Source organism: Dipodomys merriami, unplaced genomic scaffold (genome assembly GCF_024711535.1).
Source record: "Dipodomys merriami isolate MVZ:Mamm:240054 unplaced genomic scaffold, mDipMer1.0.p SCAF_384, whole genome shotgun sequence".
Lineage (NCBI taxonomy): Eukaryota > Metazoa > Chordata > Mammalia > Rodentia > Heteromyidae > Dipodomys > Dipodomys merriami.
The window spans coordinates 90615-212510 of record NW_027205426.1 but is presented as its reverse complement, the minus strand read 5'-3'; the positions used below and the strand labels follow the sequence as shown (position 1 = coordinate 212510).

Here is a 121896-nt window from a genome sequence, read left to right as displayed (position 1 = left end):
GAAACATGGAGATCCAGAGTCACGGGTGCACAATCCCCAGAGAGCACACACACGGACTTTCCTGCCTGGGCTGGCTTTGAACTGTGATCCTCAGATCTCAGCCTCCTGAGTAGCTGGGATGACAGGCGTGAGCCACCGGCGCCCAGCTGGTGTTCGTTATTTTTGAGTCAAAGTCTTGCTTCTTAGATCTTCCCAATCCTTGGGGTGACAGGCGTGAACTACTACATCTGGCTTACCCTTCATTCAGACAGGTGTGCACACACATGCACACATGCATGCACACATGCACATGTGTGTGTGCACACCAGCACTGGGGCTCAAACTCAGCCTGAACACACTGTCCCTTAGCTTTCCCCCCCTGAAGGCTGGTGTTCTCCCATTTGAGCCACAGCTCCACTCCCAACTTCTTTGGTAGTTAATTGGAAATAAATGTCTGGTGGACTTTCCTGCCCTGGCTGGCTTTGAAGTAGGATCCTCAGATCTCAGCCTCCTGAGTAGTTAGAATTACAGGCGTGAGCCACCTGCACCCAACTAGATTTCCTTTGCGCCTGAAATTGTCACTATTGCATTTCTTAAATCAAAATTTAAATTCCCTGTGAACTTTGGAAAAGTTTTCCAAGGATACAGAAAAATGTTACTAAGTAGAGGATAAAAGCTGTAGGGAGCATTTTAATAGTACCCTAAAACTAGTTAGGCAGGGTCGATCATGGCACTAGTGAGGCCATGAGTTCAAGGAGGTTCATGAGACAGGCCTTGAACTCACCTGAAAACTAAGTACAGTGGCAATCGCAGTGGAGGGGTAAATAGAGGAGACTTGTGATTATTTCAGTGATGGCTTTGTTCCAGTTTAGGTGAGCTGTTAAAACTCGTTCACTCATTCATTCATTCAAGTCACAAGTACACCCAGGCTGTGAGTGCCAGCTGCAAACTCCCAGGCTAATGTTCCTCCTCCTGAGAGATGCTCAGGAAAGAGAGGAAATCAGCCAGAAATGGAAGCCCGGAGAATTCCCGCTCATGTTGTCTCATTCTGCCACCTGCTGGACATTTGCTGCCAGGGCAGGACAGAGGAGCCTGAACTTTTTTGTTGTTGTTGTTGGTTGTGGGGCCTGAACTCTGGGCCTGGGCGGTGTCCCTCAGCTCTTCAGCTCAAGGCTAACGTTCTACCACTTGAGCCACAGTGTCACTTCAGGCCTTTTCTGCTATGTGGTGCTGAGGAATTGAACCCAGGCCTCATGCATGCAAGGCAAGCACTCTACCGTTGAGCCACCTTCCCAGCCAAGAGCCTGAACTTCTTAGGAAAGAGTTACGTGGAGAAAAGATAAGTTTTCCCATGCTGGGCTATGCATTTTTCTTTCATTAAAAGAGAAAAAGGGAAAGCATGAAGTTTTGCCTCTGACAAAGACAGTCATTTGTCCATTTCTCTTAGAAAAATTGATACTCTGTGTCAGCCTCTATTCTCTCTTCCTTCTCTCCCTTTCACCCTTTTATTCCTTCCCTTCTTCCCTCCCTTCTTCTCTCCCTCCCTTCCTTCTTCCTTCCTTCCTTCCTTCCTTTCTTCCTTCCTTCCTTCCTTCCTTCCTTCCTTCCTTCCTTCCTTCCTTCCTTCCTTCCTTCCTTCCCTCCCTCCCTCCTTCCTTTCTTTTTTTCTCCTCCCTTTTTTCCCTCCTTCCGTGCAGTCCTGGGCCTTAAACTCAGGGCCCAGGCACTGTTCCTGAGCTTTTTTTGCTTAAGGCTAGTGCTCTAACACTTGGGCCACTTCTGGCTTTTTGTGTAGCTAACAGGAGATAAGAGTCTCACGCACTTTCCTTCCCAGACTGGCTCTGAACCATGATCGTCGGAGCTGAGGCTCCTGAGTAACTGGGATGACAGGCGTCAGCCACCAGTGCCTCACTCAGCGATTCTTCTCAGTCACCGCGTGTCAGGTGTCCCACGCTTGGGTTTTAGGAACTGTCCAGTGTGTGTGGATGCTGACTGCCACTGATGTGAGGTGACTTTGCTTTGACCTCAGTTCTAATCCTGCCTCCCCCCCAGCCTGCAGGATGGATGACACCATCCACACACGAAACAAGCATTTATGTGCTAACTGCACACGCCCCGTGAGCCAGCTCGAGCCTTAGGCTTTGGTTTGTGAAGCCTGTCTCCACACCTCAACTCATTTTCCTTGCCCCTGTGCATCACTCCATTAGACAGACTTTAAATGACTGGCAGGCTTGCTGGAAGGTAATGAATGAGTTCCAAATACTTGTAAGGGTTCTTCTCAAAGTACTTAACAATCCTTAAGCGTCCTTATGTGCGATCACATGTCCCAAGCCACTTTGCTCGATGAAGTCCTCTGTGGGTTCTGTTCCCCAGGGTGAAAACGCCAGCTCCTCCCAGGTGGGGGAGGGGGAGCTCTGTGCCACGAGGGCACACCCCAGCCACGACGTCTTCCACCTCTGGAAGTTTCCAGAGCCTCCCGGAGGATCACTGCCGGCTGGGGACCCAGCGTTCCGTGCAGTGCCAGAGAGCACCGTTTCTTCAGGTGTAACACACGAGAGTCCTCGATGATCTTCCAGGTTTCTCAAGCTCTGATGGTCTCCAGTTCCCTAGGAGATGCTGCTGGCCACGGCACTTCCCTGCTAGGAGCTCTGTGCGCATTCATTATTCACCGTGACTCTGGGAAGGGCCACAGGCCCCGCCTTGTAGCCAGCCCTGTTTCGCCTGTGTAGTCCCACTGCTAGCTGAGACCCACCAAAATCAATCCGTCACCGGATCAATCAATCGATCAATGACTCCAGGATGGGAAAGCAAGGGATTGGGATGCAATCCAACTTATTGATTGATTGATTGATTGTCTGTCATGGGGCTTGAACTCTGGGCCTGGGCACTGTCCCTCAGGCTAGTGCCCTACCACTTGAGCCACAGCGCCACTTCTGGTTTTCTGGTGGTTCATGGAAATAAGAGTCTTACAGACTTTCCTGCCCAGGCTGGCTTTGAACAGAGATCCTCCGATTTCAGCCTCCTGAGTAGCTGGGATGACAGGGATAAGCCACTGGTACTCAGCTCCAACCAACTCTTGTAGGACAAAAACAGTGAAGCTGGGTGCCAGTGGCTCACCCCTGTCATCCAAGCTACACAGGAGGCTGAAATGTGAGGATCACAGTTTGAAGCAAGCTTGGGCAGGAAAGTCCCAGTGAGACTCTTATCTGCAATAAACTACTCAAAAAAGCTGGAAATAGTGCTGTGTCTCAAGAAGTAGAGTACTAGCCTTAAGCACAAAGAGGCTCAGGACTTGAGTTCAAGCCCCAGGACCAGCCAAAAAAATGTCTCCCAATCTACCACTACCACTACCACCACCACCAAAAAACTCCAGTGAAATGCCAAGAAAGGAAGCCTCAGTGTTTCTTGTTTTTTTTTTTTTTTTTAAATGGAAATCTCATTCTTGGAGGCACTATCCTCATTGAAATAAAAAGATGTCACACGAAGAATGAATGTGGATAAATCACATTGGCAAAACATATTAATGGCTATGAGTAAGCATCTTTGCCCCGACAACAAACAAACAAGAGACAGCTGCACACGATGAGAACAGAACCCAGCCTTCTGCGGGCAAATTAACAGAGACATGATTGTAATTGAATTTTTTTCAAGCCTGCTTTTTTATATCCTACCCCAGTGGAGTTCTAAATTAAATAGGTCTGAGTTCTGTCTCACTTATGAGGCCATTTGTGACTCGGAGCAATATTACCAACCACAAAACCCTCATGCGTCTAGATAATTGAAGCATGGGCGCTGATTTAGAATACCAGGCACTGGGCAACGTTGTAATTTATGTTAATGAATTTTTAAAAGTTTGGGCATGGAAATGGAGGGTGTGGTACTTCTGATATCTTTCCGTGAATGCCCAGGACGATCCCAAGCAAAGACGCCAAACTTTGGCCTCTCTTTTCTGTAGCCTGGGCTCCGTCCTGCGGCCTCGCGGCCTTTGTATGTGGGGACCAAGTTCTGCATTTCCCTGCCAAGAACCCACCCACCTCTGGCTCCATTTTGGGTAGCCAGCGTGCCACCCGTGGAGCCCTTCATTTCTCTGGCGTCCAGCTGCCTTGAAGCATTGGGAGGCTGGCTTCCACCCGGCCTCCCTCTGCCCACCCCCTTCCAGGAGGACATGCCAGGTCTTCTTCGGGAGACACCTGGGGCTCCTGCTCCAGTCTTCTAGCAGGGCTGTTTGGGCTGCACCCTGAGCCCCGTTGGCAAGGCTGCTCCCTGTGGCAGATCAGAATGGTCCATGCTCACCTCCTCTGGTGCATTTCTGTTTCCAGCCTCGCTCAAGCAGGTTGGTGATTCGTACCTGCGCACACACCAATGGCCTGCTGTAAAACCCGCGAGCAGACAAACAGGAGACCAGAAGGCAGCAGCAGAGCTCTTGGAGATGGCTGAAGCTATTAAAAAATTTTCTTTTCCCTCCCTCCCTCCCTCCTTTCCTCTCTCCTTTCTTCCCTCCCTCTCTCTCCCTCTCTCCTTCCTTCCTTCCTGCCTGCCTGCCTCCCGGCCTGTCAGCCCACCCACTCGCCTGCATGTCTTCCTTCCTCCCTCCCTCCCTTCCCTCTTCTCTTTCTCCCTCCCTCCCTCCTTCCCTCCTTTCCTCTCTCTTCTTTTTTCTATCTGTCCCTTTATGTGATGTAACTTTCCAACCCTAGTAGCACTAGCTACTAATATGTTACTGTAGCATCTGAAATTCTTCTTCTTCTTCTTCTTCTTCTTCTTCTTCTTCTTCTTCTTCTTCTTCTTCTTCTTCTTCTTCTTCTTCTTCTTCTTCTTCTTCTTCTTCTTCTTCTTCTTTTTTAACAATGCTCCTTTCTCCCATAATCTATTCCTGATCCAGGAATTGTCCTTTATTTCCTACACCTTTCACTATCAAGAAATGGCCTAATTAGGAAGGAATTAACTGTTATACAGCAATTCTTCTCTGAGTACTTTGCTTCATGGCCCTGGAATGATTGCTGTGGCTCAAGTGGTAGAGTGCTAGCTTTGAGGGAAAGAACTCAGCGCCCAGGCCGTGTTCAAGCCCTATGACCAACAAAAGAAAAGAAAAACAAAACAAAACCCCAAAGCCCCCCAAGCCCCCAAACAAACACGGATTCACACAGATTAACCCCCCCCCCCAACCACCACACATGCTCTTTTTTTGTCCTGGTCCTGGGGCTTGAACTCAGGCTTGGGTGCTGTTCTTGTACTTTTTTTGCTTAGGACTAGCACTCCACCATCTGAGTCACAGCACCACTTCTGGCCTTTTTTTTCTTCTTCTTCTTTTTGGTTCATTGAGGATAAGAGTCTCATGGACTTCCCTGCCCGGGCTGGCTTTGAACCATGATCCTCAGATCTCCGCCTCCCGAGTAGCTGGGATGACAGGCGTGAGCACCGGCGCCCGGCAGTTATTATCTTTTATGGATGGGATGCTGATTTTGTGGGTACAGCAGCAAATGCCCTGCAGGGCTTAGGGCACATGTGGGGAACGCAGTGGGAGAAGAACGGGAGAATGGCCGAGGCCCATGAGCAGGGCTCCGCATCCCACGCCCCTCATGGGCTCCCTGCAGCTCCGGAAACCCAGCCAAGAGTTTGTTGGGGATGGTGGAGATGCCGGCTAAAAGGAAGTGAGATGTAGAGTCACCTGGGTTTTGTAGAGAGAGGAGGCCCAGCTGCATTTACTACTCTACTACTCACCAGCAGCGATCCCCCAAATGTAAGAGGGCCTTAATTTCTGCCGCTTTCTCACCTTTTATGTTTTCTTTGCTCCCCTCAGATGATTAAGATATCATGAAGAGATCTGAAAGTGATGAAAAACATTGCATGTGTATAAGGGTTCTAGTGTGTGTGTGTGTGTGTGTGTGTGTGTGCGCGCGCGCATGCAGGTGTGTGATTAGAACTGTTCTCGGAAAGCAGCACCGTGGGGGCCTGGATTATCTGGTGTCCGCCGACCTCTTGTCCATCTGTCTGGCTCCCTGCCCTCCTCCCCAACCCCACAATAAGAGAGGCAGGCAGAGTTCGCATGCTGATTCTTTTATTGAGGAGCTGAAGACATGGTAATGACCACACTGTGGCTTCTGGGGATTTCTGGAAGACTTCCTCTTTTCATTTCTCTTCTGGAAGAAACAAACAAGGAAGTTACATGGGAAGGAACACTATGTGCGTGCCTGAGCTTCTGTTGGTTAGGTTGGGGGGGGGTGCTCGCCTCCTCTCCCTCTCCTTCCTCCCCTTCTTCCCTCTTCCTTCCTAGATTACTTTCTTGCTCTCCCTTGTGACCTAGGCCCAGCGACTGGCCTGCAGGGCCACAGGGAAGGCATCCACTAGAGAAACCACAGACGAGTCACGCCACGGAACCATGCAAGGTTATGAAAAGTGAGAATCCAAATTATCCAGATGACGACGACGATGGTAAAAACAAGACAAGAACTGGTAAAACTAGGGAGATCATCAACGCATTCCCACCGAGAGACGTGTGAGTTTCTTAAGAAACATGTTTGTGGGAAGAGTCGTGGGAGGACGTTACCCTCCATCATGTAATGGGTGATGTGTGTAAGGATAAATATTTCGGAGACAAGGTCCCCAAATGCTGGAAGAAATGCTCTGGGGGGCGGGCTTCCTGCCTCCTGCCAAGGGATGTTCTGCTGTGGCTGGAGCATATGCTAAGTCCAGGGTGAAAATCATACAGTGAGCAGGTAGCTCAACCCTGCCCTGTCCTGTCAACCTAGCCCATGGAAGGCAGGGTGAGGGGTGACAGCCCAAGGTCCGACTGGCCAAACAATGTCACAAGACTCTGCCACTTGAGCATGGGTGGCGAGCTCCTGTAGGCATGGGGGAGGCAGGAAGCTTCCACAAACAGGAGAATCGGCATGCAGATTGGTCTGGGCATGAAGTAAAATCCTATCTAAAAGGTCACCAGTGCATAAAAGACACTCAAGCGCCAGAACCCCTGCCTAGCAAACATGAGGCCCAGAGTTCACACCCCAGTGCTGACATAGATCACCCTCCCCCCAAAAAAAAATTGTGGAAAAGCCCGTCGAGGGTTTATCAGCATCGCATTATGGTATCTCTAGGTCTGAGGGCTGAGGTGAGGTGGGAATGGCCGGGAAGGGCTGGGCTGGCCTTGGGATGGCGGGACACAGGCAGCAGAGACCACACTGAGGTCTCTGCGGTACCCACAGACCCAGCAAGTCAACTAGGGGGTGGTGCCCCTCAGACCCTGAGATCCCTGGGACCGCATGTGGACAGATGGGATCCTCTGTCCACCCAGGAAAACCTGATGGGTGGTCCTGAACCACTGAGTCTGAGGATGGTCAGGTGTGGGTGCTGCGTGTGGAGTGGGTTCGAGCCGTACCTGTCCCGGGATGTGGTTACTGGGCAGACTGCAGGCTGTCCTCCTGTAGGGCAGGCTGGGCGTCAGGAGCCGGGGCAGGCTGGGCGTCAGGAGCCGGGGCAGGCTGGGCGTCAGGAGCCGGGGCAGGCTGGGCGTCAGGGGCAGGCTGGGCGTCAGGAGCCGGCTGTGGGCGGTCCCTTTGTCCAGACAACAGTTGCAGCAGCTGATGGAGTATATTATGCTCAACACTTGCCTGCAGTTTTCCGGAGATGGCCGTCTTGTATTGATTTCCAAATAAACTGTGTCTTGTCCATTTTTTGAGGAGTTTATGAGGATCCCAGGGAGGCTGGTTCTGTGGAGGACTCTCCGGCTTGGGCGAGTCTTCTTTCTGTTGTTGGCTGTCTGAGTTTGCACTCACATCGGAGGATGCAGGGTCCTCCTGGGGGGGGCTCTGCCCCTCGGCATCTGTGTGGGGCACACAGGAGAGCTGCACTCCATCGGAGAGGGGGGTCTCTCTGTGGTGGGGAGCCTGAGGCCTCTCTCCCAGCCCGGGTCTCTGGCGTGTCCCCTTAACCCCGCCACCGCTCCTAATCCTGGGCAACTGCATTCCTGGTAGTCTACGTGCTTGTGAATGGCCACGACAGAGGGTGTCTCCAACTTCAGATGGGAGGGGAGCACAGATAAGTGTCCAGCGATGGCCGTGCCATCGGCCATTATGCACTGTACTAACTGGACATCTATGAGTTCAAGCCCGGGCGCCAGAGCCCCAGAGCAACCGAAAGCTCCACGTCAGGGCTGGAGAAGCGAAAGGGACAGGGGAAGGGAGGAGGGCGGGAGGGGGGGAGGGGGGTAGAGCACACGCGGGCCTATGGATGTTTCCACTGAATGGAATTCTCACAGGTGAGTAAAATCGAGCACCAGGCACACAAGCGAGTGGAGACACAGGAGGGCGGCACCTTTGTGTGTTTCCCATGAATTGTGGTGGAGAGGATCCGGGAAGGAGAAGCCATGGGGTCTCCCCACCCCCATAGGCACAGGATGGAGAACTCCACACCCCCAGTTTAATGGTGCAGTAGCTGTCCCCCAACAAGCAGAGAGGCCTTAACTGCCCTCACCTGTCCACCCCCCCTCCCCCTCCTGTCCTGCAGTGTCTCCTAAGGTCCATGCAGCGTCCACCCCACGCAGTGTGGCCCTGTACCTTGGTTTACGCTCTGAGCGGAGCTCAGGGCCAGCAGGGCTGCGGTGAGCAGGACCAGCAGCATCGTGGAGGAGGCTCTGCAAGGCTCTGGAGTCTGTGCTGGGAAGCGGGGCGGCTCGCTTTATGAGGAGGACAAAACAATGGAGCTCTGAGCTCACCGGGTGTCCCCCCCTCCCCCCCGCCAGAAAGAGTGGGGCTCACGTCCATCATTTCGTTCTGGGATTTAGCCCATCAGGATGCAATGTCCATGTGTCATTCAAAGTGGCGTGTCACGAAAGAGCACTGTCCTCGCTGTTATCAGAGGATTCAGAAGTGACATTTCCTCCTCATCAGAAGTCTAGTCAGATGGACAAGGCCATGTGACACCTGTGTGGTGCTGTTGTGTGGCATCTGCACCGTGCCAGGTATTGGGTTGGAGGGGGTATGATGGAACCCTGTGTGTGTGTGTGTGTGTGTGTGTGTGTGTGTGTGTGTGTGTGTGTGTGTGTGTGTGTGTGTGTGTGTGTGTGTGTGTGTGTGTTTGAGAGAGAGTTGATGCTGTCGGGTAAAACAATGATGCTGAACAGCGGAGAACAGCACAGCTCAGTCTCCATTAACCATGATGCATCTGTGACAATGTACATTACTCCGTGAGCCTTTTTATTTTACCTCATGATTCCCATGTATCTTTCTACGTGTCCGGTTAGCACACAGCCAGTGCCTCACATCTGACCCTCAGCCTCCAGGCCCAGGAACAGGAGCCGGGCCGTGTTGTGCCTCTGTGCTCACATCCACATGCGTCCTGATGAATCCCGCTTTGTTCTTGCTCAGTTGTTCCCAGCACAGAGCCGATCATTCTCCCAAATATCACTCACCTTGCGCCCTTCCGTCCTGTCAGAAATGAGTGAAGATGTTAATGTATCATGAAAGGAAAATACCAGGCTTGGAATGGGCAGACACGGAAGCCAAGGAGGAGCAGGTGGAAGGAGGTCAGTCAGGGAGGACTGGGCAGAGCTGCACGGGCCGGGCCTGGGCGGCGAGGTGGACATCCTGCCACCTCCGCTTGCCTTCCGTCATGGGTTCAAACCCAGAGTGCTTCCCAGAAGGTTCTAGAGTATTGTGTCTCCAGATCTGCTCTCCTCCACATCAGCCTCACAGAGCCCAGGAATGGAAACGACATGGCCCCACAGATGGAGGGGAGAGATGGGTGCTTTAGGTTAAGTTTCTTTCCATCTTTCCTGAGGCTGGAGGAACAAGCCGTAAAGAGCTCTGTTATCTCGTCTGTCCGTCCGGCTGCTTCCGGCTGATGTAGGGCAATGGGGGTTGAGGGTCTCATGCTTAAACTTTCGAGCAGAGAAGATGGCTTGGCCGTGGCCAGGGAGAGAGAGAGCTGTTGTGCGATCGGTCAGGAGCTCCTCTGTGGGTCTGAACCGAGTAAATCTCCTTGGATCAGGAAAGATGGAAAGTGACTTAACCTAAAGCACCCATCACCCCCAACGGCCAAATCCCAGAGCTATCTTCGCGGTGGCTCACTCCACTGAGTCCACCCCTCTCTCTCCCCCCTTCCCTCCTCTGGAGAAATGCGCCCCAGGTCTGGGAAGAGAACCTGAGACCAAGGCAGCATTTTCCTGCTGAGGCCTTGAAACTCCTCCGTGCTCCCCGACCCCCGCTCCACCACACCCCATTTCCTTCTGCTGCCCCCCCCCACTTTACTCGTCCTTCCCTGGTGGTAAGGATGGGCCCGCACGAAGGAGACTCGGTCTCTCTTCTCAGCCTTCACTCTCCAATCAAACCTGTTGGTCTGTTGAGTTGGCGTTCTGCCCTTTATTCTGATACGCTTGTGACTCGGTTTCCTCACAAATGGCGGGACGCAGAGGGTGTTGTGCGGAGGGAATGTCCAGGAGAACCCGGCCACCAAGTCCAGCCCACAGCAACCTTCCATGGCTCTCTCCCTTATCTGTGGGGCCACATCGTTTCCGTTCCTGGGCTCCGTGAGGCTGATGTGGAGGAGAGCAGATCTGGGGACACAGCACTCTAGAACCTTCTGGGAAGCACGCTGGGTTTGAACCCATGACAGAAGGCAAGCAGAGGTGGCAGGATGTCCACATCGCCGCCCAGGCCCGGCCCGTGCAGCTCCGCCCCGTCCTTCCTGACTGACCTCCTCCCGCCCGCTTCTCCTTGGCTTCCATTGGCCGTGTCTGCCCATTCCAAGCCTGGTATTTTCCTTTCATGATACATTGACATCTTCACTCATTTCTGACAGGATGGAAGGGCGTGGGGTGAGTGATATTTGGGAGAATGATCGGCTCTGCACTGGGACTGACTAAAGAAGAACAAAGTGGGATTCATCAGGATGCAGCTTGGCCTCCGCCCGCAGCGTGAATGTGAGCACAGCAGTCTGGCACTGCCCTCTGCCCTCTGCCCTCTGCCCTCTGCCCTCTGCCCTCCTGTGCTGGCCTTGCCCATGTGAAGGCCCTCGGTAAGCCCCTCTCCTGTGTGATGTCTGCAGGAATCAGAGAGTCCAGGGACAACAGAGGAACTGGCCAGCACTAAGCAGCCACTCTGTCCTATGAGGCCTGGAAGTTCCACTCAGCTCATACATCCAGGATCCTCACCTTTGCTCAGATATCCCCCCTTCCTAAGGCATCTGTGATTATCCCAGGGGTGAGGAGGCCTTTGGCCACTGCCAGCCCCCAGGCCTCCTCTCTCCCCCCATGCTCAGTTCCCACAATAGTCTCTGAGGCTCTCCAGAGAGCTCAGAGGAGACAAACTGCAGAGCCTTGTCCTCAGTACACAGTGGAGTTGCTGAGGATCCACAACCACGGCCCCTAGTGTGCCGGCCCTCGGCGCTAAGGGAACCACAGGCGCCCAGGGGTCGGGAGAAGACACGAGGAGTTCAGCTCCACCCAGGCAAGTGTGAGCAGCTTCCTGCCCCACACAAGAGAGTGGCCAGCCTGGTCCACACACACAAAACCACGTGTCACCAAGTTTTAAGAAACGGAGGGAAAGAGGGTAACAAATGCAGCCATGGTCCTTACTGGACACCATGTGGAGAATGAACTCTACAGCTTGTGGGTGGGGAAGGGAGGACATGGTCCACACATAAATGTACTGGTAACCTGACTTAGGTAATGGTGACTCTGCATACATCACCTTCATAATAACAAATGCACAGAGAAAAGAAAGGTAGTGCGTGGTCATTCAGATTCTGGTATTACAAATTAAATTCTGCAGGAAAGTGAAATGTTATAGGTGATACCTGGAGAAAATCAGTTTGCATCATGAGACATCAGCCCCTCTGCTTTAGCAGGAGACTGAACACTGAAGGCCGCAGAGTGTGGCGGGCACGTCCTGTGTGGAGGGAGGGTCTGAGAAGCCAGCTCGGAATGGGCTGCTCTGCAGATGGAAATGCAAGGCTGGTGACGAGGCTGGCCAGACTCCCAGGATCCATGTGTAGCTGTGGGCGAACTGTTAGAGCAACAGTGATCAATCATCACCTTCCACACGAGGCCTAGACCAGCCGGAGAGAAGATTCTGGGAAGGTGAAGGCAGGCAGGAGCTGAGAGGCTCAGACCTGCGCTTGCTGCCTTGCGAGCCCCAGGGTGAGTCCAGGGACTGCTTCGCTGTCCCCACCCTGAGGGTGTTTGGTAAGAGCACAGTATTTAAGGCCAGTTGAGCTCCATCTGCAAGGCTCTGTGATCCACCTGGCCATGAGCGTCCCAGGCCCTGTTCCTGGGCCTGGGAGGCTGAGGGTCGGATGTGAGGCACTATAGCGGTTCATGTGCTAAGTGGACCTGTCGAAAGATAAGTGGAAATCACAACGTAAAATGAAAAGGCTCGCTGAGTATCCTATTATGTACATCATCATGGATGCATCATGGTTAATGGAGACTGGGCTGTGCTGTTCTCCGCTGTTCATCGCCGTTGTTTTACCCTACAGCAATCAACTCTCAACCACACACACACACACACACACACACACACACACAGAGGGATCCATCGTACCCCCACCAACACAACAACCAGTATAGATGTCACACAATAACAACCCAGCCCAGATGTCACACAATGACACCCAGTGCAGGTGTTGCACCTTCTAATTTACCCACTGGGCTTGTGATGATGAGGACATGTCACCTCTGATTGCTCTGATAACTGCCAGGACAGTGCTCTTTCCACAGCGGTTCACAGTCAGGTGACACGCCGCTTTGACTGACACACGGGCATTGCATCCTGCCGGGCTCAGGTCCAGAAGAAGCATCCGCTCTGTCTGGCGTGAGGTCACTGGGTGAGCTCAGAGCTCCGTTGTTCTGTCCTTCTCCTCATAAAGCGAGTGGCCCTGCTTCCCAGTACAGACTCCAGAGCCTCTCCAGAGCCTCCTCCATGATGCTGCTGGTCCTGCTCACCGCGGCCCTGCTGGCCCTCAGCTCTGCTCAGAGCGTAAACCAAGGTACAGGGCCACACTGCGTGGGGTGAACATTGCGTGGGCCTGAGGAGGCACTGCAGGACAGGAGGGGGGAGGGGGGGAGGACAGGTGAGGGCAGTTAAGGCCTCTCTGCTCAGCCCAGCCTTATTGTTGGGGGACAGCTACTGCTCCACCAGGCGAATGATAAGGAGAGTCACACCACTGCACAAAGGTATCTCTCAATACCGGGAAGGAATAAACAAGTGTAGAGTCAGGCCCTGATGGCTCATACCTGTAATCCTAGCTAGTTAGGAGGCTGGGATCTGAGGATGGTAGTTCAAAGCCAGCCCAGGTAGGAAAACCCTTGAAATGCTTATCTCTACCTAACTACCAAAAATCCAGAAATAGAGCTGTGTCTCAAGTGGTGGAATGGGAGCCTTGATGGAAAAAAGCTCAGACAGTAGGCAAGCCCTGAGTTCAAGTCCAAGGACAACACACACACACACACACACACACACACACACACACAGAGACAGACATACACACAGACACACAAATTTTTAAAAAGTATATATACATATTTAATAGTAAAAGGATTATATTGAAATATATATGTTAAATATTTTCTAATATATTATTATTGGGAATAATTACATATCAATATATCCAAATACTAATACAATTGTTAACAATACATAATAGAAACATTTATATATTATATATGTTTCTATAATGTATATGAATATTATTAGCAATCTATTAATGTTAATATATTACTATATCAATATTCTGTATATATAAATATACGTATATTTTCTGAAGGACCAGTTTGAATGACAAAAGTTTGTTTCCAGGAAGAAATAACTACTGAAAAATGAGGCAGGTGTTGCAAGGGGAAAATTCTGCATCTTCTGTTGCACAGAGAAGGCATCAGTGGCTTTTGCCCTGTACAGGGCTTCTCTCCACAGTGGTAGTAATTCACAAAAAAAGGCACAAGAAAAGACCTGTGACCCTCTCTTATCTCCCCTCCCCGCCCCCCCCCCGCCCACCTCTTTTATCCCAAGACATCTGCTTAGTTTTATTAGTGGTGATGAAGAAAAAGAAGGCATTGATACCTACAATTAACATGCATAGAAAAAGGCAAAATCTCAAGAGGTCCTAGGGAATTAAATACAAATAACTATGATGCTTCCTCCAGATACAAAGATGTAAGATCAAGAGAACTAAAGGGCATAATTTTAAAACTAAAGGACAACTGTAGGGCCTGGAGATCAGAGAAATAATCTGCTATCCCAACAACAGTGGTAGGGTGAGGAGGCTCCGGAGAGGGAGGGAGACAACGCCCGTGACTGTGGCTGATTCTCTGCTCAGCTGTGTTTCTGGCATTGACTGCAGGGACACAGTCGAGCCGGGAGCCCCGCACCTGCTCCTCCTCACCCACGCCACTGGCTCCCAGTCCTCACTGGCCGGCAGTTCATTGCTCCGGCACCGGAGCCAGGCTTGAACACAGAAGCTTCCAGTACTTGGAGCATGCTCACAAAAACAAAACCCAGAACACTGCCAACCACATGGATCAACCTTTTGCTTTGTTCCTCTTCTGTCTTTAGAGAATTCTTCTCTGAAATCAGACACCCCGGATCTTAACTTGGGGACAGTTTCAGGGAATGTACTTCTAGGAACGTAGCCATGAGATACGACCATTGGATATGACCAATGTCTGGATGAAGAGGGGAACTGATGGAGAACTGTGGTGGGGGGCAGGAAGTATCAGCAGAGGGAGATTCAGGGAGGAAGCACTGGGTGACAAGGTCAGAGAGATCCAAAGCCAGGGGTGTCCCCCCCCCCCGCCATAGTGTGTCTTCTCTTTTGTGCCAAAACCACACAGGGGCTGAGGAAGCAACAGAGCCTGACCAGCAACCCGAGTTAACTGCGCATGAAAACTCTGATGCAGACAGAGAAAAAGGAAATGGAGAAGGAGATAGAAATGGTGATCAGGAAGAGCATCCACAAGACGAGGAACATCCCAGACAAGAGCAGCCTCCTCCCCCGCCTAGACAAGAGCAGCCTCCTCCCCCGCCTAGACAAGAGCAGCCTCCTCCCCCGCCTAGACAAGAGCAACCTCCTCCCCCGCCTGCTCCAGCACACAGACCCCTGTCCTGGCTACATTTAAAACACCCATTCCCAGGACATAGACAGGGTGGATACCCATACAAACCCTCATTCTTCAGGCTCCCACCCCATCCAAACCCACAGGAACTTCCACCTCCACCTCAAGAGCTACCTTCTGAAGGTCAGTCAACAAAAATCACATTCCGGGAGAGTCCCCCAATAATCACATTCCAGGACCAGTACGGCTCAAACTCACTTTTCATGCAACACCCACACCTGACCGTCCTCAGACAGTAGCAGGGAATGTAGTCTCGGGGAATCTGTTGAGATCGTGTGGTTTGGGACCACACATCAGGTCTTCCAGGGTGGACAGAGGACCCCAGCTGTCCACATGTGGTCCTAGGAATCTCAGGGTTTGAGGGGCGCCTGCACAGGTTCCGACCCACAGGGATCCCTGGCTGACTGACTTGTTGGGCCTGTGGGTACTGCAGAGACCTCGGTGTGGTCTCTGCTGCCCGTGTCCCTCCCGCCTCTGGGAGCAGCCACCGCAATGCCTGCCCGGCCCTTCCCGCCTCACCTCACCTGCTCTCACCCACTGTCCCTACAAGTGATAGCTACGTGCAGTGTGGCTAAGTGTTACCCAGGTTTTTAGCCTGTACATCTAAGTTGTGTTCAAACTGAAAAGCCATCTGCAGGAGCTCCAAGGCAGGAGCAATCAGATCTCATCTGACCTTCCATTCCCTTCTCCAAAAGTTTATCCCGTTCAGCCCTGGTCCTGGTCTTCACTGGGAGGGACCCGAGGCAGACCATCTCTTAGATGTGTCTTTGAACAACTTCAGTCACAACCAAAAGAGACACAACTTGCAATTAAGTTTTTCCCCAACTTCCACATAGCCATGATCTCCTAGATGCTGATCATAAAAGTAACAAAAAAACTAGGAAGGAGAGGACATTAAATGAAAATAAAAGAGGAAAACCCCACCTTGATGGGCTTGGGGATTTAGCTTGGTGGAAGAGAGCTTGTGTAGCAAGGGCAAGGGCCAGAGTTTGGTCCTCAACTCCCCTACCCCCAAAACAGCAGCTCCTTCTTTATTGGTTCCCATAACTGTTTGTTTCTTTCAGGAGAGGAATAAGAAGAGGAAGCCCTTCAGATCCTTCTGCCACTGGGACAGCATGGCCATATCTACGATGTCCCTAGTACCCCAATAAAAGAATTAGCATTGATCTCTGTCTGCCCTCTCTCATTGAGGGGTGGAGAGTGGGGTGAGAGGGTGGGCAGCAGATAACCCAGGTCCCCGTGGCTTGCTTCCACCATCTGCCTATCCTGTGGTCCACTGCCCAGGGGAAAGTTTCCCACAGACCCCAACCCCAACTACACCCACTGGGATGCATTGCACAAACACTAGTCTTCAGACCTTCTCAGGTCCCTTGAGCCCCCCCTTTTCCTAGTTACCTCTTGCCTGATGCACTTTATTGCAATGGTGTAATGGTGTTGGCTTTCTGGGCCTAGGAAGGGTGGGAGACTATCAGGAAAGCCTTTGTGAGCTGCAGGAGTCTTGTGCACAGAGGCTGTGCCACTGGAGATGCCAAGAGCCTCAGTCCTTCAGCCTCCTCTGTCCATTTCTAGCCAGGGTGGGTCTCGCTGTCGGGTCCGTGCGGCCGACAGAACAGGAGCGTGGCAGTGAAGGCCCTGACCCCTCACCTCACAAGCTACCACTCCTTTCCCTTACCACACGCCCTCAGCCACGAGGACCACCGCACACATGGCCCAGCTACACTCAGAAGGAGGCAGGATCTGGCAGGAAGGAGCCAGGAAGAAACGAGATAGATGAGCAGGAATACCGCCACTTTCCCAAGACGGTTTGAGTAGAAGAGACTCTCATTGGCCATGCTGCTGATGCACGAGCCATGAACATTAGAACTTCCCCAAGAATTCAGGATGTTCTGAAAGTGCGCATGAAGTAGGCTGTGCAATGGGGAAGTCAATTTGTCCAACTGGAAAGCAAAATACGCAAAGCATAAAGTTAGGAAGGGAAGTTTACAATGGAAGGCATTAACTAGAGAACAAAAGTTTCATTTCTGTGGCCCATTTGGCTTTAGGTTTTAGTGCACATAGCACATCTCAGAGAAACTGTGAAATGACCCATCAGTCTCCTCTCTGGCCCTGGTAGGTAACTTGAGATGGAGGCACCCAGGGCTTCCTCTGCACGGAAAATAAAAAACACAAATGAGACACCAGATGGAGTCAGCAATCTGAGGGTCTCTCACCCAGAAGTCACCAGTTTCCATGAGGACAGAGTCCTTGGTCCTCAGGAATATGTGGGCTGCCTGGGAGCCACAAACCCTCACCGGGCTCCAGGGGGGCCCTGGAATGGACACACATTTATATCAGATGCAGCTTTTAACTGGATGTGGTAAACGAATTCAAGGGGGTCAACATGAACCCAGTCTGAGACCTGACATTCCCTTGTACCAGTCCTGTGGCTTTCCTCTAGGTTCAGAATTCTTCCACATGATAAAAGTTCTTTGTTGTTTTTATTGTAAACTCCAACTGGCCAAGACAGATCACACTTGAATTAAATCATAATGTCTGAGGGTGTGATGTAGACACAAACACTTTGGGACATGTCCAAGGTGATTCTGATGTCTAGCCCAATCTGAACAGTGCACCCTTCCCCTCGGCCCCGCCTTCATCCCACAGCCCTGCCACGGCCCCCACTGAGCCATCCACCTCCAAGGCCACGCCCATCCACCCCATGCACCATGTCTCTGCAGTGTGCGGCGAGTGAGGCCCTCCGTCTTCTGAGAAGACACCATCCATTCCACTCCTCTCCTCCATCCCATCTTTGAACACAGAATAAAGAGTTGCGAACTTCAGCCACCCAGCCACTGGCGCTTCCTTCTCTTTCTAACTCTATGTCAACACTTGTTACCCAGCTTCCTTCCATCCTTGTCCCCTCTGCACCTCCTCACCTCCGGGAACCACTCTTCTCCTCTCTACCACCACAAAATGAGCTTAATTAGCTTCCCCTGAGGAGAGGAGCTGATTGGTAGTTCTGAGCCAGGTTACATGTACTGAGTGTAATATCCGCCAGCCCATTCCTTGAATGGAACTGCCCAAATGACAGATATCATTTCTTCCCATACTGAATCTTCCTCCATTGTATGTGGGTGTGCAGTGTGTATATTGGACCTAGTTATCACTAAGCATTACTGTTTAGATTTTCCAATATAGTCTGGTGATAATCACCAAATATCACATACGGGTAACTTTACCCTGACTCTCCAAGAATATGAACACCTTCCGTATGATTTAATGACCTTCCCTTGTCTAGACCAAAGGATACAGAAAACAGGTATAAATTGCTGCATGCACCTAGCCTTCAGATGTCTCTTCTGAGGTAGTTTAAATGGTGATTTTCAGTTCACTTTCACTGAGGATGACTGAGACAGGCTAAGACTCCCCTAGGGTGGTCAGAGACTGAGATATAGGCCAAAGCTCCCCTGAGCTAGTGAGGGGGCCTGGGAGCAGTCTGGTACAGGGCCTCCTTTTTCTGGATGCCCTCTCAAAGATCATTCTCTGGTGGGCAGGGTGGGCACATTGGGGTCCAGATGTCCCTCACAGTTGCTCCCTTGGGATGGTCAGGGCTACCTTTTCCCACACGTGTGAGGTGTTGAAGGTGAGCACAGGACAGGAGAGGTGACAACTCTTCAAAAACAAAGGGATGGGGTGATATTGAGAGGACTGGGGTCTGACTCTGACATCTCTCTGCAGGAACTATGGGCAAAGCTTTGGAGGACTTTGTGCATCAGCGCTGATGGTGGAACTCAGGCTCGGGCACTGTCCCAGAGCTCTTCTGCTCAAAGCTAGTGCTCTACCACTTGAGCCATCACTCCACTTCTGGGTTTTGGGTGTTGATTGGAGACAGTACTCTCAGAGACTTTCCTGCCCAGGCTGGCTTTGAACTATAGTGCTTTAGATTAAGTCACTTTCCATCACTCTTGTTTCAAGTTTCCAACTTACCTACTCTTACCTTTTTCAGACCCACAGAGAAGTTCTTGACCAATTCCCTAACAGCTCTCTCTCAGGCTGAAACCCAGGAGCCTGGCAAAGCCATCTTTTCTTTTTTTATTGTGAAAATACTGTACAGAGGGGTTACAATTACATGGGCAAGATAATGAGTACATTTCTTATCAAGCATTGTAGCCTGCTCCTTTGTTTCCCCTTCCCATCCCTTCCCAGCCTCCCCCCCCACCTAATCCTCCCCCCTCATCAAATTTGTAAAGTTCGTTTTCGACATGACAACTTGTACTTCTCATTGTTGCAACGGGTCCACCTGTATCCTTATTTAAATGACTTGTTTTTCCCGTTCCCCTCCACAAATTATACCGACATCAAATACAGTGAAAGCAGGGGTTATACTGTGGGGGAGGGACATACAAAGCAACAAAGAAATAATCTTATGTTAGAAGCAATTTCATGAAAGAAAAAAAAACATTTGAATACATACCTTAGGGTTCATTTCCCTAACATCACCTTATCTGACCTTTTCTGCTTGACTCAGACATATACTAGTTATTGCAAATAAGGGAAACCATGGGACCTATGTTTCTCTGGGTCTGGCTTACTTTACTTAATATAATTTTTACCAAGTCTTTCCATTTCCTAACAAATGGGGCAATGTCATTCTTTCTGATGGAGGCATAGAATTCCATTGTGTATATATACCACATTTTCTTGATCCATCAATATCTACTGAGGGGCATCTGGATTGGTTCCATATCTTAGCTATGGTAAATAATGCTGCAATAAACATAGTCGTGTTGGTAGCTTTTATGGTCTTGTTTGTGAACATTTGGGTAAATGCCCAAAAGTGGGATTGCTGGGTCATGGGGGAGCTCTATGTGGAGTCTTTTGAGGAACCTCCATACTGCCTTCCAAAGTGGTTGAACAAGTTTACACTCCCACCAACAATGCAGTACGGTTCCCTTCTGTCCACATCCCCTCCAGCATCTGTTGTTATTAGAGTTCTTGATTATAGCCATTCTAACTGGGGTGAGGTGGTATCTCAATGTTGTTTTGATTTGCATTTCTTTTATGCAAAGCCATCTTTTCTGCTCAAAAGTTTACAACCTGATTCTGAAAGCCCAAGACCCCTGCTCCTCTCATCATCCCACATCAGTGGGAAGCAGCCAGACAAAACAAGAGTGCCCCCTTCCCCTTGTTTCCTGTGCTTCTCCAGCATCATGAATGATGGGAGATGAGTTCACCTAAAGCACTTACCTCCCCTGTGACAGCCATTTCCCTGAGCTGTCCTTGTTTCCCACCCCGCTGAGCTCCCCGCTTCCCCTCCCTCCTGGAGAAATGCACCTGCGGTCTGGGAAGAGAGCCTGAGACCAAGGCCTTGTCTCCTGCTGATTACCTGATCAGAACAGAGCCTGCTGAGACCCTGAAACTCCTCTGTGCTCCCCAACCCCCCACCACCTCATCCCGCGCCTTTCTGCCCACTCCCCCGAGTTCACGCTAATATTTAAAGAGCCCAACGTTTAAGTATTGTTTAAATATTAAGACTGCGTTAAATGGTGAAAATCACCATTTAAACTACCTCAGAAGAGACATCTGAAGACTAGGTGCATGCAGCAATTTACCAGTCTTCTATATTCTTCCGTCTAGATGAGAGGAGGTTATAATGTGGATTATGTTCAGATTCTTGGAGAGTCAAGATGAAGTTACCAGTATGTGATATTTAGTGATTCTCTATCACCAGGCTATATTGGAAATGCTAAGCAGTAATTCTTAGTGACTAGGTCTCTCTCTCTCTCTCTGTCTCTCTCTCTCTGTATGTCTCTCTCTCACACACAAAGCACCCATACACAAACACACATAATGGAGGAAGATTCAACATGGGAAGAAATGAAATCTGTCATTTGGGCAGTTCCATTCAAAGAATGGGCTGGAGGATATTACACTCAGTACATGTAACCTGGTTCAGAAACGGAACTACCAATCAGCTCCTCTCCTCAGGGGAAGCTAATTAAGCTCATTTTGTGGAGGTAGAGAGGAGAAGAGTGGTTCCCAGAGGTGAGGAGGTGCAGAGGGGACAAGGATGGAAGGAAGCTGGGTAACAAGTGTTGACATAGTTAGAAAGAGAAGGAAGCGCCAGTGGCTGGGTGGCTGAAGTTCGCAACTCTTTATTCTGTGTTCAAAGATGGGACGGAGGAGAGGAGTGGAATGGATGGTGTCTTCTCAGAAGATGGAGCTCCTCACTCACCGCACACTGCAGAGACAAGGTGCATGGGGTGGATGGGCGTGGCCTTGGAGGTGGATGGCTCAGTGGGGGCCGTGGCAGGGCTTTGGGATGAAGGCGGGGCCGAGGGGAGGGGTGCACTGTTCAGATTGGGCTAGACATCAGAATCACCTTGGACATGTGCCAAAGTGTTTGTGCCTATATCACACCCTCAGACATTATGATTTAATTCAAGTGCGATCTATCTTGGCCAGTCGGAGTTTACAATTAAAGAAAAAAAATCTTCTATCATGTGGAAGAATTCTGAACCTAGAGGAAAGCCACAAGACTGGTACAAGGGAATGTCAGGTCTCAGACTGGGTTCGTGTTGACCCCTTTGAATTCGTTTACCACATCCGGTTAAAAGCTGCGTCTGATATAAATGTGTGTCCATTCCAGGGCCCCCCTGGAGCCCGGTGAGGGTCTGTGGCTCCCAGGCAGCCCACATATTCCTGAGGACCAAGGACTCTGTCCTCATGGAAACTGGTGACTTCTGGGTGAGAGACCCTCAGATTGCTGACTCCATCTGGTGTCTCATTTGTGTTTTTTATTTTCCGTGCAGAGGAAGCCCTGGGTGCCTCCATCTCAAGTTACCTACCAGGGCCAGAGAGGAGACTGATGGGTCATTTCACAGTTTCTCTGAGATGTGCTATGTGCACTAAAACCTAAAGCCAAATGGGCCACAGAAATGAAACTTTTGTTCTCTAGTTAATGCCTTCCATTGTAAACTACCCTTCCTAACTTTATGCTTTGCGTACATTTTGCTTTCCAGTCGGACAAATTGGCTTTGCCATCGCACAGCCTACTTCATGCACACTTTCAGAACATCCTGAATTCTTTTTTTTGTTGTTGTTTGGTCTGGTTGTAGGGCCTGAACTCTGGGCCTGGGCGCTGTCCCTCAGCTCTTCAGCTCAAGGCTAGCGCTCTACCACTTGAGCCACAGCACCACTTCCGGCTTTTTTCTTATGTGGTGCTGAGGAATCGAACCCAGGGCCTCAGGTATGCAAGGCAAGCGCTCTACCACTGAGCCAACTTCCCAGCCACATCCTGAATTCTTGGGGGAGTTTTAATGTTCACGGCTCCTGCATCAGTAGCACTGACAATGAGAGTCTCTTCTACTCAAACCGTCTTGGGAAAGTGGCGGTATTCCTGCTCATCTATCTCGTTTCTTCCTGGCTCCTTCCTGCCAGATCCTGCCTCCTTCTGAGTGTAGCTGGGCCATGTGTGCGGTGGTCCTCGTGGCTGAGGGCGTGTGGTAAGGGAAAGGAGTGGTAGCTTGTGAGGTGAGGGGTCAGGGCCTTCACTGCCACGCTCCTGTTCTGTCGGCCACACTGACCCGACAGCGAGACCCAGCCTGGCTAGAAATGGACAGAGGAGGCTGAAGGACTGAGGCTCTTGGCATCTCCAGTGGCACAGCCTCTGTGCACAAGACTCCTGCAGCTCACAAAGGCTTTCCTGATAGTCTCCCACCCTTCCTAGGCCCAGAAAGCCAACACCATTACACCATTGCAATAAAGTGCATCAGGTAAGAGGTAACTAGGAAAAGGGGGGCTCAAGGGACCTGAGAAGGTCTGAAGACTACTTGTGTTTGTGCAATGCATCCCAGTGGGTGTGGTTGGGGTTGGGGTCTGTGGGAAGCTTTCCCCTGGGCAGTGGAGCACAGCATAGGCAGAGGGTGGAAGCAAGCCACGGGGATCTGGGTTATCTGCTGCCCACCCACCTCACTTGTCTCACCCCGTTCATCCGCCCCTCAATGAGAGAGGGCAGACAGAGATCATATGCTAACTTTTTTAATTGGGGTACTGGGGCCATGGTAGATATGGCCATGCTGTCCCAGTGGCAGAGGGATCTGAAGGGCTTCTTCTTCTTTATTTTCCTGAAAGAAACAAACAAAGTTATGGGAACTAGTAAAGAAGGAGCTGCTGTTTTGGGGGTAGAGGAGTTGAGGACCAAACTCTGGCCCTTGCCCTTGCTACACAAGCTCTCTTCCACCAAGCTAAATCTCCAAGCCCATTAAGGTGGGGTTTTCCTCTTTTATTTTCATTTAATGTCCTCTCCTTCCTAATTTTTTTTGTTACTTTTATGATCAGCATCTAGGAGATCATGGCTATGTGGAAGTTGGGGAAAAACTTAATTGCAAGTTGTGTCTCTTTTGGTTGTGACTGAAGTTGTTCAAAGACACATCTAAGAGATGGTCTGCCTCGGGTCCCTCCCAGTGAAGACCAGGACCAGGGCTGAACGGGATAAACTTTTGGAGAAGGGAATGGGAGGTCAGAGGAGATCTGATTGCTCCTGCCTCGGAGCTCCTGCAGATGGCTTTTCAGTTTGAACACAACTTAGATGTACAGGCTATAAACCTGGGTAACACTTAGCCACACTGCACCTAGCTATCACTTGTAGGGACAGTGGGTGAGAGCAGGTGAGGTGAGGCGGGAAGGGCCGGGCAGGCATTGCGGTGGCTGCTCCCCGAGTCGGGTGGGACACGGGCAGCAGAGACCACACCGAGGTCTCTGCAGTACCCACAGGCCCAACAAGTCATTCAGCCAGGGATCCCTGTGGATCCCTGTGGATCCCTGTGGGTAGGAACCTGTGCTGGTGCCCCTCAAACCCTGAGATTTCTGGGACCACCTGTGGACAGCTGGGGTCCTCTGTCTACCCTGGAAAACCTGATGTGTGGTCCTGAACCACACAATCTCAACAGATTCTTCGAGAGTACATTCCCTGCTACCGTCTGAGGACAGTCGGGTGTGGGTGTTGCATGTGGAATGAGTTTGCGCCATACCTGTCCTGGAATGTGATTATCGGGGGTGACTGACCTTCAGAAGGTGGTTCTTCAGTGGGGGATATTGTGGGTTTCTGGGGATTGTAGGGTTTGTTTTCATGAGGAGATTTCTGTCCATGAGTAGGTCTGTGTCCGTGAGGAGCCCGGGAGGAAGTGCGCTCTTCTCCGGAACCTTCCTCTTCCGAGGGCACATCTCCTTCTCCTTCTCCTTCTTCATCTCCTTCTCCTTCTCCTTCTCCGGCTTCATCAGAGGTTGCAGGCGGGGGTGCCTTGGGTTGTTGGCCAGGCTCTGGGTTTGCTTCCGCAGCCCCTGTGTGGTTTTGGCACAAAAGACATAGAGAGAGAGAGAGAGAGAGAGAGAGAGAGAGAGAGAGAGAGAGAGAGAGAGAGAGAGAGAGAGAGAGAGAGAGAGAGAGAGAGTGTGTGTGTGTGTGTTTGTGTGTGTGGTGGAGAGAGTACACCTCTGGCTTTTGACCTCTGACCTTGTCACCCATTGCTTCCTCCCCAATCTCCCTCTACTGACACACTTCCTGCCTCCTCCCCCTCCCCCCCCATTCCCCATCAGTTCCTCTCTTTATCCAGACATTGGTCATATCCAATGTCTCATAGCTATGTTCCTAGAAGTACATTCCCTGAAACTGCCCCCAAATTAAGATCCCGGGTATCTGATTTCAGAAAGTAAGTCTCTAATGACAGAAGTAGAACAAAGCAGAAGGTTGATGATCTGTGTGGTTGGCAGTGTTCTAGGTTTTGTTTTTATGAGCATGCTCCAAGTACTGGAAGCCTATGTGTTCAAGCCTGGCTCAGGTGCCGGAGCAGAGGAAGGCTAGACAGCGAGGGCCGGGAGCCTGTGGCGTGCGTGAGGAGGAGAAGCAGGCATGGGGCTCCCGGCCCTGACTATGCAGTTAGTGCCAGAGACACAGCTGAGTGGAGATTCGCCATGGTCACAGATGCTGTCTGTCTCCCTCTCCTTGGCCTCCTCACCCTACCACTGTTGCTAGGATAGCAGATTATTTCTCTGATCTCCAGACCCCCACAGTTGTCCTTTAGTTTTAAAATTATGTTCTTTAGTTCTCTTGATCTTACATCTCATCTTTCTATCTAGAGGAGACATTGTAGTCATTTGTATTTAATCCCCTGGGACCTCTTCCCATTCAGAATCTGGCGTTACGTTTAAGATGTGTATGGACACTTTTCTATGCAGGTTGATTGTAAGTATCAATGCCTTTTTTTTCTTCATCACCACTATTAAAACTAAGCAGAAGTCTTGGGATAAAACAGAGAGGGTAGGGGGGAGGAAGAGAGAGGGAGAGATATAGAGAGAGTGGGTCACAGGTCTTTTCTTGTGCATTTTTTGGTGAATTTTTGCCATTGTGGAGAGAAACCCTGTGCAGGATAAAAGCCACTGACACCCTCTCTGTGCAGAAGATGCAGAAATTTCCCCGTGCAATGCCTGCCTTGTTTTTCAGTAGTCACTTCTGCCTGGGAACAAATTTCTGTTAAATTAGTCCTTCAGCTCATATATATAAACAGAATATATTAATAACATATTAACATATTACTAATCATAAACATCAATAGTATATATTAAATGTATTCAACATATTCAAATTTATTTAACATATATTTCAATCTAGTCCTGTTATATACACACACACGTTTATTTAGTTGGTCCTGCGCCTTGAAATCTGGGCCTGGGCGCTGTCCCTCAGCTCTTCAGCTCAAGGCCAGCGCTCTACCACTTGAGCCTCAGCACCACTTTCAGTTTTCTGGTGATTTATTGGAGATAAGTCTCATGGACTCTTCTGCCTGGGCTGGCTTTGAACTGTGATCCTCAGATCTCAGCCTTCTGAGGAGCTGGGATGACAGTCATGAGCCACCGGTGCCGGCTTATGTTTTTAAATTTGTGTGTGTGTGTGTGAGCGCTGTCCTTGGACTTAAACTCAGGGCCTGTCCACTGTCTGAGCTTTCTTCCTCAAGGCTAGCATTCGGTAACTTGAGCCATAGCTCTACTTCTGAATTTTTGGTGGTTAGGTAGAGATAAGCACCTCAAGGATTTTCCTCTTGGGCTGACTGTGAACTGCCATCCTCAGATCCCAGCCTCCTAACTAGCTAGGATTACAGGTGTGAGCCATCAGAGCCTGGCTCCACACTTAGTTTATTCCTTCCCGGCATCGAAGATGCCTTTGTTGCAGTGGCGTCTCTCTTCGCCATCTGCTGGTCAGTTTAATGGAGCAGTAGCTGTCCCCCAACAATAAGGCTGGGCTGAGCAGAGAGGCCTTAACTGCCCTCACCTGTCCTCACTACCTCAAGTTCCCACTGGCTCCTGTTCTCCCCTCCCCTGAGGCCCATGTAGCATCCACCCCACCGAGTATGGCCCCGTACCTTTGATTATGCTCTGAGTGGAGCTTAGGGCCAGCAGGGCCACAGTGAGCAGGACCAGCAGCATCGTGGAGGCGGCTCTGAAGTGGCTGTGAAGTCTGGGTGGGGAAGCAGGTGGTTCCCTTTATGAGGACAGAATAATGGAGCTCCGAGCTCGCCATGGCGATCTCGCACCTAACAGTGTGTGTGTGTGTGGGGGGGGGGGGGAGCTCCTGTCCCTTACTTTTCTGTCTGGGATTGGCCTAGCAGGATGAGGGTGTGGAGTCGGTCCTCAAACTGGGATTCATAAATGGTGTCACATGTGACTTGTGTAGTGTTGCTGAAAAAATATCTCTTCTGTGTATTTGTCAGTGTTCCATGCTTAGAATTTCCATATGGTTGCCAACACTGAGTTTTATGGCTGGGTGGGGGGAGGGAGGATAAGTCCCCATGGTATAAATTGAACTCCTCTGATATCTGGCTTATTTGACATGTGTCTTGGGAAAACTGTGCTCTACCTTGGTTTCATTCTTATTTTTAAAGTTTGATAAGGTGTTTTCTTTTTTTTGTTGGTCATGGGGCCTGAACTCTGGGCCTGGGTGCTGTCCTTCAGCTCTTCAGCTCAAAGCTAGTGCTCTACCACTTGAGCCACAGCACTACTTCTGGCCTTTTCTGCTTATGGGGTGCTGAGGAATCGAACCGAGGGTCTCATGCATGCAAGGCAAGCGCTCTACTACTGAGTCACCTTCCCAGCTCCCGGTATTTTCATTTTTTAAAATGTGAACAACTCCAGCGACTTTTATTGGTTCTCACTTGCTGCCCAGTGCATGCGGGGACCATGACCCTGTTTTTCCATTTCTGTTGTAGGTGGGATGGTGGGTGCATGCCACCACACACAGCTTCTTCCCACTGGAGTTACGTGAACCTTCCTGCCTGGGCTGGCCTAGAACTGTGGTCTGCCCTTGAATCAGATGGGATGGCTGGTACACACCAGTGCACCCAGAAGGCAGTTAAGAAGCGGTATTGCCACATTAGCTGGAACTCTCCCAACCACAGCTTCCCAAATGTCAGCAAAGGTTACAGGCAGGAGCCACCATGCCTGGCTCACATGTTTTTTCAATACTGGTTTTGCAATGTGCCTTATTCAACCCAGAACCTTTTCCCAATTCTTTCAATAATGGGAATGAGAAGAAGTTATCAATGCACCATAATAAAATAAATAGAGTTTAAGACCTGCTTAAACAAAAGGAGTACCAGAAGATCTCTGTATCCTGGCAAGGATGAAGGTCAAGTTTAGAAGGTCAAGTTTAGGAGAAGGTAAAGGGCACCTGGCAGCCTGCCACAGCAAAGCCCAGGCTAGGCCCACCGACCTGTGACACTCCAACCTCCCCACTTCCATCTGAGAGAGTCCACGTTTGTTAGCCAAAACTTAAAATAATTGCTTTTGAGGAGCTTCTATCGGGACTAGGCCCAGAATTTTAGACTCAAACCTTTCCTGTTACCATTGCTGTCAAAGACAAATGCCCATTAATTGAGAATATCAACACATGAAACATATCTGAAGATTTGCAACTACATGACTATGTCTTTGAACCAAATGTAATCAAATGTCCTTAAAATGCTCTGTATTACATAAACATTTCCATTCTTGGGTAAAAGATTTGATTCCCTACCTGGGCAATAGTCTGTTTTTCCTTAGAAGTTTGCTGTTGTTAGGGCTGGGAACATGGCTCAGTGGTAGAGTGGTCACTTCACATGCATGAGACCCTGGGTTCAATTCCTCAGCACCACATAGCAGAAAAGGCCGGAAGTGGCGCTGTGGCTCAAGTGGAAGAGCTCTAGCCTTGAGCTGAAGAGCTCAGGGACAGTGCCCAGGCCCAGAGTTCAGGCCCAGTGACCCCTCCCACCCCCCAAAAAAAGTTTGCTTAAGACTCATTTATTAACCATTTATTTCATTATGGTATTACACAGTATTTTAACTTTTTTTTCCTCAAAAAATTGTGAACAGCTTGTTAGACCTAATATTATTATTATTATTATTATTATTTTTTGTCAGTAGTGGTCTTGAACTCTGGGCCTGGGTGCTGTCCCTGTGCTCTTCAGCTCAAGGCAAGAGCTCTACCGTTTGAGCCACAGCACCACTTCTGGTTTTCTAGTGGTTTATTGGAGATAAGAGTCTCACGGACTTTCCTGCCTGGGCTGGCTTTGAACCATGATCCTCAGATCTCAGCCTCCTGAGTAGCTAGGATTACAGGCGTGAGCTATTAGCACCCAACTCTCTATGCCTTTTGATAACACTCTTACCCCCAAAATATCAGTTCGCTAATTCTATGAAACACTGGCTGTTTTTTCCTCAAGTTGTTTGCTTACTGTATTTCAAAGAGTATTAAATATAATAACAAACCCTGTTTTGTATGTTCCCCCTAACCTCCCAGTTCCTACTATTCATAAGGTATTATAGCATTAGTTAATACAATTGAGTCACAAGATGTGCTTTGCATGATAAACCATGGCAATAGTAGATTCAGTTTAAGAAGTTGCTAAAATTTACCTGTGCTAAAAAGATGTTTTAAGTGTTCACTCTTTTAAATCCACGAGGAGTAGCAAATGAATTTGCTAGTTTTCCCACAGCAGAGAAAGCAGAAAAGTTCCATTCCTGTTTTTATTCTGGCAGTATGAGCAGAAGTATTAGTCACAGACAGCGTAGGGATCACATGTATTTCTTTCATTATATCCCCCCCATCCCATCTCCCTGTAATTTCTTTGAATAGTGAAAAAATGAAAATGGCTTTCCATTTCCCTGCAGATGACATAACAGTGACTGATAAAATACATTGCCTTTTGTGGGTGTCAGAACTGAGGCTTGAACTCACAGCCTGGGGTACGGTCTTAGCCTTTTTGCTCAGGTCTGGTGTTCTACCACATGAACTACAGCTTTACTTCTGGCTCGTAGACTTTCCAGGCTGGGCTGGCTTTGAACCTCAGTCCTCAGAGCTCAGCTCCAAGTAGTTAGGAGTACAGGTGTGGTGCCTGTCAAATTCTCTGGACTTTTAGCTCCCTCCTTCCTGATGCTGAGGACCAGTACTCTTTCACTGAGCAAAATCCTTATCTCTGGAGAACACTTTTAAAAGAACGGATTCACTGTTATTTAGTGGAAAATAAAGAGTATTTAATGGAGGATTAGGAATTGGTGAAGGATTCCTAGAGGAAGGTACAGGATAGACTGGCAGGGGAACAGGATGAAAGGGAACAAAGCTGGCCACATGCAGTGGGAAGGCTGTTGAAGGAGGCATGTTCCAACCATGGGGCTCAGGTCAGGTGTGGCCAAGGTGCAGGTGGTCCTGTGGTAAAAGCAGGATTAGCTGAAATAAACTGCATGATTGAAAAGCAGTGTGTCCGACACCTGCTTGCTTTCCTTGATGCTGGACATGTGGCCCTTGCGCCTTTGTCACCAGGTGAAGTTTCCATTCTGATTTCTCTGAGGCAGTCTGCTTCCTGATCACCTGACATTACTGGTCCAGAGATGAGCAGCGTTGCAGGACAAAGTGGACACAGCCCACTGCTGCTTGAGTGACACAGTGCTAACACCCCGAGGGAGAGCATGAGGGCTGCCCCCAGAATTGGGGAGGGAACAGAGAGCCCACAGGGTTTCCTGAAAAGATTTTTAATGACTTACAGGAAAACATCAAAAAAAGAGGACACAGACAATAGTTTTGAGGCATCTGTCTGATTCTAAATGTATCTGTTGGGAACGTTTTACAAAATCATGTGCCCAATAGCCAACAATGCTACAGAAGTAGTCTTTATTCTTCAAATGTGGAAATGCCAGCTGAAGTTAGGTTTAATTGCTGAAGCAGACCACAGCAAAGTCTCGCTGCCAATAATGGCGATAACCAGCTACAAGAAACAATGATCTTTGTCCAGTACAGGGTTTCCTGGTTGGGAAAGATGTCAGATCCAGGGCTCAGACCCTCTGCAGAGGGATTGCAGAAATCACTAAAACTAAAAAGTAACCACCTCTCATTTGAAATGAATGACAAAGTGCAAGTTTCAGGGCATGAAAAGAGGTCATTGGAGGTGATTCAATGGCTTTTCCTATCACTCTTCTTAGTCTGCTCAAACACATACAACATCAGACATTATCCCATTACTGTGATTGCCTTACATGGGAGAGATTTTATTAATGTCTGAGGAAAGAGACTTGAGAACAGAAAATTAAAAGTACATGATAGAGGAGGAACACTGTTAATTCTACCACCAACTATATAATCTGAAGCAATTACAAGTTCTCTTTGTCACACAGCCTCTCCAGGCGCCCTTGTTTTAAGATGTTTTCTCAAATCTGCCTTACCAAGTGACCAAGCCATCACAGGCTGCACTTCCTCTCTTTTAGCCATTGCTTCACCTTAGGTCAGTAGTTAACTGTACGTTTAATAATTTACCAATGCAAACATACTTGGGGACTGTGGATTCGTTTCTAGATCCCTGTGGTGGAGCAATATTGCAGTGGAGGGAGTTGGAGGAAGTGGTTTTCCCAAGCACATGAAAGGGTAATGTATTGAATGGGACAGCACTGTATTAAAACTGACATGTTTAATTGAAGTATTTACTGCTAAAAGCACAGCCATCCTCTAAGACTCCCATCGTTCATCATTTCTTTGCTTTGCTGGTGATGGTGCTGAAGGTTACGAAGCCGAGGCAGTTTCCTAAAGATGCAATGAGGTGTGCAGTACGATGACTGACTTTCCTGGGAGACCTGCTGGGAGCAGGCCACACGGACAGTCCTGATCCACAGGAAAAAACTTCTGTCAAAGGTAACTTACTTTTGTAAACAAAGAGGTGTTTTGTAAAGAAACAATACTTAGAACGTGTCCTTTTTTTTGTTTTTCATCTCTCCTTTTTTCTCTTGGTGGTACTGAGGTGAACTCAGGGACTTACACTTGCTGGGTGGGCACTGCCACACACTTGGAATCGAGTTTGGCTTTACCAGAGGGCCCTTGGACCACTATCCTCCTCTACATACTCCTTTGACACACTGGACTGCAAACTACACAAGAGGTACACTGTTAACACTTGCTCTTATTTGCTCAGATGGGGTCTCACTTCTTCCCTGGGCTGGCCTCAAATTGTGATCCACTAGATCTCTGCATTACGAGATTTCTGGCTAGGAGGGCCACCAAGGAGAGAGTGAAGGAGCTGCAGATTTCTATCACATACTTCCAGTTCTATGTTATTTTCTTGTTTAATATAAGAATTCTTTTCATATTTTAGATAATGGCCTTTAGTCAGACATGTGTTCTGCAAATATTTTCCCTCAGTTGTGGCTTGTGTTCTGATTCTTTTACATAGCAGAGGTTAATTTTAAAAAAGAACATTTTTGGTACTGTGTTAAAAATGCTATCACTAAGCTTTCCTAGATTTTTTTTGTATTTTCTTTTAGATGTTTTGAAAATCTTAATTATGTTTCATCTTGAGTTCATTTGTCAGAAACAGGTTTTGTTTAGGTTCTTACTATTGGTTATACCTTTAGAATCAGTCTGTCTAGTTATTCTGCTTTGTTTCATTCATAGACTTAAAAAATGCTAACTTTTTTCTTAAGGGATTAATTTTATGCTTTGATCAAGGAAATGTCACAAGAGTAGGGCCTGATCTGACCTGTAAATATTTGACAGTAAATATTAGATCAATAAGTGCCTGAGTAAATAACCTGTTTTACTACTTTTCAGTTTAATAAGGTAAAATGTAAGTAAACAGCACACTATATATAAACTAATGAATTATTCTCATAATTCATGAAACTTACTCGTAAATTTTGTTTCTACATTTATTTTTGATTGATGTTAAGTATGCTGTTCTTGCAACCTTACAAATAACTCTGCTGAAGACTTGGAAAACTTAGAAAGTTCCTTCTGTTATATTAAATAGAAATATAATTACAATTTAAACCATAGGCAGCTTAACATCAATTACTTTTATAGATCCAATTAATTTCCTAAAACCTATCCCTGAACTTCAAAAATCTTGCCAATAGGTGGAGCTCCTGATCCACAACCTTTTACTCCAGGTCAAAACATGGCATTTCCACCATTCACTTCAGTACCTCTGAAAACAAAGACACAAGTTTACGATGACAACTTTCTGGTTTTGTACTTTTTGTTTGTTCCCAATTCCAGCTCCTCAACTCCTGGATTTGGAGACTGACAACAGGCTCTGATGAAATCACATTTCTGATTTACTTTCGTTTACACTGAGCAATAGCAAGTGCTTATTCAGCAGTGGGACAGTGCAAAAGGAAAACATTTTAATGGTGTTGAAATAAAGATTTAGTGAAAGACAACATTTTGTCAACTATTGTGAAATAGCTCAGGTTCCTGGCTCTCTTCTAACCCCAATTGAAGGGAGGATTTAGAGCTCCCCTTCCAGCTGTTTGCTGGATAACTAGAGATATCTCGTAGACTTGAACCAGGATTCTCAGCCTTTTGAGGAGGAAGGATTATAGGTGTGAGACACTGGCATTCATGAGCACAAACATACTTTATCCTGACACAGGGAGTAGAATTTGGACAAATTAAATGTTTTGGAGGTTCAGATTTTAGATTTACAGATAAGATATTGTAGCTCTTTTATATCTTGATGCCAGTGCCCCTACTGCCTGCCTGAGGTATGTTTTCCTGGTGCTTGCAGGGAGAGCCAGGAGTAATGCAGTTAGGCATATTTATACACAGCCTGCTCAGTGACAGGGTGCACAGCATTCCCCTTTGTGTGCTGGACGATGTTCATGCCAACATTTTATCACTTATTTGGATGAAGAAACATGTGGGGGGCTGGGAAGGTGGCTCAGTGGTAGAGCACTTGCCTTGCATGCCTGAGGCCCTGGGTTCGATTCCTCAGCACCACATAGGCAAAAAGAAAAATAGCCAGAAGTGGCGCTGTGGCTCAAGTGGTAGAGCGCTAGCCTTGAGCTGAAGAGCTGAGGGACAGCGCCCAGGCCCTGAGTTCAGGCCCCACGACCTGACCAAGAAAAAAAAAAAAAAAAAGAAACATGTGGGTTCACATTTAAAATTAACAATCTGTACTTTTTTTTTTTCAGTCATGGGACTTGAACTCAGGGTCTGGGTGCTGTCCCTGAGTTTTTTTTTTTTTTTGCTAGCACTCTTCCACTTAAACCACAACTCCATTTCCACTTTTCTGGTGCTTTTTTGGAGAAAAGAATCTCACAACTTTACTGCCTGGGATGGCTTCGGACGTAGATCCTCAGATCTCGGCCTCTTGAGCAGCTAGAATTACAGATGTGAGCCACCAGTGCCTGGCATATTTCTACTCTTATGTCTTTTATAGCTAAAGACAGAAATGAGCATTTGTAGACAAAGAAAATGCAAAGAGTGATCTGTATTTTAACAAATAAACAGTACCTCACATGGAAAACTGTGGCCTATAACTATAGTAGAACAAAAAAAATCAGTTGACTGCTATGTACAAAACACCCCAAAAGCAGACACTCACTTCTGTATTCAACAGCACCCACTGTCTAGTTTGCCTCAGCCAATGCTCTTGGCTTTAGGTCAGGGCAGGGACAAGCAAATTCCTGGCCTCCAGATTACTTGGAATACAGTCTTTGTAAATTAGTGTAATAAGTGGTTTAGTTTGGGCACAATGCTTTTCTCCCTAGGAAACTTAATCAAACTGCATTATGTGGAAAGAAAAATCTGTATCAAGCTTTGAGAGCAATTGTGAAGAATTGAGGGTAACTTGTCAAGCTTACAATCTTACTACCAACACTTGAGGTCTCTCTTGGCATTTTTACTGCTTCATTAACTATGTTCCTGATATTTTAGACTAAAATGTTTTGGCTCCTGAACTCTGAGTGACTAGGAAATCTTATTTTTTTTTTTTTTTAAAGCCAGTAATGCACAATAAAACCTGCTGTGAATTGTTACCATTGTTGGCAGATTGATCTAAAGAAGTGAGTTCCAATCTGGTTAGATGAATCTGGGAAAAATAAATGGAAAAAAAAAGCCACTGTACTTAGCTTTATAGGTAAGAGTATCTATGAGAAGTAAAAAGGCAGAGAGCAGATGGGAGAGGAAGATTTGCACAAGTGTTTAGCTGGAGACAAGGCATGAAGAGGGCCACAAGTCCAGAGCTGGATTAGGTGCTGGAGGAGGACAGGACAAGTGACTTCCTGTTGTCTTGGAAGTACTGGGGATTGAACTCAGGCCCTTGTGCTTATTGGGCATGAGTTCTGTTACTTGAGCCATGCCTCCATTCCACAGGACAATCATTTTAAATCATAGAGAATAGTCTAGAACATTACGCGAAATTTAAAATTTTATCCTGGGTAACAAAAACTCGTTTAGGCCCCAGTGGCTCACCCCTCTGATCCTGGTTACTCAGGAGGCTGAAATCTGGATGATCTCAGGAAGAAAAGCCCATGAGACTTCATATACCCTTAACAGGCAAAAAGCCAGACTGGAGGTATTGCTTGAGTGGTAAAGTACCAGTTTTGAGCATGCAAGGCACGTGAGAGCCCGAGGCCCTGAGTTCATGCCCTGCCAAGTTAACACCTTCGCCATCCAATTCTTTTGTTAGAATGACGTGAGGTTCCTTTCCACACCCTTACGTCAGCACTTTCCTCTTTGAGACTAAAAATTGCTCCCCAGACATGCTTTCTATAACGTTGTATTTTATTCACATGGCAATGTTCTACTTGCGGGTACAGCTCCTTCGCTGTGCACATGCCCAGAAGGGAAGGCAGTCTTATCTTGAATCCTCGAGCCTTTCTAGGTGGACGGTGTTTGGCCTTCACAGTTAAGGAAACCGAGGGCTTACGAGTTCTGATGGGCACCCTCAGGGCCGGAGTGCGCGTTCTCACGGAGGTCTGCAGAACCCCACGCGGGCCGCACCGACTCTGAACCAGCCGAGGACCGTTCCAAAGTAAGATCTGAATTCTGAATCAGAGCGGAGAGACCAAGGGAACACTGCAGGGACGGAGGCCGTCTGGACCAGGCGCCGTCCTGCGTGCGGCTCTCCTTCCCAGGGTCCCCCTCTGCGTCCCGCAGCGCTCCTCGGGATCCACGCACGCGTGTGCACGCTGGCTCACACGGGACTGCGGCGTAGTTTCCCACCTTTTCAGGTCTGCAATGACCTCGGTGCGTACACGAATCCGCTGCGCGTGCGTATCACACGCGTCCCCCCCCCCCCCCCACACCGGGCACATACCCTGACAGCGGGCCTCTCCTGCCGACGCCTCGCTGCCCTCGTCTGAGTGGTGTTGGTCCTGGTCGCGGCCACGCCTGGCACTGGCTTCCGGTCCCCGCCCCCCCCCCCCCCCCCCCGCCGCGGCTCCGCTTCCGGCGCCGCGAGGTTTTGGCGGGAATTCCACGTGGCCCCCCCCCCCACCGGAGGTGTGACCCCGGCCCCGCCCCCTCCATCCGGGTCCCTCCCTCGAGCGCGAGGCCCGCAGGCGCCTTAACTTGAGTCCGTCAGCCCCGGGGTATGTGGTCCATCCAACTTCCTTCGGGAATGCTGTCCCTGCTGTTCTCACGCGGGGGGTCCGGGCCTCACTCGGTGCGCCACGTCCGTCTGTTTGTCCATCCACCCGCGTGTGTGAAGGGCGCGGTATCACGTCCTCCGTCTCCGCTGGCCATCAGGAGGAACCGCCAGGGGCCGAGTGCGCAGGCGCGGCCGGCCCCGCGGAGCCTCGCGAGACTTCGGGACACCCGCCGCCCGCCGCCGCGGCGGCCATGACGCCGGCTCCGGCGGGGTCTAGATGTGTACCTGCAGGCGGACGTTGAGCACCACCGAGCCCGCCACGTAGACGTACGGGAAGCTGGCGCGCAGCTGCCAGGCCAGCTCGAAGAAGGCGAGCAGGGTGCGGGACAGACCCTTGCAGAAGACGCCGTACGACGTAGGGGCGGCCGGCGGGGGCGCGGGCCTGAGGGCCGCGGGGGCCGGCGGGGACGCCATGGCCGGGGGCGGCGGGGGGCGGCGGCCGGGCTCGGGTCTCGGCGGAGTCGGGCCTGCGTTCGCGCCCGACGCCTGCGCCCTGCCGGCGCCGCAGCTCCCGCGGACCCGGGGCGAAAGCTGGGCCGGGCGGAGCGGACGCCGGGCCTTTGCGTCCCTGGGGCTCCTCCCCGGAGCTCCGCCCCGCCTCCCCGCCGCTCCCCGCCCCGCCTCCCGGCCGCTCCGCCCCCTGGCCTCCCCCCCCCCCCCTTAACCCCCCCACCCCGGGCGGGGCTGATGCCCCGGCCTCCGAGGCCCGCCACTGCGGAGCGCACCGGGTCTCCAGCCCCACGGCCTGTGCTCGGTGATCCGAACCTCCATCCCCCCCCCCCCCCTCCCCACGGGACTTTACACGGTCAGCCGGGGAACCGCTGCCAGAATGATGTAAGAAAATCAACACCGTACACAACGCGCTTTCCCAACACTGCTGTAAACTTAAAGGTGAACGGTGCAGACCCCCCCCCTCCTCGGCTCTCCGAGGACACACACTAAGGGAGCCCGAGGCTGCTGTGCACGCCTCCCCTCAGTGACCTCATCACCTGGTCACCCAGCCACCCCCCCCCCCCCGCCCCCGCCCCCCAGCCCCCTGCTCCCCGGTACCTTCGCATTTATTCCATCACACATTACTGTGACACTGTAATCTGTATTTCACACATCTGTCTCATCCTGCACAGCACATCTGCAGTGCAAAGCATTGTCACCGTAGCGGGTTTTTTAAAGGTGTGTTGCTTAAGCAAAAGGTTCATATGACAGTGTAAATGCAACTCCTTTAAAAAGAAAGGGATTGTGCAAATAAGCTCGTGTTTCTAAAGTGCAGGCTTTAGAATCAGTGGGCCAAACAGAAGGAGGTCTGTACATTGGCATCACTCTTGAAAATAATGGCAGTTGTTTTTTAAACAACTGGATTGTTTTCCAGAAGGAAAAAGATTGAAAACAAAACGAGAAACCCAAGAAGTGTAAGTTAATGGAAAAGGAATATATGTAAAATTGAAACGAATGCTCACAGTGTAAAACAATTTGTGGGGTTAAAAAATGCAATGAATAAAACAAATGAAAATAAGAGGCCTGAGGTGAAGTATTTTTTACTTTTTCATCACCGGTTCAGAATACCTGAGTCGGCCGAGAGGAGGTATTCTGGCTTGTGGTTTTAGAGGGTTCAGATCGGGGTCAGCTGGTTCCAATGGCTGGCCAATGAGCATCTTGGTGAGAGTGTATTGGAAGCTGCAAGCAAAGAGTGAGAATGACCAAGCCAGTCACCTCCTCAACACCATTGAGAGCCAAGCTTCTAACAAGAATCAGCCAGGGATATTTTCATCTAAATCCCAAGGTGAAGGGGTAAGTTGGGTTGAATTTTATTTTGAACTTTTCATTGTGAGGAGAGCCTGGAAATTCTACTCGTGTATACCAAGGAAATGCATCAAGTGATGTGAAAATGAACGGCTTCATAGCTTGACAGAACTAGTCTTTACTGTAAATAGTAGTAATGGTTTGTTTTTCACCTTCATTAACTTCTGTATAATAGATTATCCACACACATTATCTATACAGTTAAATTCACAAATGGCACCATACCTTCACCGCAGTTAATTTAACATACATTTTACTTGCTAATAATTTGTATATGTATTTTACATGTCCAAGAATATTATTTCTATACTATTAATTGGCAGTCTGACTGATACACTGACGTCTTACTGTGTGAAAGTTAATCTGAAAACATTTCACAGCAATACTTGGTCTATGATCAAACTACTGTGCACTGTTAATTCAGCAACTGTTAATTCAGGATGATATGGTTCGGGCTGAGTAATCAGCTATGAGGATTCTAAGAGCATGAATGGGAGAAGTGTGATTCAGTTCCAAATACATGAACAGTGACTTTTCTGAAAACAAAAAGAATAATGACTGTTGTCTTTCAGGGTTGCTGAAATAATAAACCGAGGCATTTACAACTTCAAATAATCTAAAACTTGGAGATCCATTTTCCAGGGTGTTTCACTTTTGCCAACCCACAAAAATCTTTGCTTAAAGTACATTAATCCAAATTGTGTGAATTACTTGAAACTTGCAGATCATGTTGAAAGCTATTGGACTTTGCCAGAAAACCACGCAGACATCCAGGTAACCAAGAAAGGTTTATTGCTAGGGAAAGGGGGCCAGCAAGATTCCTCACAAGGGAGAAGTGAGAAGAAGCATTATCTATTGTCTGAGGTGACCTATATAATAACCTAGGGGGTTTAGGAGGGGCTAGAAGAGGCTAAGAGGCGGAGACCCGGTGTGGACCTGTGGGCCAGGGGCTTCATCATGGTGGACTGATTTATGGCTGCTGTCCAAATAGTAGATAAGGGGTCTTGCAGCTGCCCAGACCTAAGGTCACTCTAAGGGGCTCTGCTTTCTATAGTGGTAGCTGCCCCATAGAAGTGCCATCCCAAGCTAGAGGGGGTTGGAAATTTACTGCCTTTACTATGTGGGCCTAGTGTTGCCTAGGAAGGGATCATGCTAAGCTGTGGAGAAGGGAAGAAGTGGACTAAGCTATGGGAAGGGAGCTCAATTTGCTAACACATGTGGTCAAGTTAAGTACTTGATACACAGAAGAAAAGGGCAAAGAGAAACCAGCATGAACATTTGGTCTCACCTTAAGGCCATAACAGAAGTCATCAGGAATATTAACTGTGAACCAGAGAACAGGAATATAGACTGGGAGAAGAAAAAGGAATTTTAGATGGCCATGGTTTATGTTTTCTGCATGAATCTACCTTTAAACATCATAGCTTTTCTTTAGCAAGCATTCGGAACAAGAAATCAGCAACAGCAAATACCAATTATGCTGCACTTCTCTGTTTCCTCTTAAACTGCTTCTTTCCACTCAGAATTTCCTTTGTTTCACGTAAAACCCCAGCTTAGATAATCTTTTTAAGGACTCAACTGAGTTATGACTATAAAGAAGACATGATCAATTTCTCTAAATTTCTTCTCTTTTTCTGTTTTTTTTTTTTTTTTTCTCCCTCAAATGAGAAAATCTGCAGTCAAGTCCCTTATATCACATACTGGCCAAGTTTTCAACTCTGTTTTTGAGAGTGGAGATTTAGGAAAGTGGGCTTAAAAACCCAAATGATCCAAGCCTTAGGAAAAAGGAAAATTGCAAATTCATGCAAATTGCTCTTTCTCATATTTGCATGCAAACAAAATGGGTTTTAATCTTTCAGAGGGCCTCATAGTCACAGAAAGTTGCTATGATTAGCAGAACTATCTGCGAGGAAGAATTCAAGAATTCCTGGTCACAACTTATCAGATACTTCTGAATTAAAACTCTACAATGAAATATCAGATATTTGCCAAAATGCAAGCAACATGTGGCAATGAAACTAAAATTGAATACTAGAGAGGTTAGGAGTTTTGTCTTTTCAGGCATTTCAGTTGAAGGGAAATGTATGCAGCTGTTGTTGATGTAGAAACCTTTTTGTGGAGGTGGGGTGGGAAAATTTGCTACCAGCCCAGGCTGGCTTCAAATTTATGATTTTTTTTTTCTTTTTTAGTTGTGGGGCTTGGGTGCTGGGCACTATTCCTGAGCTCTTTAGCTCAAGGTTAGCGCTCTACCACCTGAGCCACAGCGCCACTTCTGGGTTTCTAGTGGTTAATTGGAAATAAGAGTGTCATGGACTTTCCTGAGCAGGCTGGCTTTGAACCGTGATCCTCAGATCTCAGCCTCCTGAGTAGTTGGGATTACAGGGGTAAGCCACCAGCACCTGGCTATATAGTTCATTTTCAACATAGTATCTAGTGAGTATCACTTGCTACATTTATTCACCCTTTATCCTACCATTTCTGTGTCTCCCCTTGTCTTCCCACAGACAAGAACAAACAAGACAAAAGGAAAGGAAAACAAAAACAGCAACAAAAAAGATAAAAATCCTCTTTTTTTCATTTCTTGGAGTTCATTTTAATAAATATTAGTTTATATGGTCAAATACACACAGCTATTGCTCCTATGTGATCCTCTTCTAGGGGGACTCGATATTAGTGTTTTGGAATTGTGTCCATAAAGTTCAATTGTTGGTGCAAGTGTCAGAATATTTTCTTGGTGATAGTACCCTAAAACTTATCTCCAGAATGGAGTGTGTTAAATACTGCATAGTGTTTCTTTCCCCTGGTCCTAGGGCTTGAACTGTGGGCATGAGGGCTGTCCCTGAGCTGCTTTGGCTCAAGGCAAGTGCTCTACCACTTACTATTTTTATGCCACTCTTATATTCCACACTTAACTAGGGGGAAAACATCTATATTTCTTAGAACAGAGTCCAGTCATTCATCTATCTCATTTGCAGTATTGGGGTGGAGGGAATATCTGTTAAGGAGCCCATATTATTATTATTTTTTTTGTATGTGTACATTCTTTTTTATTTTTATTTTTTGTGAACATACTGTACAGAGGGGTTACAATTACATGGGCAAGATAATGAGTACATTTCTTATCAAGCATTGTAGCCTCCTCCTTTGTTTACCCTTCACATCCCTTCCCAGGCTCCCCCCACCCCCCCACCTAATCCTCCCCCCCACACCAAAGTTGTAAAGTTCGTTTTCAACATGACAACTTGTACTTCTCATTGTTGTATCAGGTTCACCTGTATCCTTTTTTTTTTTTTTTTTGGTCGGTCGTGGGACTTGAACTCTGGGCCTGAGCGCTGTCCCTCAGCTCTTCAGCTCAAGGCAAGCGCTCTACCACTTGAGCTACAGCGCCACTTCCGGTTTTCTGGTGGTTTATTGGAGATAGGAGTCTCACGGTCTCTCCTGCCTGGGCTGGCTTTGAACCACGATCCTCAGATCTCAGCCTCCTGAGTAGCTAGGATTACAGGCGTGAGCCACCAGCGCCCGGCTTCCACCTGTATCCTTAAACGACTTGTTTTTCCCCCATCTCCTCCACAAATTATACCGACATCAAATATAGTGAAAGCAGGGGTTATACTGTGGGGGAGGGACATACACAGCTACAAAGAAATAATCTTATAAATGAGTTAGAAACAAATGCATGAAAGAAAAAAACATTTAAATACATATCTAAGGGTTCATTTTCCTAACATCACATTATCTGACCTTTCCTGCTTGACTCATACATATACTAGATATTGCAAATAAGGGAAACCATGGGACCTATGTTTCTTTGGGCTTGGCTTACTTCACTTAATATAATTTTTTCCAAGCCTTTCCATTTCCTAACAAATGGGGAAATGTCATTCTTTCTGATGGAGGCATAGAATTCCATTGTGTATATATACCACATTTTCTTGATCCATTCATCTACTGAGGGGCATCTGGGTTGGTTCCATATCTTAGCTATAGTAAATAATGCTGCAATAAACATAGTCGTGCTGGTAGCATTAGTGTGGTCTTGTTTGTGAACATTTGGGTAAATGCCCAAAAGTGGGATTGCTGGGTCATAGGGGAGCTCTATGTGGAGTCTTTTGAGGAACCTCCATACTGCTTTCCAAAGTGGTTGAACAAGTTTACATTCCCACCAACAATGCAGTAAGGTTCCCTTCTGTCCACATCCCCTCCAGCATCTGTTGTTGTTAGAGTTCTTGATTATAGCCATTCTAACTGGGGTGAGGTGGTATCTCAATGTTGTTTTGATTTGCATTTCTTTTATGGCTAGGGAGATTGAGCATTTCTTCATGTGTTTATTGGCCATACTTCTTTCTTCTTCAGAGAAGTTTCTCTTCAAGTCTTTAGCCCACTTATTTATTGGTCAGTTGTTTCTTTGAGGATTTGTTGTTGGGGGATTTAATTTTTTGAGTTCCAAGTATATTTTAGATATGAGACCCTTGTCAATTGTATGGCTAGTAAAGATCTTCTCCCAATCTGTGGGCTTTCTATTGATCTTGCTATCTATGTCCTTTGCCATGCAGAAGCTCTGCAACTTCATGAAATCCCATTTGTCCAACCTTTCTTTGATTTGTTGGGTTTCCGGGTCTCTATTCAGAAAATTTCGGCCTGAGCCAAGGAGGCCTAGGGTTTCTCCTATTCCATCCTGTAATGTTTTCAGAGTGTCTGCTTTGACTTCGAGGTCTTTGATCCATTTAGAGTTGATTCTGGTGCAGGGTGATATATAAGGATCTAGTTTTAGTTTTCTACAAGTAGTTAATCAATTTTGCCAGCACCATTTACTGAAGAGGCTGTCTTTCTTCCATTCTATTATTTTAGCTCCCTTATCGAAGATTAGTTGGCTATAGGTCTGTAGGTTCATTTTTGGGTTTTCAATTCTATTCCATTGGTCCTGAGGTCTGTTCTTATGCCAGTACCAAGCTGTTTTGATTACTATGAAGGAGCCCATATTATATTTATTGAAATATATATTATGTAGTAATTCTCTCTTGGGAGAGCATGGACTGAACCTAGGACCTGTACGTCTGGGCAGTTTCCACAGCTTGACTTTTGACTAGTGCTTCAATGAGCACAAGTGTGCAAGAGCCTCTATTACGTCCTGACATGTTCCTTTGGCTGTATGCCCAAGAAAGGTATTGCTGGGTCATAAGGGAGTTCTCTGTGTGGTTTCTTTGAGGACCTTCCATGCTTCATGGTGATTGCACAATTTACATTCCTACCAGCAGTGTGTAAGGGGTCCTTTTTCCTGGCTTCTTTATCAGCATTATTTGTTGTGCAGGTTCTCGATGATGGATACTCAGACTAGAGATAAAAATCTGTTTCATTTTGGTTTGCATTTCTCAGGTACTTATTGGACAATTGTCCAATATTTGCCATTTATGAAGTGGATGGTTGACTCTGGAATTTTATTTTTTTTGACCTCCTTGTATGTTCTAGATACTAACCTTTGTCATATGTACAACCTGATAAGATTTCTCCCATCTTGTGAGCTGGTTTTTCAGTTGAGTGAGCATTTCCTTTGCTTTGCAGAAGCTTTGTAGTTTGGTGCAATCCCATTTTCCAATCCTTGCTGTTCTATGAGAGTAATATTGGGAAGTTTTTGTTTATGACAGTATGTTTCAGTGTTTCACCTATTCTTTCCTGTAGTAGTTTCAGATTTTCAGATCTTATGTCAAGACTCTTGATCCACTTTGAACTGAATTTAGTACAACACAAGAGAAAGATGTCTATTTTTCAGTCTTTTATTTGTAGATAGCCAGTTCTCCAAACATTCTCCAATCATTGTTCTCCAATGAATCTTTTGGGATCTTTTGTCCAAATTGAGATAACAGTATCTATATGGATTTGTTTCTGAATCTTCTATTCCATTGGTCTTCATGTTTGTTTTTATGCCAGTACCCTGCCATTTTTGTTGCTGTGGTTCTGTAGTATATAAGTGGCTGTGAAATTGCTTTTTATTATTTTCATTGTTTTACTATTTTAATGAAATAATTGTATAAAATTAAATAGGTAAAAGAAACCTTTTAGCAAAATGGTAAACAGTAATACTAGTTTTTCTTTTCTTTTCTTTATTTCTTTTTTTTTGTGCCAGTCCTGAGTCTTGAGCTCAGGTCCTGGCACTATTCCTGAGTATTTTTTTAACTCAAGAACTGCTCTACCACTTGAGCCACAGTTCCACTTCTGGATTTTGGTGGTCACTTGGAGAGAAGAGTCTCACAACTTTCCTGTCCAGGCTGGCTTCAAACCACAATTCTCAGATCTCAGTCTCTTGAGCAGCTAGGATTATAGGTGTGAATCACCGGGGCCAGGCTGAGAGATTGTTTTGAAAAATAATAATGGGTTAAAATAAGCTTGAAGGGGATAAACAAATGACTTTTACAACCATCATGATATCCCTGAAACACATTTCCAATCTTGGAGATTACAGAACATTATTCTACCTATGAACTGTGTGTGCATGCGCACATGTACTTCCATGGACAAGCTTGTGAACGTGGAAACAACACCATTACACAGGGTATTCGTTACCGGTCTGCCTAGGGTTCTCAAGGAAAATGTGGGTTTTTGATAGAAGAATATGGGACTCATTCTACATAAATCTTAGCACAAATGAACTCATAGTGGTGGTGATTCTAAATTACTCCATGCTGTATGTATTGATTTCTAAAATTTTACTAGCAAACAACCAAAGTCGATGAACACAAATCAGGGAAAGTTTGAACAAGGACAAAATTGCAAACAAAGAAATAGAATATGGCTGTATTTGCATGCTAGCAAATGAGAACGCAATTTCCACTCCAGCGTCAACTGTGAGCTGTCCCAGCCTCCTGCAGGGACACAGGTATGTAACCTGAACAGACACGGGAAGTTCATTTGAGCATGTTTTTCCATAAGTATAGGATTTAATTCACCCACTAAAACACTGTGGTATTTTGCTGCCTAATATTGATCATTGAATTAAGAAAAACAAGATCCTCAGCACACATCTGTAAGTCAAAGACACAGAGTTTAAGGCCAGTGATTTAGAAGAATCAAGAGGAGTGATCTAGTCATAATGGGCCTGCCTTATGTTTTCTTTTCAGATATGAATTTACTAGCATGCATTACTTCCTTCTTTGTAATAGCGGGATTTGTCATTGGAAACTTAGCCAATGCCTTCATAGTTCTGGTGAACAGCATGGACTGTGTTAAGAGAAAAAAGATCTCTGCTGCGGATGGAATTCTCACTGGCTTGGCTATCTCCAGGATTGGCTTGCTTTGGGTAATAGTAATGGAGTATTGTTTAACTGTGTTAAATACAGGAACATGTAGGAAACAAGGAACAATTATTTACCATGTTTCCTGGGTGGTAACCAACCATCTTAGTGTTTGGCTTGCAACAATACTAAGCATATTTTATTTGCTTAAGATAGCTAATTTCTCCAGTCTTCTATTTCTTCATCTGAAGAGGAGAGTTAAAAGCATTATGGTTATGATATTGTTGGGGATGTTGATGTTTTTATCAGTTAGTTTTACAATGGAATATGTAGAAAATGTGTTGGATAGCTATGAAGGAAATGTGACATGGAAGAGCCAGCTGAAGGACACAATACACCTTTCGAATATGACTGTATTCACTCTTGGAAGCAGCATACCCTTCCTTATATCACTGATCTGTGTCTTGCTGTTAATCTATTCCCTGTGCAAACATTTCAGGAAGATGAGGCTCTATAGCAAAGGAGCCCAAGATCCCAGCACCAAAGTCCATGTGAAGGCTTTGCAAACCACCACCTCCTTCCTCTTGCTATTTGCTCTGTATACCTTCTCTGTAATCATATCAGGCTGGTATTATAATAAGCCACTACATGAATCAGTCAATTTGCTTTATCAGGCTGCTGGTAGCATCTATCTTTCAAGCCATTCATGCATCCTGATTTGGGCAAACAAGAAGCTGAAGCAGGCCTTTCTGTCCGTTGTGTCCCAGGTGAGGTGCTGGCTGAAAGAATGGAAAATTTCAAGTCCCTAGGTGAATAATGGAGACAAATAGGAATTTTGGGAAAAATTAAATGGATGGAGTCTATAACATTTTTTGTTTCTACAACTGTTTCCAGACCATATGTATTTAAGATAAGAAATTTCTAAGGATACACATAGTAGATCTTCTACCTATGTGTGTTAAATAAAAGAACATGTGAAGATGTGTGCACATGTATGAAACAATATAAGATTATTGATAACAATCATTTTTAATCTCAAAAATAATTCTACAAGATCTGGTAGGACATTTTCAGAATTGTGAGTCACTCTTCTACTCTGTTTTCCTTTACTTGAAGCATTTACAATCGATATTTATGTGCTGCTAAAATGATTGTAGGAAGTCCCAAGTACTTTCCCCTGTACTTCATATCACATATTTCTGTGAACATACGTTTGGATTTCACTGTTTGAACTGTTCTTGCATGGCAAGAGCATTCAAATCTAAGCCTTTTATCAAAGATAAATGTTTGAGATAGACTTTATTAAAAAGTATTTCCTTTTAAATACAGAGTAAACAGAATTATACAATATGCAAGGAATAAAGTTCAAGAGTAACATGAGTATTTATGGTGAGTTTAATGTGTTACATAAGTAGTACGGAGGAGTATTAGATTTAACACAAGTGGAGAGATGTCTGTAAACAGGATGAAGGACGGAGGGCCATGGCTGAAGCCTGGCTCTAGGGCAGTGGTGTTTCCGTGCATACACAGGAAACTGTACAGTTCGGTGCATATCTTAACTTAGGGTTGGTAAGACCAGACCCAGTGTCTGGGATTAAAATGGTAACATTTCTCTGCAAAGACAAACCTGTACAGAAATGGGGGGGGGGATGCAGACATGGAGACAAGCATAATGGTGGTGATGAAGCATCTGTCGACACCACACTCAGCTGAGAGGCAGCAAGCTGGTCAGCGCATTGACTTGTGACTCCCAAGAACTTCCCAGAAGTTCCAAGAAGAAACCAAGACCCAGCCTGGGTCCTTGGAAGAGATATGGCGTCATGATTTGAGAGTTTATTTCTCCTTGATCTTCTATTTTCCACTGGCCAAGGTTTACTGGGAGCAGCACCGACATGTCTGCTTTTCTGCCTTGCGTCATCTGATTCGCTCGTGGTCTTTCACGAGGTGCTCTTGCTCACAGTGTGAGCGCCATGCCGTGGAGGGCAGCGCGTAGGTTGCACGGGCTGCTGATAGAACAGGAATGAGTGTGGGTATCCGAGACACACAGGAACTCAGGTGCAAGGTAAGCCGTCCCGCATCCTTCTCCTGGGAAATGGATTATTCTGCATTGTGGATGAACCACGAGGCTCAGAGACGCTCCCCAGGGGGAAGTGCCACGCTGATTTGGACCCAAGCAGGCCCTGTCTCTACCAGAAGCCTATGAGTTCCAGTGATAGCATCTACTCTACATAGCTTCACCTCTGCTTCCTTTCCTGCTCGGTTTCTTGGGCGGAGCAAAGCCGTGATGGCCATATACTTGTGCTTCTAAGTAGTTTTTGTGAACAAAAAATTGGATTTATGTCTTCTTCATATATCTTTCCCCCAATGTTGGGCATTCACGAGACATCTTCATGGTATTTGGGCTCTGCTTTCTTTACCCAGCCTTGTTTCATGGGACTGAGATTGTGGTTTACCCTTGTCCCTGGAATATTCCATGTCTCTCTGCAATACCTGAGGTGGTTTTGTTTTGAGACCAGGCTTCCCAGGCTGGCCTGCCTGTGCAGTCCAAGTGCGGGAGTTGCCGGTGAGCGTCACCATGCCCAGCTGTCCAGGTGGGCCCTGCTCATGCCCTGTGCTGCCCAGGCAGCATCCTTCCTCTGTCCTGACGTCTGTAGAGTTGGTCACAAGGCAGAGGTTGGAGAGAGCTGAAAGGAGGTGGATGAAATCTGAAGGTTTGCTTTCCACCGAGAAGTCAGGCAGGGGAGAAGCAGTGATTGAGAAGGCTGAGCCCCAGTGATGGTCCCGTAGCACAAGAAGATGCAAAAATCCTCACACACATGAGATTGTCATAAATGTACAGAATGAATTAATACTGCATTCATTATACTTGAAAGCAATTTTACACGATATCTTTATTAACTACCACAGTGGTAAACATGAACCTAATGCATAATGAACAAATGGAAAGCCTGAATGACTGAAATGGAAAATGAATAAAATTTGGATAGATATACGTGTATATTTATATAATGGCATGTAGATATGAATACTCATGACCTTCTCAAAAGCGAAGGAAGTAAAAACCAAAAATAACTATTCTTAGTGCCACATTTTTTTTTTTTTTTGGTCAGTCTTGGGTCTTGAACTCTGGGCTTGGGCGCTGTCCCTGTGCTCTTCAGCTCAATGCAAGTACTCTACTGCTTGAGCCATAGCACCACTTCCAGTTTTCTAGTGGTTTATTGGAGATAAGAGTCTCATGGACTTTCCTGCCAGGGATGGCTTTGAACTGTGATCTCCAGATCTCAGCCTGCTGAGTAGCTAGGATGATAAGTGTGAGACACTGGTGTCTGGCTACATATTTGAGGGTTTAAGATCTGTGTGATTTTATTTGAAACTCTGGTGTAGAAGTCACTTTGGAATATATGTGCATAGTTTCCTGCAGAGACCTAATTTAGAAGGGCTTAAAAATTCAGTGCTTATGAAGTTCCATATATCAGTTGAGATTCTGTTGCCTATTAAGAGTTACCATTTTGTGGTTTCTGACCCAGAAATCAACTAGTCTAACTATAATATGTAAAACAGTAAGACAATACTAATGAATATATCTTTATATTTCATGTTGGCGCATGAGAACTCAGCTTTTCCTTCTTGTCAGCTACAAAGACTCCAGGCTGTTGTGTGTGAGGTACATATCTCAGTGATGCTTGTTTGGGTTTTCTGAGAAACTGAGGCATTTTCATGAAGAAAGCTATGAATCAACCGAGTGTGTGTGTGTGTGTGTGTGTGTGTGTGTGTGTGTGTGTGTGTGTGTGTGTGTGTGTCTTGGGGCTTGATCTCAGGGCCTGGGCGATGTCCCTGAGCTATTTTGCTCAAAGCTAGTGCTCTACCATGGCTCTGCTTTCAGCTTTTTGGTGGTTAATTGGAGATAAAAGTCTCACAGACTTTGCTGCCCAGGCTGGTTTGGAACCATGATCCTCAGATCCTCCTAAGTAGCTAGGATTAAAGGCGTGAGCCACCAGGGCCTGGCTTGGAATGGACCGGTGATTAAATCTTGTTTTCTTGACTGATACTGCAGGTGGGAGTTTCTAACCGTGAGTGAGTTACGCCATGAATTTTCAGGAATCAGATCCGCACTGCGCTTCAGAAGAGGCCAGGAGAGAGTCCTCAGCAGAGTAGAGGCTGTGGAGGCCCCCTCCCAGTGGCAATGGGTGGTGTCCTGCAGGTCATGCTCATGCTCGCTTTAAGTGTGGAGCTCATTGTAGGATTTTTAGGCAATACATTCATGGCGCTGGTGGCTTGCATGGACTGGAGGAAGAGCAGGAAGATCTCTCCGGTGGATCGAATCCTGCTGGCTTTGGCAGTCTCCAGACTTGCTATGCTGTTGTCTTTCCTCATGAGCCTCCTGGTGTACCCAGCTTTGATGGCCACTAGAAAAAATCTAAGAGCGATGAGCACCACTTGGACCATTACCAACCATTTTAGCATCTGGCTCGCCACCATCCTCAGCATCTATTATTTTCTCAAGATAGCCAACTTTTCCAACTCCATTTTCCTTTATCTAAAATGGAGAGTTAGAAAGGTAGTGTTGGGGGCATTGCTGGTGTCTCTGGCCCTCTTGCTTTTGAACATTGTAGTTCTAAATGTACATGACGGTGTCTGGACCGAAGAGTATCTGAGCAACGTGTCCTACAGCTTTAGTTCAAGTAAGTCTGCTCAGTTTCCCACACTGGTGTTTTGCACCATCACAGTGTTCACATTTGTACCCTTTACCGTGTCCCTGGCAGTGTTTCTCCTGCTCATCTTCTCTCTGTGGAAACACCACAAGAAGATGTGGCACCATGTCCCAGGACCCAAGGATGCCAGCACTGTGGCCCATGTCCGAGCCCTGCAAATGACAGTCGCCTTCCTCCTCCTGTACGCCATTTTCTTCCTGTCTCTTCTTTTGCAGTTCTGGAACTCCAAGTTTCTGCAGGAAGATAGGATCATTTTGCCTCTGGAAGTCATTGGAACCACCTTTCCCTCAGGACACACAGTTGTTCTCATTCTGGCAACCAGAAGGCTGCGAGGGGCCTCTCTCTCCATGCTCCGGTGGCTGAGGGGCATGGACCGAGGCCTGGAGCCCTCAGACTCCTAGGCCATTCCAGGGATATTGTTCTTCTAGAGGAAAGTCAGTTCATAAGAAAAAAAAAAAAAGATTGTGTTTGGGCCAGACCTGGGCTTGAACTCAGGGCCTGGGTGCTGTCCCTGAGCTTTTTTTAGCTCAAGACTAGCACTCTACTACTTGAACCACAGCTCTACTTCTGGCTTTTTTATGGTTAATGGGAGAGAAGAGCTTCTTGAACTTTCCTACCGGGGCTGGCTTCAAATTGATTCTCAGACCTCAGCCTCCTGAGAAGCTAGGATTGCAGGTGTGAACAAATGATGCCGGCCATGAGAAACTCAAAAAATAGAAATTTATGGTTTTCAGTTATTCTTCGATTGCATGCCACTGTGAATTTTATAAAAGTCTGTTTGGATTAAGCACTATACATACTATAAGTTTGGTAAAAAAATGCAAGTATGACTATAAACTCAAGTTATAACAAATATTTAAATATAAGAATTCACAGTATTAACATAATTTTGTGTCTACCATTAAACTTTTAAAGATTTTAATATATAAGACATACATGTACATAGAATGCATATGAGATATTGCAAATTGAAACCGTATAATTGTATGTACCTAATATGATGGAGATCCAGATACAATTGTCCATAAAAGAGTTTTATAATCTAGCTTGTGTCCTATAGTTTCAGACAAGAAATGAAGAATAACATATAGACTTGGAAATCAGATGCAGCAAACCCATTGTTCTGAATAGAAGAGCAATTTAGAATACTTTTGCCAGGCGTGATGGTGGGTCTATAATTGCAGCTACTTAAGAGATGTAAGTAGGAGGACCACAGTTCAGGCCATCCCAGACTCCCTGGCCCCCCAAAATAGAGATTCTTTACTACAGAATGTTAACGTGGCTTAAGTGGTCAACTTCCCACCTAGCAAGCATGAAACTCTGAGTCATCAGAAAAAAAAGGAAAGAGAACATTCTCAGAGACAAGTGGTACTTGAGATAGTAATTGTTTGAGAGCCAGGAATTCCTGGAGCTGGTCCATCTTAATTCGGAATATTTGATTTACTCTTGGAAAGGATTTGAATTTTCTAGGTAGTGTTCAAGAAGGAAGAGCTCTGGTTAGCACACTTAACTTTTAATTCTAGATAAATCATCAATAGATAGGAAATTTCATGTACTAGTTCTTATTCCTGTTACTGGCTCTAATGTCTGTTACAATTCCACTTTTTCCCCTGGAATTCATGTTGCTAGACTAAATCCTTAGACAAAACAAAACAAAACAAAACAGAACACCCCCAAAACAAAACCTATACAATGCAAACAAATGTCATTGTTTGCATGTTAGCAAACCAAAGGTTTCAGGTTGCTCTGTGTAAGACAGATGGCATTGTGATCGAGCTCAGCTGGGCCACGTGGGAAAATGCAGTATTTCCATGATGGTAACGATGAACCTCGTCATTAGAAAGTCTTCATGCTTCCTGGCTTGGCATTGTACAGGAGATGTTAATGTGAGATTTTTGTTTGTCAATGAGCAAATATAAATAGCAGAAAAATGAATGCAGTCATAAGTCTTCAGCAGTGATAAGCTGAGGCTTTCTTTTCCAGACAATGGATGACATCTTGGTGAGCACCTTCTTTTTGTTGTGAGACCCATGATAGGAAGCTCAGGAAAAGTGCTCGTAGCCCTGGTGAGGTGCAGGGATTGGGCCAGGAGAAGAAAGAGAGCTTCTGTAGACCAGATCCTCACTGCACGGGCCATCTCCAGGCTGGGTCTTCTCTGGGTAGCCATTTTAAGTGTGGCAACGCTTTTCCTGTGCCCAGCTTTGAAAAGTTCTTGGTGTACATTAAGAACCATTAATGTCATCTGGGTAGTGGCCAATCACTTCAGACTCTACTCTTACCTCAAGATGGCCAATTTTTCCTCCATCTAAAGTGGAAGGTTGAAAGAGTGGTTTCAATGGCACAGCTGGTGTCTCTGATCTTCTTGGTTTTAAATACTGTATTTGCTGACAAAGGCATCAATATCTGCATCATTGGGTCTATGACTTACAATTCCAGTCTAGAGACCTCCACACAGATTCCCACTGTCGTCTCGCTCAGTAACTCTGGGTTCCTGCTCCTTCCTTTTACCGTGTCCCTGAAACGTTTCTCCTGCTGGCCTTCTCTCTATGCAAACACCTCGGGAGGATGCAGCACAGCACCCCTGGATCCAGAGACACCAGCACTGTAGCCCACATCCGAGCCCTGCGGACGGTCATGTCCTCTCTGCTCCTGGACACCGTGTTCCTACTCTCCCTTGTTACAGTGTTTCAGAGCTTTATGTTTCTGGGGAGCGATTGGTCATTTGGATTGATCAGGGTTCTGCAGCGGCTTTCCATTCCTGGCACTCGCTCATCTTGATTCCTGAAAACAAGAAGCTGAGACGGACCTCTCTGTCGGTGCTGTGGAGGCTGAGGTCCAGGGCCAAAGGCTTGGAACTCTTAGGACCTTTCTGAATTTCAGGGATCAGTGTGCATACGATGGAGAAAATCAATTTGTAGTGAACTGTTTCTGTGGTCTGTGTCTGTATGAATTTTACAAATTGTGTGCTTAGATTAAGAGTAGCCAAACACACCTCAACCTTTGAGAAGTATCTATGCTACAAGATACACAGAGGAATATCAGTGCAGAATTCTTACAGGGAACAGTTTCCTATGGTCACAGACACTGAGTTTTGTGTGCATCTTCAACCTGAGAAACTAACAATATGCAAGATCTGTGTATATGCCTGCCTATGAGACATAAAAAACAGATTCATTGTGTTTCTAACGCATTTATAAGATTATCTCTTTGTTGCTTTGTATGTCCCTCCCCCACAGTATAACCCCTGCTTTCACTATATTTGATGTCAGTATAACTTGTGGAGGAGATGGGGAAAAACCAGTTGTTTAAGGATACAGGTGGACCTGTTGCAACAATGAGAAGTACAAGTTGTCATGTCCAAAATGAGCTTTACAACGTCGGTGCGGGGGGGGGGGGGGAGAAGGGGGGGGGAAGGAGAAGGATTGGGATTGGGGGGGAGGGGGGAGGCTGGGAAGGAATGTGAAGGGTAAACAAAGGAGGAGGCTGCAATGCTTGGTAAGAAATGTATGCATTATCCTGCCCATGTAATTGTAACTCCTCTGTACAGTATGTTCACAAATAAAATAAAATTAAATTAAAAAAAACAGATTCATATAGTTCTATGCAAATAAAAGTAAACTTTATATATACAACATTCCAAAACCTTTATTTTTTTTTTTTTTTTTTTTTTTTTTTTTTTTTTTTTTTGTCGGCCGTGGGGCTTGAACTCTGGGCCTGGGCGCTGTCCCTCAGCTCTTCAGCTCAAGGCGAGCGCTCTACCACTTGAGCTACAGCGCCACTTCCTCCAAAACCTTTAGATTAGAAGCAGAGAGTAAAACAAGACTGTTGGAAATCTAACATTCTAAATGTATGACTTCAAATAAGTCTCAATTTAGTAATATTGTAAAAATTCCCAAGAATGATTAGCCTTGCTTTCTTGCTATCTTAGAAGCTTCAAATTCAATAATTCTCAGAAGGCATATATCATTATTGATATATTATTATTAGATGTAATAGATATAGTAGATATTACATTAGGAAGTAGATCCGATTTCTCATTTTTTTGTGTGTTGTACCACAACACGTTTTAGCTTATTTTGGGTATAGATAGATTGAACACAGGATTTTATGCGTGTTAGGCCATCGCTACACCACTTGAGTTGTGCTTCCGGCCCTTTCTGATCCAGGTGTTTTTGACATCAGATCTTGCTTTTTTTCCTGGCCCAGGCTGGATTTGATCCTTGTCTTTACACTTTCTGCTGTAAGTTCTGCTTCTCAGTGCCCGTAGACAGTGTATCCTGCTGGTGATTGCATAGTCTTGTCACTGAGAGCATAGTGAAGTGTTCCTCAGAAAGAAGTAAGGCTGGTTGTTCAATGTGTCTTGAAAAACATCTTTTTCCTTAGATGTCAAAAGTGTGTTCAAAGTAATACTACTAAAAACGTATGGGTGAGAAGAGAATTGTAATCATATATTTGCTTTAATTTCTGCAAGATCAGATGGATGCTTCAGAGTTCGGTTTTGCTTCCTTTTGAAGTAACGGTATATAAGTGCCTATAGAATTATGCAAACAGGACAACCACTATAGATAATGATGGTTTTGTTGTTGTTTTGAGACAGTGTCTCATGCATGATGTGGCTTCCAACTCTGTCCTCCTGCCTGAGGCTTCTGAACGGTGGAAATTGTGGTTGATTTGACACAGTGATTATATAACAGCTTCCAGGAATAAAATGTAGGTATTAGTTGTACTGAAAACTTCTCCTGAATCAATAACACGCCATCAATTCTGAAATAGATGAAGATAGTTCCCTATGCCTACTAGCTGATTGGCTACTTCACTTCAGGGTTGAACTACGGGGGAAGAGATCTTGGAGCCATTAACATTTTCTCCCCAGGATGGCGGGCCCTGCAGCCCATGCCCACCTTCCTCCTGCTGCTGCACGGCTTCCGTTCTGTCCCTTGCACGGAAGCTTGGCAGCTTCCAGTTTTCCCTCTGTGTGGCCAAAGTTATTTTTCCTTCAGTCCACTAGTGCGTCCTAATTCTGGGAAACAAAGTTGAGACAGATGGACCATCATTCCTGTCCCTCAGGCGTGCGGCTCTGTGTCCACCTCGTTCTCTTGTCTGGGTATAAAAAAGAACACATCATGCACATAATTCTTTACCACGATTACTTTATTTCTTCACTGCAATTTATAATTCCTTTATTTTTGCTACTTTAATGGAATGGCTTGCTCATGCAAAATATTTAGTGTTGTGGATAAAGCTACCATCTCCTTTTGTCAGTGATAGTTACCCAGTGTCCATCAGTAACCTGCAGCCTCAAGAGTCCGTGAGATTGATTCTCTCTACATACCCCAGGCTGGACTTGAACTCAAGATCCCTTCCCTCAGCCCATTGTGGGTGGGGATGATGGACACCTAACACCACAGACTGTTTTGAAATACTTTCTAAAGGTAGCTGACGAGAAATCCTCTCCCCATCCTTCCTGATAGAACCTGTTAGAGATGTGTTATTATTAATGAAGGATGTTGCCCATTTCCCTCTCTTCTTACCAAATCCATTAGTGATAAGCACGGTGCTAGGGTTACACAAAAGCCACCATATACCATGTGTTCTAGAGTATGCATGACACCTTGTATGAACTGTCATGAAAGCATTCTCATTTGTGCATTGTATAACTGTATATCTCTTAAAATGAATACTTATTTTGTGCTTGATTCAAAATAAACTGAATTTTTATTACGAAGATGTGCACGTAATAAAGTCCAGCGTGGCAAACATGTTTTTGGTAGCATTGGCATATGTGTGCCATCCACAGGACTGACGAATACTAGAATTATGACAAATGGGAAAAAGGTTTAGAAATGATGATTTCTGGAGTACGAATAAGGAAGAAAGAGCCACAGTTGTGACCTGATACACATATTGTTCTAGGTTTACAGATGCAGGTAGGAAAGTTACTTACTCTATTTCACAAATTTAAAAAGGACTTTTGTTGGGGGGGGGATGTGAGAATTGAGATAGTCTTTTAAACATTTTGTTTTTTCCTCCTAAGCTCCCTCTGTATTCCTGATTTGTTGGTCCCATCCTTCAACTTTCATTCCAAACCCCCTCTCAGATTAAGTTGTACTGTTGAGTATGGACTTCTGATACCAAAAAGCAGACACATGTTAATATTCCATTAGTGAGTGAGCAAGTTATAAAATTCCTAAGACTGCAAGCCAATCACCAATCTGCAGGTTGCTTTTTTTTCCTTCATGATTCTGGTTTTGCATTGAGGTTACAGTCTTACCCAAATTCAAACTTTTTTTTTTTTCAGGGCAGAAGACATACTATTCACAAACAAGTACATCAAGCGTGTGATGTGATGTTGAAAATGAACTGCAGGACTCGTGGATAGGGATGGGAGGGAAAACCTGGGACACAGTGAGGGAAGGGGACACTGTGTCCAAAAAAGAAACGTACTCGTGACCTGACTCATGTAAGTGTCAACCTTCTATGTATCACCTTTATCATAACAATAAAAAGTTAAAACAAGAGTGTGTTGTGGAGATAGATGCAGCCTGTGAAGCAGACAGCACTAAATGCTAACTGCAAAACTGTGAAGACTCAGGGTCTATGATGAAGGGGCAGAATGATGCAGGTTCCAGCCTCAGGATTATCTGAGGACTGTGTTTGGGATTAGGAAAGCTCTTGCAATGCCAGGCTAGAGAGGGAAAATGTTCTCTCTCCCTATCTCAAAACACATGTCACAGACTCCTGGGAACTGAGGAAGTAGCTCTTCTGCTTCCTTAAACATAGATGAACAACTGGTCAAGCATTTTCCTGAGATTGGAGAAGTGGTTTAAGCTTGCTCTAAAACAGTTTAGATAATAATATACCAAGACATTGTCTCATAGGTTAAGTAAAAATGTATCTGTTAAAATTTTTTGTGTGAATGTCTCCTGACTAAATCTTGACAAAGATCATGCTTGCTTGTCTTTAAATACCCACTAACAATAAAACATGGCATGCAGTGGCAATTGCTGTTTGCACTCTGCATGCCCTGTGTCCTGGTGATTTTGTGACCCTTACCCAGGGACCCCAACGCACTAGATGTTGACACAGAATTCAAGGAATCAAATTATGGATGTAAAAAATAGAGAGAAAAAAGTATGTTAATAAACACTTCCATAGGGGGTAGGAAGGTGGCTCAGTGGTAAAACGCTTGCCTTGCATGCACGAGGCCCTGGGTTCGATTCCTAAACACCATATAAGCAAAAAAAAAAAAAAAAAAAAAAAAAGCCAGAAGTGGCGCTATGGCTCAAGTGGTAGAGTGCTAGCCTTGGGCTGAAGAGCTGAGGGACAGCACCCAGGCCCAGAGTTCAGGCCCCATGACCGGACCCCCCCCCAAAAAACAAACACTTCCATATTTACATGCTATAATGTGAGACTGTGTTGTCATTTCCTGGAGCTGTACAAAATACCCTGGAATACAGCTTGTTAACTGGGCAATCCCCGTATGAACTTAATGTATGCATCGGGAAGCTGCGAGTGTATGTAATGAAATGCTTGAACCGGATCCTTAGGGAACTTTGGTTCTTGCGTGTTTGATGTTGCACGGAGAAGTTCTTTTCAGGGGAGTGTGTGGTGCATGTTGAAAGATCCACACAGGCCGCCGGTGGTGAGCGCACTGACACACACAGGGCAGTGACATTGGGAACTGACCTTGCACAGAGAATGGACACTGCCCTGCTGCGCACACTCATAGTTGTGCTGATGGTGGAAATTGTAGCGGGGCACTTAGTGAATGGGTCGATAGCCCTGGTGAACTGCACGGACCGGGTCAGGAGAAGGGTGCTCTCCCTGGGGGACCGAGTCCTCACAGCGCTGGCCCTCAGAATCGCTCAGCTCTGGGTGGTGGCGCTGGATGGGTGGTGACCGTGCTTCCTTCTGCAGCCTTCTGGAAGGCAGGGATGACGATGGGAGGGATTTACTTCGCCTGGATGCTGACCAGCCATCTCAGCAATGTGGCTCACCACCAGCCTCAGCATCTTTTACTTTCTCAAGATAACCACCTTCTCTGGCTCTGTCTTTGTCTTCCTGAATTTAGAGTTGAGAAAGTTGTGTCTGTGACCCCACTGCTGTTCTTGGCCCCGGTGCTTGTGAACGTGATGGTCCTGGATGTGTCCATCGCTTGTCTGCGTGGATGAGATGGAAAGAAACATCACTGACAGTTCAGGCAACTTGGGGCGCATCCCTCAGACTCCTCTCCTTCCCCAACCCTGTGTCCGTGCTGGTGCTTTTCTGTGTCCCCAACGACTTTTCTCCTGCCCGTCTTCTCCCTGTGGAGCCATTTGAAGGTGATGAAGTTCAGCACCCGAGGGCACAGAGACATCAGCACCGTGGCCCACGTCCAGGCCTTGTACCCTGTCATCGCCTATCTCCTGCTGCGCTTGGCATGCTTCGTGTTGGTGTTTGTGAAGGTTGGGAGCCCGATGTTTCAGGGGAGACCCTTGGTCCCCAGGTTTTTCCGGGCTGTCCGGGATGGGTCTCCTCTGCTCACTCCTGGGTGCCGATTCTGAGTAGCAAGGGGCTGTGTGTGTCCTCTCTGTCCCTGCTGCGCTGGCTGAGGTGTGGGACTGGGGCCCATAGATCTTTGAGGGGAGAACACTGCATAATCCGGAGAAAGCAAGAAGTTCCCATACTTGTGAGCTTGTATTCCTGTTATGTGTAGCTGTACCAATTTAACAGAGATACCATGTGGAAACAGCAGCAGCCGTACACTGCGACCTCTGTGGTACATAGGGAGGTCTGTAATCTGACTGCCTCACACACAAGAAAATGAATGTAGATCACGTGCAATAATGAATAATATGGATTTTTGTTGTGGATTAGCATTTTGAGATGAGAGACACATACGTATGGCGAATGAATGCATAGTTACTAAACTAGAACCATAATTTAACATACATAAGGGCAAGTTTTATAGTTTATGATATGTACCTAAATTACCAAATAATAAATATCAACTACAGGCTGTTAGAAATCATATACATTAAATACATAATTTTGAATATAAAATTGAAATTAAAAATTCATAGGCAGGTTGCTTGATTACTGTGATCCTAGATTATATTTATTAATTTCAAATTTAAGAATTGTTAGAACTTTCTTCTTTGAGACAGGGCTTTACCATATAGCTCAGGCTGCCCTCAAATGTTCTCTATTTTCCTGTCTCAGTCTCACAAGTGATGGGGTTTACTGAAACATTCTGCCATACCCAGCTCTCGAGACACTTTATCACTCTTAGAAATATGGATTCACATGCAGAAGTTGCGTTCTCTCAGGTAGTTATCATATTTCATTTTAATCTACCAATTTCAATGCACAAAAAATGGCTTATGCTGTTGTTTGTGTGTCTGTGCTTGTGCCAGGATTGAGGCTTAAACTCAGGGCTTCAAGCTCTCTCTTGTTTTTGTTTTTTTTGTCGGTTGTGGGACTTGAATTCTGGCTGAGTGTTGTCTCTCAGCTCTTCAGCTCAAGGCTGGTGCTCTACCATTTGAGCCACAGCATCATTTCTGGTTTTCGGGTGGTTCATTGGAGATAAGTGTCTCATAGACTTTCCTGCCTGGGCTGGCTTTGAACCATAATCCTCAGATCTCAGCCTCCTGAGTAGCTGAGATGACAGGCATGAGCCACTGGTGCCCAGCTCAAAGTTGGCACTCTACCACTTGAGCCAGAGCTTCACTTCCAGTTTTTGCTAGTTAACAGGAGATAAGAATCTCACAGGAAGCTTGCATGCGCTGGCTTTGAACCTGCTGTGAGTAGATGAACCTACTCATTCTCCTGAGTAGCTGGGATTACAGGTGTGAGCCACCAGCGTCTGGTTATGATACTGTTTCAACTGAATTTGCCTCTGGAGAATTGGTACCTTATAGTACTTTAAAATGGGAGGATATTCAGGTTTTCACTGTGGCAGTCAGGTCGTGCTCTGCCCTGAGTGACTCCACTGAGTGAAAACAGCGGTGTGCTCCATTCTGGAAGCATGGGTGGAAGCAGACATCCCATCTGTCCACACGAACCAGAGGAAGACTGATGAGGAGCTCGTTGATGCAGATAGAAGATGCCACCTATGGACCTCAATTAAATGAAGAGAGTGTGGACACGGGTGCCCCATGACCAACCTCACCCGCGAATCTAGATGCTTTGCATATGTTTTAATAGATGAGGCCCCCAAATTTTACTAGCTGACATGAACTTGACAAACACAAATTACGAGAATAACACCTGCAGCACCATGAAAGGAAATATGCCTTCATTTGCTTTCCAGCGAGTGAGAACTGAGATTTCATCCCAACAGTAGCCTTGAAGACTCGCAGCTCTAGGAGTGAGAATAAAAGACCTGGACTGAAGTCAACCTGAGCATCCCCCACATGTATACACATGTGCACACACGTCACATATGTAAACACACACATGTGTCAGCATACACATGCACATGTAAATACACATATCTGTACATAACTTGGACATCCACCTAAACCCTCAGTACTTGCAAGGCTCCATACACCAGTTTATGTTCTAATTACTCACTAGATACATGGCCGTTTTGTAATAGCCCTTGTCCCAAAGGTGACAAGCTGTCCCAATATGCAGACAAAGGGAAAAGGAAACAAAGCCATGCAAACAAATGTGTCTTTATTTGCATGTTTAGCATTTCCTTTATGGCCACTACAAGAGGCCAGACCTCTGCTGGGTGTGGTGTCTTGACCGGGCTCCATGGGCTGTTAGGAAGATGCAGGGATTTCATGAAGAAAGCAGGACCCCAGAATGGCTCTTTTCCTGACATGGTGTCAGGTGCGTGGGACTGGTAAGGGATGACCTGTCTGAGTTTTCACTCATCGAGCATTTTATGACTGCAGTCGCGAATCTTCGGCAGTACCCACAGACACTGTACTATCCTCTTAACCCACAATGGACAGCGGCATCCTCAGCATAATTATAGTTGTCAGTGTGGAGTTTTTCCTCGGAAACATGGTGAACGGATTCGTAGCCCTGGTGAACGGTGTGGACCTGGTCAAGAGGAGAAGGATCTCTGAAGTTGATCAACTCCTCTCCGCCCTGGCGCTCTCCCGGATTGTTCTGCTCTGGTCAGTGGTGCTCAATATATTGTTGTCTTTTACTTACCCAGGTAGAATAAACATACATTTAATAAGAATAAGTAATTTTTCCTGGATTGTGTCCAATCATTTTAACCTCTGGCTGTCGACCAACCTCAGCTTCTTCTTCTTTCTCAAGATAGGCCATTTCTCCAGCTCTGCTTTTCTTTACCTGAAGTGGAGAGTCCGGAAAGTGGTCTCAACAACCTTGGTGATGTCTCTGGTCCCCTTGTTTTTCAATGTGCTTGTGATAAACGCTATCTTCGACGAAAGCATCGGCGGTTGTATGAGGAACATGTCGTATTTCCACTGTAGCAAGACCTCCACACAGTTTTCCAAACGTATTTTACTCACCAACTCTGCATTTATGGTCCTGCCCTTCATCTTCTCCCTGGCCGTGATCCTCCTGTTGATCATCTCCCTGCGGAGACACCAGCAGCAGATGCAGCAGGTCGTGTGGGGAGCCCGAGATGCCAGCGCCACAGCCCACCTCAGGGCCTTGCAGACCGGGGTGGCCTTCTTCCTCCTCTCCGTCGCCTTCATCCTGTCTGTCATCCTACAGCTTTGGACCTTCGATTTCCTAGATATGAATATTCTCATTCTGTCTTCTCTGGCTACTGGGATTGCTTTTCCCTCAGGCCACTCCGTCATCCTGGTCCTGGGGAACAGCAAGCTACGTCAGGCCTTGGGAGCCATGCTGCGGGGGCTGCGGGGGCTGTGGTGCTGGGGCAGGGCCCCAGAGCCCCGAGACCGCGCACCCCTGACTGGCCAGGCCTCCGTGCCTCTCAGGAGGCTCCGCTGATGAGACATCCTTTGATTTCATAGACTTATATTTTCACACTATTCTGTTGTGTGTCTCTTTATGGATTTCATAGAAAGGGGTTTGGAATTAGCACTTCAGCAGAACTATTCATACCCATGTGTATTAGTATTAGTATACTCAGGTGTAGAAGAACATCAGAACCGACTGCTTACCTATAAAGTCTTTATAGCAACAAATAGGAATTTCATGTCAGTCTTTTCAGGATTTTAAAATGAGAATCTTGTGTGGGAGACATAGCTGTTAAAATATAAGCTTATGATTTCATAAACAAAATAATGTGTGTGCATGCATGCTTGTGTGTGTGTGTGTGTGTGTGTGTGTGTGTGGTCCTGGGTGCTGTCCCCGAGCTTCTTTTGCTCAAGGCTCATGCTCTGCCACTTGAGCCACAGCATCACTTGAGCCATTTTCTGTGTATGTGTTGCTGAGGAATTGAACCCAGGGCTTCATGGGTGGTAGGCGAGTACTCTACCACTGAGCCATGTTCCGGGCCCCTTTTCCTCACTTTTAAATATTCTCCCTTATTCCCTAAAATCACCAAGGTATCCATTAAATATTTATTTTAAAATCAAAACATTGAACTTACGTTAGAATCCACACATGTCTGGATTTGGTGGTATCTCTGGAGGGCCGAAGCTGCCCGTGAAGGGGCTGGGAAGTCTGGGAGTGGCAGAAGCGCTGCACCCGGGGGGGGGGGGGGGGGGGGGGGAGGGTCCTGCTCACACCGGGGGTGGGAGGGGCACCAGTCAGACCAGTGTGCTCACCTTTCCATTAGTGCAGTGAGGAAATGGTTACCACTGCATCGTGCCAGCCACCCAACATCCAGGAACAGGATCTTAACAGTGTCCTGAAACAAACCTGGAGGAAAGGCTAAAATGCAGTTCTGATGTGCAGGACAGCTCTTACCAGTTCTGTGGTGTCAGTGCACCTTCAGTTTCTTTGTTCTTCTTCCTTCTTTTCCTCCCGATTTCTTTATGCTCTCTCTTCCTATGGGCCTAGCCTGTAATGCACTGTTATAAGATGAAGAAAAATATTTTCCATGGCTGCTTATAAGATGGAGGAAAAACATGTTTCTGGCTTGCTTATTTCTACCTGTGATAAAAGTGTTCAGAGGTTTAAACTGCAGGGCTCCTGGTAGTGTCTTCTGGAACAGAAGCACAGAAACCAGCCCACAAGCCTTCCACAGGCTGTTAATGAACACACCGTAGTGTCACCACATGACAAAAAGAATACACATGTGCAGCAAAACAAGTCAGAACAGGAAAACCTGGCACAGAATAGTAAGAACAAGAGGAACATTAGTGAGGGGACTTATATGTCTGTCTTGGACCAGGCCCAGTGGGTTATGTCTATAATCCCAACTACTTCAGAGGAAATCCATTGGGTCCTGGTCTGAGGAGGGCTGGGGCAGAGTTAGGAGGTCCCATAGCGAGCAGGGGCTGAGGTTTTCCCAGCACACAGCTATGGGCCCGGCTGTCAGGGAGGTACAGGCAGGAAATGTGTGGTCTTGGACGAGGCCAGGTAAAAAGGAAGGCAAAAACCTAACAGTCAAAAAAGGCTATGTGTGTGGCTCGAGTCCCCGTGCATTTGCCCAGCTGATACAGGATCTGAGCTAAAAAACCCATACTTTGAATAAATTAAAGAATCAAATAAAAAAAAATCACAGAGAGTTTTTAACATAAAGCCTGATACCATGAATGGAAAATGTGATTTCCATTATCAGATACAAATAAACACTTGTGAGAGTTTATCTAACAGGATTAGTGATAGTCGCTTTTGCTGAAAATGATGGATATAATGAAATATGTTTTTAAAATGTAGTTTCTTGTCCTGTTGTTCTGGTAGAGTTCTTTTAACCTTAACTAAACACAAATTTAAAAGTATTGAAACAGCAACAGCAACCAACTAGATTACAGTTGGGAACCGGTGGCTCATGCCTGTCATCCTAGCTACTCAGGAGGCTGAGATTCAAGAATTGTGGTTCAAAGCCAGCCCGAGCAGGAAAGTCCATGAGACTCTTATCTCCAATGAACCACCACAAAGCTGGAAGTGGTGCTGTGGCTCAAGTGGTAGAGTGCCAGCCTTGAGCAAGAAAGCTCAGGGACAGTGCTCAGACCCTGAGTTCAAGACCCAGGACCACCATATAAACAAAACAAAACAACAACAAAAGCAAACTAGGTAATGTAGGGACACCAGGGATAGAGTTGTAAAGCAGGGCAGAACAGAGGGGCCAATGGTTGGCAGGTGGGGACGCCATTGAGCTGAACCAGGAAGCAGAGGGCTTGAGGGAGAGCCGCGCTCTGCACAAAGCAGAATAACACAGAGGATCACAGAACAAAAAGAACCAGAACTACAGCGGAGTGATTTTTTTTGTGTGCCAATCTTGGGGCTTGAACTCAGGGCCTGGGCTCTGTCCCTGAGCCTCTTTGTGCTCAAAGTTGGCGCTCTACCACGTGAGCCACAGCACCACTCCTGGCTTTTTCTGAGTAGTTTATTGGCGATAAGACTTTCCTGCCTGGGCTGGCTTTGAGCTGTGATCCTCAGATCTCAGCCACCTGAGTAGCTGGGATGACAGGCGTGAGCCACTGGAGCCCGGCCTCCCGTGCTGTCTTAAACTGATTTGTGGCTATTTTGTTTTCTGAATCAACAACCCAGCCCCCTATTTATTTCATCATTTTGTGTGTGGACTCTTTCTTATACATTTTTTGGGAGAATTCCTTTATTTAGTCTTCTAGCTCAGCACCTATTTCTTTTTTTCTTTTTTCTTTTTCTTTTTGGGTCCGGTCATGGGGCCTGAACTCTGGGCCTGGGCACTGTCCCTCAGCTCTTCAGCTCAAGGCTAGCCCTCTACCACTTGAACCACAGCATCACTTCTGGCTTTTTTCTTTTTTCTTATGTGGTGCTGAGGAATCGAACCCAGGGCCTCCGGCATGCAAGGCAAGCGCTCTACCACTGAGCCACCTTCCCAGCCTCTCAGCACCTATTTCTATGCATGTTTTTCTCAGCTCTGATTCTAAGCATCTATCACATGTCACTTTGTTTCCAGCAGCCCTCTGGGCACCGCTGGCTCTCCTTCTACTGTCAGTGTGTTCCTTTACGCCTTGCTTTTGTCTGCTCATCTTTTTCAGGGGTGATCTAGATGAAGGCCAGTTCAGAGTTGAGGCAGGGAGGGCACATGCCCGGAGATCCCTTCTGTCTCTCAGCCCCTTGGCCGGCGTGGAGTGGACAGCTCTGTCCTGTGAGACCTGTGGCCCTTCCAGTGAAGGCCAGAGGGCGCTGTTGGCTTTCTCCAGGCGGGGTGGTGCCGGAAACACCACCTTCCCAGTGTGACCAGGACCTTGCATTCCCCTGGCAGGCTAGTAGGTTTGTTCTAGGAGCGGGAGAAGCGTGGAAATAAGTTCCTGGGTTGTAAGAAAAGCAGATCAGTTCTTCCCGGCGTGCTCTGTGGGAGATGCTGCGGAGCGCTTGCGTGGCCCTGCGAGGCCCCTGTATGAAGGCCTGCTTTCCGTAGTCCCTGCACTGGAGAGGATCTGGAGACGAGTGGGCCTGACCAGGTCATTCATGGGAAGCCAGAGGGAGGAGCAGAGCCTGTCCCCAGTGGACTTGCTTGCGTTCACACAGGTGGCTGCGGAGCATCAGCTCAGGGGGAAGCCAGCCTGGTCCTGGGCTTGGCCAGTCCTGAACCCGAGCCTCTGACCTTTCCCACAACCCTGACCCTCTCCTGGCCTTCTTTCTCTTTCCCATGAAGGAGAGGAACCAAATGTCACCCTTGTACTCGCCAGGAACAACCCAAGGTGTTCAGGCTGTGGAAGAGGTGAGGATTGGAGTTCTGAGCCAGGCTGTCCAAGGGACCTGGGCTGCTGAAGGAGTATGGAGCCCCATAATTTGGCCACTCGCCCAACGACATCCACGTCTCATGCCACTTACAGAGCTCCTGTTTCTCCTTATGAATTTGCAGCGCCCCCCCCCCCCAGATCCCAGAGGTGTTGTGGCTGCCTCAGGCTCAGGTTCTTTGGGGTATCTCTCCCTGGCTTGCTCTTCCTCAGACCCATTCTCCTGGTGGCCCCATATCCCAGTGGCTCCCCATGTTTCCCTATGTCCTTTTATTGTAGGAACACGAGGCGGACCAGGTCGGGGCAGGCACTGTGAGCCTCACTGCCTGGCGTTTCCTTACGTGCCCTTTCTCTAGAGGCAGTCACGTTCCGTGGCTGTGTGGCTGAGGCATGTGGCACTTGAGCTCCAGGGCCCGGCCCTGGACAGTGCACGACATCTTCTAATCTGCCCTCCTGTCAGGCCACTCTTGTTTACCTCTCTGCTCAAGTCACATCACGCTTTAGGACACAAAGCAGGTGTTAGAAAATGCAAGAATATTGACCCAAGTCCTTATCAGAACCATAAAGGAATACAATGAGGATTCAACAGCAAAAAATACCCCAGAGAACATTCAAATACATCGAGACTGAACAATGCGTAGTTGAATGACTAGTGTGTCACTGAAGAAAGTAAAGGGGGAAATAAAAAGGCTCCTAGAGATGAATGAAAATGAGATTACAGCCTCCCAGAGCCCTCAATACACAAGCAAGGCAATGCTGATAGGGAAGCGTATAGTATGAATGCCTACGTTAAAAAAAGAAAAGTCAGATGCTGGTGGCTCATGCCTGTCATATTAGTTCACGAAGCAGCTAAAATCCAGAGGATCGTGATTGGCTGCCAGCCAGGGCAGAAAAAAGTCTGCAAAATCCCATCTCCAATTAACCAGTAAAAAAAAAAATTGGTCTAGAGGCATAGCTCAAGCAGCACAGCACCAGTGTTAGGCAGGAAGCTGGGCGAGAGTGCGGGCTCTGAGCTTAAGGCCCCATATCCCAGAAAGAAAACAAGAGAAGGAAAGAGGGGAAAACCCATGGGGATTAGGGAGCTGTGCTGTTTCACTAGACGCTGGTCACAGAAATTAAACTAGATGTTAAAATGAACTGTTGAGTGAACCATTCCTCTTGCTGAGCAAAGTGGAAGAGTGGAAACCAAGTTCATGAATTAAGAGTGGGGATGATGTGTTACCCTGGGCATTAGAGAGTCTGCAACATTGGGTTTCCCACCACACACAGCTGAGGGATATCCAGGTGGATTCCCAGACATTCCAGGTGTGTTACCTGAGCTAATTAAGTAAAGGTGCACGTATACACACATTTGCATGAATACAAAGTGTAGCGAGGAATGGTGATGACCCACTCATTATTTGCATGATTGCAAATACATGAAAACACATGCAAGCCAGGTTCACTGCTTGTCAACCCAATCCACACGTGCGTTTGCAAGGACTGTCGGATCGTTTTTCATGCATTTGCATGATTTCAAAACATAAAGATTAACAATAACTTTTACCTATTTTTCTTTGGTTACAATCCATTGCAATTTATACTTGCTATATGCATCAGGGTCTTGTGTTGTACAAGACAAGCACTCTGGCACCCAAGTCAAGCCTCCAGCGATTTTGCTTTTTGATACAATTCCCCATTTTGCCTGGCCTATGCTGACCTATGGCTCCCGAGCAGCTGAGATTACAGATGTCTCATTCGACACCTAGTTCATATGCTGAGGGCTGCCAGTCAACTTTTTCTTGGTTTGTACTTGAACTGCAATGCTCCTATTTCTCCTTTCCATGAAGCTGGACAAAATAATAATTTTTAAAATTATAAAATTAAAAATACCAAGTAATTTTTGTAAAGGCTTGTGTATTTCCCCTACTGGAAAAGCCATATTTCCCTTATGATATTTATGCACAAAGTTAGCAAGTTAGTGACGCATTTCCTGCACCCTTTTAAAATAGACTCTTTTATTGCCAAGTTGTAGACCTTCCGAGAATAGAATCAACAAACTATGGTGCAAGCAAGCAAGTATCTTAGTCTAGTATTTTCAAAACCAGACCACGGATCAGAGACAGTGACTCAGAGGCCTTGGGGGTTAACATCGCCTAGTCTTATGCATTTTTGCATTTGTTACTTAAAACTGTGTTGGTTACTTGAGCTTGGTACAGGCAGAACACAACATCTGTTATGTTGTTATGGGGAGTTATGCAAGTGCATAACTCCCCAGTGTATGTAAATCACAGTGATTTACGAGGAAGGGCTTAGAGGCCCAGCAACCTGGAGAACCAACTTGCTATTTCCCTGTTTCACTGTTGGAATGAGACGTTGAGGGAGTTCCTGTGGCTCTTCATACAAGGCCTGTCTTTCCCAGGACCTCGTCACCCTCGGGTGTCTCCAGAGAGCAAGGTGGGGTGGCCAGCTTCAGGGGGATGCACCGGATGAGCTCGGCCTCGTTGGGTGAGCTCAGTCTCACAGGGACCCCATCCTGGAACACACCAGGTGAGTGTGGATGAGGTACTCACCGGCCAGGGACCTGCAGACCCCCTCCAGCCTCTGCTGAACATCACCAGAGGCAGGACAGAGAAAGGATGACAAGCCGGTGGGTACCTCGTCCTGGGCATCCGAGACTCAGAACAGGAAGGCTTCGTGCTGTGTGGACTAAGGCATCCGTGACAGCCTCATGAACCACAGCTTAATTCCCACGGCTTTTCATAGCTACAGAAAGATTTCCCAAGCCTACTGAACATGTACATTTAATACTACATAATGTTACTTCGAAAATTAAAAACAAATCTACTAATTACTAATCCATTACTAAGCATGGGGTAGATATGTAATCTGTGATGGGCAAAGGGAAAAACATATTATTGAAGTGAAAAATGAAGATATTACACAAATGTATTTTATTTGTGAGTAGGTGTGCGCACACACCTTTGTAAGGTGTCATCCCTGATACCAGATACCAAAAGACAAATTATTTCCATGATATTAGATGGAGGTAATGGGTTGTCTGAGGGGTAACACACATATATCTGGGTCACTATACACACTTAATTTGAAGCGTTAAAAAAAAGCACCCCAGTGGTTGAGAAATATCACACACCAGTTCAAAACCTTATTTCCTTCCTCGTAGCTTTTTTTTTTTTTAAATCATTCTTGTCTAGATCTCCAGTGTCTGGAATGAAATATGTAGATCAAGTAGAAACATCTGGACAGTGTAATAAATGAATCTTCTTTTGCATGCTAGCACCCAAGGACTCAAGCGTGCCCTCCACCACCAAGTCCTGAAGACCAAGGCTACGGACTAACACACACACGTCATCTGGCTGAAATTCCTGGGTCGAGTTGGACAGTACGGCATTTCCTGAAGGAAGCGGTGCATGTATAAGTGGACAGGTCCCAGCCTTAGCTTGTTGGTTCTTTTACACCGGGTTGTAGCAGTGAGCGGGCGACATGCTCTGAGGCTGCTGGATGTCAGATGTCCATGTTAATAAATACCCCACAGAGGCCTTAGAAGCTGACAATGTGTCTTGTCCTGCATGGCATCTTCTTGGTCATCGTAGGTCTGCTGTTCATTGCTGGAAATTTGGGAAATGGATTCATAGCCCTGGTGAACTGCAGGAACTGGGCCAGGAGGAGGAAATTGTCTTCTGTTGATCTCATCCTCACCATGCTGGCGGTCTCCAGGATTGGCTTGCTTCTCTCTTCCTGTACCAGTATGCTGATGGCATCACTGAACCCGGAGTTGTGGAAGACAGCGAACATGTTAAAGATGATTTTTTTAACCTGGATGGTGACCAACCACTTCAGCATCTGGCTCGCCACGAGCCTCAGCGTCTTCTATTTTTTCAAGATAGCCAACTTTTCCAACTCTGTTTTCCTTTATCTCAAGTGGAGAGTTAGGAAAGTGGTTTTCTGGATGATCCTGGGGTCTCTGGTTATCTTGTTCATCAGTGGTTTTCTGATGAACAGAGCCATCAGTGTGTGGCTTCTGGAGTTCCAAAATATGTCTCGTATTTTCAGCTCAGAGACGTCACTGCAGTTTTCCACGCATTTTTTCATCCGCATCAACCTTTTCCTTTGCATCCCATTCCCCGTGTCCCTGGTGGCCTTCATCCTGCTCATCTTCTCCCTGTGGAGACACCACAAGAGGATGCGGCCCCGTGGCCCAGGACCCAGGGATGCCAGCTTGGCGGCCCACGTCCGAGCCCTGCAAATGGTGATCACCTTCCTCCTCCTGTACTCCATCTTCTTTCTCTTTCTCATCATACAGATTTGGAACCATGCAACCCTGGAGAACACTCATGTCATTTGGCTTTCTGAGGTGGTGGTCATGTTCTTTCCTTCATTCCACTCCTACGCCTTAATCCTGGGAAACAGCGAGCTGAGACAGGCCTGGTTGTGCTGCTGTGGCCGAGGGGCCGGAGGCTCGACCCCCCAGGGCCGAGGGACCAGCTAGGGACTCAGCGCCCCAGGACCACTGAAATGACTTGAGTCAGTCTTGCATCATCTAGATGATGGCCGCTTCTTAAGAAATTTGTGTATGTTATCCAATTGTGCTTTCTAAATACTCTTTCCTTCTGTGTAATTCTGAGAATTCACAGAGGCCACACGGGGCTGGGGAGGGGTGGAATTTGCCCTGTCCAATCCCTTCCATCCTTACTGGGATGCATTCATTAACAGACATTCACACAACGACTTAGATGCATAAGTTTTTATTGTGACGTGTTTATAATGGTGGTCATGAACTTCTATATGATTTTAGAATAATAATAACAAAGGAAGCATGCATGGAATGAAATGCTACATTCACTTCAAGCAATCTCAAATCTAAGTATCAGATAAGAAATGATGAATAAGCCAGGTGCTGGTGGCTCATGCCTGTAATCCTAGCTACCCAGGAGGCTGAGATCTGAGGATCGCTGTTCAAAGCCAGCTTGGACAGGAAAGTCCATGAGACTCTGATCTCCAATTAACCACCAGAAAACCAGAAGTGTTGTTGTGGCTCAGGTGGTAGAGCGCTAGCCTTGAGATAAAGAGCTCAGGGACAGCATACAGGTCCAGAGTTCAAGCCCCACAACTGACAAAAAACAAAACAAAACAAAAGAATGTATAGAGTTTAAATGTACAAATTCTATTGTTTCAAACACAAGAGCTACCAGACCAGTTTTGTGAGGCTTTCCTCAGGACCACAAGGGTGCTTTAATCCAGCATTTCTGTGGGTACTGCTTGCTTCATCATGAAGAATTCCCAGTCCATACAGAACACTAGCAGGAATAATAGCCTGTGTTTGTGGGCTGACCTTGCCAGTGTTGTTGCATATGAGTGCCTGCATTTGTGGCTTTACACAATAATGCTATGTGTAAGCATTCGTGACCTGCACCTATTTTAGGTAGGGTCAGCTTTGTGGAAAATATTCCGAGAAGAAACATTTGGAAAACGCCGGGCCACTCATTCCATACCGTAAGCAGTAACAAGGCAGTGAGGTCAACCATAGATAACCAAGGTCCAGTTGGACATTTATGCACAACCTGTGTATTAAGTCGTACAACCTACAGGCTGGCATTTGAATTTGATAGATTAAAATCATGCAGATTAGATATGACAAACTAAATAGCAAAAGGATGAAAGTGAATATGTGTTCATTTGCATGGTAGCAGACGAGAGTCTGTCCGGCTTTCCCTCAGACACCAACTATTACAGGTGCAGCCTCTGGAAGGGATGGGTGAATGGATGGAATTTATTTTTAGTCCTTTGGGGAATAACAATAAAAATACACATTAGAACCCATCCTTAAGACTCTTGGGGTCCATTGTAATTTAGAGTTTTTCTAGGTATTGTGCCCAGAAAATTTTAAACAAAAAGGCTGTATTCACTCTAGGGGATGCTAATAAGCTCCCTTTGTTGCACTGGGGAATCTGTCAGTGGGTGGAGACAGTCCAGGAAAATGCAACACAACAGTAATCCATCAGCTCATCATCTACTCATCTATCTGTCCATCATCCATCCATCCACCCACCTATCATCCATCCATCATCTGCTCATCATCCATCTGTCCATCATCCATCCATCCACCCAGCTATCATACATCCATCCACCACCCACTCATCCATCCATCCATCATCCATCCACCCACCCACCCACTCATCCATCCATCCACTCAACTATCATCCATCCATCATCTGCTCATCATCCATTTACCCATCATCCATCCATTCATCCACCTATCCATCCATCCATCCAGCCATCCATATTTCTGTCTCTCCATCCATCTGCTTGTCTGTTGTCTATGTCTTTTCTCTTTGGCTGGGTTTGAGCAGAAGTTCACCTCCTCTCCTGGACTCCATTGGTCATGGTGGCAGGTTCATGCCCCATTCTTGGATTGAGGGTAAAGTGACTCATGCCCGTCTCTACCATAGCTGGGCTTTGGGATCTGCATTTTTTTTCCCTGAAGAATAAGACTCTCCATCACATTAGTAGATACATCTGGGCGGTTTTAGGAAGGATTGTGGGAAGCACAGGCCTCAAATGTCTGTGAAACCTCTGAGCTCATGAGTCCCACAGACCAGTTCAGACCCTCACCACCCCCCAGAATTTTGAAATGTTCATTGTCCAGAACTCAAGCAGCCAGATTCTAAAAAGCAGATCAAGGAGGAAAAAAATCAACATAAGAATGCAAACAACATGTATTTATTTGCATGCCAGCATTCCTGTCATCATCGGCTGGAGGGCGTTCTAGGCTTCTGCTCCTGTGAGGAGCACAGCTTTGAAGCTCAATTTATCTGGGTGGATAAACAAAGTAGCAGGAAGAAAGCTATGAACACAGCCATTGGCAAGCCTTGCTATTTGCTGGCTTTTGTGTACAGAAGTCTTACCACAGAGGATTTTTATAAACGTTCAAGAGGCAGAGGGAGCATTTCAAGCAAATGTTTTAGCCAGTGACATTAAAGATTGGGACATTTGCTCGCAGACGATGGCTGTGGTTCAGAGCACATTTATAGTCATTTTCATTTTGGAACTCATCATTGGGAATCTGGGAAATGGGTTCATAGCCCTGGTGAACTGTGTGGACTGGCTCAGGAGGGGAAAGCTGTCTTTGGTGGACCGAATCCTCACCGCCTTGGCCATCTCCAGAATCGGGCTGCTCTGGTCAGTAGTTCTGAGCATATTTATGCTTGTGCTGTACCCAGCTAGTGCTGCCACTGGAAATAAGAGCAGGATGATTTTCACTTTCTGGGTAGTAGCCAACCATTTCAGCACCTGGCTTGCTACCATCCTCAGCATTTATTATTTTCTGAAGATAGCCAATTTTTCCAACTCACTTTTTCTTTACCTAAAGGGGAGAGTGAAGAGAGTAGTTTCCATGACATTGCTTTTCATCGTGGTCCTCTTGTGCGTGGATGTGATGCTGTTAAAGCCATTTCCTAATGGGTCGGAGAGGAATGTGTCTTATAGGCACAGGACAACTAAACCTGCCGGGGTTTCTGTCCTTTTCACCGTGTGCCTTTCTGTGCCCTATACCGTGTCCCTGGCGGTGTTTCTCCTGCTCATCTTCTCCCTGTGGAAACACCACAAGAGGATGCGGCATCATGGCCCAGGACCCAGAGACGCTGGCACTGCGGCCCACATCCGAGCCCTGCAAATGGTGGTCGCCTTCTTGCTCCTATACTCCATTTTCTTTCTGGCTCTAGTGGTACAACATTGGAGCTCTACATACCTGAACACATGCTTGCGCATCCTGTTTTTCCCGGCTGTTGGGACGGTTTTTCCTTCGGGCCACTCGTGCATCCTGGTTCTGGGAAACAACAAACTGAGGCGGGCCTTTTTGTTGGGGCTGCAGCAGCTGCGGTACGGGCTCAGGCTCAGGCCCAAGGATGGGGAACCTTCACCGCCCTAAATCGTGCCAGCTTTATGTTCCCTGGGGCTGGTGCTCTGCCTCTTGAATCACACATCCACTTCCAGCTTTTTGGTGGTTCATTGGAGATAGGAGTCTCAAGAACTTGCCTGCCCATCTGGCTTTGAACCTCAATCCTTAGATCTCAGCCTCCTGAGTAGCTGGGATGACAGGTGAGGCACGGCTTCTCACCTCCTAACCACTCATTTAGGCTCCTGAGAGCTGAGGTTCAGTGCTGACTTGCTTCGCAGCACACTCGCTTTTGTTTAGAAAACCTACTGACTTTTGTATGATGATTTTATGATCATGAACACATTGCTAAGAATATTCAGATATAATGTTTTCAGGTAGATATCTAGGGTCTTTTACACAGGCTTATATCATCTGCAAATGGAGAGAATTTGAATGTTTCCTTGAGTTTGGCTTTCTCTTATTCTCTCTCTTTGTCATTCCCTTGCTGACAGTTGTGGCTGAGAATTTTATCCCAATTATCGCATAAGCATGAAATGAGGGGATATGCTTTCTCTTGGTTTAGACAGGATTTCCCCATTTCCCCATTTATAGTACAATGTTGAGTATTCATGACTGCAGATAGTTTTATTATTCTGATTTATAATCATTTCCTGAAATACACCAGAATTTAATTAAAAAAATCATTGATTGCATAATAGCATAATAGTGGTAAAGAGAGTTTTTTTTGTTGTTGTTGTTCGTGGGGCTTGAACTCTCTGGGTCTGGGTGCTGTCCCTATGCTCTTCAGCTCAAGGCTGATGCTGTTCCACTTGAGCCACAGTCCCACCAGTTTTTTTATGTTTATTGGAGATAAAGTCTCAGGGACTTTTCTGCCCAGGCTGGCTTTGAACTATGATCCTCAGATCTCAGCCTCCTGAGTTGCTAGGATTACAGGCATGAACCCCACCCAGGTGCCCAGCTGGAGAGAGTTTTTGAAATGTACAGTAGGAAGCAAGTTGCATAGTGTTTCTGTGAAGAAGAAGCCTTGAAGCACAGTCACCCCTCAGAAATCAGGGTCCCCAAAACTGGGGCATGTCAGGGGTTCCTCTGTTTCTAAAATGTCCTCTCTTTCTATAGTCTTTGCTTCTGTACATTGGTAAGAATATAAAGGTGCTTCTCTCTATTCCTTGCTTCTGTGCATGTATGAGGGCATCAGACCTTTATGAATCGTGTCTATGTTAGCCTGCATGGTGGACCTCTTTGAGCTGGTAGGTGGCTGGGGGCTGCTCCCGTTCTAAGGGCTCCCAGGTGTTGTGAGACTGTGTCCCGAGCCAGCAAGTTACAGCCTCACCCAATTCAGAAAGAGACGCGAGAGCAGGAATCACATGTTCATTGTTTTATTGGTGGGGGCCTCAGACCATGCTGATGGGATGGGGGGGGGATTGGAGGGCTGCATCTTCTGGCTCCCTTTCTGAAAGGAAAGAAGAGGGCAGGTTATGGAGGGCTGGGCAGGCAGAGGCCTTTCTTGCCTCCTGGGTTCTCACTGGGAGAGGCAGGAGAGCTTGGTGCCCCCTGTCCCCTCCTCCCTTCCCTCCCCTGTCCTTCCCAGATAGGGAGCCAAGTGGGGGAGGGGGGATTAGGAGGTAGAATGCCTGGTCCCCAGGCCCTCCGAGGAGGATGCAGCCTAGTGCCCTGGGCTGCACCAGCCAGGAGGGAGTGTCATCCTGGGGAAAAGGGAACTGGCAGTGTTCTACCAATCACAACTCCCTTGGGGTACTTTGTGATTGTTTGTTGAAATGGCCCAAGTAACTTAACAGTAACAATTTTACATAAGTGAAACATACTTAAACTTGATTCATTCGGACACTTTGGAGAATTGTAGGCCTTAGAGACTTTCAAGCAGAAAAACATTTAAATCGTACCTGATATGGACTTGGGGGTTCCTTTGAAGGTTGGCCTTGGGGCATCACTGCTGGGGACCTCCCTGCTGTGGGGGTCCCTGCTGGGGACCTCCCTGTTGTGGGCCTCCCTGCTGTGGGGGTCCCTGCTGGGAGCCTCCCTGCTGTGGGGGTCCCTGCTGTGGGCCTCCCTGCTGTGGGCCTCCCTGTTGTGGGCCTCCCTGCTGTGGGGGTCCCTGCTGAGGGCCTCCCTGCTGTGGGGGTCCCTGCTGGGAGCCTCCCTGCTGTGGGGGTCCCTGCTGTGGGGGTCCCTGCTGTGGGGGTCTCTGCTGGGAGCCTCCCTGCTGTGGGGGTCCCTGCTGGGAGCCTCCCTGCTGTGGGGGTCTCTGCTGTGGGGGTCCCTGTTGTTGGGGTCCCTGCTGGGGGCCTCCCTGTTGTGGGGGTCTCTGTTGTTGGGGTCCTTGTTGCGGTCCTTGTTGGGGTCCATGTTGTGGGGGTCTCTGGTGAGGACCGTGTTGAGGGGGTCCGTGTTGCGGGGGTCCGTGTTGCGGGGGTCCGTGTTGCGGGGGTCCGTGTTGCGGGGGTCTCTGGTGAGGACCATGTTCCTGACTCTCTTCACTGGACGACCTGGATCCTCCAGGAAGGGGTCTCAGAGCTGGGCCCTGGAGTGGTCTCCCGAATCCTGTGTTTGCACAGCAAGTCCCCACCATGGTCCTGTAAGCTCACCAGCCTGGGCTGTGCTTTCTCCTGCTCATCTCCCATGAGCTCCCTCCCCACAGGCTAGTCCCAGCCCCAGCCCCGTGCCCTACCTTGACCATATCTCTGAGCGGAGCTCAGGGCCAGCAGGGCCGCGGTGAGCAGGACCAGCAGCATCGTGGAGGAGGCTCTGGAGAGGCTCTGGAGTCTGTGCCGGGATGTGGGGCCTCTCGCTTTATGAAGAGGAGCAGAAGAATGGAGCTTTGAGCTCGCCCAGTGCCCTTCTGCCTGACATACTGGAATGCCTCGCATCCCTGACTCTTCTTCTGGACCAGAGCCTGGCCGGATGGGCAGGGAAGAGGCTGTCAGCGTGCCTTTCTGCAAGGTGTGACGTGCTATTTGTGCAAAGTGTTTAAAGAACTTTTTTTGTTTTCCTTGTGCTCAGGTCTTTATGGAGTGGGTTAAAATGCATCACTGGGATCTCTCAGCCTGCGCAGGCCCAGAAAGATTGCCCGAGGTTCTGAGATCCGCTTCTGATCACAGGAGTATAGATTTCATCCTTACTACTATCCCAGTGGGATTTGAAAGTAGGCTTGGCCCCGCAGTCCACCCCAGGGACCCCGTGGTGTGGTAGCATGCTAATCTGCCAACGCGTGTCATTTCTCACGTCTTCCTTTGCCCGATTCCCCTTTCAAAATGCTTTCTAAGGAGGGACCCTGGACCTAGGTGTTTTCAGCTGTGGACACAGAGTCTCCCTGGGTACCCCTTGTCTTTTCCTCCTCACATTATGGGTTGGCCTGCGTTGGGTGGACCCAGATACGAGCCTTGTCTGAGCATGGTCACATCCTTACACATCTTTCCTCCTAACACAGTCACATTCCGGGGCTTTGGTGGCCGGAGTTTATCGTAGTTGTGGGAGGGGTGGGGAGAGGAAGCCGGCATACTCCCTAACCCCTTGGGCTCCAGATGCTGCTTTCGTGTTGTTGAACTCTGAATTGCTTTAAAAAAATACCAAATGTAGTTGACTGTGTTTTCAGAATACGATCCCTGACCTAATCTCTGTTCCAAGCCCTGCTTCAGCACGTATTTCTTCTGTCTTGGTGGACTTCACAGCCCCCAAGAGGCCCGGGAACAACCTTGTCCTCTGTCCCAGACCTGGTCAGCTCTCCGTGCAACTGCCACAGTGTCCCGTTGAAAAGACAAATGTGAGTTTCATAGTTTGAATGCAAATCCCCTAAAGTTCCCCTGCTGCACCTGTAGTTCTGAATTCAGACCTCCATCCTGCAGCCGCTCCATGTCTTCCTTCCCTCTTGCCTTTCTTCCTTCCTCTCTCCCTCTCTCTTTTCTTTTTTTCTAACTCTCAGAAAAACACATGCAAATGGCTAATAAACACATGAAGAATGTTCAGAATCTTTAGCCACAAAAGAAATACAATTTGAGGCTTATTTTAACATCTATTTAATTTTTAAAATTTAATAACCAAAGATGAATGAGTGAGGACAAGGGAAACTATTTGCTTTGTGCTGGTACCAGATCTTGAATTCGGGGCTTTGTACTATCACTTGGTTTTTTCTACTCATGTCTGGGTCTCTACCACTTGGCCCATGCCTCCAGTCTTGATTTTTATTTTTTCTGTTAAATTGGAGACAGACTCTCATGGGCTTTTTTTGCTCAGGCAGGCTTCAGATTGGAGCTTCAGATTGAAGCATAATAGACTCTGAGAGCACACATAGTGTAGTTCTTTAGAAAGGCTAAGTCAAAGCCCAATGAAATGAGCACCAGGAATGAGGAGGGTGGGGCCCCGAGGAGAAGAGCACAAGAACGAGGGGGGAGGGGGGATGCAGGCAGACAGGCACTGGCTGCTCTCAGAACTGAGAGGACACGGGAAGGGCAAGTCCAAGTGGTGAACACATCGATGGGGTACACAGACCAAGATGCACTGTGCACGCAAACTGTTTTGTTAAATGGCAAGAGTCTTCAAGAGAATGCTGACCAGAGACGCAGATAGGGATGCACTGTGTTCACCAGCGGCTCAGGTGACTGGCAACGCCTTTGTACAGCTCCTTAAAGATAATAAAAACACTCAAAAAATACTGAAGGAAAAAAATCCCAACTGCATGGGGGCCTCCGGGTCTCAGCCTCTGTGTCATGGGGCTTGTAGGCCTGACCCAGGTCTACACATCTACACATCATTTGTGAAGTGGCCAGGAAATAGTTAGAACATTACTCACTATGTTAATTAAATTGTCAATATTTAAGTACTAATTATACCTGGGAGCAACGATGTGAAAGGTCCAAGAACAAGACACGTGTTAAGAAACTATTAAGGATGGACTAAAATGCCAGAAACTGAAAAAAGGGGCTATTGTAAAAAATATCTATGTCCCTGAAAGACATGTTTGAATGTAGAGAATATGGAGCACTCATTTTTCTCTATCCGTGGTGGATGCATGTGTGTGCTCAGGCGTACATACGTGTGTATGTGTGTGCCTGCATGCAGACTTGCTGAAGAATCTCATTAGATCACAGGTACCACTTTTGTTACCCGTTTCCAGATTCCTAAGAGGTTTTGGCCTTGCTGGGATTCCTGAGAAAAACTTAGATGCTGATAAGAAAAATTTGGGTTCCTGTATTCCTACATTTGGCGTGAAATGAGACCCGAGCTTTGTTAAATGGCTTGCATCCTGTACTGAGCTCTAAAATGTTTTAATTCCAAACCATTAATCCCAATGAACACAAACCATGGAGGTTAAACAAGGGCAAGTTGCAAACTGTGAAACAGAACCTACCTTTATTTGCATGCTGGAAACTGAGAGCCCAGAGCTCATTTCAGCACCGGCTAAGGAGCGCACCTGTGGGTGGTCTCAGTTGCTTTCAGAAGACTGTTCTCCACGAAGACATCATTGAGCTCACTCACTTGTGCAGGGCAATGGGTCCGAGGCTGTCCCAAATATCACCACGAGAGAACTTCGTCCAAGGCAAGTAGAGCCCAGAGTCAGGGCAGAGAGAACCGCAGCCAGAGATATTGTGTCTTTTTGTCCCGTGTGTGCAGACATGACAAGTTTCTTACAGATTGTATCTGGCATAGCAGTGGTGGAATTTGTTCTTGGGAATTTTGCCAATGTCTTCGTAGCTCTGGTGAATGCCGTCGACTGGGTCAAGAGACGGAGGGTCTCCTCTGTGGATGGAATCCTCATGGCTTTGGCTGTCTCCCGGCTTGGCTTGCTTTGGGTAATAATGCTCTCTGGGCAATTCACTGTGTTCAATCCAGCTTTTCCCAGGGGTAAGAGCAGACTTGCTCTTGCCGTTGCCTATGTCACAACCAACCATTTTAGCAGCTGGAATGGTACGGCACTGATCATATTTTATTTTCTCAAGATAGCCAGTTTTTCCAACCTGACTTTTCTCCATCTAAAGAGAAGAGTACAAAGCATTGTTGTCCTTGTGGTTTGCGGGACTTTGGTGTTTTTGTTTCCTAATATTGTGATGCTGCACATGGGTTGGATAATGCAGGTGGGTGACTGTGAAGGAAATGCAACTTGGAAGATGGAGCTGAGGGGTACTATTGATCTCTCCACTGCGGCCTTGTTCTCTCTCCTGAACCTCATTCCCTTCGTCACATCGCTGGTTTGCATTCTGCTGCTCATCTACTCTCTGTGCAGACACCTCCGGAGGATGCGGCTCCACGTGGAATGCTCCAGAGACGCCAGCGTCGCCGTCCACGTGAAGGCCTTGCAAATGATGGTCTCCTTCCTCCTGCTGTTTACCCTGAACTCTCTGACCATCATTGCCTCCAGCTGGACTTCCAGTATACCCCAGAATATGTGGACCGAACCGCTTTTCCATATGGTGGGACTCTTGTACCCTTCGAGCCACTCGTACATCCTGATCTGGGGAAATAAGAAGCTGAAGCGGGCCTTTCTCTTGGTGCTCGGGCAAGTGAGGGTTTGGCTGAGACTGGAAACCTTCCAGGCCACAGGTCCATGGTAGCACCTTGGCGAGACCTCTAGCCTAAGCTAGATTGGTAGAGTGTAGCACCATTACCACGGCTAGACTGTATTCCTTTGCCGGATTTCTAAAGGTCTTCCCACAAATTCTTTTATTTAACCTTATTAAATAAGAGGACATATGCCTTTGTATGTTTGTGTGCACATATGAAAACGTAAGTCAGTCTCTGAGCACTCATGAGATGAATGTGTAACCCTAGGCAACATAGAGACCTCTGGCTATCCATCCCCAACGCCTCAAACCCAGCAAATGGAATGGTTTCCAAGAGGATGTATTGTGAAATAAATAAATAAATGGACAAAAATTTGGAAAAACACCATCCAAGGTTTGGTCAATCAACACCCATAAAATCTGTCACCCAACCTACAGATGACATGCGTTTTCTTGGTTCTGGCTTCATGTTGAAGTGACAGACCACACAAGTAGAAGTGATTCTCAGAGCCACCACTCCAGAGGGGAATTCAGAAAACGCAGCTGTGGCATCAGGGCTGTGTCCCTGGGCAAAGCAGCATAGAAGGAGGAAGAATTGGGCTGGGTCTGAGGTGTCAGAGGCCTTGGGAAGACCAGCCAGGCAGGGCAGTCCCAGGGGTGGTGGCTGGGATGCCTGCTGGGCAGAGTTCAAAATGTCCCAGTTCACATGTTGATTCTTTCATGCTGGCTGGGCCATTGTGGCAGGTGCTAGAAGCCTGGGCAGGTCAGCCTGGTATTGTACCTGGTCCCCAGCCTCCTTTCCTTCCTGCTCACCGCCAGGGCAGCCTCAGCCTCCTCCTGATGCAGGTTTCCTCGACTTTTCTACTGGGGGCCGAGGACCATCCAGGGCTAAAGGGGAGAAAGTGGTGCTGGCCTGCACAGTGGTCTCTGCAGTACGGTCAGTCAAGCCATGTCATACGTCTCTGCACACGTCTGTGTCTATGTGAATTATACATTTATGTTACGGTGTTTTCTCTGTGGCTGTACACACACACACACACACACACACACACACACACTGGGAAAAGCTGAAGGTTAATAATAGCCAGCTTCCTCTCTAAAATTGATATGCTATGGCAATCACTTCATTTCTCTTGGGTTTCAGAGCTTGTTAAGCTCCCGGGCTGTGGATTTCCGGGAGGCAGGGCCGCCAGTGACCCCAGAACCTGTCCCTGGCAGGTCACCAGGGGGTCAGAGGGCGGCGCTCACTGCCGCCATGTGTTGGAGAGAACCACCCTGGCACCCCGGGGTACCCCTACCCCCTCACTGGGGAGAGGGCTCAGCGCCCATTGCCGGTTTATCTCCCTCCCAGCAGCAGCCGGCCAGGCCGGGCTCCTTGGTCTCTATCCAGCGATGCACAGCTTCCTGGGCCAGGGCCGGCTGCCGGACTGCCAATGCCTCCCATCAGCCCACCAAGCTGGCATGGAAAATAAGATCTTTTTTTTTTCAGGTGGAAAAGTGCATTTAAAAGAACACTATGAAAATCGGGCTGACAGGGTCAGAGGACACGATTCGGTTTGCTGTTGCGTAAGAAGTGTAGGGACTGGTAGAGTTACACACATGAGATTAATATCAATATAATGATCCAAGGAGAGAGAAGCATAGATACAATTACGGTCAGTTACCTTTTTGATATCTTGCCTTTGGGACAGCCAGCACAAAAAACTTACCATGAATAACCAAGATTAGAACGAAAACGTCCTAGCTCCTTGCCAATGCACCCCATACAACACCTGCCGTGGCGTTAAAAAAGGTGCCACGCATTATGGATGGAATAGGTGGGAATTCACCTGGCCACTGCCCTCTCCTTGTCTGGAAAGGAGCTGCAGGAGGAAAGGAGGCCTGAAAGGCTCCCCAGAATGGGAGAGGTACGGGTGGGGACGGGGCTCAGCGTGGTGGGGGGGGCTGTGACCCTGCTGGGGTTGTAGGAGCAGCACCCACCTCCAACCCCTCCCTTCCTCCCTCCCTCCTTCGGGGAGGGGACCCGCCTCTGAGCTTCTTCCTGGAGGGAGCCGTGCAGGGATCCCTGGCTGCCTCAGCGCCTATGGTATCCTTTTAACACTTAGGGTATTTGCCTTAAATTTCCCGCCCGTTCTGGGCTATTCTGCCTTTTCTTCTTTTTCTTTCCTCTTAGTGTGGGGGCATTTGTGAGACGTTCCAGGACACGCATCGGGTTCACTTTTTGCCCAGGATGGATTCAGGGGACCAAGTGTGGGGTCAGTGGGTGTGCAGTCAGTAATGTCCATGTCCCAAGCCGGAAGATGCTCCAGAGAGAGTCTACGGCACTCAGGGTGGCACTCTCCAGTGTCTCTTTTTCATTTGGGACAAGAAACAGAATTCTACCTGTTCTCACTTGCAGGGTTGAGAGGGTTGGAGTTTACATAATGTCATCATTTCGTTCTCTCTCCAGCATATTGGAGACTATTTTTAAGCAATGTCTTAACATCTGAGCCCAAGTTTGGTGGACAATCAATGTTGAAAGATGAGTTTATTTGAATTGTTGAACTAGAATAAAGGGTTTAGTGTTTTTATGAGTGAATGCATGAATGCATGCCCTTGTAGGAAGTAAAATATTGTTCTCAATTTGGGGCATCCCTGGAACAATGTAACGTTCCTGTATATCACAACATTACTACGGTTACAGCTGCTTTGTACAATGAATGCCTACATCCTGTGAGGATCTAACAAGGCATTAAAAGAGTCCCAAGGCGGGCTGGGAAGGTAGCTCAGTGGTAGAGTGTATGCCTTGCAAGCATGAGGCCCTGGGTTCGATTCCTCAGCACCACATAAACAGAAAAAGCCGGAAGTGGCGCTGTGGCTCCAGTGGTAGAACGCTAGCCTTGAGCTGAAGAGCTGAGGGACAGCGCCCAGACCCAGAGTTCAGGCCTCATGACCAGCAAAAAAAAAAAAAAAAGAGCCCCAAGGCTTAGAAAGCTCCATATGCCAGCTTAAATGTTCCTTTACTTCTATGTATTTATAATGTCCAGGACCCAGTAGCCAGATTAAAACTTAGAGACAAGAACAACAGGAAAATACAAATTAATGCACTTTTATTTTCATGCAAGCACAGAAGAATTCAACATTTCCTTCCTTGTGATCTACAAATACTTCAGGTTCCTATGTTTAGTGTACACAGAATCAGAACGAAGGCAAATGCAAGATTTTCATGAAGACAACTGAGAACCAGTGCACATCCTGGCAAATCTTATCTTTGCTTGTTTGAGAATATAACACAGTGTTCAAGTGTAAGATACACATAGAGTTTAGATGAATTCATGAAGAAGACTTCAACAATAAAATGAGACATTGGAACTTCATACAGAAAGTGGAAGGTGTGCCGGCCATGTTGATAATCACTGTGAGTGTGGAATGGGTGTGCCAGCCACATTGATAATCTCCATGTGAGTGTGGAAGGCCTGATTGGGAAGTAAGGAAGCAGATTCGTAGACAGGCCGAGTCAGGAGAAGCCTTTTACCTGCTGGTCATGTCGGTACTGCTTGGCAGTGCCCAGAGCTGGCTGCCCTGAGAGGCATTGCCAAATTGGGGTTATCTGTGTTTTACCAAGCGTTGTGGTTGAGTGGGAAGGCATGAAGGAAAATTCACATGTGCTCCACAGCAAGCAATCGCCCTCACCTCTGGCTTGTTTACAAGCGCAAAGTCTTGTATTTTCTCAATAGCCAATTTCCCCAGCTTTGCTCTTGCTGAAGTGGAGAGCTTGGGTCTCCAGGACGCTGCTGGTGTCTTTATTCCTCTTGGTTTTAATCACTGCCCTTGTAAATACACACATTAGTCTCGTGCCAATGGCTCTATAGAAATAAGTCTAACCATTCTAACCTAAGTATCTCTGAGCTGTGTTTTGTTTCACCAGTGTGGTGTCCATACCTTACCTTACACTGTGTCCCTGATAGGTCTACCATCCCTTCCCTGTGGGCATAGTGCCAGAGGCTTCGACAGGGTGGAGAATCCACGTGTGCCGGCACCACGGCCCAGCCACAAGCCACAGAATCTGAGGTCGCCCTCCTGTAACCGCTTACTGTTAGCTTCCTGTCACTCTTCACACAAGTTTGGAGCTTCAAATCAATGGTCTCAGATGTGGGTTGCTGGAACACTCCTTTGTTCTGCTCCTGTCAACCAGTAGCTGAGACAGGCCTCCATCCAAGGCCTCCATTCCAAGGGCCTCCATCCACAGGCCTCCATCCACAGGCCTCCATCCAAGGGCCTCCATTGTGGCATTGTGATGGCTGAGGTGCAGGTCTGAAAACATAGAACCTTTCAGGCCCATAGACCATTTCTAAGATCATTTTGCATATTCTTGAGGACTTAGCTCACAAGTGTATTATTTTTTTTTATTTTGAAATTTGTGCTTTCCCTATTTTATTCTGCTGCATGACTTTAAGAATGTTACAAATGTTGTTTTGGAATAAGTACTATGAACATTTTCAGCCTTAGGAGAAACTTACCTGAGTAAAGGGGTGGGCACACAGACCAGGATACCAGTGCAAATCGTTGACACGTCAGGAAGCTCCATACAGATAAGTGATAATATCAAGGTTTATTTATTTCCCCTTTTCAGATTTTCAAGTAAAAAATGTAAGGCTTCGCTGTGTGAGAGAGAGACATTGCTACAGGAACAGAATCTGATAATACTACAGACACAAAACTGGTTCTAATGTCAAACATTGCCCTACAACTTCAGATAATAGATGAAGAATAAAAAGAGTGTATTGTTAGAAATCAAATATGCTGGATTTACCATATAGATATGATCCATTCTGTGAATCAAACACGCTTTTGGATTGAAGGGTGATTTAGATCCCAAGGCTGTGTGTACTTGAATTCCGGGAGCCCGGGACCCACCCCCCACCCCGCCTCCCGCTCCGCCCCCCACCACCAGGGATGTGACATGCTCTGTCAGAAGGGCATGCTCTGCCATATGCCATTCGAGTGTGCCTTAATTTTATTGCATTCAATACAAATTGCAGCTTTGGTGTTCTTTTAATTGAACGTCATGTGTGGAAGGTTATCATAGGAAGAGAAGGACTACAGCAAACTCGAGAGGCCCACATGTGCCTGACCAAAGCTGGCTGAACGCCGGCCGCGGATGATGACTGAGCAGAGGCCCCCACCCTGGGCAGAGATGTCCAGCTTCGTGGAACATTTGTTCATGGTAGTTTATCTTATGGAATTCATAGTGGGGGATTTTGGAATCCACAATTTCATTCCTCCTCCTCTTCATTATGTATTTTATAAGCAAGGTCGTGTTATTTCTGGCCTATTCTTGTCTGCAAAGTGTCAAAGCAAAAATTCGTGCCCATATTCTGTTATCGTTGTACCTGTCCGGGCATGCATTACTTCTCATTCTATGGAATGGTACACTGAAGTGGGCGTGGCTGTGCACCTTGGGGAAGCTGAGCTGTGTGTGATGCGTGGAATCCCCGGCTCCCGTGAGCATGCCCATTCGCCCGGACTGCTCTTGGGGAGAGGGACACAGAGGAACTCCGAGGACCGGCCGTGGTGGGACTCATCCACTATCCCATGGCTCAGGAAGCTGAAGCAAGGGGAGCCCGGGTTCAAGACCAGCCTGAGCTCTGGGCTACCTAAGGTGCCGACTCAAGAAAAAGAGAAAGAAGAGGATAGAAGGTCTCCTGTGTAGCTCTGTCACCCAGCTCTTCGGCTGTGCATTCTGTGATGTGCTCTTGAGTCACTGGGAGAATACTTGCCTTGTCTAAATGGAAAGGAACGTTTTGTGTTTTATTGTTGCTGGCACTGGTGGCTCACACCTGTCATCCCAGCTACTCAGGAGGCTGAGAACAGAGGATCGTTCAAAGCCAGCCCAGGCAGGAAAGTTCATGAGACTATTATTTCCAATAAACCAATAAAAAGCTGCAAGTGAAGCTATGGCTCAAGTGGTAGATACTAATTTGAGCAAGAAAGGCTCAGATGAGTTCAATCCCCTGGACTGACACAAAAAAGGGGAGGTATTTCTATTTGTTCTCATTATGCATGAAGACCATGAACCTAATAGTTTAATTGTAGTATATTTGAAATGCATTTTATATTAGACACTATTAATACACAGATTATTTCATTTTTCAACTTTATTAATATGTTAGACACATATTAGAATAGAATGGAAACAGATGAAGGTTTCATAATTTAACAGTTTGATCATTTAAAGCTGGAATCCCACCCACCAAAACTGAAGCCCAAGAGTTCATAAAGCCTAACGCTTTAGCAGACTATTTGAGGGCCCGAGAGCAAAGTCAATTTGGACACACACATTGTTCAGTGTTCCTTTCAAAACCAAGTCCTATGCTATATTTTCGGTCAAAAAAGGATTAAGCAAGTAGATGTCTACTCTATAATCTGAGCTTTTGTCATAGAAATTCAACCAACAAGGATGGTGACGGGTGTGACCAGGACTGACACGAAGTGACAGAGTGAGGCAGGGCGACAGCACCAGCTGTCTCTAGAAGTGCTCACACACAGGCTGAGCCCCTACCTCGCCCTGTGCACAGCGTGGCCGTGAGGCCTGGCCTCTGGCCGGCCCAGCAGCCCCCTCAGGTTGTCTGGCCTGGTCCTGAACCTGTCAGGGCCGAGTCTCGTGCTAAGAGCTTGCGGGTGCTGGTCCAGAAACTGATTTGGGCTACAGACCGGTGGTCGCAGGGTTGGCATCTGGCTTCATGGATTATGCCACAGTGATGGCTTTCACCTCACTTTCTGTGGGATGTCTTGGGCAGCATTCACTCACACTTCTCTCTCTGTGGACAGGAGGATCATGGATTCTGTTTGCTCCTAAAATGCGAACGAGGGAAGGATTTCTTTAGGTCGGTGTCAAGACTGGAACTAGAGGTTCACCTGTCACTTATCTAAATATTTAGAAGAAAGAAAATATAAATATACATAAATAGTTAAAGCCATAAAATATAAAGTGTAGTTGAAGGAAATTTGTTCTGTCCTAGCTATGTGCCATGAACTATGTAAACATTAAATCATAAAACAATAGAAGTTAATATAATGTAAATTATATACATAATAGAACTTAATTATGTTATGGACATAATACAAGACTGAAAACAATTTTGAATATGTGTCAGCAAAGTTTGTAATTTAATTAATACAGACCTTTATAGTTCAGAAATGATATATTCATTGAATGTAAATCATTGTTTTTTTATATAAAATGGTTGTATATTACAATATGATGGAAATGATGGTTTTTTTTACATGAGTGTTAAGTCAGACATCTTTCTCCAGTCTCCATGTAGCCAGACCTTGTGAGTCTCAATTTATTTCTTTCTTATTTTTACTTTTTTTGTTAGTCATGGGGACTGAACTCTGGGCCTGGGTGCTGTCCCTCAGCTCTTCAGCTCAAGGCTGGTGCTCTACCACTTGAGCCACAGCACCACTTCCGACTTTTTCTGCTTATGTGGTGCTGAGGAATTGAACCCAGGGCCTCATGCATGTGAGGCAAGCACTCTACCACTGAGCTAACTCCCCAGCTCTGAGGCTCAATTTCTTTGATCTGTGTTGCTGAGAGAGGGAAGTAAGGTAGGAAACTTGAATTTTTAGAAAATACCACTCCCTTCACTGGGGTTTCAGCTCGGAAATGCATGTCACAATGTCCTCTTTTTCTTTGTTTGCTGTACTCTATCTCTATCTATCTATCTATCTATCTATCTATCTATCTATCTATCTATCTATCTATCTATCTTCTATCTCTCCATCAAATCTTTTATTTACAATTGTGTGTGGAGAAGAAATGCAGGGGGAAAGTGGACAGATTCTGGGGCCAGGGGATGAGCACCAGGCCCAGGCCCAGAGCCTGCACTGGGGCTCAGGGAGGAGCCTGGGGAGCACTGCTCACACAGAGGCCCATGGGGTAACACAGACAGGTGCATCCTTGGGACCCCTCGGGGGCCGCAGAAGCCTTCCTCTAGTTACAGACCCGACGCATAGACCTTTGCTATCCTTCCACCGCAGAACTCAAGCTGGTAAAACAAATTTCCTACAAATAAAACATGCAAAATGGACCAGGCAGGGAAACAGAACAGGTCTTCATTTGCATGATAGCAAACGGGAGCTCTGCATCGCTGATCTTGCACCCTTACCAAGCACGAAAGCTTTCTGCCCAAAGTATCTGAGCTCAGACTCCATAGAGAAACTTAAGAGAAATAAAAGCTTCCTGAGGTGCCAGGTGCCGGTGGTTCACGCCTGTCATCCTAGCTACTCAGGAGGCTGAGATCTGAGGAGCATGGTTCAAAGCCAGCCCAGGCAGGGAAGTCCAAGAGACTCTTATTTCCAATAAACCACTAGAAAACTGGAAGTGGCGCTGTGGCTCAAGCGGTACAGTGCTCGCCTTGAGCTGAAGAGCCCAGGGACAGTGCTCAGTCCCAGAGTTCAAGCTCCATGACCAGAAAAAAACAAAAAACAAACAACAAAAAAAACACCCAACTTCCTGAAGATTAATTAGCAAACCTTGAAATTCCTGGCTTGACATCAGCCCGACAGCTGCAGAAGGAAGAGAAGGAGGAGAAGGAAGTGCACCGTTCGCGCCCATGGAGATTTTAACAAACACAGGACATGGCTTGTGGAACACCTTTGCCGTCATATTCCCTGTGCAGTTTCCACTGGGGAATCTGAGCAATGGGTTCACCGTTCTGATCAACTGCGTTGACTGGGTCAGGAAAGGAACACTCTCTACAGTTGACAAAATTCTTGTTGTCTTGGCGATGTCCAGGCTCAGTGTGGTCACTAATACCACTGAGATGGCTCAGACCTGCCCATCATCCCTTTTCATTCACAGCTGGAACGGGCTTGAGAACTCACACGTGTGGCATGGTGGTTTCCAGTCAGCTCAGCCTCCAGCTTCTCACGATCCTCAACAGCTTTGATTTGCTCAAAATAGCCATTTTCTCAGGGCTTCTCGTTTTCTACCTGAGGTGGAGAAGCTGCTGCTGCTGCTGCTTCTCCTGACGCTGAACCTGGGGGTCATGGGCAGGCATGAGGAGGACCAGATATGCCAGCGTCTGGAGCCATGCATCCGGGAATTCTGGTGCCAGGGACTTTGCCAAGTTTCCAGAGCTGGTCACGTTCACAACCATGGTCTTCTCATTGATCCTGTTTGCTGGTGTCCCCCCCCCCCACCTGCTTTCTCTTGCTCATCTTCTCCCTGTGGAGACATCTGAAGAGCACATGGCTCCTCGTTCCACTGGATGCAGAGACCCCAGCACCACGGTCCACATGAATGCCTTGAGAAGTATGATCGCCTTCCTCCTACTCCACACGGCCTACTTGCTGTCCTTTCTCATGTCGTGGCTTTTGAGGACTCATCAGAGCAGACTGGCCCACACCTTATGTCTGACGCTGAGCCTCCTCTCTCCTTCCAGCCACTCCTTCCTGATGCTGGGAATTCCCAGGAGAAGGTTTTCTTTGGGGGCTGAGGTGGCTAAGGGGTGGATAAAACACAGAGCAACCACACTTCATTGGGGCCTTCAAACCATGCATGCTTAGTGCTGGGTGAGTAATTCTGTGGTGGATGGAATGTGCCTTAACTTTGAGCCTTACTATTCCCCTCAAAAAAAAGAGAGAGGGAGAAACAGATACTTTTGAATGTTCCAAATAAAATAAGAATTTATGAGAAGTTTAAAAGTTTTTTATTCTTCCCCTCATGTTTTTCTTGTCAATTAGTTCATTTAATTTTTTTCCCAATGAATACTTATAATAGTTATCTAAGAATATTGCATATTTACAATGTGCATTTTTGTATTATTGCTAATTTTAGGTTGTATGTTTAACTAGATGACCCATTTCAAGTGAAGTTCTAGTTTTAGTGTAAGGTTAAGACTAAGACTAGTTTTTTAAAAACAAATTTTTTACCAGTAATATTTCTTTAAAATAATCTTTTCACACTGTTTCAACTTGGTGCGTTTATCTTGCATTGTTGTTTGACTTTCTTGCACAAGGCTGGTGCTCTACCACTTGAGCCACAGCTCCAGTTCTGCCTTTTTGTTGGTTAACTGGTGATAAGAGTCTCTTAGATTTGTTTTCCCAGGCTGGCTTTGAACTGTGATCCTCAGATCGCAGCCTCCTAAGTAGCTAGAGTTACAGGTGTGAGCCACTGGTGCCAGGCACAACTTGGCACCCTTTAAAAATCAGTTGTTTGGGAGGTCTATTTCTATACTATGATTCTGTACATTTATTTGTATGGCTAATTCACATCCATAGAACAGTCTTTTATACTGACAAGATCTCGCAGTATGGTTCAGTTCAGGCCGGTCTGCATCCCACACCCTCCTGACACAACTTCTTGGTGCTGTTGAAATGGAAGGAGCTGCCTCTCTTCCCCCATCCCCCATGGAACTGCCTCCCCCCGCCCTCCCCCTGCTCTTCCCCCTCCCCCCTACCTCCCCCAAACACTCCCCTGATTTGATTTCTTTGGTTTAACTTCCTCTTAAAATGGATTAACAGTATGTCCTCAAAAATGGTTCCATCTTCCAAGATGCGTCTCATTTTTCCAGTTCCTTTGAGTTTGCATGTACGTTTTAGGTTTAGCCTGTTGATTTTCTTGGTAAAGGGCTTAGGCCATTGCTTGGGACCATGCTGGGTGTAGATGGGTTTGTTGTCCTTGGCATTTCAATGGCAGTGACTCGTGCGGCCCATGAGCATGACAAACTTTTCACTCACTGGACCCAGCACAGTTTCACCTGTACAGTTTTCAGGCATAGTTTGTAAAAATCGAGTTCTAAGTTTCTCGTATTTCTTCTGATGGCCAAGGTTGTCTGTGGACTATTGTTTTCTATAGTATACAAATACTGTGTAGTACTCTGTAAGTTGACTGTGTGCTGTGAACTTGTAAACATCTCTTCTTATTTTTAGGTCTACCTTTTGGAGACCTGGGGTTTTTCTGTGTTGAGAACCTGGAGAAAAAGGAATTTTGCCGTCTTTTTGCCATCTATACAACTTTGAATTTTCTTGTATTGTTTCATTATAAAGCTGTGTATAAGGCATTAGTGCATGCCTTCCTGCCTTGTTCAGTCTTAGGGTAAAACGTCCAGTTGTTTTTTACTTTTTTTTTTTTTTTGCCAGTCCTGGGGCTTGAACTCAGGGCCTGGCACTGTCCCCGGGCTTCTTTTGCTCAAGGCTAGCACTCTACCACGTGAGCCACAGAACCACTTCTGGCTTTTTCTGTGTATGTGGTACTGAGGAATCAAACCCAGGGCTTCATGCATGCTAGGTGAGCGCTCTACCACTGATTTCTTCCCAGCCCAAATATCCAGTTTTAATCATTCTCAGAATACTATTTGTGAATTGATCCATTTAAGGTTTCTACTTATTCCTAGCTTTACTGATAGTTAAAAAAACCCCAAACATTTCTATAGCTATGTACTACTTGTCCAAGGGGTTTCACTGTGATATTTCCATACATTCTTAAAATATACTGTGATCAGACTCACTCATTCCATTGTCTTTCCTCAGCCCCTGCTCCCAAAAACAACTGTAGCAGGTTTGATTGTTCTCTCTCTCTCTCTCTCTCTCTCTCTCTCTCTCTCTCTCTCTCTCTCTCTCTCACACACACACACACACACACACACACACACACCACTCTAAATACTGTGTGTGGTTGAGGTTGTGGCTGGTAATGAAGACACATGTGGATCCCATTTGATGGATACATGATTTATCGTCCTATGGATACCCAAGGGTCTCAGCCCCAGAATGATGCACAGATCAAAAGAATCAACACCACAGAACGAATAGATTGTAATAGATTGTAAGGAAATGGGAAGACTGGAAAACTGTAAGAGAAATAGTATCACAGTTGTCCATGATTGCAAATGGGGATTCAAATTCCAATGCAAAACTCTTCATGTAAACTATGACCAGGGCTCATAGCAGAAGGTAACAGACACCTGCCTTGAAAAAAAAAAACAAAAACAAAAACAAAAAACATCGCAGGTGTCCTAAGAAAAGCAGACGAGGCTCTGTGGTTTAACTGAGACCTTGTTTGGGGGAAATATCTTCAGGGCCTTCCTGACTGTAACCGAGGCCATCAGGAAAAGAGGAAGGAGACATTGTTTGGACACTCCGGTGTTGTTGCGTCTGACAGCACTACTGCTGCGAACAGAAGGAGGGTCCTGTCTGAGAGCGGCCATGTCTTGCCTGCTGAAGGCTCTGCCAGTGGTGGTTTCTGTTGTGGAGTTCACATTGGGGATGTTTGGAAATGGATTCATTGTGCTGACCAACGGCATTGCCTGGATCAGGACCAGAAAGCTCTCCCTGATTGATATGATCCTCACTGGCCTGGCGGTTTCTCAGGTTTGCTTTCTGTGTGTAACCATGTCAGCGGTCCCTTTCCATATAACTCACGAAAGCATGTTTCACTCCAAGAGTCTAGTGGTGAGTTTTGACATCCTGTGGACAGGATCCAACTACCTCTGCTTGGCTTGTAACACCTGCCTCAGCGTCTTCTACTTCTTCAGGATAGCAAGCTTCTCCAGCCCCGCCTTCCTCTGGGTGAGGTGGAGAATCCGCAGCCTGCTTCGAGTGATCGTCCTGGCGGCCGTGATCTCTTACTTTGTGTTTCTCATTTTTGTTGAGAGATTAGGTAATAACTTGACCCAAGGATTGGCACAGATGGAAAAAAACACGACATTCAGTGTTACGGAAAACATAAGCAACTTCATAATCCATCATATTCTCTTTAACGTGACACTTGTTTTCTTTTTTCTGGTGTCACTGGTCTCTTTATTGCTTTTAATCCTGTCCTTGTGGCGCCACAGTGGGCGGATGGAGGGATTGGGCCTCCGTCCCGGTGACCTGAGCACCAAGGCCCATGTGAAGGCCCTGAAAACCATGATTTCCTTCCTGGCCCTCTTTATCGTGCATTGTGTTGCCGAAGTGATGATCGTGGCTTGTTCTCTTTTTGACAGTGCTGTGACAAGTAGTTTTGCCCGTGTTCTAATTTTTTTTAACCCCTCTGTGCATCCATTTCTTCTGATTTTGTGGAACAGCAGATTGAAGCAGGCATTGTTGTGCGTTGTGAAGATGCTGAGAGGGGAAATAACCACTCGTTTCTATAGACAATCCTGATTTGCCATATGAGGGGAAAACTGGAGGCAAAAGACCGCTGGGATAGTTCATCTCTGAGTGTCTGGCACCCAGAGACTGGGGCAGAAGGCCCTCCCAGACCACACAGTGAGAACTTACACAGTCTTTAGGACCTAGATAGTCTAATTATTTGGTTTGGATTGTGATTACATAGAATATCCCAAAGCTGAAATCCATAACGCAGTACGACATGTGCGTATGTGTATCAATGTGTATGTATGAACAGGTTAGAAGAATGTGGACCTGGTGACCACACAATCCTAGGGCTTAAATTGAAAATTGTAAATAGAGCCTGATGATTAATCACAGCATTATTTCAGAATGGAAAAATAGAACTCAATTTGAAGTCAAATGTTACTGATTTTTAATTTTCAAATTTGAGCCCTTTTATATTTTCAGGGAAAACAGTATCAATTAACAATGGCTATCAAATGGTGTCTGAATCAATAGCTGTCAACTCTCAAATCTGAATCTTCTGAGGAAAAATTAAATTGTAATTAGTTGGGTAATTGTATAATAATGGCAGGAATAAATATTTGAAGATGAGTTAAATTTCAGGAGAGGGCAATATTATATATAGGATCTTACTTCATAAAAGTCACTAACAACAAATAAAAGGGAAAAAAATCTACAAAAGTAAGAGGAAATGGAATGTTTATGGGATTTTTTTGTTTATCTCTTAAACTTTCTCTTTTTTTTTTTTTGGTCGGTTGTGGGGCTTGAAGCTCTTCAGCTCAAGGTGAGCGCCCTACCACTTGAGCCACAGTGCCACTGCTGGCTTTTTCTGCTTATGTGGTGCTGAGGAATCGGCCTCATGCTTGTGAGACAAGCACTCTACCACTGAGCCACCTTCCCAGCCCAGGAAATAGAATGTTTTATAAGAATAACAAAGCACAGACAATGACTCTGATTACAGAATTAGATGGAATGAATAAAACTCACCTTCAAGAATATAGTCAGGTGAGTCTCTGGCTCTAATCATTAGCACTTAAAGAAAAAAATTAGGAAGTTTGTCAAAAAAGCACACGCCATAGACATAAATGGAAAACATTGGAACACTGGTGTAGCAGTTTCTGTTGTAAACAACCAGCTGCAGGAGAAAGGCTTGCCTGTTTTTGGGTTGGAAGAGGGTAGACATGTTCAGGTGAGATCCTGATCCCTTCCTCTTTGTTCTCTTCACTTCCCCCTGTTCTCTTGGCTTCCCAGTCCTGAGGTGAGCATCTATCCCCCTCCCCACCATAGCACTGGCCTAAAAGCAATGAGGCACTCCCCTGCATTTGCTTGGGAACCTTGAACATCACGTGTTAAACAAGCTTGCTAGGGATTTATTACTACAGGTGCATTTATTTCACAGTAATGGAGGATGACTAGCGCACTCCATAGCCAGGCTGCGTTGGTGTTGAGGTGTCTCCATCACCAGGCTGCGTTGGTGTCAGGGTGTCTCCATTGCCAGTTGTGCACTAGTGTCAGGGTATCTCCATCACAAGGCTGTGTTGGTGTCGGGATGTCCCCATCGCCAGGCTGTGTTGGTGTCAGGGTGTCTCCAAACCAGGTGTGTGTTAGTGTCAGGGTGTCTCCATCACCAGGTGTGTGTTAGTGTTGGGGTGTTTCCATCACCAGGCTGCATTCATATCGGGGTGTCTCCACTGCCAGGCTGTGTTTGTGTTGGGGTGTCTCCATTGCCAGGCTGTGTTAGTGTCGGGGTGTCTCCAGGACTGTTGTGGTCTCCAAGACTCAAGGATACTCAAGGTTTTGCTGCAAACTATCACAATATTTGCACATAATCTGCCATGTAGTCCTCCATATACTTTAAAATACATCTGTATTGCTTATACTAAAATAATAGAGGTATGTAAGCAGCTTTGTTATACTATCTTTACTATATCTGATGTACTACACACACATTCACAATGTATTCCAACCAATGATGACCTAATTCTATAGAAATAAAGCAAATATTTTAAAACCATTGAAGAAAATTTGCCTTCATTTGCACATTAATAAATAAGTGTTTAGCTTTTTCTTTCACCATCAAGCATGAGAAATTCCCTTTGTGTTCTGAACATGCCATTACTAGAGCAGCTAGCTGTTGATAAAGTGATTATATATTATAGTATTATATATATACCGACCTACCCATTCCTTACTAGAATTACTGCTTCTGTGTTTGTTGCATGCAAGCACAGTGCGTCTGTGACTGGTAGTGTTTATGATAGATGCAATGAAGGGCCCCATTTTGAACCCAATGTCCCCCTTTCTGGCTCTCTCCTGCCACGAGATAACTTTAAGGTCTGTAAGTTCTGGCGATTACTCCAAGTTGTCATCTCTAATTCCACAAATCTCCAGTTCCATTCTACAATCCTGTTAGATTCTTGTATTCAAAAACTTTACCTACTCTGAGCCCAAATTAGAAAACAGAAAGCTGCCCTTATTTGAATCTGCAGCGATTAGATATCCCTGACTGACTACTCTTTTGGATATGAAAAATCATCCCTCGTGGCTCTCAAGATGGGAATACACATTTGCAGACATGGAAATTGCTAGCTGAGTAACTGCAAGTCGATAGTGAACCATTCCATTGAGGTGGGTGAGGCTTATTCTATAGCAGCAGCGGTCTTTGAAAAGCAGCCAGACGGAGGAGTGACAGAATAATGAGGAGACGATAAATATTAGCTATGAATCATCTCCTTATTATGTAGCTCCATATATTAAAAATAAGCTATTATTATGGTTTTTGAGAAGCCACATTCAAAGAAGAGGATTCTCACAGAGGTAAGAACAGGAGGCTGCCTGGGTGACATGGCTCCCCTCTGTGGAACTTCCTTCTTGTTCTTCCAACTCCATTCCTGTGGGCTTCTTCTTGCATCTTCTTAGCACCGGTAAACTGGGAAGAGGGGGTTTTCTTGGGTTTCTGATGTATGTACGTATGTTAGGTGTCCATAGATACTTGTTATGTTTCTCACCGCCTTGCATCTCTTCTTGATGGTGGCCTTGCTCTCACTAGCTTCTTGCACGGGTAATATGAGAATTAGCAAGGTTTTCCTTCCATTTTCCTGAAGTCTGGACTCTTAATGCCCGAGATAGGAGAGTTGCCCAGGAGAGAAGAGAGCATGGTCCAGCACTCACAGACATGGCTTCAGAACTACAGAGAGTGTGGTATTCAAGGCATTCATTCCTTTCTTCTGTGACTTCTAATTTATTTTTATCCCATTTTATAAAAAATTCTCTGCAACAGGGTTTTAGCGCAATGGTTTTCAAAATTGTAAACTCAGAGGCACACTCACATTTCGTTGTCTATTTAATTGTATGATCGATTAAAGTTTCTTTGTTTATTTCAGCATGCCACCAGTTACAAGTTAAGCCTCTCACAGCGGATGCTGCACTGGGCTACCTGGGGGAGGCATCCGAGATGGCATTAGACAGCTACAGGATTTAGCCTGTCCTGTGGAAACGCCGGTTTGGTAGCTGCCTCTGACTGGTCCTATTTAAGCTGAATTTTTCCCCATGAACACAAGTATTTACAAAAAGTAGTTGTTTCACCTGTTTACCAATCAGACGAGATGGCTGACCGATCAAGGAATGGTCAGGCCTGGTGTTCACTGTACGCTAACGTCTCTACCTTGTCCTGCCCATGTTTCGGCCGGCCAGCTCTTTCTAAACTCCGTGCTTTACTGCTTGATTCTTGCCATTTTCTAAGTCAGCAGGAAACTTAGTCTTTTCCTAGCCCAAGTGTTATATCCATCAGTGAGGGATCACACTACGCAGCTGGTCTCATGTCTTTAACCATAAACCTGAGTAAGGTATAATTCATGTGTAATAGATTGAAATGTCATCGTGCACGTGTTAGTAAGGGTTTTGGTGATTGACACACGTATGTGATCCGCTCCCATAGAAGTCCTTCCTCGCCCTTCCACCTGGGAAACTACATAGACGGCTTTTTGGTTTCTATAATCTAGAATCTCTCCTTTGATTTCTATTCTTCGCCGCTCACAGTTTAAAAGTCTGTCCGTACATTCTCCACAGTGCCGTGGCAGAGACTTTTGCTCGTGTTCTAATGTTTTTGTACCCATCTGGGCATCCGTTCCTTTTGATTTTGTGGAACAGAAAATTGGAGAAGGTCTGGCTCTGTGCTCTGAGGAAGCTGTCAGAGAGGAAATGATCCCTCATTCCTGGGGGTGGGGGAAGCCATGCATATGGTCCATGCCCCTGAACCCCACACTGGGGGAGACATGGCAGGGGGATCACAGGTGAAGCCAGCCGAGGCTGCATGGTGAAACCCTGTCTCAAACAAATGAGAGAGACAGAGAGACAGAGACAGAGACAGAGAGAAAGGAAGGAAGGGAAAAAGAGAAAGGAAAGAAGGAAGGAAGGAAAAGATAGAGAACAAGGAAGAAAAAACAAAAGGACTTCATATTTGCCCCTTTAACTTGCTTCTTCTCCCTTCATTTTGATAGAGTTTTGAACATTTTTGAAAATATTAGCTTTTTTTTTTTCCAGTCCTGGAGCTTGAAGTCAAGTCCTGGGCGCTGTCCCTGAGCTCTTTCACGCAAGGCTGGCGCTCTACCACTTGAGCCACAGCTCCTCTCTTGGTTTTCTGGTGGTTCATTGGAGAGTGTCATGCACTTCCCTACCCAGGCTGGCTTTGAACTGTGATCTTCAGATCTCAGCCTGTTGAGTAGCTAGGATTACAGGTATGAGCCACCAGCACCCAGCAATATTTGCTTGTTTTAAATTAAGGAAAGTATCTTCGTTCTTTGCCATCTATATGTCTCTATATAAATATTATAGACTTGTACATAATTGTAAAATTATAATATGTTAAGAATATATTTTATATTTGGGGCTGGGAAGGTGGCTCAGTGGTAGAGCGCTTGCCTTGCATGCCTGAGGCCCTGGGTTCAATTCCTCAGCACCACATAGCAAAAAGAAAAAAACTGGAAGTGGCGCTGTGGCTCAAGTGGTAGAGCGCTAGCCTTGAGCTGAAGAGCTGAGGGACAGCGTCCAGGCCCAGAGTTCAAGCCCCACGACCGGACCCAAAAAAAAAAAAAGAATATATTTTATATTTAACACTGTAAAATACAGTGTTCCATTTTAAATCTGATTAATGTATTAGATAAGTATTAGAATAAATAGAATTGAAATGCAAAAAGGACTATGGCATGAGGTTCTATGCACTAATGTATCGATGTAAAACAGACAAGTAGGCATACATACATACATACACATGTAGAAATTTTAGCTCCCAAATGAGCTTTAAAATGGTAAATGTCAAAAGGTTGATTCATTGATCACGTAAAGCTAAAAAAAGCCAGGTGCAAGTACTCTTGCCTGTAATTATAGCACTCAAGAGGCTGAGATCTGAGGACCCTGGTTCAAAGCCAGCCTACACAGGAAAGTCCCTGAGACTCTTATCTCCTATTAACCACCAAAAAGCTTAGGGTAGAGCTGTGGTTCAAGTGACAAGTACTAGGCTTGTTGAGATTCTTGTTGATTTCCATACGATTAAAGCTCAGATAGCTCAGACTGAAACATACAGGCAAGGGAAAACAGCAAAGTAATGCAAATAAACGTGCCTTTATTTGCATTTTAGCACAGGACAATTCAGTGACTCATCGTTGGAGAAGACACCTTGCTCTGTGTAAAGAATTTGCACAAAGTTCAATGGGGCAGAGAGGGGAATGCAAGATTATCACCACGAAATCTACGAAGGGGACATTGGGAAACCTGGACTCCTTCTGGTTTGAAATTCTGTGTGTGTGTGTGTGTGTGTGTATGTGTGTATGTGTGCATGTGTATGTGTGTATGTTTAATATGAAGAACCTTAAAAAAATTAATGAAGGTGATCTATACCATCTTGATGAATTCACAAAGAAACTCTTGCTTAGATGAACTCACTCAGAGACCCTTGTTTAGAAGAATTCACAAAGAGACCCTCAGCAGCGGTGCCGGCATTGAACCCATGTCTTCTGGAGAATGGCTGGTGACCGGTGGGTGTTGACAATGATTTTTAGTGTGGAATTCCTGGTTGGAAATTTAGGGAATGGGTTTGTGGCCCTGGTGAACGGCAGGGACTGGCTCCAGGGAAGAAAGCTCTCGGCCGTGGACCAGATCCTCACTGCTCTGTCAGTCTCCAGAATTGGTCTGCTGGGGCTGACCTTCCTAAATTGGTGGGCAGCTCTGTACTGCCCCTCATCACTGATGATCCCAAGCAGGCTAAGAGCGGTTTACATTTCCTGGACCGTCCTCAATCATTGCAGCCTCTGGCTCGCCACCAGCCTCAGCATCTATTATTTTCTCAGGATAGCTAATTTTTCGAACGCCTTCTTCCTCTATCTGAGGTTCCGTGTGAGGAGGGTGGTCTGGTGCATCCTACTAGCGTCCCTGGTCCCCCTGCTTGTAAACATCATGCTGATGAACTCGCACATTGACATCTGGGTCCGCGGCTCTGGAACCAACGCATCTCACACGCTCAGCCGGGAATTTTCCAAACTTCTTTTAGCCCCCAACCTGGCTTTCTCGCTCCTGCCCTTTGCCCTGTCCCTGGTGGCAGTGTTGCTGCTCCTCGCCTCCCTGTGGCAGCACTGGAGATGCTGGGGAGCTGTAGCCGGGGACAAGAGAGCCGAGGCCCACCGCCGGGCCCTGGGCGGCGTGACCGCCTTTCTCTTCCTCTACATCCTCTTCTTCCTCACCTTTCTCCTGCACGTCTGGACGTTCGAATTTCCCCAGAAAAATCTGACCAGTTTGTTTTACAAAGTGACCGCAGCAATGTTTCCTACTGGCCACTCCATTGTCCTCATCCTGAGAACCAGAAAGCTACGGGAGGTGGCTCTGTCTGCACTGCGGGGGGCTGCGGGGAGCTGTAGGGGGGTGAGAAGGCCCCCCCATCCTTAGGCCCCACTGCTTGTTCTAGAGGACATGCAGCTCACAGGAAATAACTGTATTTATCAGTGTATAGTCCAAACATACTATTGTACATACCCTGTGAACTTTGCAAGAATACTCACTGCCCTTGTATATTAACAACTTAGCAATGCACACTCAGATCTGTGCTTTCTCTCTCTCTGTCTCTGTCTCTGTCTCTCTCTCACACACACACACATACTCATGCAGGAAAGAAAATTAGTGTAAGCAACTCATAAAAAATCTTTATACATTTTAAAACCTTGTTAGTAGTTTTTAAGACTTAAAATGAGGTGTGTAAGATATGAGATGTATGGTTGTGAGTCACAGTCGATAAAATCAACCCTCCATAGCCCCACATAGACATATGAATTGCTAGTGTAGAAAACGTGCTTCCCCGTGAACGTTGAAGTATATTTTACATGAACTTTTGTCACATGTATACGGCATGGACGCCAGCTGTGGCAGAAATAGAAGTAAAGCCATGGGTGGTCAGACTCTGGGCCTCCTCTACCACTCCATTGTCCTGATCCTGGGACCTCCCAAGTGAAGGCAGGTCTCTCTTTGGGGGCTGAGGCGGCCCAGGGGTGGATAAAACGTAAGAGCCTCACAACTTCACGGGATGCTTAAACCATATATTACTGGCTCAGTAGTAGACTGCATATCATGCACCAATTCATACATTCAACCCCAACACCAAAAGCATGAAAACCCACCCACTGGGGATTGGAGGTGTACAAATGTGCAAGTGTGCAAGTGAACTCCCAAGAGGCACAGACGCTCCAGGAGCCGGGAGAGAGGCCTCTCAGGAGACCATTCTGTTGCCACTGAAAGCCTGGCTTTCCAGCTTCAAGGCCTGTGTGAAAATGCACTGTTTTACCTGCCACCCTGTCTACAGGATTTCCTGGTAGCGCAGGAATGCAGTGCCCGGTGGACTGTTGGATGTGAAATTAAGAATTCTATTGGTGGCATGTGAAGTGTAGCAAAATGTATCATTGGGAAAACTGCTTTCTCAAGCACTCCTACACAGGACAAGTGGCCTAGGCACCTGCTGAGCGCTGGCTGAGGTCCCAGCCCTCCCCTCCTCCCCGCAGAGCTTCCACAAAGGGTTTGGTTGTGTCCACGTGGCTCTTGGGTGACATTTTTCTTTGATGATAATACACTAATCTCGTTCACACGCTGCTGACACTGGAGAAGGGCAGAGGAAGGGCTGGGTCGCGTGGTCTTTCGTAATCGGGTTGTGCCTGGTGAGTTCCGAGGTGGTATTTTTCTTTTAGGATACGCTAATCTCCTTCACCTGTGGCTGGCAATGGAGAAGGTTGGGCAAGGGCTGGAGTGATCTTTGGCAGACTCACTCGCTCTGTCCCAGGATCTACCAGGCCAAGGGCAAGGCCGATGCCACCTGTGCCCCTTGTACCACAGGCCACATGATGTGGCCAATCAGCCTGGGGCTGCCCCCACCTCAGGCTAGCCCAGTGCTGATTCCCTCCCGCCCCCACTGGGAAGGCACCAGCTCAAGATGGCTCTCTGCAGACTCCCCTTCCATGCACTGTCTGTGGAAACTGAGGGAAGGAGTGGAGGTGGAGGTTGGGGGAGGGTAACAAGAGGGGTGACAATCATCCAGGCCCGTCGTGTTTGTACACCTCTGTGTCAAATGGCAACTCCTTTGTACAACTACGTAAAGATAAACATAAAATCAAAATACTTTTTGTGATATAGTGTTCTTGTGACACTTGTAAGCTTGTGAAGTTATATAGAAAATGGCATTTTAAAGCCTAGTTTGCTTCCTTCCTACAATCATTTTGGTTTAATGGTTTTTTAAAAATGTATTTTCAAAATATACTTTGTTTTATTGCCATGTTGTGGACTTAGAATAAAGTGAACAGACAAAAATCATGTGATTCGGTGACTGTCCCGGCCCGGCGCTTCCTAAACCTAAGCGAGTGATGCCCATGTTTGCTGAGTGGGTCCAGAGCACACAGGGAGACTGAGGCAAGAGATGGGGAGGACACGGTACCTGTGTGGTTGTCGGTGTCACCGTGAGTGAGGAGCCCTGGTGGCCACCCCATGGACACACACGACCGTGGGAGTCAGGATTCAGATATGGCATGGAGGCCAGCAGTGGCAAGTTATCTTCTGGGCGGTCTCTGTCTTCTGTATCTTCTTGTCCAGGGCTAACCCAAACCAGAACCAATATCTCTGTTTTTCTGCTTTACCTGGCTCAACCCCTTGGTGGCCATTCGGGGAGATTCTGAACACTTGGGACAGTGGCCTGTGTTCCCGGGGAAGTCTCACTTGCAGCTTAGCCCCATCGATACTAGCTGTCGGACGTCCATGTTTTTACTGTCTGGTGAGCTGTCAGTCGATAGTGTCCTGTCGGGACATGTGAATCTCTTTCATGCCTGGCCGGTATTGGAGAAGGTCAGGGAAAGTCTGGAGCTGAGGTGTGTCTGACAGGATCAACTGCTCTGAGAAGTGTCCACCAGATCAAGATTCTGCATGAGCTGCTCCTTCCCCATCGGCCTGGTGCCCAGCTCTGTTCCCTGACCTTCTTTTTCCATAAGGTCTACCACGATTCACCTGTCAGGATCCCCCTGTTCAGGTCCTTTACCCCAGAGTGTCTGCCGAAAGCAGGGACCGTTGTGGCAACGAGAAATGTGCCAGGCCTGCCACCCATCTCTTCTTCCATAAATCTCCAAAGTCCAGCAGAGCTGGGGGTCAGCCATTCTAGTTACTCAGGAGGCTAAGCCTCCAGGATTGTGGTTGGAAGCCATCTTGGGCAGAAAATGTCCCCAAGATTCCACCATAGAGCACCAGCCATGGAGCTTGAGACTCTGGGCCTATGGCCCAGCACTAGCCCAAGCAGAGCAGATCAGAGCAAGACAAAAATCAGGACCAACTTCCGGCCTTTACGTATCGGGGAAGACTTCCTGTTCCTAAGACATTCCCTATTCCTGTTCCTAAGACATTCCCTGTTCCTGTTCCTAAGACATTCCCTGTTCCTGTTCCTAAGACATTCCCTGTTGAGAGCATTGGTAATTACAGCAAGGGAAACTCTAGCCACACCATGCCAGGACTGAGGAAAGGAATCCTTAGACCCACCATGCCATGGTTGAGGAAGCCTTAGCATTTTCTTACCTCCTTCAGAAAAGGCCAGAAGATACTGGGAAAGGCATAGCCCATGGGGAATTACCCACCCTGGACAAAGGCTTTGCATGTGGGGTCCCTTCCTCCCCTATCTCCATCTGTGAACCAGAAGTTCACACACCAACTCACTTGAGGGATGAACTCAAAACCCAGGTGAGTTCACTGACCAGCTGCGGTCTTTCATGAAAAGAGTGAGCAGGTAACTACCGATGTAGCAGGGAACAAAATGCAAGGTGACAGTAAGCAATGTGGGCACCAGACAAAACCTACTGGAAACACAACATCGTTGCACAAAACGTGCAGCCAAACACGAAACAACAAAACAAACGCTAACTGAGAAGACTACATAAAGAAATCATCCCAAAATGCAGTAGAAAAAAAGCCAAAAGATGATAAACGGCAGGGTTAGTTTAGAGTACTCAATATCGGCAAATGAGTTTAACAGAGAGAGCGAGGAAGACGTGACGGAGAAGAGATCCCCCATTCTCAGAGCAGAGCACCTGACTGTAAATGAAAGCACAAACTCTTTCAGAATTTAGACTCTGAAAGAGGTAGCCAACTGCCTCCCACAAGTGCAAGCCTGAATACTGCATTGTTGTGACAAAAAATAATCCCGAGAAGACATAAGGCCAAGCCCAGTGTTCTAGAACCTTCCAGAACAGGATAGGATCCTAGGGGAAGATTATTAAAGTGCTAGGAGATATGAAACAGCAATCAAGTGCTTACTGTGCTGGTGAAATTTCTATTTCGTGAAGAAGCTTAACTAAATGTCCCACACAAACATCTATGTCCGTTATAATGGATGGAAGACTGTCTTCGTTAGATTAATGATGAAAAACATAAATATAGCTGCTCCTGCACAACACTACCAGTCTCAGCAGACTGACTGAACTTCACATAATGATGCTAAAAATCTAGTGTGTGGACCAAAGTTGTAGGCGTGGGTCCTCCAAACCTTTGCCCTAAGTCCTATGTGGTGTATCTTAAGAATAAATCCTTGGCTGCCTCCTCCCCACCCATCCCGTCAGGCTCTGGTCCAGAAGAAGAGTCAGGGATGCGAGGCATTCCAGTATGTCAGGCAGAAGGGCACCCGGCGGGCGAGCTCAAAGCTCCATTCTTCTGCTCCTCCTCATAAAGCGAGAGGCCCCACATCTCGGCACAGACTCCAGAGCCGGTCCAGAGCCTCTTCCACGATGCTGCTGGTCCTGCTCACCGCGGCCCTGCTGGCCCTGAGCTCTGCTCAGAGATATGGTCAAGGTAGGGAAATGGGTGCTGGGATTCGACCTAGAGTCTAGGAGAAGAAAGGAGAGGGGGTGACTTGTTAGGTCACGTGTTCTTACCCATGTCTGAGGCTGAGATTTGTTTTTTCTTTTTTTAGTTTTGGGGGTGGTCCGGTCGTGGGGCCTGAACTCTGGGTCTGGACACTGTCCTTCAGCTCTTCAGCTCAAAGCTAGTGCTCTACCACTTGAGCCACAGCGCCACTTCTGGCTTTTTTTCTTTTTGTTTATGTGGTGCTGAGGAATAGAACTCAGGGCCTTATGCATGCAAGGCAAATGCTCTACCACTGAGCCACCTTCCCAGTCCACGCCTGAGATTTTTTAATATCTAATGAGACCTATTGGAGTGTATGTCCACAATAAGAGAAGATACACAGAGCAGAGGCTTGATTGGGTAATGTTTGCATTCATGAAGATATTGTAAGAACAGAGCAGATGTGGTCGAGGCTGGGCCTGGTGCGGGCTGGTGTACTGGACACGCGGCGGATGCAGGGGAGACAGGCAGGCCAGCTGTTCCTGGGAATGAAGTCACATGGCTAATTTGAATCCTCTGTCAGTGATTCTCACCCTGTGAGGGCAAAATCTAGGGATTCGTTAGCCAAGGCTCAAAGGAGGTCACAGGGAAGGCTGGCAGGGGAGAGGCCAGGCGAGAAGGTCACTGAGCAGAAAGAGAAGAGCCGTCTGTCCCTGAGCTGTGTTCTTGCTGTACAAACACAGGATTCGGGAATCCAAACCAGGGCCCTGCTCTGAGACCCCTTCCTGGAGGATTCGCACCATTTGGTGAGGATGGTCCTCAGCAGAGACCCCCACAGCAGGGAGGCCAGCAGCAGCAAGGACCACCTCAACAAGGACCCCTACAACAAGGACCCCCACAACAAGGACCCCCACAACAGCAGCAAGGACCCCAACCACAAGGACCCCAACAACAGCAGCAAAGACCTCCACAAGGACCCCAGGGCCCCCCACGAAGACCCCAGGGTCCCCCACGAGGACCCTCACAAGGACCCCAGGGCCCCCCAAGAAGACCCCAGGGTCCCCCACAAGGACCCCCACGAGGACCCCCACAACAGAGACCCCAGGGCCCCCCACGAGGACCCCCACGAGGACCCCTGGGCCCCGCACAAGGCCCCCCACGAGGACCTCCACGAGGACACCAGGGTCCCCCACGAGGACCCCCACGAGGACCCCCACAGCAGAGACCCCAGGGCCCCCCACAAGGACCCCCACAACAGAGACCCCCCCAGCAGGGACCCCCCCAGCAGGGACCTCCCCAGCAGGGAGGCCCACAGCAGGGAGGCCCACAGCAGGGAGGCCCACAGCAGGGACCTCCCCAGCAGGGAGGCCCACAGCAGGGACCCCCACAGCAGGGACCTCCCCAGCAGGGACCCCCCCAGCAGGGACCCCCCCAGCAGGGACCTCCCCAGCAGGGAGGCCCACAGCAGGGAGGCCCACAGCAGGGAGGCCCACAGCAGGGAGGCCCACAGCAGGGACCTCCCCAGCAGGGACCCCCCCAGCAGGGACCTCCCCAGCAGGGACCCCCCCAACAGGGAGGTCAGCAGCAGGGACCCCCCCAGTAAAGCCAACCTTCTCAGCAACCCGCAATTCAATGTCAGGTACGATTTAAATTTATTCTCTATGAAAACCTTTGGCTTCTAAAAATCACTCCACTGTAGTTCTGGTTTTGAGGACCGTGGACCCAAGTTTCCTTTTGTTCTGCCACCGTCTGTCTGTCTGTGTGTCTGTCTTGTGCTGCTCTGTGAAGAGCGTGGCTCTCCCTGGGCCCGCTGCTCCTTGCTTGGGCTCGATGGCGTCCCGGCCTGGTCCCTCTGCTCTGCCTGGCCTCTCAGAGAGAGTGTCTGAGCTCTAGTATCTCTGCTCTGTTTTACCTGGATATAATGCTGCTAAACATTAGATTTTTTCCCAATTCTTTTTTTTTTTTTTTGGGTCCAGTCATGGGGCTTGAACTCTGGGCCTGGGTGCTGTCCCTTAGCTCTTCAGCTCAAGGCTAGCGCTCTACCATTTGAGCCACAGCACCACTTCCGGCTTTTTTCTTTTTGCTTATGTGGTGCTGAGGAATCGAACCCAGGGCCTCAGGCATGCAAGGCAAGCGCTCTACCGCTGAGCCACCTTCCCAGCCCCTTTCCCAATTCTTTCAAATGAATACATGCTCAATATAAAGACAGGTCCACCTAAACAGAAAGGCATGAGACGAAAACTAAAAAGCATGTGTCATCGTAAGTCCCCACTTCCTGAAAAGCACCAGGATTGTGTTGGCTGATTTCTTAGAAATACTATTTTTTTTCTTTTTGTCGGTCATGGGGCTTGAACTCTGGGCCTGGGCGCTGTCTCTGAGTTCTTCAGCTCAAGGCTTGTGCTCTACCATTGAAGCCATAGCACCACTTCTGGTTTTCTGGTGGTTAATTGGAGCTAAGAGTTTCACGGACTTCTCTGCCCAGGCTGGCTTTGAACTGTGATCCTCAGATCTTAGTCTCCTACTTGGATGATAGGCGTGAGCCACCAGTGCCAGGCTTTAGGAATACTTTTGTACATACATATGTACAATCAGTTCCTGTAAACACTCCATTTTAGGTTAAAATCTGTATTATACATATATCCAATAACATACTTCTTAGAAAACGTCCGCAGGTCTCTTTAGTTAATGGTTTTCTTGATTATTTATGGAGGCCTTCTCTGTGTTCTTCTCTGTTTGGCTTGTAGTTCATGATTATGTACCATTTTGTTGTGTGGCTCTGCCATAAGCTCTTCAATCAATGCCTTGTGTGTGGACTTTCAGTCTCATGTCAGCACCTGATACAGGAAATGCTTCAGTGGTGGTTGTCAATCATACACCAGATAAACAAGCTATGAAAGTATTTTTCTTCATCTTATTAGTAATAACTTAGAATGCATTATTTGCTAGGTACATAGCAAGAATAAACAGAAAGAAAGGAAAAAGAGATGGGTGGAAAAAATAGAGAAAAAGGAAGAAGATGTAAGCTATCATACACCTCCCTGCAAATCCGGCAAGCAATAGGAAGCTGTGGGCACCACATCAACCTGTAACCTGGCTGTCCTTTGTTTGTTTCAGACAGTGAACAAGAAGATGTTTGGAGGTCATTTCATTGGAATGCGTGGTCACACCGTATCTTTACTAAGTCAATAAAACAATAAGCATCCACATTCTGACTGCCATTGCTTTTATTTATTAGCATCAATCAGTCACGCAAGGGGGTTCTAATTTAACATGCCCATTGATGTAGACAGCACATGCAGTTCAAATTCACCCCTCCTGCTTCTCCCTCCTCCCGTTCCCCAACTTCTCTGTTTGACTTGTGGCTGAGAGTAGAGTCTGAAGGTTCTCAACATAATATTTAATGTCCAGAGTGCCTTCTCTTGAATGCTCCTAGCATTCACTTTGGCCCAGGCCCTTGCAGCTTGTAATCTAGCAATACTAGAATGTGAAGCAAGCGCTCAGCTGATAATCTTGTAATTCTACAATAACACTCAGAACAGGAGAAACCACCATATTTCCAAAATAATCAATTCTGTTGATTCTGGTAATGGAGTGTGCTTCTAGACCTTTTTTTACTAGCATCCATTGCACTCTTTCCTCTTCACCTCACAGTTGCCTGGTTCTCTCCCAGTGATGTAATAATCACCATTCTGAATTTTTCTAAAAGACACGGTGGGGGTTAATGTTGACACCTAAGGACCATTGGCAGTTGTGTAGTAGCCTGCTGTCTGTTGCTGTGATTTCTTCAGCCAGCACCTGTAAGGTCTATGGCCCCATGCTCTCTCTGGACTCCCCACTGCTAACATAATTATGAGTATGGTTCTGGCCAGAGATGTAAAAACGTCAGAGTGTTTGCACAACTTAAAGAGCAAATAGTCACCCATAGCCTTACAACTCAAAGAAAACACTGTTTCTTCTCTTTTATTAAGTTTGACATTACCTCAAGTCCTAGAGTGATTCCAAGAGAGCTAAGAAATCTCCTAATATTAGTTCTAGTGGAAAAACACAATTTTATTTGGGGAAGTTATCAAAACAGTGAAAGACTAAGATACATAAGTAAACAAAATCACAAAATAGCATAAAGCAAAACATGAAATTATAGGTTTCAAAGGAAACTGAAGTGCTAAATATTGAGGAATGCCCTTTTCTTTTTTCTTTTGGTCAGTCCTGGGGCATATACTCAGGGCCTGGGCACTGTCCCTGAGCTCTTTCACTCAAGGCTGGCGTTCTACCACTTGAGCCACAGCACCACTTCTGGTTTTCTGGTGGTTCATTGGAGATAAAGTCTCACAAACTTTCCTGCCCAGGCTGGCTTTAAACCGCGATCCTCAGACCTTAGCCTCCTGAGTAGCTAGGATTACAGATGTGACCCACCGGCACCTGGCAAATGCCCTTTTCTTACATGACAAGGGCTTTAGCCAAGGAGAACATGTGGCACAGCACCATTGTTTCTTGAGCAATTTAGCTGAATGAGCCAAAAACAATTGCAATTTAAGACTAATATTCCAAGGAAATTGCTATTTTACCCAGTTTCTACTTTTGTACAATGCCATTTTGCTGTTAAGAACCATCATTTAAATAGCCACTGATAAGTAAATCATTAAAATCTTACTTAGTTTAACGACACATATGAAATTCCCTTTCTCCCCTGTGTGGCGGTGGTGGGGTTCACCTGTAATCCCAGCACAGTGGAGTGGATGCCTGAGTACATGCCTTCATGTGAACACAGGGACAGACCCAGGGTGCATACAGGAGCCCCCGGGGTGGGCAGACCAGGGACATCCACGGGGGGCAGAGGCAGGGGACAGGGAGAGGAGTAGGGGGATTCCAAACTCCTGCCATATGGGTGCCGGCTCCCGGGCTCCAAGCCTGTGTGAGATCATGTTTTATGCTTGTCACTCAATCTGCGGATTTCTTTTTGGTTGGCATCTCTCCTGCGGTAATATGAGAGACAGCAGACTTTAGGGTATAGAAATAAAAAGTCCTATTGATGGCATGATAAGCCGTACGTGGGGACAAATGGCTGCCCAGCTGACCTTCCTGGCTTCAGTTCTCGAACGATTTCAAGCTCACTGAAACTCATGGCCAGTCTTCTCCCCTGTCTTTCTGTAGGGCTGCAGGCTTGGGATGTTTCAGATGAGTTCAGAGGCGATATTTTTCTTTTGTGATAAATGAATCTCCTTGCTGCATGGCTGACATTGGAGAAGGTCAGAGGAAAATCCAGCACTGGGTAATAAATGACAGAATCCGCTGCTCTGTTCCTGTATCCACCACAATAAGGTCGAAGCTGGCTCCAGTCTGAGCTGCTGCTTCTGCCTCTGCCACACAGTGCTGGCCGGTGGGCCTGGCCTTCCCCTCTGTCCATGCCCTCTGACTTTCCCTTCCTGCCAGAAGGTCAGGGCCATTCCTGTCACTGTCCCTTCCCACAGAAGGCCTTCAGAGCCTTCGTAACAGTAGATAGGGGCATGGAGTCCAAAAGCCCAGCTAAAGCAGATCTGCTTTTCCTAGAAGCAGGAGAGAGTCGCCAGTGTTTAACACCCCCTCTTCAAATCACAGTTATGCTAGGAAGACGTCACCGTCCTGACCGAACTGCAAGCCAACTTGTCTGCGACAAACACCACTGTCACCAGGCCCTGCTGTGGTTTTCTCTGCACCTCTTGAGAAAGGGAGCGAGAAACTCGAATGGGAGAGTGCAGAACCACCAGTGCGCACTGGGCAGGAGCCAGACTGCCAGCCATGTGACCATCCTTGCCTTCCCTCCAACCAAGACATACTTGAATTAGCCCAACTCCATAACACCCAATGGCCACGCAGAACCTGAGCCTTGAGAGAACTGAAGAGAGGCAGATGTCTATGCCAAGGCATCTGGACCTTCTGTGGAAAGGGCAAACAGGCAGCTACCCATGCAGCAGAAAAAGGCAGAAGGTGAGCCCAGGACAAGCACCCCACCAGCCCAACAAGACTTGGAAACACAGCAACTTGTTTCTGGTATCACAAGGAAACATGGAACAAGATGGCGAAGAAGAGAACATAGGATGGTTTAGAAGATGAAAATCTCCAGCCTAATGTTATAGAACATGCTGGAATAAAAAAAAAAAAAGAAGGTTCTCAGGAGACAACTGAGGCCACAGCCAGGCCTGTCAGGAAATTGTGCATTTGTGTTATCATGGCATGGAAACCCCATTCTGAGTTCCGTGGTGGGTTGAGCTTCATAGTTCACAGGGCCCTCATGGGATGAATGTTTTAGGATCTGCATATCTATAGCCCGAGGCTTCTACAAACAGAAACAGATCAGATCTCGGTCAGTCTGGGCTGGGGATAAACAGAAACAGATCAGATCCTGGTCAGTCTGGGCTGGGGATTCCACGCCATGTTTCCTAACCCACCACAGAGCTGAGCAGAAATGGCCTCTACTCAGAAATGGCCTGACTCAGTTGACTAAGACACAGGGGGACATACACTGGAGAGGGCGGAGTTGGGGCTGCAGTGGAAGCCATGAGTGTGAACTGTCTTCGTCTTTGGCTGAAGAACGGGGGCAGGGGGTGTACATGAACACACACGTGTACACACTAACGAACCTCACTCACTAACCATGGAGGTACACGATGGCTTCCGTCAGCATGAGATTCAAACGATGAGGTTAAGATCTCAGTGTGTGGAATAACTGCACGAAAGACTCTTCTTTCAAGATTTGCCAAAGTGTCATCTCTTGTCCTTTAGGAATGACACCACAGGCCGCCTCCTCCACACCCTCATCCTGCCGGGCTAATCCCACAAAGAAATGATGGACGTGAGCCCCACTCTGTCCGGCGGGAGGGCATCGGGTGATCTCAGAGCTCCATTGTTCTGTTCTCTTCATAAAGCCAGTGGCCTCGCTTCCCAGCACGGACTCCAGAGCCTGTCCAGAGCCTCCTCCACGATGCTGGTGGTCCTGCTCACCGCGGCCCTGCTGGCCCTCAGCTCCGCTCAGAGCTATGATGAAGGTACAGGAAACGGGTGCTGCCTGTACTCAGGGTGCACGGAGGAGTGGGAAATGGGGTCTGATCGTGCTTGAGGATTAGGGGCTCAGGATCAAGGGAAGTGGAGTGCAGACAAGGAGGGAGGCAACCGTGGGAACACTGGCTGGTCCACACTCCGCAGCAAGGACTTAGACTTTCTCACCTATGACTGGCACTCACATGGACTGTTTTTGTGTTTCGGCGTGCGGGCCATGAAGGATAGGTGCGTGCTCTGACTCTGAGCTGTGTCCTGCGATTTCATCAGCGATTTTGGCCAGGTGCATGGCCGGGTGTGTGACCTTTGTGGAATCCCACTGTGCACTGTGAGGGATGATGCCACAGAGGAGGCTCCGCTGTGAACACAGCAGGCTGTTAAAGGCAGCAGGGCAGGCGGCGGCGCGGCCTTGCTGCTCTAGGGCATTCTGGCAGACGAAGGAGAAGTAGGTGCATCACGGCCATGTCTGGGAGTGGAAGTCACATGAAACTCCTGTAGCACTGATCGTAGGGGTTTGGCTTCCAGGGGAGACCGCATCTGAAAATTCTTTAACCAAGACCTTAAATGCTTTTCCCAGATGGTAAGGGTGAGCGATTCCCACGTAGTGAGGGAATGGAGGAGCAGCCAGAGTTCACGAGGAAGGCTGGCACTGGAGAGGCGGGTTCTGGGGGGAGGGGGAGGGAGGCCAGGTGAGAAGGTCATGGGGGTGAAAAGAGAAGACAGTCTCCATGCCTGCTGTGCCCACACAGAATCGGAGAACCTAGACGCGGGCCCTGAGGAGGCACCCCTTTCCGGAGAATCCTCTCCAGGATCAGCTGGAGAGGAGAACCAGGAGGATGTGCTTCAGCAGGGATCTCCACAAAGAGGAGGCAAGCAACGCAAGAATTCTCGCCCTCCTGCTGGGAACCAGCAAGGACCCCAACAGGAAGGCCAGCGTCCTGGGAGCCCAGGGCCCCAGCAAGGAGGCAAGGGGCGGGGAAAGCAGCAGCGGCAGTGGGGACAGCAGCAGCGGCAGAGGGGGCAGCAGCGGCGACAGGGTGGCCCTGGTGGTCCCAGGAACCAACAGCAGTCCCCAGGAGGCCGACCACGTCCGTAATCCGTCATCCATGGTAAGGTATGCATTACATGTATTCTCCGCCAAAACGTCTAACTCCTACTCTTTTGCAAACAGTGTCCGTATGAATCGACTTTACACATGTTGAAATGATAGTCTTCCATCCCGTGTCGTTTTTCATATTGAGCTCCTCTCATTCAGCATCTCCAGGATCGTTCTGCTTCCTTTTGTTCCATGATCCTCTGTACTGTGCTGTGTTGTGAAGAACACAGCTTTCCCTTGGGCCTTCTGCTTGCTGGCTCAGCGTCCATTGCTGGGTGTCCCTACCTGCTGTCCATCCGGCAGTGCTGCTCTGTCCTGCCTTGTAGAAGCCAGTGTCTGAGTTCTAGTGTTCCTGATGGATTACTACAATGTTGCTAATCACTGTATAGTCCTCCCCCTCCCTCCCCTTCACCACAATACTTTTAAACTTGTACTTGTTCCAGGTAGAAAGAGACAAGGCTACATTTTAAAAGCATAAATTATTTTCCTTCTCTACTCCTTCCCAGGAAACACCTACCATTAATTTTGCTGGATAAACGCTTAGAAGTATCTATGTATTACATTGATGAGTTCACTTTTTTCTTGACTCATATCAGGCTTTTTATTCAAAAAAGCTGAAAGTTGGGCATGGGTGCCAGTAATCCCAGCACCTCAGGAGGTTATGACCAGAAGGATCTCAGTTTAAAGCCAGCCCATTTGGGAAAGTCTGAGAATTCTGTTTCCAAAATAACCAGAAAACACTGGAGGCGTGGCTCAAATGGTAGAGTTACAATCTGTGAGCGAGAAAGCCAAGTAAGTGTGTGAGGCACTACGTTCAAGCATTCTTCTTTGAAGAAAAGAAGGAAAAGAAAAAAATTCTGTGTTATTCTTGTCTGAAATAACACATAGTTCAAAGATGTATATACATTTCTTCTGAACATGCTTGCTCTTGTTTCTTTTTTTCTTTTTCTTTTTCTTTTTTTTTGGTCAGTCGTGGGGCTTGAACTCAGAGCCTGGTCTCTGTCCCTGAGCTCTTCAGCCCAAGGCTAGTGTTCAACCACCTGAGCCACAGCGCCACTTCTAGTGGTTTTCTAGTATTTTATTGGAGGTAAGAGTCTCACAGACTTTCCTGCCTGGGCTGGCTTTGAACTGTGTTCCTCAGATCTCAGCCTCCTGAGTAGCTGGGATTACAGGTGTGAGCCACCAGGGCCTGGCCTTGTTCTTGTTTTTATTCTTCTGTTTTTGTAGGTTTTGTTTTGTCTGGCTTGTGTTTTATAATTGCATGCTATTCCATTGTATGGCTCTGCCATGAGTTTTTGTTTTTCAGACTCATTTTATATGAGCATACTTTAACAGACATTCAGTCTGGTGTTGATATTTCTTTTTTATAAGATACATTTCAGCCACCATCTTTCCAAATATATACCTAAAAACTTTCAAAGGCAAATAAAAGATAAACAATGTGGGAAAAATATTTCCAACATATTATAAGCAAGAACTTAAGGGTAAATTTTGTACTGGGTGCGTACCAAGAAGAAACAAATAGAAATACTGAAGAAATTGGGGAAGGTGTAGAAAAGAGGGAAAGGAGGTAGGCTATTTCTTGCCATGTCAGCAACCTGCGGCCACACTGCTGACCATTGTGGACCTGCGTGCCAAATCTTCCTGATCACATCCTTTCTTTGTTTCAGAAAGCGAATGCGGAGATAACGGCCTTCAAAAGTTGTATTGCTGGAGCCCTGTGTTCTCAGCTGTACCAATAAAACAATGAGCATGCAAATCCTGGCTGCTGTCTCTCTTTCTGTGTGGGGTCCAGAGTCTCACCCCATGGGCTCCCTCCTCTCCCCCCATCCACTCCAGGGACTCCACACACACACACACACACACACACACACACACACACACATCCTGTCCATGCACAGGCCAGATGACAGACTCCATTAGTGCCCAGACTTCCAGTACTCTAAGACACACATAGATTTTAAATGCCTTTCATGTGTGTTTGCTGGGGCTTGAACTTGGGGCCTTGCTCTTCTGTTTGGCGTTTTCACTCCTGCTGGTGCTCTATTATACCTGCAGTCTGCCACCTTGTGTGTTAACCTAAGAGTACTGCAGACTTTCTGCTCAGGCTTCGAACTGAAGTACATGCTGCGGCTCTCAGATGTCCCTCTGTACCACACTCATCAGCTAGATTGTTAGATCAAGCGTGGATAACTTGAAGACAAGCACTTAAAAACATAGAAAGCACTTAGAAGCGCAGACCTGAATGTTATTTAGCAGGGGTTCTGGGATGAGAGCAGTGGAGGGGTGAGCATGGAGTAGAATGGTCTGGTGAAAATGAGGGGAAGTCATTGAGGCTGAGCTAGGAGACAGAAGACCCACTACCAACCCAGGTCACATGGGGGGGGGTGGAGAGGACAGGGTGGGCCTGGGAAAGGGGGGGGACATGGTGGTGGGGGGGTGGCACAGAGGACAGGGGGGACCCTGAGAGGGAGAACATGGTGGGGGGTGGAGAGGACAGGGTGGGCCATGCTCCTCTCAACAGACTCACCCTGAAGAGACTCCATAGAGCCTCATTATCTATACCAGAAGTTTAGAACAAACACATTTACACATGGCTTCCATGACAGAGGATACCAGGTTATTTTTGGACACACCAGACTTTAATGCAGGTTGGCACTGAGAAGCCTTTAGAGAGCCAGGGACAGCCCTGCTGGCACTGAGCTCAGATTCGCAGCATGAGGTGGTGACCCCTGGGGTCGCCAGGATTTATCTGGAAAGGCCATGTGTGATGTCCTTCTACTGCCAGGTCCCCTTTAGTGACCAGGGGTCGGGGATCAGGGCCATGTCGGATTGGCTCCCTGTGGTGGTCTTTCAGGGTGACCAGGGAAGGGCCATGTCGGATTGGCCCCCTGAGGAGGTCTCTGCTGGTGAGGGGGGCGGGGCCATGTCGGATTGGCCCCCTGAGGTGGTCTCTGCTGGTGAGGGGGGCGGGGCCATGTCGGATTGGCCCCCTGAGATGGTCTCTGCTGGTGAGGGGGGCGGGGCCATGTCGGATTGGCCCCCTGAGGTGGTCTCGGCTGGTGAGGGGGGCGGGGCCATGTCGGATTGGCCCCCTGAGGTGGTCTCGGCTGGTGAGGGGGGCGGGGCTGCGTCTGATTGGCCCCCTGTGGTGGTCTAGGCTGTGTCTGATTGGCCCCCTGTGGTGGTCTAGGCTGTGTCTGATTGGCTCCCTGAGGTGGTCTCGGCTGGTGAGGGGGGCGGGGCTGTGTCTGATTGGCTCCCTGAGGTGGTCTCGGCTGGTGAGGGGGGCGGGGCTGTGTCTGATTGGTTTCCTGAGGTGGTCTCGGCTGGTGAGGGGGGCGGGGCTGTGTCTGATTAGCTCCCTGAGGTGGTCTCGGCTGGTGAGGGGGGCGGGGCTGTGTCTGATTGGCTCCCTGAGGTGGTCTCGGCTGGTGAGGGGGGCGGGGCTGTGTCTGATTGGCTCCCTGAGGTGGTCTCGGCTGGTGAGGGGGGCGGGGCTGTGTCTGATTGGCTCCCTGAGGTGGTCTCGGCTGGTGAGGGGGGCGGGGCTGTGTCTGATTGGCTCCCTGAGGTGGTCTCGGCTGGTGAGGGGGGCGGGGCTGTGTCTGATTGGTTTCTTGAGGTGGTCTCGGCTGGTGAGGGGGGCGGGGCTGTGTCTGATTGGCTCCCTGAGGTGGTCTTGGCTGGTGAGGGGGGCGGGGCTGTGTCTGATTGGCTCCCTGAGGTGGTCTCGGCTGGTGAGGGGGGCGGGGCTGTGTCTGATTGGCTCCCTGAGGTGGTCTCGGCTGGTGAGGGGGGCGGGGCTGTGTCTGATTGGCTCCCTGAGGTGGTCTCGGCTGGTGAGGGGAGCGGGGCTGTGTCTGATTGGTTTCCTGAGGTGGTCTCGGCTGGTGAGGGGGGCGGGGCTGTGTCTGATTGGTTTCCTGAGGTGGTCTCGGCTGGTGAGGGGGGCGGGGCTGTGTCTGATTGGCTCCCTGAGGTGGTCTTGGCTGGTGAGGGGGGCGGAGCTGTGTCTGATTGGCTCCCTGAGGTGGTCTCGGCTGGTGAGGGGGGCGGGGCTGTGTCTGATTGGCTCCCTGAGGTGGTCTCGGCTGGTGAGGGGGGCGGGGCTGTGTCTGATTGGCTTCCTGAGGTGGTCTCGGCTGGTGAGGGGGGCGGGGCTGTGTCTGATTGGTTTCCTGAGGTGGTCTCGGCTGGTGAGGGGGGCGGGGCTGTGTCTGATTGGCTCCCTGAGGTGGTCTTGGCTGGTGAGGGGGGCGGGGCTGTGTCTGATTGGTTCCCTGAGGTGGTCTCGGCTGGTGAGGGGGGCGGGGCTGTGTCTGATTGGTTTCCTGAGGTGGTCTTGGCTGGTGAGGGGGGCGGGGCTGTGTCTGATTGGTTCCCTGAGGTGGTCTCGGATGTTGAGGGGGGCGGGGCTGTGTCTGATTGGCCCCCTGAGGTGGTCTCGGATGTTGAGGGGGGCGGGCACTAGCAGGAGGTCTCGGTGGGTGTCCTCCGTGGTGAGGTGGTCTCTGAGGATGATGCTCTAGGTCCTGACTTGAGTCTTCAATCGCTGTATGGGCACAGAATAAGTTATGGTGGTGGAGGGAGGCCAAGACAGCCCCTGCTCACTGCTGGCCTGGTTCACCCCTGCCGCATGGTGAAGAGCTTCCCCGTCTCACTGTGGGCAATATGGACACTCCCATCTAGGCTTCTGAGGCAACTTCTTCCTTACACTTGTCATAAAGCAAGCCTTAGATACTGTGCAATTCCCAGAATGCCCAACAAGGGTTTAATCAGACACAGCAGGAGTTGGGCTGTCTTCTCCAAAGACAGAAGGGAAGCACAATGAAGTCCAGTGTGCTGCCATTTGTACTTCAGAGTCCAGTGAGACCTCACTGCCTGCGGGTCCACCTGTCACCACGGGAGCCTTGCACAGAAACTAGGACAGGTTTCTCAGGACTGTGACCCCATACAGAAACACGGAAAGTGAGAAGAACAAGAACACGGTGCACACAGATTCTCTGGTTACGGTGGCAAAGGCCTATGATGAATTCCAGAGAAAAGGGACATGTACACATATGTCTGCACATCTCACCATGAAACCGTATGATTCTAGAAAGAAACAATAGGGACAAAAGAAGTCGCTGGAACGATTTTTAAGGCCAAAATCAATACACACTGGCTTTGCACATCATCTCTGCTCTCACGGAAGGCCAGCCTCACTGCCCTTCAAGTTGGGGTCCCTGGGCCTGGTTCCCAGACCAAGGCTGTGGAAGGTCTGCCTGTGTTCTAGGAAGAACTAACACTCATTAACTACTAATCATCTAGACATATGATTTCGAAGAACTGAAAAATTCCTGAGGAATAGAAAGAGGATTAGACTTTTTACCTGATGATGATGAGGAAGAGGAGAAGGAGGAGGAGGACGAGGAGGAGGAGTGAAAGAAGGAGGAGGGGTAAGCATCTTCATGGCTGTCTTCTAGGAAATAAAGTGCAGGAAGAAGTACGTTAAATCCTCAACCTACCACACCTCATGAGTGTTATTCAGGGAAAGGGTACTCTGCCCACAACCTGTCCCAGTCATGTGGTACTGTGTCAGCAACCTGCATGGAACCTTGTCCATCATCACGTCCATCTGACGTGTTGTTGGAAAGGGAGGGTGATGTAAAGGAGTAGCAGGTGGTGATTGAGTCTCAACTACTTGCTCAAAACATGTGCGAATGCTCACTGCTAGTATTTGTTAGTATTTACTGTCCTTCTTGCAAAGCGGTGTGGTGCAGTTTTGCCTTTTCTTTATTAAATCATCGCTCATATCCACACTCTTTCTCAAGAGGGGAGAAAGACAGTTGTATACAGTGTCAGCAGTTCTACCTGTAGCAAATTTGAAAGGATTGTGGGTGGTAGCAAAATGGGAAATGGATCCCTGGTATTTCTACCTCTCCATGTAGAGACGGTCAGATTTTCCATTTGAGACTTGTGCGTCTCCCTCACTTGCCCTCCCACCCAGTACGCCCAGCCGGGGGGCCTCCACCCCTGCTTTGAGAACAAGCATGTCTTCATGTTGGGGCTCCCTTCCTCCCAGGTATTGCAAACGCATGCTGCTCTGCCTCCGGTTTCAAAACATACCTTGTCAGTGTACCGGTAGAGATTTTATGGAGTTCTGATTTTCCATGAAGTCTAAAGCCTGGGCATAACTAGTCTTACACTTGTTAGAAAAGCAGTGGAGTCTGCCTTCTCATCCCCTTCCGTCCCTTCCCCTCTCCTGTTCTGGGTGAGACCCCTGACCCCCAAGCAAGGTCCACGTAGGCCCTGTGTCATCCATTACCTTTGCTGGAGCTGTGAGCGGAGCTCAGGGCCAGCAGGGCCGCCGTGAGCAGGACCAGCAGCATCGTGGAGGAGGCTCTGGACAGGCTCTGGAGGCCGGGCTGGACTCGGGGCTGCTTGCTTTATGAGGAGGATGGAACAATGGAGCTCTGAGTTTGCCCGGTGACCTCATGCCTGACATATTAGAATGTTTCGCATCCCTGACGTTTCTTGGGGTTCATCCCAGTAATGTGGATGGGGAGAAGGCTGCTATTGTCTCATGCATCAGCGGTACAACCTGTGACTTGAATAACATGGTTGAAGGATATTATCTGCTCGATGAGACTGAGGAGTCCGTTCTTCAAATGTGTCGTTTGTGAAGTGCCAGATGGTGGGTAGGGCATGAACAAATTTTTTTTTGGGGGGGGTCTGGTCGTGGGGCCTGCACTCCGGGCCTGGGCGCTGTCCCTCAGCTCTTCAGCTCAAGGCTAGCGCTCTACCACTTGAGCCACAGCGCCACTTCTGGCTTTTTTTTTTCTTATGTGGTGCTGAGGAATTGAACCCAGGGCCTCATGCATGCAAGGCAAGCGCTCTACCACTGAGCCACCTTCCTAGCGGTATGAACAAATGTGAATGTGTGTGCCCCCAGGTCCCAGGTCAACCAAGGAAGACCGGCACCCCCTCTGGCCAGCATCAAATCCCAAATCTGCTCACTCACAGTATGTGTGTCACACATGTGTCTATCCAATTACAATTCCCTCACTCACGGTGTATGTGCATTACACATGTGTCTATCCAAGCACAATTCCCTCACTCACGGGGGGTGTGTGTGTCACACATGTGTCTATGCAACCATTGTCCCTTCACTCCCGGTGTGGGTGTCACACCTGTGTGAAATCTAGCTGTGATTTTGTTAGCGTGGCAGCCAGCCCTGCTCTGAGCTGTGATGGTCAGGACTCTGCAGTTGGACACAATGTAAGTGAATGCTGCCTCTCATGCCGCTCAGTCTCACCAAGACCTTTCAGAGGTGTTCAAGGATCTGGCTCTAATCACAGAAGCCTTGTCTTTCAGAGCACAAGAATCCTGTAGTGTTCCACTGGCCCTGAGTTCCTAGAGACTCAGTGGCCACGGACTCCATAGATTTTTAACAGAGCATCATGACACATCGTCTCCAACAAGCCGTCATTTCAAGTCCCTAAAGATGTCTCTCTCCACCCCCCTACTCCGTCCCCCCCCACCCCCTGCTTTTTATTTTTTACTGGAATGCTTTGTAAGATTGAGTTGGGCCTTCTTTTACTTTAAGAGATAGTTTAAATAACTACCACTGATTTATACACTCGATCGCATGTATTCACGTTCCGATTTGCAATTGTGTCCAGCCCAGTCTCGGCTTTGCCTTTGGAACAGAGGATGCTGTGAGCAGCAGTCTGGAACTTACTCCTCCTAGAACAGATTCATTATCGCTTTCCTGCCTCCTTTCTCCTGTGCCTCGCACCTTCTACCTGACATTTCCCCCAGCATTTTTAGAGAATTCTTTAAAAGTTATTTCTTTTCTTCTAAACCGCAGCATTTCCTATTGCTTCTTAGCCCACAAGGAGGGCCTGGCCCCAAGTGTTAGTGCACCGCTCCTGGGCCAGCTCTTCTGCCTGATTCCCCAGCTGACCAAGACATTGCCCGAATTCTGTTTCCCAAGGTGGGAAGAGCACTGGCAGCAGTTCCCAGCCTTCCCAGCTAAAGCAGGTTCAGTATCTCTGCCATGGCCTGCAGTCCTCACACGTATGATATAGTCTGACCCAGTTATTGTATGGAGGATCCTGGCCCACCTATCTTCACACTCAAGGTTGAGATATTAATGTACAGATTGTTTCTTATTGTTGTTGGTGGTCCTAGGGCTTGAATTAGAGTTTTTCCTATTGGTTGGCTTTTTTGCTCATGGTATGCTTTACTATTTTAGCCATACCTCTAGTCTGGCATTTTACTCATTTATTGGAGATGAAGTCTTGTAGCTTTTTCTGCCTAGGCTGATTTGGAAGCAAGATCTTCCAGGACTTGGCCTCCTGAGGAGCCAGGATTGTGGCTGTGAACTCCAAGGCCGTGTATGTGTGTGTATGTGTGTGTGTGTGTGTGTGTGTGTGTGTGTTTTGTGGGTCGTGGGGCTTGAACTCTGGGCCTGGGCACTGTCCCTCAGCTCTTCAGCTCCAGGATAGTGCTCTACCACTTGAGCCACAGTGCCACTTCTGGTTTTCTTGTAGTTTACTGGAGGTAATAGTTTCATGGACTTTTCTGCCCGGGCTGACTTTGAACCATGATCCTCAGATCTCAGCCTCCTGAGTAGCTAGGATTATTACAGACATGAGCTACCAATGCCCAGCTCTGGGGCCATGTGCTTTTGAGGAGACACTTTCACAGAGTTGAGGGAAAGGAACGGAGGAAAGTACGCAGCAAGTTACAAACAAGCGACCATGGTGCACAGGATTCTCAGCTTCCCGGCTCCAACTGCGCTGCACAATGCCGGACAAAAAGGCCTTTACAGCCATTGCGTGCCCACCCTGTGTGTGGGTCACTGCATGCACTTTCTACCAAGTGAGATTTTTTTGAAAGTCAGTAGAAATTTCAAAACCCAGCCCCACATTTCCCTTTCGCCTGACCTGTAAAGGCTAAGGAGATGTCTTACCTTTTCCATTTCCTCACTTTGATTTGTTTTCTGGCCCTTATTCTCCCTCATCTTTAAGAAAATGAATACCAACAAAGCAGTAGAGCGCAGTAGCACAGACACAAGCCCGGATGTGACGCCTCCTTAGCCCCTGCTGGCCACTCACCGGCCTCCCTTACACCAGCCTCCGCCCAGCTTCCCACCATTGCAGGAAAGGGCTGCAATATTGGTGTTATCCTTACAGCTCAAGATGTGTCTGAAGATTTGATGACATTAAGTGACTGCAGTAATAAACACACCAGGTAGGGAAGCATGCAGAATACGGTAATAACCATGCCAGGTAGGTAAGTTTGCAGATTTAGTTAAGTTTGTTGATTAGTCAGGAAATTAGCCAAGTCCTGGAGAGACTCCATACGTGATCATACTCAGAAATACATTGTAGTAGCCTCAACTGGTA

At 47.4% G+C, this 121896-nt stretch overlaps 6 protein-coding genes and 4 long non-coding RNA genes across 12 annotated transcripts; 5 read left to right on the top strand and 5 right to left on the bottom strand.

Annotated features, from left to right (window-relative positions):
• Positions 1 to 6020: 6020 nt before the first annotated feature.
• Positions 6021 to 8621, bottom strand: LOC138805095 (uncharacterized). The gene is made up of 3 exons (XR_011365438.1): positions 8532 to 8621; positions 7355 to 7798; positions 6021 to 6119 (listed from the first exon to the last, which is right to left on the bottom strand). It is a non-coding gene; the product is annotated as an uncharacterized lncRNA (long non-coding RNA).
• A 4169-nt stretch (positions 8622 to 12790) lies between these two features.
• Positions 12791 to 16248, top strand: LOC138805094 (uncharacterized). Its single transcript, XR_011365437.1, has 3 exons — positions 12791 to 12960; positions 14801 to 15205; positions 16147 to 16248. It is a non-coding gene; the product is annotated as an uncharacterized lncRNA (long non-coding RNA).
• Positions 16249 to 23085: 6837 nt separating this feature from the next.
• Positions 23086 to 26589, bottom strand: LOC138805060 (uncharacterized). Its single transcript, XR_011365427.1, has 3 exons — positions 26479 to 26589; positions 24128 to 24403; positions 23086 to 23187 (listed from the first exon to the last, which is right to left on the bottom strand). It is a non-coding gene; the product is annotated as an uncharacterized lncRNA (long non-coding RNA).
• A 4307-nt stretch (positions 26590 to 30896) lies between these two features.
• Positions 30897 to 34979, top strand: LOC138805061 (uncharacterized). Of its 3 annotated transcripts, none has more exons than XR_011365428.1 (3): positions 30897 to 31004; positions 31139 to 31512; positions 32486 to 33582. It is a non-coding gene; the product is annotated as an uncharacterized lncRNA (long non-coding RNA). The 3 variants fall into 3 exon arrangements; XR_011365429.1 differs by lacking the exon at positions 32486 to 33582 and adding an exon at positions 33605 to 34979 and having other exon boundaries at positions 30899 to 31004; XR_011365431.1 differs by having other exon boundaries at positions 30910 to 31004; positions 31139 to 31268; positions 31375 to 33582.
• Positions 34980 to 35864: 885 nt separating this feature from the next.
• On the bottom strand, positions 35865 to 36578 carry LOC138805059 (small integral membrane protein 10-like protein 1). Its single transcript, XM_069989611.1, has one exon. It carries the CDS (start codon positions 36418 to 36420, stop codon positions 36220 to 36222), a length of 201 nt encoding a protein of 66 aa, XP_069845712.1. The 5' UTR covers positions 36421 to 36578; the 3' UTR covers positions 35865 to 36219.
• An 8339-nt stretch (positions 36579 to 44917) lies between these two features.
• Positions 44918 to 45838, top strand: LOC138805057 (taste receptor type 2 member 20-like). The gene has a single exon (XM_069989607.1). The coding sequence runs from the start codon at positions 44918 to 44920 to the stop codon at positions 45836 to 45838; it is 921 nt and encodes a 306-aa protein (XP_069845708.1).
• A 14838-nt stretch (positions 45839 to 60676) lies between these two features.
• Positions 60677 to 61663, top strand: LOC138805086 (taste receptor type 2 member 125-like). Its single transcript, XM_069989670.1, has one exon. It carries the CDS (start codon positions 60677 to 60679, stop codon positions 61661 to 61663), a length of 987 nt encoding a protein of 328 aa, XP_069845771.1.
• Positions 61664 to 74773: 13110 nt separating this feature from the next.
• Positions 74774 to 76181, bottom strand: LOC138805093 (paternally-expressed gene 3 protein-like). The gene is made up of 3 exons (XM_069989677.1): positions 76098 to 76181; positions 75313 to 75970; positions 74774 to 74861 (listed from the first exon to the last, which is right to left on the bottom strand). The coding sequence occupies exons 2-3, from the start codon at positions 75887 to 75889 to the stop codon at positions 74803 to 74805; spliced, it is 636 nt and encodes a 211-aa protein (XP_069845778.1). The 5' UTR covers positions 75890 to 75970; positions 76098 to 76181; the 3' UTR covers positions 74774 to 74802.
• A 28106-nt stretch (positions 76182 to 104287) lies between these two features.
• Positions 104288 to 107574, top strand: LOC138805092 (uncharacterized). The gene is made up of 3 exons (XM_069989676.1): positions 104288 to 104376; positions 105114 to 106009; positions 107485 to 107574. Exons 2-3 carry the CDS (start codon positions 105183 to 105185, stop codon positions 107489 to 107491), a joined length of 834 nt encoding a protein of 277 aa, XP_069845777.1. The 5' UTR covers positions 104288 to 104376; positions 105114 to 105182; the 3' UTR covers positions 107492 to 107574.
• Positions 107575 to 115761: 8187 nt separating this feature from the next.
• Positions 115762 to 118872, bottom strand: LOC138805085 (uncharacterized). Its single transcript, XM_069989669.1, has 4 exons — positions 118809 to 118872; positions 117873 to 117962; positions 117579 to 117595; positions 115762 to 116968 (listed from the first exon to the last, which is right to left on the bottom strand). Exons 1-4 carry the CDS (start codon positions 118870 to 118872, stop codon positions 115856 to 115858), a joined length of 1284 nt encoding a protein of 427 aa, XP_069845770.1. The 3' UTR covers positions 115762 to 115855.
• Positions 118873 to 121896: the final 3024 nt, after the last annotated feature.

Bases quoted from the DNA above. Each gene is read 5' to 3' on its own strand.
- LOC138805059 (XM_069989611.1), bottom strand. From the start codon at position 36,420: ATGGCGTCCCCGCCGGCCCCCGCGGCCCTCAGGCCCGCGCCCCCGCCG.
- LOC138805057 (XM_069989607.1), top strand. From the start codon at position 44,918: ATGAATTTACTAGCATGCATTACTTCCTTCTTTGTAATAGCGGGATTT.
- LOC138805086 (XM_069989670.1), top strand. From the start codon at position 60,677: ATGGACAGCGGCATCCTCAGCATAATTATAGTTGTCAGTGTGGAGTTT.
- LOC138805093 (XM_069989677.1), bottom strand. From the start codon at position 75,889: ATGGTCCTCACCAGAGACCCCCGCAACACGGACCCCCGCAACACGGAC. The intron at 74,862-75,312 runs GTACGATTTAAA...CTTTCCTTTCAG, and splicing joins AACCCCCAAGTCCATATCAG to AAAGGGAGCCAGAAGATGCA.
- LOC138805092 (XM_069989676.1), top strand. From the start codon at position 105,183: ATGGTCCTCAGCAGAGACCCCCACAGCAGGGAGGCCAGCAGCAGCAAG.
- LOC138805085 (XM_069989669.1), bottom strand. From the start codon at position 118,872: ATGCTGCTGGTCCTGCTCACGGCGGCCCTGCTGGCCCTGAGCTCCGCT. The intron at 117,963-118,808 runs GTAATGGATGAC...TTTATTTCCTAG, and splicing joins CGCTCACAGCTCCAGCAAAG to AAGACAGCCATGAAGATGCT.